Source organism: Phyllobates terribilis, unplaced genomic scaffold (assembly GCF_046119375.1).
Source record: "Phyllobates terribilis strain yellow unplaced genomic scaffold, ASM4611937v1 Scaffold_2__4_contigs__length_985480577, whole genome shotgun sequence".
Classification (NCBI taxonomy): Eukaryota; Metazoa; Chordata; class Amphibia; order Anura; family Dendrobatidae; genus Phyllobates; species Phyllobates terribilis.
In genome coordinates this window covers 529,947,800-530,091,978 of record NW_027362762.1, presented here as the reverse complement: position 1 = coordinate 530,091,978, position 144,179 = coordinate 529,947,800, and the positions used below count along the sequence as shown (strand labels likewise).

Here is a 144,179-nt window from a genome sequence, read left to right as displayed (position 1 = left end):
CCATAATGTATGTGGATTTTCTCAAACAGCACTTCCTGCCATGGTTCAAGAAGAAGAACCGTGTATTTCACAGCAAGATCATTTTTTTGCATGATAATGCACCATCTCATGCTGCACATAAAACATCTGCATCTCTGGCTGATATGGGCATAAAAGGGGACAAACTTATGGTGTGACCCCCATGCTCCCCTGACCTCTACCCCATTCAGAACCTCTGGAGCATCATCAGAAGGAGTGTCTATGATGGCGGGAGGCAGTTCACATCTAAGCAACAGCTCTGGGAAGGTATTCTGTCCTCATGCAAAACAATTGAAGCAGAAACCATCCAAAACCTGAAAAATTCAATGGACGAGAGAGTTCAGAAGCTCCTTTCGAACAAGGGGACCTATGTGAAAATGTAACCTAGAATAAAGTTTTGAGTTGAAAACTGTTTGATTTCAGTTTCTAATAACCTGCTAATGCTTATAATTTCAAAAATGACCATTTTTTTGGTCTTTATTAAAATGAAAAGGTTGATCGAAAAGTTTGGGGGATCTAAGAGTGTGGCAACCCAGTAGTCATGATTACTTCGAATTCTGACAATATGAGGGTCATGTTGCAGGTAGTGCAGCAAGAAGGCACTTATGTGTCTTGCGCATCTCGGAGCCCCAAAATTATTTTCCGGGCTAGATGCAGCTAAAAATTATTATTAATTTTAAATCTGGTGGAGCTTAGTATAGATGGCCTATGTAGCGCCGGCGTCCCTGCCCTCTGCTAGGCAGGGACGCTGTTCCCCTCACCTCTCTGCTCCGTGCCCGGCGTCCTCCTCCCGCTCTGCTGGCAGCGCGCGCTCCTTCCCGGCCACTGTGCTTAGGGCGCGCGCGCTCTCCCTCCCTCTTAAAGGGGCCGCGCGCGCCGTCCTAAGGAGTCCCCGGCCAATGGCCGGAGGACTTCACCATATATAAAGCACCTCCTCCAAAATGGAGGTGCCCGAGCAATGTTGTTGCACTGTTCACTACTCTGCTTCAGCCCTCAGGTCCCGTTGCCAGTTACCTGCCAGATACCTGCCAGATTCCTGCCAGCTTGCTGTCTTATTCCTGCCTGATTATCTGCTACCTGCCTGCTAGTCTGAGGTCCGACGGTCTGCCTTACTACTCCTGTCAGTCTGTCTAAGGACCAGCCTGTCCGCTCACCTGGGAGCGCACTTCAGCCACCTGCCTGCTTGCCTGAGGTCCGACGGTCTGCCTTCCAACTCCTGTCAGTCTGTCTATGGACCAGCTTGCCTGCTCACCTGGGAGCACACATCTGCTACCTGCCTGCTAGCCTACCTGGAGGCTCCGCCGTCACGTGCTGTGACCACCTGCCTGTCCAGTGACTCCTGCCTGCTCACCTGGGAGCGCTCATCTGCTGCCTGTCTGCTAGCCTACCTGGAGGCTCTGCCGTCACGTGCTGTGACCACCCGCCTGTCCAGAGACTTCTGCCCGCTCACCTGGGAGCGCTCATCTGCCGCCTGTCTGTTGGTCTTCCTGGAGGCTCCGCCGTCACATGCTGTGACCACCCGTTCATCCAGAGACTCTCGCCTGCTCACCTGGGAGCTCACGTCTATCATCAGCCGCCACAGGTCGTACCAACCCTTTACCCAGAGACTGCCCCGGTCACTTGCCGTGACCATCTGCCCGTTCATCCAGAGACTGCCCCGGTCACTTGCCGTGACCATCTGCCCGTTCGTTCAGAGACTGCCCCGGTCACTTGCCGTGACCATCTGCCCGTTCATTCAGAGACTGCCCCGGTCACTTGCCGTGACCATCTGCCCGTTCACTCAGAGACTGTCCCGGTCACCTGCTGTGACTTCCTGCCCGTCTTCCCTGGTCGCCACCCGCTCCCTTACAAGGACCGCCCCCTTGTATAGTAGCTCAGAGGTTCCGCCTCCCAGACCCGTTACAGTTTGCTCGGGCCATGGAACCCGGTGGCACCCAAGCTCCCTCGCTCTCGGACCTGTGTCATGAACTGTCCCGTCAAAGGTCCCAACAGGAGTCCTTCCTGGGTCACCTGCGGAATGTCAATACTCGCCTGGACACTCTGACTGCTCCACCAGCAACCTCCGCCAGTGCCATGTCTCATAATCCGGCAGCTCCGCTGCCCACTAATACCATGGTATCCTACCCCGGACCCCGGCTTTCTGCACCTCCTCGCTTCGGAGGCGACTCCGCCCAGGCTCGGGGCTTCATAAATCAGTGCACCCTGCACTTTGAACTATTGTCCCACCAGTTTAACTCCGACCGAGCCAAAATTGCATTCATCATGTCCCATCTCACCGGGGAGGCCCTGGCCTGGCTAAATCCTCTATGGGAGAGAGGAGACCCCCTGGTGTCCAACTTGCCTGCTTTTCTCACGGCTTTCCGGAAAGTCTTCGACGAACCCGGAAGGAAGACCTCATCCGCATCATCACTGCTACGCCTCCGTCAGGGAAGTCTCACCGTGGGCCAATATGCCATACGGTTCCGTACCCTTGCCTCGGAGCTGGCCTGGGATAACGACGCTCTGGTATCCGTCTTCTGGGAGGGTCTGTCCGGCCGTATTAAAGATGAACTTGCCGGTCGGGACATCCCTACCACTCTCGATGACCTAATAACTCTTGCCACCCGGATTGACCTACGGTTCCAGGAGCGTGCCAAAGAGGTCACCCGTGAGAGGAGGTTACCACGTCTAGCTCCTACTTTTCAGAAACCCGTCACTCCCTCCGTCTCTACCCAGGTACACTCTCCTGAGCCTATGCAGGTCGACCAGACCAAGATGGTCAAAACCCGTCAGGACTTACGCCGTGCCGAGGGGAGCTGCTTCTACTGTGGCAGTAAGGAGCACCGGATCCGTACCTGCCCGGAGAGGTCGGGAAATGCCTGTGTCTAGGTTCGCTCAGAGAGGTCGACCTAGACAAGAATAAATCCTCTCCATCTCTGCTGTTGTCAGTCTCAATCGTCTGCGGGGAGAACCGTTATTTCGAACTAGACCAACTTGACTCTGGAGCAGCCGGGAATCTTATTTCACAGTCCCTGGTAGAGAAATACCGCATCCCCACCAAACCTCTGGCTGTACCCTTGTCTGTTGCTGCCGTGGATGGGGGTCTCTTACCACGCCCCATCCAACTCATCACCGAATCCATTACTCTGCAGGTGGGAATGCTGCATTCTGAGAGTATCTCCTTTCATGTTCTGCCTGGACTCTCCCACGCCCTCTTGCTAGGCCTACCTTGGCTCCAGAGACATGCACCCGTGCTTGACTGGCAGGCCGGAGAAGTCCTTCGCTGGGGACAGGACTGCCATAAGACCTGTCTGGTTCCCGTCCATCCCGTCCGTCCTTCTCCTACCCCAGCTAATCTACCTGGACTTCCGATTCCTTATTGGTTTTATGCTGATGTCTTTAATAAAAAGGAAGCAGAGACACTACCCCCTCATAGACCATACGACTGCCCTATCGACCTGTTACCTGGTACTACTCCTCCCCGTGGGCGTATTTATCCATTATCCGCTGCTGAGACCCGGTCGATGTCCGAATATATTGAGGAGAATCTGGCCAGGGGATTCATCCGGAAATCTACCTCCCCGGCGGGAGCAGGCTTCTTTTTCGTCAAAAAGAAGGACGGCTCTCTCCGTCCCTGTATAGACTATAGAGGCCTTAACCAGATCACGGTGAAGAATAAGTACCCCCTTCCGCTCATTCCGGAGTTATTTGATCGTCTGAGGGGGGCTAGAATCTTCACCAAACTGGACCTCCGTGGGGCGTACAACCTGGTTCGTATCCGTCAGGGGGATGAATGGAAGACGGCATTCAACACCCGGGACGGCCACTATGAATATCTGGTAATGCCCTTTGGTCTCTGTAACGCTCCTGCCGTCTTTCAAGAGTTGGTCAATGACATCTTCCGGGACCTTCTCTACTCCTGCGTAGTGGTGTACCTGGACGACATCTTGGTCTTCTCTCCGGATCTCCAGACTCACCGGAGGGACGTTCGTCAGGTCCTGCTCAGGCTCAGGCAGAATCACCTCTTCGCTAAATACGAGAAGTGCCTCTTTGAGCAGACCTCGCTTCCGTTTTTGGGCTACATTATTTCTCAGACCGGCCTACGAATGGATCCAGAGAAACTGTCTGCCATCGAGAAATGGCCTCGACCGGAGGGGTTGAAGGCCATTCAGCGATTCCTGGGCTTCGCTAACTACTACCGCCTCTTCATACCACACTTCTCTTCCCGGACTGCCCCAATTTCTGCGCTCACCCGTAAGGGTACTAATCCCAAAGAGTGGCCGCCCGAAGCAGAGGAGGCCTTTCTTTCCCTAAAACAGGCCTTCTCTTCCGCCCCGGTGCTGCATCGCCCGGACGGCAACAAGCAGTTCTTCCTGGAAGTTGACGCCTCCTCCTCTGGAGCCGGAGCGGTACTTACTCAAAAATCATCTTCCGGGAGAATGGTAACTTGTGGCTTCTTCTCCAAACTCTTCTCCTCTTCTGAGCGCAACTATTCCATAGGAGACCGAGAGTTATTGGCCATCAAGCTGGCGTTGGAGGAGTGGCGTTACCTACTCGAGGGGGCTCTTCACCCGGTAATAATTTACACTGACCACAAGAACTTGGCTTACCTCCAGCATGCCCAGAGACTTAACCCGCGCCAAGCCCGGTGGTCCTTGTTTTTTGCTCGCTTTGATTTTGTTCTTCATTTTCGCCCGGCTGACAAAAACGTCAAAGCAGACGCCTTGTCCCGATCCTTTCTGGTGTCCGATCTCGAGGAAGAACCTAAACATATCATCGATCCCGCCAGAGTAATGCAGGTGGCTCCCGTGAGTCTAAATCGTCTCCCTCCCGGTAAGACGTTTGTTTCAGTACCTGATCGGAAGAAGATCCTACACTGGGGCCATTCGTCTAAACTAGCTGGCCACGCCGGTCAGAAAAAGACCCTCCAGCTTATTGCCCGGCACTACTGGTGGCCTACCCTGCACAAGGACGTAATAGACTTTGTTTCTGCCTGTGTGTCCTGCGCCCACAACAAAGTCCCGAGACACCTGCCAGCCGGTCGCCTCCTTCCGCTTCCTGTGCCTGCTGCCCCCTGGCAGCATATTGCTATGGACTTCATAACTGATCTCCCCGTCTCCGCCGGTTGTACGATCATTTGGGTGGTCGCTGATCGCTTTTCCAAGATGGCTCACTTTATTCCCCTGCCAGCCCTCCCGTCTGCACCCGAGCTGGCTAAAGACTTTATCCGCCACATCTTCCATCTTCATGGCCTGCCCCTCCACATCGTGTCGGATCGTGGGGTACAGTTCACCTCACGTTTCTGGAGAGCCACTTGTAAACTGCTAGACGTCACCCTGGACTTCTCTTCCGCTTACCACCCACAGTCCAATGGTCAAGTGGAGCGGATCAATCAGAACCTGACCAGTTACCTCCGGCACTTCGTTAATGCCCATCATTCAACTGGGTGGATCTCCTACCATGAGTTCTCTTATAACAATCACGAGAGCGAATCCTCCTCCAAATCCCCGTTTTTTGTAGTCTTCGGTCAGCATCCTCGGATTCCTTTTCCTGTCTCCACCTCTGTGGACAACCCGGCTGCGGAATCTCTCGTTAGCAAATTTTCCTCCATTTGGGAGAGTACCCGATCCGCACTCCTTCAGTCGTCCGAACGGATGAAAAGACACGCTGACAAAAAACGCCTGGATCCTCCACAATTTCGTCCTGGAGATAAAGTCTGGCTCTCATCTAAATATGTCCGACTCAAGATACCTTCTTACAAGTTAGGGCCTCGGTTCATCGGTCCTCTGGAGGTCATCAGTCAGATCAACCCGGTGGCCTATAAATTGAAACTCCCGGCCAACTTACGGATCCCTAACTCCTTCCATGTATCTCTCCTCAAACCTGTGGTACTTAACTCTTTTTCCAAGTCTACAGGTACGCCTCCTGCTCCGGTTTCTGCTGAGGACGAGTTTGAGGTAGAGAACATTCTTGCCACCAAAAGGGTAAGAGGAAAGACCTTTTTTCTAGTAGATTGGAAGGGGTTTGGTCCTGAGGAGAGAACGTGGGAGCCCCGGGAGAACATCCATGCCCCTCTTATCCTAGCTAAATTTCTGTCTGGCCTAAAAAAGGGGGGGCCTAAAGTGGGGGGTACTGTAGCGCCGGCGTCCCTGCCCTCTGCTAGGCAGGGACGCTGTTCCCCTCACCTCTCTGCTCTGTGCCCGGCGTCCTCCTCCCGCTCTGCTGGCAGCGCGCGCTCCTTCCCGGCCACTGTGCTTAGGGCGCGCGCGCTCTCCCTCCCTCTTAAAGGGGCCGCGCGCGCCGTCCTAAGGAGTCCCCGGCCAATGGCCGGAGGACTTCACCATATATAAGGCACCTCCTCCAAAATGGAGGTGCCCGAGCAATGTTGTTGCACTGTTCACTACTCTGCTTCAGCCCTCAGGTCCCGTTGCCAGTTACCTGCCAGATACCTGCCAGATTCCTGCCAGCTTGCTGTCTTATTCCTGCCTGATTATCTGCTACCTGCCTGCTAGTCTGAGGTCCGACGGTCTGCCTTACTACTCCTGTCAGTCTGTCTAAGGACCAGCCTGTCCGCTCACCTGGGAGCGCACTTCAGCCACCTGCCTGCTTGCCTGAGGTCCGACGGTCTGCCTTCCAACTCCTGTCAGTCTGTCTATGGACCAGCTTGCCTGCTCACCTGGGAGCACACATCTGCTACCTGCCTGCTAGCCTACCTGGAGGCTCCGCCGTCATGTGCTGTGACCACCTGCCTGTCCAGTGACTCCTGCCCGCTCACCTGGGAGCGCTCATCTGCTGCCTGTCTGCTAGCCTACCTGGAGGCTCTGCCGTCACGTGCTGTGACCACCCGTTCATCCAGAGACTCTCGCCTGCTCACCTGGGAGCTCACGTCTATCATCAGCCGCCACAGGTCGTACCAACCCTTTACCCAGAGACTGCCCCGGTCACTTGCCGTGACCATCTGCCCGTTCATCCAGAGACTGCCCCGGTCACTTGCCGTGACCATCTGCCCGTTCGTTCAGAGACTGCCCCGGTCACTTGCCGTGACCATCTGCCCGTTCATTCAGAGACTGCCCCGGTCACTTGCCGTGACCATCTGCCCGTTCACTCAGAGACTGTCCCGGTCACCTGCTGTGACTTCCTGCCCGTCTTCCCTGGTCGCCACCCGCTCCCTTACAAGGACCGCCCCCTTGTATAGTAGCTCAGAGGTTCCGCCTCCCAGACCCGTTACAGCCTAATAGGATCAGTGCTGCACACTGCTACAAAGCCCAAATTATTTTCCAGTCAAGATACAGATAAACATGATTAGTAATTTTAAATCTGGTGGAGCTTATTATAGATGGCCTAATAGAATCAGTGCTGCACACTGCTACAAAGCCCAAATTATTTTCCAGCCAAGATACAGATAAACATGATTAGTAATTTGAAAGCTTAAAACGGTTGGTAGGGTGATTTTAACCAATCATCAAGCTTTTACTCTCCCCAGGATGACACAGGGGTAGAAAAGTCGTTTCGGATCCATGATTTGTTCATCTTTATGAACGTGAGTCTGTCTACATTATCAGTGGAGAGCCGCGTGCGCTTATCTGTCAGCACACCACCAGCAGCGCTGAACACACGTTCAGACAGAACGCTGGCTGCGGGGCATGACAAGATCTCCAAGGCGTAAGTGGCTAGCTCCAGCCATTTATCCAGATTGGAAGCCCAAAAAGAGCAAGGGTCCAGTGACACAGTCATGGCTTCAATGTTTACTTGGAGATACTCCTGTACCATCGTCTCTAGGCGTTGACTATGTGTCAGACTTCTTGTCTCCTGTGGCCTTGCAAAGGATGGGCTAAAAAAGTGGTGAAATGATTCCGCAAAATTGATGTTACCAGCAGATACTGTGGTTCTGTTACGGTTTGAGTGCTGAACACTTGACGGTCCCACGGTTGGCAAGTTGGAACTGTGAGATTCACTACGTGCACCACTGGTGTTTTGTGGAAAAGCACATGTAAGATTCTGCAACAGTCTCTGCTGATACTCCTGCATGCGTGCATCCCTTTCTATGGCAGGAATAATTTCTGCAAATTTACTTTTGTACCGGGGATCTAACAGTGTGGCAACCCAGTAGTCAGGATTATTTCTAATTCTCACAATTCGAGGGTCATGTTGCAGGTAGTGCAGCAAGAAGGCACTCATGTGTGTTGCGCATCCAGGAGCACCAAGTCCCTGTTGTGTTGGTGGCGAGGTAACAATCATGCTTCCTTCCTCTGTCCTCTCCCCCCAACCTCGCACAACAGAAATGTGATCAAGGTCTTCCATCAGTTCGTCCTCCAATTCTTCCTGGGCTCCTGCACCTTCCTCACTAGTTTGGCTGCTACCATGCGCCCTGGTAAAACCATCTCCCCCACCCTCACATGCCTGCCGCCTTGGTGCTGCCGACCATCTGGACCTTGCAGATGTTAGCCCTTCCGCATACAACTCCTCCTCCTCTACTTCCTCCACCTCCTCTTGTGCCACCACCTGACTCCGAATTCTGTTTAACATGTGCTCCAGCATGTTAATCACCGGAATAGTCATGCTGATAATGGCATCGTCAGCACTAAACATCTTCGTCGCCATTTCAAAACTGTGCAGAAGGGTGCATAGGTCCCTGATCTGAGACCACTCCTCCAGCGTGATTTGCCCCACCTCTGGATCTCGTTGGCCCAGGCTATACGTCAGAACGTATTGCACCAGGGCTTGTCGGTGCTGCCACAGTCGCTGCAACATGTGCAGAGTTGAATTCCACCGGGTAGGCACATCGCATTTTAGCCGGTGAAGTGGCAGGCCCAACGACTTCTGTAGAGATGTAAGTCGCTGAGCTGCGGGATGCGAACGGCGGAAGTGAGCACACAGCGACCGTGCCCTCTGCAGAAGGCCATCTAGTCTGGGATAGTGGGCTAAAAATTGCTGGACAACCAGGTTCAACACGTGAGCCATACAAGGCACGTGTGTGACATTGCCCCGGCGAAGGGCCGCACCCAGGTTTGCAGCATTGTCGCACACGGCCTTCCCTGGTTTCAGGTCCAGTGGAGACAACCATTCATGAAATTGGTTCTCCAGAGCTGACCACAACTCCTCAGCTGTGTGACTCACATTTCCCAGACATTTCAAAGTAAAAACCGCCTGATGACGTTGAGCCCTACTGCCAGCATAGTAAGGAGGTGTGCAGGATCCCTTCTGCGCAGTTAGAAAGCTTGTGGCATGACCAGACAGGCTTTGGGTGCAGGTGGAAGACCTAGAGGAGGTTGAGGAGGCAGAAGCAGTGGAGGAACTTTGACATAAAGAGGATTGACGCACAACTCGTGGGGACGGCAAGACTTGGACAGCAGCCCCTTGTCCTGCTGTCACCATAGTTACCCAGTGCCCAGTCAGCGACATGTAACGCCCCTGTCCATGCCTACTCGTCCAAGTGTCTGTGGTGAAATGCACCCTGTCACACACAGAGTTTCTCAAAGAAGCGGTGATGTTGTGTGCGACATGCTGGTGGAGCGCAGGCACACCTTTCTTTGAGAAGTAGTGCCGACTGGGCATCTGGTACTGGGGCACTGCGACGGACATAAGGTCTCGAAAATCCTCTGTGTCCACCAGGCGGAAAGGCAGCATTTCTGTAGCCAAGAGCTTGCAGATGGTGAAATTCAACCTCTTAGCTTTCTCATGGCTAGGAGGAAATGGTCTTTTACTTGTCCACATCTGAGGGACCGAGGGCTGGCTATTGTGCTTAGACGGGGTTGATAAGGGTGTCCCCGGCAAACTGCCGGTCTGTGAGGAAGATGCAGGCGGACATGTTAGGTTGCTTGATCCAAAGGTGGTGCTATCGATGTCGGACAGCGCTCAACACCAGCTGGTGTTACCACCTCCAAAGAAAATGATGACCTGCCAATCACGCTGGCTGTTGCGGGTAAAGAGGTGGCAGGTCTGCGCCCCAAAACAGGTGTGACTGCTGTCCCCCCAGTCACAGAGGATGAAGAGGCCGCGGATGCACAAGATATGGCAGACGGTGGTTGGCCCGGCCGGCTAGGCCGCATTGTAGCACACTGAGCTTCCCACTGCAACTTATGCTTCATGTCCATGTGCCGGTTCATGCATGAAGTACTCAAACTATGTATTTTTTGGCCTCTACTTAGCTTTTGCTGACAAATGTTACAGATAACACGAGTTGGGTCATCTTTATCGATCTGAAAAAATGCCCAGGCTATGCAAGGCTTAGCACCCATGCGACCTGAAGAGCCACCACGACTTGTGGTGAGAGGCAGAGTTGTGTTTGAGGATGCAGTTGTTGACGTGCTTCCAGTAGTACGTCTCTGTCCAGGAAGGCGCAACCTGACCTCGTCGTCACTAGCATCTTCCTCCACCTCCTCTGCTGACCTCATCTCTTGGCTGACTGTGGGTTGACAGTAAGTGGGATCTCCAACCTCATCATCATCACCCTGTGCGTTATCACACCCGTCGTCCTCAGAGCCAACCTGTTCCTGCCCTGACAAAAAACTAAAGTTGTCGCTCCAATCAGGTATTTGAGTCTCATCATCGTCTTCCTCATTGTCTCCACCAACAGGAGTTACAGTTTGGGAATGAGGATCTACATTATGGTCAGAACCTTCTGCGTCTGGTCCTGGATCCGATTCATAAAGATTCTGGGCATCAGTGCAGATCATTTCCTCGTCTGGATTCACAGAAGCGCTGGAGTCGACCTCTGATTCCCAGGCTATAGTATGAGTAAACAGCTCTGCAGACTCAACCATCTGTTCTACCTCATACTCAGACGGGCAGCTGGAGATTTGGGAGCTGTGAGGAAGCAAGTGCGATTGGGGTGACACCTTTGAGGACTGGAGTATTTGTGATGTTGAAGTTGATGTGGAGGAGAGCCCACTTAAAGGAGCACTTGATATCCGTTGAAGCACCTGCTGTTTTTGTGCCTCATCTGGAATTTGTAGCGATTGGCGTGGCCGTAAGAAAGGGATCTTATCACATTGTCCGCTAAAAGAAGTAGACATTTTAGTTTGGCTGGAAGATGGTCTTTCTTCTGCAGATGTTACTGTTGCTTTAACACCTACCCCACGGACACAACCTTTTTTCCCCTTCCCAACACGCCTATTCCCCTTTCCACCAGCAGCAGGCCTTTTTCCACTCATTTTGGTGGTTAACTAATTCACAACTCTGGAGTTGTTTGCACAAAAAAACAATGGATGGGAACTGAGCAGAGCTGAGTGGCCAAACTGTGGTATTAGGCCAAAACTATTGGCTGGGTTAGATGCAGAAAAAAATTATATTCAATTTGCAACCTGATGGAGGTCAGTATAGATGGACTAATAGAACAAGTCCCACACACAGCTAAAAGCCCAAATATTTTTTCAGAGGTAGATGCAGAAAAAAATTGTATTCAGTTTGCAACCTGATGGAGGTCAGTATAGATGGACTAATAGAACAAGTCCTACACACAGCTAGAAGCCCAAATATTTTTTCAGAGGTAGATGCAGAAAAAAAATATATTCAGTTTGCAACCTGATGGAGGTCAGTATAGATGGACTAATAGAGAAAGTCCCACACACTGCTAGAAGGCCAAATATTTTTTCAGAGCTAGATGCAGACAAAAAATTATTTTTAATTTGCAACCTGATGGAGGTCAGTATAGATGGACTAATAGAGAAAGTCCCACACACTGCTAGAAGGCCAAATATTTTTTCAGAGCTAGATGCAGATATAAATTTTATTCAGTTTGCAACCTGATGGAGGTCAGTATAGATGGACTAATAGAACAAGTCCCACACACAGCTAGAAGGCCAAATATTTTTTCAGAGCTAGATGCAGATAAAAATTTTTTTTAATTTGCAACCTGATGGAGGTCAGTATAGATGGACTAATAGAGAAAGTTCCACACACTGCTAGAAGGCCAAATACTTTTTCAGAGCTAGATGCAGAAAAAAATTATATTCAGTTTGCAACCTGATGGAGGTCAGTATAGATGGACTAATAGAACAAGTCCCACACACAGCTAGAAGCCCAAATATTTTTTCAGAGGTAGATGCAGAAAAAAATTATATTCAGTTTGCAACCTGATGGAGGTCTGTATAGATGGATTACTAGAACAAGTCCCACACACAGCTAGAAGCCCAAATATTTTTTCAGAGGTAGATGCAGAAAAAAATTATATTCAGTTTGCAACCTGATGGAGGTCTGTATAGATGGATTAATAGAACAAGTCCCACACACAGCTAGAAGCCCAATATTTTTTCAGAGGTAGATGCAGAAAAAAAATATATTCAGTTTGCAACCTGATGGAGGTCAGTATAGATGGACTAATAGAGAAAGTCCCACACACTGCTAGAAGGCCAAATATTGTTTCAGAGCTAGATGCAGATAAAAATTATTTTTAATTTGCAACCTGATGGAGGTCAGTATAGATGGACTAATAGAGAAAGTCCCACACACTGCTAGAAGGCCAAATATTTTTTCAGAGCTAGATGCAGAAAAAAATTATATTCAGTTTGCAACCTGATGGAGGTCAGTATAGATGGACTAATAGAACAAGTCCCACACACAGCTAGAAGCCCAAATATTTTTTCAGAGGTAGATGCAGATAAAAAATATTTTTAATTTGCAACCTGATGGAGGTCAGTATAGATGGACTAATAGAGAAAGTCCCACACACTGCTAGAAGGCCAAATATTTTTTCAGAGCTAGATGCAGACAAAAAATTATTTTGAATTTGCAGCGTGATGGAGGTCAGTATAGATGGACTAATAGAGAAAGTCCCACACACTGCTAGAAGGCCAAATATTTTTTCAGAGCTAGATGCAGACAAAAAATTATTTTGAATTTGCAGCGTGATGGAGGTCAGTATAGATGGACTAATAGAACAAGTCCCACACACAGCTAGAAGGCCAAATATTTTTTCAGAGCTAGATGCAGAAAAAAATTATATTCAGTTTGCAACCTGATGGAGGTCAGTATAGATGGACTAATAGAACAAGTCCCACACACTGCTAGAAGCCCAAATATTTTTTCAGAGCTAGACGCAGAAAAAAATTATATTCAATTTGCAACCTGATGGAGGTCAGTATAGATGGACTAATAGAATGATGCTATGCCCAAAAGATTTTACTTCACTAGGTGCAGTAAAAAAATTGGTATTCTATACACAGGTGGTATATCTTGCAACACAGATAGGCTACTCCACTGACTAACACACTCTGCAATAGGCCAAAAAGGATTAGCTTTGCTAGATTCAGCCAAATGCTGTGAAAAAAACTTGCACAGCACTGGCACAGACCTGCCTGGCAAAAACTGATAGGAACTGATGTAACCTAGTCCTGAAAAGGACAGCAATTACAATTAGTCTTTACTCCCACAACCTATCTATGTAAGAGCGCAGACCTGCCTGATAAAAGTCGTAGGAAATGCTGTAACCTAGTCCTTAAAAGGACTGCAATCACAACTATTCCCTACTCCCAAGCTATCTGTAGATTTGTGCGAAAATTGGCTTGAAATTAACAAGGTATAGCGCACACAGAAACAGCGGTGCCGTCTAACACACAGCTGCAGCAGTGAGAAAATGGTGGCGACGGGGAAAATGGCTTGGTCTTATAGGGCAAGGACATGTGACATACACTGCCAATGACACATGCCCTTGCTTGTGTGAAAAAAAGCACTTCGCTCCGTGTGTGCGCTGCTGATAGGCTGACAGATTGCACCTCCCCACTGTAAATGCGGGAAAGAGAAAAAAAAATGGAGATCTTCATTATTCCTGCAGAGATCCATCCCCTGCCCCTCCCCCCACCCCGCTGTACACTCAAACTGCGTATTAACATTAATTTTCATCATTACTGAGAAAAAATCCAGTTATGATTTTGGTGCACGAACAGTTATCGAACATAACCTCGAACAGCCGAATTTTTCTCAAATCGTTCGTGTTCGCCGAACGGCTCGAACACCGCCCAAAACAGCTCGAATTTGAGATTGGCGAACAGTTCGAGTCGAACAACGCTCATCTCTATTCGTTATACAAACTTGTTCAAGAAAATTGATCTTCGGAGGGCATATAACTTGGTTCGCATTAGACCAGGTGATGAATTAAAAATGGCATTTAGATCACGTTATGGACACTATGAGTACTTAGTCATATCGTTTGGACTTTACAATGCTCCTGAAATGTTTCAGTATTTCGTTAATGACATTTTCAGAGACTTTCTTGATCAATTTGTAGTCATTTATCTGGATGATATAGTAATATTTTCTAATTCTGCAGAAGAGCATCAAAATCATGTGAAAACTGTGCTACACCGGCTAAGATGTTTATATTAAGCAGAAGAAATGTGAGTGAATGTTAAATATACATATTTTGTATATTTATTTATACAGGAATTCTTACTAGATGCGATACTCCAAAGAACATATCACAATAATCTTATAAAAAAATGTAGCGGTTTATTCAATGTCCATCCAAAAGAATCATTGCAGCAAAACATAAAATAGTTGAAGTAGTTACAAAGAGATTGTCCATAATTAGCTTACTAGTTGAACTAGAACACGTGGGTGAGGCCTAGATGTCAACTGGCCAGCATGCAGACCCTCCATCTGATGTCAGTGTGAAGTGGAAAGAAGGCCCCTCTGTGTCTTACTTGGGTTATATATGTCCCACATAGCACCAGTTTTTCTATATATGGCACTAACATCTACCCTGAGCTAAATGTACAAGAATAACACATGTAATTTCAGCTAAACGTACCATGAGGCTGATGTAATGTACAAGTACAGAACTGAGAAACCATAATTAATATTTAACAGTTCCATCAAATAGAGATCCAGTTCTTGGGCTATATAATGTCTACTCAAGGATTACAAATGGACTCTAGCAAGATTCAAGCTATCATTGAGTGGTCAACGCCAAAAAACATGAAAGAAGTCCAACGCTTTGTGGGCTTGCCAATTTTTACAGACGTTTCATTAAGAATTTTTCAGGTATAATTGCACCAATCACCGAATTAAAAAAAGAAAGGCAAATCGTTTGTTTGGTCTCATCAAGCACAAAATACTTTTTCATGCCTGAAGACTAAGTTCACCGCAGCTCCTATTCTAATTCATCCCAATCTTGAACATGTAGAAGTGGATGCTTCAACTTGTGCAGTTGGGGCCATTCTATCACAAGAAACAGGAACAAAAGATTTGCTAAATCCTTGCACTTATTTCTCTGGAAGTTTGACAGTGTCTGAACGGAATTATGATGTAGGGAACAAAGAGCTCTTAGTGATCATTGCTGCCTTCAAGGAATGGAGACAATCATCTAGGATGAGAAGCCCAACAAATTGTTCTTTTAACTGACCATTGTAACCTTGAATTTATCAGGTCTGCCAAATGCTTGTCCTCCCGCCAAGCTCGATCGAGTCTTTTTCTTAACTGATTCAACTTTGTTATCTCTTACAGACCTGGCTACCATAATGGTAAAGGCCCCGTCACACTTAGCGACGCTGCAACGATCCCGACAACGATACAACCTGTCAGGGATCGTTGCTGCGTCGCTATGTGGTCGCTGGTGAGCTGTCAAACAGGCAGGCTCACAACGATCAGGGGAGCAGCGACATCGTGGAAAGAATCTTTCCACGATGTCCTGCTCCTGGTTACCAGCCTGCTGAAGCAGAAGCAGGCTGGTAACCATGATAAACATCGGGTTACTAGGGGCACACGCGCACCTAGTAACCCATTGTTTATCATGGTTACCACTCTGCTACGGTGAACGGGAGGTTACCGCTCACTTTAGCAGGCTCGTAACCATGATAAACATTGGGTTACTAGGGGCACACGCGCGCCTAGTAACCCGTTGTTTATCATGGTTACCACTCTGCTACGGTGAGCGGGAGGTTACCGCTCACTTTAGCAGGCTCGTAACCATGATAAACATCGGGTTACTAGGGGCACACGCGCACCTAGTAACCCGTTGTTTATCATGGTTACCACTCTGCTACGGTGAGCGGGAGGTTACCGCTCACTTTAGCAGGCTCGTAACCATGATAAACAGAGGGTTACTAAGTGCGCGTGTGCCCCTAGTAACCCGATGTTTATCATGGTTACCAGCCTGATCGCTGCTCCCGCTGGTCACACACAGCGATGTGTGCTGAACAGCGGGAGGGCAATGACCAAAAAATGGTCCAGGACACTTTGCAGCGATCAGCGACCTCACAGCAGGGGCCTGATCGCTGCAAAGTGTCACACATAGCGACATCGCTGGTGAGGTCGCGGTTGCGTCACCAAAACCGTGACACAGCAGCGATCTCGCTAGCGATCTCGCTATGTGAGACGGGGGCTTATGGCTGATGCTTTATCTAGGATCTTCTCCAAAGATTCTTCTACAGCAGCACCACCAACAACTATTCTGCCTGAGTCCAACTTCCTGGGGGTGATCCATAACAAAGAGTTGCTGGGAGATATACGGGAAGCATACGAGACAGACCCAATTCTTCTGTATCCACCAGATGATATATCTCTTACCTTTCAAAATAAAGTATGGACTCATAATCATTGCATCTATGTTCCAGAAACTGTGAGACTTAAAGTATTAAAACTAATCCATGTATCCAAGTTAGCAGGCCACAAAGGAATTCATAAAACACAAGAATTTCTATCTTGCTTCTTTTGGTGGGCCAAATGTCAAAAAGATGTTAAACAATATGTATCTTCTTGTAACACCTGGGCAATGTATATGTGACACCCCAGGGGTCTGGTTGCCACAGTAACGTAATGTTATGTCTGAGAGCAGGTGGGAGGTCCTTTAGTCAGGGATCCTGTGCATGCCACACCTCCTGCCCAGTCTTGGGAGGGGAAGAACTTCCCCTGTATAAACCCGGGGCTGAGGCAGGGTTAGTGAGTCCAGGAAGAGTAGAGACAAGAGCAGCATAGGAAGCAGCAGAGTCACAAGGAGTCAGGGGCTGGCAGCTAAAGAGCTCGCCCTGACTAAGAAGATTCTTTACCGGACCCGGAGTCCGAGGCTGTGGGGACTAACTTCTACCCAGCAGCAGAATCCGTCAGGCAGGGGATTTCAGGTCCCCTGGCCCAGAAGCCCGAAGGCCCGGTCACACGCGTGGGACCAGCACCGCCATCGTGGAGCGGAAGCCATTAGAAGGCCCCGAGTCACCGGCCATACGGGTGAGCACCACACGGTACACTCAGGGACGTGGGCTACTTACATCAGCTTCTAGCAAGGTAGCCAGAAGAGTACAGTCAGCTTGGGAGGCCTACAACTACGCCTGGCCAGGGGAGATCCCATCTGCTCAAGGACTGACCAGGCCCCGTTCGCTAGCAAGTACTCCGGGAGGGTCTATCGTTGTTACCAGTAAAGACCCTGAACGCTACCATACCGTCTCTGAGTGGTTCCTGCTACCCCCATCATCCACGTCGGCTGCCCTGAGGCCATACCCCTCCCGTTGGGGGTTATACTATCACGCTGCACCATCCTTCCACCGGCCTCAGCGGTCTGCCCTGCAGCAGCAGCCCCCTGGCTGCATTCAACGGGTGGCGTAGTCATCAACCATTTTCTACCGCTAACAGACTGCCGTCCAGTTTGACTCCCTGGGCACGGACCGGGTCACCGCCACGAGACTACAACCCTAAACAGATCCGGCTCCGGGTAAGCTCCCGCGTGCGCAACGCAGCGCGACACAGGCCCAGGGGCGCGTCAACTTTGGCGTAGTCGGCAGGATCACGTGCCCGCAACCACCGGGTACTGCGTGCCTGAAAAGCAAAGACTGTTCAAACTTACCAGTGGTGAAGATTCCCGCCATCGGTGAAGATTCCCGCCATCCGGCGCCATCTTCAGCCTTCTTCCCGCCATCGGTGAAGTTTCCCGCCATCCGGCGCCATCTTCATCCTTCTTCCCGCCATCCGTGGAGTTTTCCCGCCATTGGACGCCATCTTGAGGACGCCGCGCGGGAAGAAGAGGGGCGTGGACTCCGAAAGCGCGCGAGAACTGAAGCCCCGCCTCACGTCCGGACGTTGCGTAAGGTCCTGGAAGGAGCCCAGCAGACGCCGACGTCACAGGAGCGCGACGGAAGGTCCTCAACCCTGACGATCCACTGCGGAGCCGCGGCCTACGGAACAGGATCATCGCAAGGTAGGCCACGGTCCACTAGGGGGGAGGAAGATGTCGGATACGGAGGAGAGCTCCACTGCCTCAACCCCCGCCAGCGCTACCGCTGTTGCAGTTATGCCCTTCACCATGCCCTATATCCCGGGAGCAGCTTGGCTACCCCAGTACTCAGGGGAGTCACATACCCTGCATGACTTTAGAGAAAAGCTGGATAGCCTCTTCCAGGTGTACCCCCTCACAGAAGAGCAAAAAGTGAGCATCCTGGTGGCCCAACTAACTGGGGCAGCCAAAAGGGAAGTAAAATCCTGGCCACCTGGGAGGAAGACTGTCGCAGGGATACTAACCCGGCTGAAGGACACTTTTGATACCCGCACCTCAGCCGAGATTAAACTTAGATTCTACGGGTGCAAGCAGCGAGCGCATGAGAGTATAAGGGACTATGCACTCAACCTACAAGAGGCCCTGAGGGCCATTAAGCAGACCGACCCTAATGGAGTGGGAAACGAGGACAGGCTGTTGACCGAACAATTTATAGAGGGTTTATATTGCAATGCCCACCGCACCCAGTTGCGGGCAATGGCCTTACAGGACCCTCATCTAGAATTTGCACAGTTCAAGGACAGAGCCATCCGGGTGCTCCGAGAACCGGCACCAGGTGGCGTTGTGACCCACAGACGCCCCACTACCACTTACTACCAGGAGGCGGCGCCCTTGTCAGCAGGGCCTGTGGGAGCTGATGCGCAGGCTTTGGACAATGACCCGGCTCCAGACCTACACCATCAGGTCCAAGAGCTAGCTAAAAGCGTTGCTGCGCTAACCCGAACTGTGCAGTCTTTACAGGTTTCCACTCCAGGGAAGATCCAGCTGGCATCCGGACCGGAGGACATCCCGTGGCGTCGACCAAGGAGGACCCCACCGGCCAGAGGAAGACCCAGTGACCGATACAGCGAGGACGGACGACCCATCTGCCGCCGCTGCAATCAACCCGGACATATGGAAAGGTACTGTTCTTTAAACGGGCACAACCTGGGGTAGAGGGCCAACCCCCAGGAAAAAGATCACCAGGCCCATCGAACTGGCGCGACAGATATGTGGGAGGACGTCCAGTCTTGCCTGTGGTACTGGATGGCATTCCCATGAGTGCCCTACTGGACACCGGGTCACAGGTCACCACCATCCCGTACGTGCTCTTCAAGCAGTACTGGAATGACTCGGATATTACCCGCTACCCTGACGACGACTTGAGTATCATCGCCAGCAATGGTCAGCCCGTGCCACAGATCGGATTTAAAGAGGTGACCATCAAAATTGGTAGAGTCGAACTGGCCGCACAGGGACTGATCATTGTAGATATTGACAAACATGAGAGTCACCCAAAAATAACTCTAGGAACTAATGTAATTGAAAATTGTCTTGCAGAGGTGATTTTCCTTTTACAGCAGGTTGCCAAGAATGCCAGCTCCGGCGAGCAGCGGGTGCTCCAGAAAGAGATCCGGGCACTGATGCAACGGCAACAAGTGGAACTCTCCGGCGGTGAGATTGGTAGCGTAAGAATGTGTGACCCTTTTCCTATTGCCATGCCCCCAAAAAGTGAAATGATGATTTGGTGCCGGGCAGCTATTGGTCTGAGAGGTAGAGATTACCAGGCAATGGTAGAACCAGTTTACTCAGACAGTAGGCCCACCATTTTGACAGCACGGGGGGTGGTCAATGTACGCCATGGGAGGGTGCCCGTTCGCATAATAAATATCGGGGAGAGGGAAGTGTACCTGCCCCGGTATGCCACGCTAGCCAAATTATATACCACTAATAGTGTTGAGCGATACCTTCCGATATCAGGAAATATCGTATCGGATTGGATCGGGCCGATACCCAAAAAGTATCGGATATCGCCGATTCCGATACCGGAAACCAATGCAAGTCAATGGGACACAAATATCGGAATGAAAATAAACCCTTTCTTTCCTTGTAGGTTAATTCTACATGAAGTAAAACAACTAAGAATAATGTAGAATGACATGAAAAGCCGGCAATTCATCAGCGGCATACACCGGTACCCGACAATTTACAACAGAAAGAATAGAGCATCACACATATATTAGATAGATAGAAACATGTCAGTCACATATATATGAAGTACAGTGACAGTGTTGCTTACTGTACTTGTCATTTAGTGTAAAGGATTTATTAAAAAAAATATTAGTGTTTTCGTGCACCGTCTCTTTAAAAAAGCCGGCCGGCAATTCAGCAGCGGTACCCGACAATTTATAACAGAAAGAATAGAGCTTCACACATAGATTAGATAGATAGAAACATGTCAGTCACATATATATGAAGTACAGTGACAGTGTTGCTTACTGTACTTGTCATTTAGTGTAAAGGATTTATTTAAAAAAATAATAGTGTTTTCATGCACCGTCTCTTTAAGAAAGCCGGCCGGCAATTCAGCATCTGTACCCGACAATTTAGAACAGAAAGAATAGAGAATCACACATAGATTAGATAGATAGAAACATGTCAGTCACATATATATGAAGTACAGTGACAGTGTTGATTACTGTACTTGTCATTTAGTGTTAAAATAAAGGATTTATTTAAAAAAAAATTGGCGTGGGGTTCCCCTTAATTTTAGGCTCTAGCGGAGGTTAAGCAGACAGCTGGGGCAAATGTTTGAAGCCTGGGAAGGGGGTAATACCCACGGAGCTTCCCAGGCTACTAATATCAGCCCCCAGCTGAATACCTAGCCTTTACTAGCTATTAAAATGGGGGAACCCCCCCAAAAAAATAACGTGGGGTCCCCCCTAATTTAATAGCTAGCACAGGCTAGGCAGACAGCTGGGGGCTGATATTAATAGCCCAGGAAGGGTGCCATGAATATTGGCCCCCTCCCAGGCTAGAAACACCAGCCGTCAGCCGCCCCAGAAATGGCGCATCCATAGGATGCGCCAATTCTGGCACTTAGCCTCGCTCTTCCACGCTGCCCTGGTGCGGTGGCAGGGGGTAATAGGGTTGGGGTTGATGTCAGCTTATAATGCCAGCTGACATCAAGCCCAGGTTAGTAATGGAGAGGCGTCTATAAGACACCCCCATTACTAACCCCATAGTCAAAGTTAAAAGAAAACACAAACACCCAGAGTAAAGTCCTTTAATTGAAATAAAGACACAATTCTTTATTGTTCTAAATTAAACCATACTTACCATCACGCCCATTCCAGCTGAAGCCAACGATCTCCTGCAATAAAAGAAAAATAATAAAGCAACCTCATCCTTACCTTTCGATGGTTCCCAGGACAGCTCCAGCTCTGCTACATCGAGATGACAGGATGGACCGCAGCAGAAAGCTGCCATCCAGCCTGTCATCCCGCGGACACTGAGAAGCGCAGGCATGCTTGCGCTCCTCAGTGTCTCTCTGTGACGTCATCCAGATGAGCCGAGTTCATGTCCAATGAACTCAGCTCACCTCATGCACGTCACTGACAGCGTGGGAAAGTTCTCCTGCACTCAGCGCTTCAGCGTGAGAATTCTCCCACGCTGTCAGTGACATACATGAGGTGAGGTCATGTCCAATGAACTCAGCTCACCTCATGCACGTCACTGACAGTGTGGGAAAATTCTCACGCTGAAGTGCTGAGTGCAGGAGAATTTTCCCACGCTGTCAGTGACGTACATGAGGTGAGCTGAGTTCATTGGACATGACCTCGGCTCATCTTTATGCCGTCACAGCCAGACATTGAGGAGCACAAGCATGCCTGTGCTTCTCAGTGTCTGCGGGATGACAGGATGGATGGCAGCGTTCTGCTGCGGTCCAGCCTGTCATCTCGATGTAGCAGAGCTGAAGCTGTCGTGGGAGCCATGGAAAGGTAAGGATGAGGTTGCTTTATTATTTTACTTTTATTGCAGGAGATCGTTGGCTTCAGCTGGAATGGGCGTGATGGTAAGTATGGTTTAATTTAGAACAATAAAGAATTGTGTGTTTATTTCAATTAAAGGACTTTTTTCTGGGTGTTGTGTTTTTTTAAATACTTTACTAGAAATTCATGGTGGTCATGTCTAATATTGGCGTGACCCCATGAATTTTGGGCTTAGGGCCAGCTGATAATACCAAGCTGGCCTTAACCCCTTTATTACCCAGTGAGCCACCGCACCAGGGCCCTGGATGAGTTGGGTACAGCGCCAGAAGATGGCGCTTCAATGAACGCGCCATTTTCTGGGGCGGCTGCGGACTGCAATTTGCAGCGGGGGTGGCCCAGAAAGCTTGGGTCTCCCTGCGCTGCGGATTCCAGCCCCCAGCTGCATAGTTGTATCTGGCTGGACACAAAAATAGGGCGAAGCCCCAAGCATTTTTTTTTTTAATTATTTCATGAAATTCATGGAATAATTAAGAAAAAAAGGGCTTCCCTATATTGTTGTGTCCAACCAGGTACAAATAGGCAGCTGGTGGTTGGGGGCAGCCCATTCCTGCCTGCTGTACCTGGCTGGACACAAATATAGGGCGAAGCCCCACGTCAATTTTTTTTAAAATAAATCCTTTATTTTAACACTAAATGACATTTGAGGAGTTAATAAAGATGCAGTCCCTAAATTATTATTTATTTTTTAATTAATTTTTCCCAAAACTTTTGACGTGGGCTTCGCCATATTTTTGTATGCCAGCCAGGTACAGCATCCAGCTTCTATGAACGCGCCATTTTCCGGGGTGGCTGCGGACTGCAATTTTCAGCGGGGGGGGGGGGGGAGAAAGCTTGGGCCTCCCTGCGCTGCAGATTCCATCCCCCAGCTGCCTAGTTGTACCTGGCTGGACACAAAAATAGGGAGAAGCTTCACGTATTTTTTTTTTTTAATTATTTCATGAAATTCATGAAATAATTAAGAAAAAAAGGGCTTCCCTATATTGTTGTGTCCAACCAGGTACAAATAGGCAGCTGGTGGTTGGGGGCAGCCCGTTCCTGCCTGCTGTACCTGGCTGGACACAAATATAGTGCGAAGCCCCACGTCAATTTTTTTTTAATTATTTCATGAAATTCATGGAATAATTAAGAAAAAAAGGGCTTCCCTATATTGTTGTGTCCGGCCAGGTACAAATAGGCAGCTGGTGGTTGGGGGCAGCCCGTTCCTGCCTGCTGTACCTGACTGGACACAAATATAGGGCGAAGCCCCACATAATTTTTTTTTAATTATTTCATGAATTTCCTGAAATAATTAAAAAAAAATTGACGTGGGGCTTCACACTATATTTGTGTCCAGCCAGGTACAGCAGGCAGGAACGGGCTGCCCCCAACCACCAGCTGCCTATTTGTACCTGGCCAGACACAACAATATAGGGAAGCCCTTTTTTTCTTAATTATTCCATGAATTTCATGAAATAATTAAAAAAAAAAAAACGTGGGGCTTCTCCCTATTTTTGTGTCCAGCCAGGTACAACTAGGCAGCTGGGGGATGGAATCTGCAGCGCAGGGAGGCCCAAGCTTTCTGCCCACCGCTGAAAATTGCAGTCCGCGGCCGCCCCGGAAAATGGCGCGTTCATAGAAGCTGGATGCTGTACCTGGCTGGCATACAAAAATATGGCGAAGCCCACGTCAAAAGTTTTGGGAAAAATTTATTAAAAAATAAATAATAATTTAGGGACTGCATCTTTATTAAGTCCTCAAATGTCATTTAGTGTTAAAATAAAGGATTTATTTTAAAAAAAAATGGCGTGGGATCCCCCATAATTTTAGTCTCTAGCGGAGGTTAAGCAGACGGCTGGGGCAGATGTTTGAAGCCTGGGAAGGGGGTAAAACCCACGGAGCTTCCCAGGCTACTAATATCAGCCCCCAGCTGAATACCTAGCCTTTACTAGCTATTAAAATGGGGGACCCCCCCAAAAAAAATGACGTGGGGTCCCCCCTATTTTAATAGCTAGCAAAGGCTAGGCAGACAGCTGGGGGCTGATATTAATAGCTCAGGAAGGGTGCCATGAATATTGGCCCCCTCCCAGGCTAGAAACACCAGCCGTCAGCCGCCCCAGAAATGGCGCATCCATAGGATGCGCCAATTCTGGCACTTAGCCTCGCTCTTCCACGCTGCCCTGGTGCGGTGGCAGGGGGTAATAGTGGTGGGGTTCATGTCAGCGCCAGCTGCCATGAAGCCCAGGTTAGTAATGATGGGTGTCTATAAGACACCCCCATTACTAACCTACAAAGTGTTAAAAAGAAAAAACACACTACACCCAGAAAAAAATAATTTATTTGAAATAAAACACCATTTTATTTAATTCTTAGTTTACTAAAAAAAAATAGTTACCTGTCCACGTTCCTGCGCTGATCTCCCATGCACAGCTGTCACATCTGGAGATGGTGACAGCTGTGCATGGCTGCTGTAAGCTCACGCTGCCGGGAACACGTCCGCTCCCGGCAGCGGGAGCCACTGACTGAGGTTACCGGAGTGCATTCAGGCAGCGCAGCTCCGGAGACCTCCTTTACGGCAGTGCTGTACCGTGGGAATTTCTCACGATACAGCAGTGCCGTAAAGCAGCTAACCGGAGCAGCGCTGCCTTAACTCTGGTGAACCCTTACGGCCCCGTCATTCTAGCGGCGGCAGCGGTTCAGAGCGGTCACATTCTATGTGGCTGCTCTGAACTGGAGATCTTCGTGGGACACTCGTGGACTGCTACGGAGGGGTAAGGATAAGGTTGTGGTTTATTATTTTATATTTTATTACAGGAGATCGATGGCTTCGGGGAATTAGGTGTCTAGGTGAGTATAGGTGTAGTTTTTTATTTTTTACTTTATTTTAGGTGACGATCGGCGGGGACAGGTAATGTATAAACTAATTTCTTTTAGGTAACCACTGGCCACCAATGACATGTATCTAACATTTATTGGGGACACAGTAGGGCAATTTATATAGCAGGATCAGGCTGATGGGAACTACTGCTCCCATCGAGCTGATCCTGCTGGCACGAGTGGACGGGGGACAGACATAGGCCGATGGGAGTAGTAGTGTCACATCGGCCTATGTCTGCCTGCACGCACAGACACCCCGCACACACACCCCGCACACACACACACCCCGCACACACACACCCCGCACACACACCCCGCACACACACACACCCCGCACACACACACCCCGCACACACTAATCATGACGGGTCTGGGAGGTGAGGCTGACCTGTGCGGCCGTGGGAAAGTTCATGTGAGTTCATGCAGTCAAGCATGAACTCACATGAACCCTCTGAGGGCACCGCGGCTACTTCAAATGAACAGCTGATCGGCATCACCTGATACCTCAGCTGTTCATTTGAAATAACCGGCGGGAAAGCGCAGCACAGAACGGGAAAGCCGGCGGTGAAGTCTTTTCACTGCCGGCTTCCCCGCCCGGGTCCTTCGCTCCTTGGTGCTGCGCTCCCCGCCCGGTCCTAATTTACGATTGGGATTGGAGGTGGCGAGGGGAGCGGAGGATCGGGGTGGGAGGCTGCGGGGAAGCAGTATGGGGCTGTGTGATTGTTTAAAAGCCGGCGGCTTTTTACCGCCCGCCGGCTTTTAAACAATCAGGAGAATTCTCCCACGCTGGGATGGCATTCTGATGACAAGCTGGATCGCAGCTGAGCGCTGCCATCCAGCTTGTCATCCTTCACAGACACTGCAGAGCGCAGGCATTATGAGAACTTCCGATTCCGGTATTCGATATTATAAAAGTATTGGAATTAAGTATCGGAATTCCGATACAGTGAATATCGGCCGATACCCGATATTTCAGTATCGGAATGCTCAACACTAACCACTAATCAAAATTCTATACAATCTGTGGAACCCTTGCCTCCATCTCACCCGGAGGAAGGTAACGGCTATAAGAAAGACATGGAGGACTGGTGTCAGCAACTACATCTGGGTACTGACTCCACTCCCTCACACCAGAAACAAGGAGTCTATCGGGTGGTTCAAGAGTATGAGAGAGTGTTTAGTAAACACCCGTTAGACTTCGGGCGAGTCAAGGGGGTAGAACACCGCATCCCCACGGGAGATCATCCTCCCATAAAAGAGAGGTATCGACCCGTACCCCCTGCACATTACCAACACGCCAAGGGGATGCTTAGAGACATGAAGGAGGCTGGGGTAATCCGGGATAGCTGTAGCCCCTGGGCAGCCCCACTAGTTTTAGTCAAAAAGAAAGACAACACCATGAGGATGTGTGTAGATTACCGGAAAATCAACCGTATCACACACAAGGATGCGTACCCCTTACCAAGGATAGAGGAGTCATTGGCTGCTTTAAGATCTGCTAACTTCTTCTCTACCTTGGATCTCACTAGCGGGTACTGGCAGGTTCCTGTAGCAGAGGCGGACCGGGAGAAGACCGCATTCACCACCCCGATGGGACTTAGCGAGTTCACCTGCATGCCGTTCGGACTCTGCAACGCCCCAGGAACCTTCCAACGATTAATGGAGTGCTGTCTGGGCCACAGAAACTTCGAGACGGTCCTGTTGTACCTGGACGATGTCATCGTATACTCCAAAACTTATGAGGACCACCTGAAACACCTGGCGGAGGTGTTCGAAGCTCTGGCGAGTTACGGCCTAAAGGTGAAACCCTCCAAGTGTCACCTCCTGAAACCAAAGGTGCAATACCTGGGACACGTGGTGAGCGCTGACGGAGTGGCTCCCGACCCCGATAAGATCACCGCAATCAAAGGATGGCCAAGCCCTTCCAGCGTAAAAGAAGTGCGGCAGTTCCTAGGGTTGGTAGGCTACTACCGAAGGTTTATTCCCGGTTTCACCAAAAAGGCGGCGCCTATGCAGGACCTCCTGATAGGCCAGTCCCGGAAGGCCAAGAACCAGAAGCCGCCCTTCAAATGGGAAGAGCTAGAGGAAGAGTCCTTCCGCCAGCTGAAGATGGCCCTCACGGGGGATGAAATCTTGGCGTATCCGGACTATAGCCAGCCCTTCATCCTCTACACCGACGCCAGTAACGTCGGGCTAGGAGCCGTACTGTCCCAGATTCAGCAGGGGAAAGAGCGAGTAATCGCCTATGCCAGCCGAAAACTGCGACCCACCGAAAGGAATCCCGAGAATTATAGCTCATTTAAGCTAGAGTTCCTGGCCGTGGTATGGGCAGTCACCGAGCGCTTTAAGCATTACCTCGCTTCTTCCCGGTTCACCGTATACACGGATAACAACCCGCTGACACACCTGGACACGGCAAGACTCGGTGCCCTGGAGCAGAGGTGGATGGCCCGTCTGTCCAACTACGAGTTCACAATTAAATACCGGGCAGGGCGCTCCAATACCAACGCGGACGCCCTGTCCAGGATGCCCAACCTGCCGGACGGAGGAGAAGATCCGGAGGGACTGGAAGAAGTTGAACTCCCTGCGTTCCACCGTCATGGGACTATCCAGTATTCCCACCGGGTAAGGAGTAAGCAGGCTGCTACGTTGAACCCCTTACCTCACTACAACTGGGCGGAAACGCAAGACAGCGACCCTGCCGTCCGACTGGTGAAGGAGATGCTGACTCGCCCGGAGGCTAGCCTGGAATCAGACGCTCCAGAGGAAGCCAAACAACTATGGGCAGAGAAGAGTCGACTGTTCCTTTACAAGGGGAAGTTGTGCCGCAGAATGGTTAACTCCAGGACGCATGAACTACTCTGGCAAGTAGTGGTGCCACGAAGAGACGCAGCCATGGTGATGGAGGCATACCACGACGGAGCTGGACACTTCGGGTGGAAAAAGCTGGAGTTCCTGCTGCGCGAGCGGTTCCACTGGGTAGGCATGAGGGGAACCATCGAGAAGTGGTGCAGAGACTGTGGCCCGTGCAATCTGAGAAGGAAGGACCGGGCCAGCCAGAAGACTCCCCTGCAGTCCATCGTCACCCGGCAACCGTTGGAACTGGTAGCCTTGGATCATGTAAAACTGACCCCCAGCAGAAGTGGCTACGTCTACGCGTTAACCATCGTGGATCATTACTCCCGGTTTCTGGTTGTCGTCCCCGTCAAGGACTTAACGGCTCGAACAGCAGCTAGAGCCTTCCAGCAGCACTTTTGCCGTCCACACGGGTACCCGGACCAAGTGCTGACGGACCAGGGACCTGCCTTTGAAGCGGAGGTCTTCCAGGAATTCTGCAATCTGTATGGCTGCCGGAAGATAAGGACGACACCCTACCATCCGCAAACTAATGGACTTTGTGAGAAAATGAACCAGGTGGTAATGGATCTTCTAAAAACGTTGCCCCTGGAAGAACGCAGTCTGTGGCCTGAGAAGTTGCCCGATCTGGTGGACCTATACAACCACATCCCGGTAGGTTCCACCAACTGTACCCCGGCTTACCTAATGAGGGCAAGACCTGGTAAGTTACCTGTTGACCTGGAAATGGGAGTCCTGACGCCCGAGGACACTTCACCAGAAACAGACTGGGACACAGAGAGGCAGCAGCAGTACCGGAAAGTACAGGAGAGCGTGGAGCGAAGTCTCTGTCAGGCTAGGGAAAGACAAGAGAAGACTTACAACCAGTATGCTCCCGCTGTTCCCCTGGTACCCGGAGAGCAGGTCTTGAAGAGGAAGAGACGGCTCCACAAGTTGGACGACCAGTGGGAGAAGGACCCGTACACCGTACTGCCCTCAAGCCACGAGAACCCGAAGGTCTGTACCATCAGTAAAGACGGAGGGGAAACCACAGCCATTGTATCCCGGGACCACCTGAAGAAGTGCCCCGAACAACTGAGGAACCCTGAGGAGGAACAGGAAGACCATCGACCCGTGGAAGAAAGGGAAGATATGGTTAGTACCGTGCTCGGGGACTTCCCTCGGTCTTGGACTCAAGTCAATGGTGCAGTTGTGGTACCCGTACTCACCTTCCTCCAACCATCATCCCAAGAACCTACGGAGCAACGGGTAGAGCTGGAAGAGCAGCCGGTCCAGGAGGCAGAAGACTCCACCCAAGCGGAACAGGAGAATCCACCCTCTGCTTATAGTGAGCCTGCCGTACCCCTAGTGAGACAAAGAGCCGGTAGACAGCTGCCCAGTTTACCCTTGACAGCTCCTACACCCTGTAGTTCAGGGCCAGACAGTCAGCTCCGTAGGTCCACTAGGGCCACTAGAGGCCAGTTACCCGCACGTTGGAGGATCTAAATGTTTAAGCTATTTTATAATGTTTACCTGTCTATAGTTGCTTGTGTGTAATTTTGTATTTCTAGTTGTTTTTAGGAATCCTTGGTGGATTTACCGGGAATCCTTGTATATAGTTGGAGCGTAACCCAGGATGGACTAAAGACTGTCAAGGACTCGGGGTAGAACAGACCCCTACCTGGTTACGTCTCCCTGTGTTGGTGAAATGGACACCTTGCTTTCTTCAGAGACTGCACCCGGTTGCGGACACGCCGTAACCATCTTTATGTGTTTTCTTATTGTATTATTAATGTTTTGCCTTGTTATGTTTTCTAAATGTGTTTAGTCCCGGAGTACTAAATTTTACTAGGGGGGAATGTGACACCCCAGGGGTCTGGTTGCCACAGTAACGTAATGTTATGTCTGAGAGCAGGTGGGAGGTCCTTTAGTCAGGGATCCTGTGCATGCCACACCTCCTGCCCAGTCTTGGGAGGGGAAGAACTTCCCCTGTATAAACCCGGGGCTGAGGCAGGGTTAGTGAGTCCAGGAAGAGTAGAGACAAGAGCAGCATAGGAAGCAGCAGAGTCACAAGGAGTCAGGGGCTGGCAGCTAAAGAGCTCGCCCTGACTAAGAAGATTCTTTACCGGACCCGGAGTCCGAGGCTGTGGGGACTAACTTCTACCCAGCAGCAGAATCCGTCAGGCAGGGGATTTCAGGTCCCCTGGCCCAGAAGCCCGAAGGCCCGGTCACACGCGTGGGACCAGCACCGCCATCGTGGAGCGGAAGCCATTAGAAGGCCCCGAGTCACCGGCCATACGGGTGAGCACCACACGGTACACTCAGGGACGTGGGCTACTTACATCAGCTTCTAGCAAGGTAGCCAGAAGAGTACAGTCAGCTTGGGAGGCCTACAACTACGCCTGGCCAGGGGAGATCCCATCTGCTCAAGGACTGACCAGGCCCCGTTCGCTAGCAAGTACTCCGGGAGGGTCTATCGTTGTTACCAGTAAAGACCCTGAACGCTACCATACCGTCTCTGAGTGGTTCCTGCTACCCCCATCATCCACGTCGGCTGCCCTGAGGCCATACCCCTCCCGTTGGGGGTTATACTATCACGCTGCACCATCCTTCCACCGGCCTCAGCGGTCTGCCCTGCAGCAGCAGCCCCCTGGCTGCATTCAACGGGTGGCGTAGTCATCAACCATTTTCTACCGCTAACAGACTGCCGTCCAGTTTGACTCCCTGGGCACGGACCGGGTCACCGCCACGAGACTACAACCCTAAACAGATCCGGCTCCGGGTAAGCTCCCGCGTGCGCAACGCAGCGCGACACAGGCCCAGGGGCGCGTCATATAAAACTCCCCGCACATCACCAATGGGATTATTGCTGCCTCTGAAAACTCCATCTCGTCCTTGGGGCTCTATATCTATGGACTTTATTGTTGAACTACCAGAGTTCAATCCTAGTAGTGGTGTACCGACTCACCTAAGCAGCACATTTTGTTCCCTGCACTGGTTTACCTTCTGCTAAAGAGATTGCTGCTGATCTTGTAATTCAAAATGTATGTAGTCTTCATGGGGTTCCAGACGAAGTCGTCTCTGATCATGGAACACAATTTACATCGAGATTCTGAAAGAATTTTTGTGCAGCATTGGACATTGATGTCAGTTTATCTTCTGCATTGCATCCCCAATCTAATGGTCAGACTGAATGCACAAACCAAACCTTAGAGCAATATCTCCGATGCTACATTCGTCATCTTCAGGATGACTGGGTTAATTTGCTTCCTATGGCAGAATATTCATACAACAATTCTCAAAATGCTTCGGCCACACAAACACCATTCTTCACAAATTCTGGTTATCATCCAAGTATTCATCCCAATTTTCCCAGAGAAACACCTATTCCTGCTGTCACTGACAGAATACGATCTCTGCAACAGAATCTAGAAATGCTAAAACACACTTTAAGAATTGCCCAGGAGAAATATAAGGAAGCAGCAGATAAATCTCGTAGACCTTCTCCAAGCTATCAAGTGAGTAATGAAGTATGGATTTCCACCAAGAATTTGAAACTCCATATACCCTCACCAAAACTGGGCCAAATATGTATTAGTACTTTCAAAAGCATTGGACAAGTTAGCTCAGTAGCTTTTTGTCTTCAACTTCCCAGAACAATGAAGATACATCCAGTCTTCCATGTCTCTTTACTAAAGCCATTTGTTCCAAATCCGTTTCCAGGGCGTCGTCTACCGCCTCCTGATCCTATTAAAGTGGATGGGCAAGAACATTATACAGTTGAAAAGGTCCTGGGCTCCTGAATATTCAGAAACAAGTTGCAGTACTTAATAAAGTGGCAAGAATATGGCCCTGAAGATAACTCCTGGGATCCTATAGAAAATATCAATGCTCCTCAACTACTTAAAGAGTTTCACCAAAAATACTCCCATAAACCAAGTCAAGCATCGTCCAGAGGCCCCTGTTGAAAGGGGGGAGTAATGTCAGGATCCCTGCTGTCCTTCTAGTCTAACCACTAGTGGCCGCTATTGTTCACTTTGAACACAACAGCAGCCTCCAGTGGTAAAGAGTAAAAGTGCAGCACAATTATTACCTTACTAAGATGGCAGATTCTGAAACTATGAAATCCATCTTGTTTCCTGTTTGGGCCTACTTAAAGTCACATGGATCTTTCATACATTGCTTGAGTATTGTGTCTAGCTGTTTAGTCTAGCTCCAGTCACCAGCTCCTGAACTCTCTTCCCCAGACTGTTCTTATCTATTTACGGATTGTTTCTTACAACTCCTTTGCTAACTCCAAGAACATCTACTATCACTTGCTGTTCCTGCTCATGCTTCTTTGGCCAATGAACTCCAGCAGTACTATGCCAGTATCGTAACGGTAACTCTGTATATAGTATATAGTTTACAGGTAATACAGTGACATTATACACAGTAGCTCGGTATATAGTGTCAGAGTACAGGTAATGCAGGGATTAACAGTGACATTATACACAGCAGCTCTGTATATAAAGTACAGGTAATACAGGGATCACCAGGGACATTATCCATTACCATGGATGTGAGGAATAAAATATTGCTGCATCGTTACCCTGCCTAGGTGATTATTAAAAACCCACAAACTCAGATGTTAACATATAGTGTCAGTGTACAGGTAATACAGGGACCCACTAGTGTCATTATACACAGGACCTCTGTATACACTGTTTATAGTGTCAGTGTACAGGTAATACAGGGATCAACAGTGACATACATAGGAGCTCTGTATATAGTGTCAGTGTACAGGTAATACAAGGATCAACAATGACATCATACACAGGAGCTCTGTATATAGTGTCAGTGTACAGGTAATAACAGTGATCAACAGTGACATTATACACAGGAGCCCTGTATATAGTGAATAGTATAAGTGTACAGGTAACACACTGACTCACTAGTGAAGTCTCGAGTTGAAGATATTCATCTTTGCTTTTCTTCTTCATCCAGCACAGACCGCCATCACTTCTTTCAGCCAGGACTCACCTCTGCAGAAAATAACACAGTTATGTAGAGCACTGCTTCTAGAGCACATTCCCCTATTTTTCTCCAACTTCTACATTATGCCATATGAAGAAAAAAGCGACATAGTGCCGCCCTAGACAGTAACAGTACCACCAACCCACTGAAAATAGTATTCTCAAAAATAAAATACAATCCCTACAGTAATAATGTCCACCATCCTGGCCCCATGTGTCTCATTCCTGGCCCCATCTGTCTTCATCCTAGCCCCACGTGTGTTCATCCTGGCCCCATATGTTCTCCCATTCTGGCCCCATATGTCTCCATCCAGCCCTCACATGTTTTCCCATCCTGGTCAAATATGATTTCCCATCCTGCCCCCACATGTCCTCCCATCCTGTCCCCATATTGCAGCTTTCAGAACAAAAATCGAAAAAAAAAGCTTTTCCTTACCTGGCTGCGGTCCAGCGGCGTCCTCTTCCTCATCCATTTGAGGCGCAGATGCGCCGGTGCATGGCAGTGACGTCATACGCCGGCGAAATGCATGCAGACATCATCTGCCCGCCTCTGATTGGCTGGCAACTTATCACTATTGTGGTGGTTTACTGCAGAGTGAGGACGCAAGTTCAGTTACTGAATCCTGCCCCTGGGGCCCAGTGAGCAGAAACTTCTGCTCATTGAGCCCCATAGACCAGTAAGAGCAGTAATACCCTGATGACAGCCCTGCATCACTGTCCCATTGGGGCTCACAATCTAAATTCCCTATCAGTATGTCTTTGAAGTGTGGAAGGAAACTGGAGGAAACCCACGCAAACACGGGGAGAACTCCTTGCAGATGTTGTCCTTGGTGATATTTGAGCCCAGGACCCCAGTTCTGCAAAGCAACAGTGCTAATCACTGAGCCAGCGTGCTGCGTGCAGTTTCTCGATTGCTGGTTGTCAGACTGAAGGACTTAAATGGGTTGTTCAATACCTATAATGCCCTTTAATAAATATCTATTTTTAGGACCTAACCACTTTTTGCAATTTGCTTTCTTATAAAATTCCTCTTGTGACAATCTATTTGAGACTTCCCTCAAATGTAAAGTCACAGTAGGTAAATGGCTAAATAGGGAGAATGGTATAAAGCAAATTACAAAAGTGGGGCTTAAAGGTAGATATTTATAAATGGCTTTATAGGTATCAGACAACACCTTTAAAAATGTTGCTTATAAATATTTCGTAATATTGCTACCTAAATCTTTTTAATAAAATGACATTAGCAGATAATCTAATTAAAGGGTAAAGTAGACCAAATTCATAATATAGCTGTCAAACAAAGGTCCCTCTGGCCTCTCCATACAGTGGCAATAAAGGGATACACTGACAGGCAGTGGCATAACTAGAGTCTGATGGGCCCGATGCAAAATTTGGACCTGGGCCCCTACCTGCATGTTGGTCAGATGCATGGGCCCTTGTAGTGTTCTAAATTCTATAAAGATATACGTGTTGCCCCCCCATAATATAACAATATCCCCCATCCTGTACTAATGTCACAAATCCTGGGCCCCTTCCTGGTATAATGTCCTCCATCCTGGGTTCCTTCCAGTAATAATGGCCCCCCATCATGGGCCCCTTGCAGTAATAATGTCCAACATCCTGTGCCCCTTCCTGCTATAACGGGGTGGCACGGTGGCTCGGTAGCTCAGTGGCTCAGTGCTTAGCACTGCAGCCTTGCAGCGCTGAGGTCCTGGGTTCATATCCCACCAAGGACAACATCTGCAAGGAGTTTGTATGTTCTCCCCATGTTTGTGTGGGTTTCCTCTGATTTCTCCAGTTTCCCACATTCCAAAGACATACTGATAAGGAATTTAGATTGTGAGCACCAGTGGGGACAGCAATGATAATGTATGTAAAGTGCTGTGGAATTAATGGTGCTATATAAGTGAGTAAAATAAATAAATAAATAATGTCCCCCATCCTGATGTAATGTACCAATACTGACCCCTTCCAGTAATATATGTCCCCCATCCTGGGCCCTTTCCTGGTATAATATCCCCCATCCTAGTATAATGTCTCCATCCTGGGCCTCTTCCAGTAATAATGTCCTGCATCCTGGTATAAGGTCCCCTCTCTTGTACTGATTCCTGTAATAATGTTCACTGTTCTTCAGTAACACATTTAAGAAAACCCTCAAAATTATTCTTCTCATCTTACCCCGGTTCCACGACGCACGGCTTCCTCCTCTATAGCAGAAGCCTGCAGCTGACTTCAGCGTGCCTGCTATGGGCCACACGTGATGTCACTGTTATGTACCGCCTGTGACTGGCGCAGCAATGTCAGTTGCCAGCCTCTGATTGGCAGGAACCCGGCGTGTCTCTGCCCTGCAATACATTTCAGCAGGATGCGTGTTCCTGGATGCAGATCCAGCTGAAATAGGTGTTGGCATTGGTAGACTCCCCTCCCGCAAGGGTCTAATTGCAGTCCTACCCTCTGCAACTGCAATTGTTACACACCTACTGGCAGACACAAGAGGCTATCCTCTTGCAAAACAACGTGTTGGGCATAATAAACCTGTCTCTTGTTGGGATGCATATTAGATTTTTGATTAAATCAGTCTACATTTGTATACTTGGCATGAGCTGCTTAAAGGGGTTGTCTTATGAAGACATCCCTTGTCCATACACCCTTTTAGACCATATTTTCATAATTCTTGAGCTTTCCTAACGAACATTTCCTAATGCTTAGCTTGCTAGGCAACAATAGTCTCCCGCCACTATAAGTATTAGTAATCTAATGCTAGAGCGCCAGTAGCACCTCTACACACACATTACATTTTTTAGAAGATATTTACTATACGTCTCCAGAAAAAGTAAAAGTTATTTTTTACAGTAAAGTGTGAGAAAATATACATATCATTAGGCACATTTATTAAAGGGGTTTTCCAGGAATATGATATTGATGAACTACCCTTAGAATAGGTTATCAATCTGAAATTGCTGGGAGTCCAACACCCAGCACCTCCACTGATGAGCTGTTATAAGCTCAATTGGCGACCGGATGTAAGCAATGAATGGAGTTGAACAGGACAGCTCCGTTCAATGTGCAGTTGCAACTGCCAGGTGATGTGGACCAGCTTCTATTCTTCATAAAAAAAACCTTTTAATATTAAGTAGATTACACAAAATTTATCAAAAGAGTGCAAAGTACATGCACAATTTGGACAAAAGTATTGGAACACCTACACATTAGACCTAGAGCAGATTTTATAAAATCCCATTCTAAATCCATAGCCATTAGTGATGAGCGAGCATGCTGACTACTGCTCGGTGCTCGCACGAGCATCTCACTGCTCGAGATTTCCGGGGTTGCTCGGCGGGAGCTCGGGTCCGCTCCCTGCATGCTTGGCACTCTTTGGAGCACCAATTAACATGCTGGGATTGCCTGCCACTCATTGTAATGCCGCAACCATGGTGGTTGTGGCATTACAGTGATTAGATGGCCGCACAGCGTCATCAGGTCTATGTCAGACCTGGCGCCGCTGTGCTCGTCACTGTCACACCGGAATCAGACAGTGTAGGGAGAGCTGCTGCTGCGACAGGGAGAGATTTGCTTGTGTATTAGGTAGTGTAGGGAGAAAAAACGTACATTACACATATCCATCTTAACGAACAGTCCATCTGAGGACTAATCCATCTGCAGAGATATCAGGCAGGCAGTGTATATAGGCAGGCAGACAGGGTATATAGCAGACTGCAGGCATTTAGCACAAGAGGCTCCATTCCAATTCTGCCTTCTGCTGCTGTTAGATATTTCTCTACAAAGGCCCAGGTCTCAGGGGCCAGGAATACTTTTCTTTGGATCTTAATTCTCATTATTCGCTTAAAAAGCAATCCAGAGAACACCGTTCTGCAGCGCCATTTGCTTGTTGGCACTGCAGAATACAGCCAGGTCCTTTCCATATTACAGCGCTAGAAATCCAGCTATTTAAAACTGTGTTTTCTCCGTCACACGGATCACATATACGTTTTCAGAAAATACTGCCATTTTTGGCCTCCATTCCAATATTTTTCGACTGTGTCAGCGAAGTTTTTGATACCTGTTTGCAGTTCAAACTACTTACCTACAGGCCAGGTATTTAAAACTATGTTTTCTCCGTCAAACGGATCACACATACGTCGTCAGAAAATACTGCCATTTCTGGCCTCCATTAAAAATTTCTTTCAGTGTGTCAGTGAAGTGACGCGCCCCCTGGGCCAGTGCTGTAGTGCGGCGCGCGTGCGCGCGGGGAATACCCGGAGCCAGATCCGATGGGGGTAGTAGTCTTCGTGTGGCGGTGACCCGGTCCGTGCCCAGGGTGGTCAAACTAAGTGGCAGTTATTGGTATGATGGTATTAGTGTCCGACTACGCCACCCGTTGAATGCGGCTATGAAGCCGCCGCTGCAGGGCAGTCCGCTGAGGCCAGTGGTACGGATGTGCAGCGTGGATGGTATAACCCCCAACGGGAGGGGTATGGCCTCAGGGCAGAGGATGAGGTTGATGTTGGGAGTGATGGTGTGGATGTCCCAGCACTAATGGTGCGACAAGGAAGCACGGAGACGCGAGGGTACAGTTCAGGGTCTTTACTGATGGTACAAGGCAAATTCCCCCGGGAGTACTGGCTAGTATTTGGGGCCTGGTTAGTCTGCGAGTAAGCCGGAGTTCCCCTGGCCAGGTGGAGTTGTAGGCCGTCCCGTTAGTCTGTACCCTTCCTGGCTACCCTGCTTTCGGCGGTTACAAGTAGCCCACGTCCCTGGGTATACCGTGTGGTGCTCACCCGTATGGCTGGTGACCTGAGGCCTCCTGTTAGCCTCCGCTCCGGGATGGCGGTGCTGGTCCCTTCGTTGTGACTGAGCCTCCGGGCTTTTATGGCCAGAGGACCTGGAATCCCCTGCCGGATGGATTCTGCTGCTGGGTATATCTTAGTCCCCACAGCCTCGGACTCCTGTGTCCGGTTTTAGTACCTTCTCCCAGGGCGAGCTCTGCACAGCTCCAGCCCCTGGCGCTTCTCCTTGGCTCCTACAGAGCTCCTGATGTCTATCTGTCCCTGTTTCTGCGTGTCCAGACCAGACTCCATCTCTGTCTGGAACTCCTCTCTCTAACCCTGCCTCAGCCCCAGTTTATGTAGGGGAAGTTCTTCCCCTCCCAGGACTGGGCAGGAGGTGTGGTATGCTTAGGATTCCTGCCCAGGAGACCTCCCACCTGCTCACAGACGTAATACTGCTATTACTGTGGAAACCAGACCCCTGGGGTGCCACAGAAGCAATTCACAGCAGTTTGTTGTTCAAACTACTTACCTACAGGCCAGGTATTTAAAACTCTGTTTTCTCCGTCACACGGACCACATATACATCCAGGGTCGGACTGGGGTGTCTGGGGCCCACAGGGAGAACTGACTCTAGGGGCCCACCTACAGCCATATGCAAATATCTGTTATCCGCTATCCCTGTTATAGTGGAGCATTGACTGGCGGCTCCTGCACATCTACTGTGCACCACTATAGCTGGGATGTACAATTACGGTAGTTTGCATTAAAGGGCTTCTTTGGTTAAAACAAGTTATCACCGATCCATGGGATTCACAGGATCGGTGATCACTTATTGATCGTTTGGGTCCGAACATTGGAAAACGCACCTATCGGAAGAATGGGGAAGTTTCATCCCTGACAGGACACTTATCCCCATTTTAAAATGCAGCTTCCAAAAAAGAGCAGCGCTCACAGTCACTGAGGGAATGACTGGATGAGTGGTCGCATCTCACATGCCGCTCCAGTCTAATGGGGAGAAAAGCTCCACATTCTGCCGATTGTGTCCCAGCAGTCAGACCCCCACCAATCAATATCATCACTGATCCTGTGGAGAGGTGATTACTTGTTTTCACCAGAGAACCCCTGTAAGTGCATCTCTGCCGCTCTGGTCCAAGTATTTAATCTCTAAGGCTGCGGCCCCACTATCAGTATTTGGTCAGTATTTTTTCTCAGGAGTGGGAGCCAAAACCAGGTGAGGAACAATCAGAGAAAAGGTATAATAGAAACAAGTCACCAATTCTGTATTTATCACCCACTCCTGGTTTTGGCAGCTACTCCTGAGAAAAAATACTGACCGAATACTGATGGTGGGGCTGTGGCCTAATGGAATAAAATCTTTTCCTAGTTAATATCAGCAAGAACAAAATGACTGCCATACACAACACAGTCCACTATATCAACACCAATAATACCACATACAAAAGAGACAAATATCGCCACACCATGACTAGATCACATATTACCACCACATAGTGACCGAATAATACTACATACAAGGAACAAATACGGCCACACCATGACCAGACCACATATTACCACCCCAAAGTGACCAAATACTACAATACTGATCATGAATACAAACCACAATACTAACAACACTGTTATTACCACCAGTGACATTATACACAGGAGCTCTGTATATAGTGTCAGTGTACAGGTAATATAGGGATCACCAGTGACATTATACACAGGAGCTCTGTATATAGTGTACAGTGTACAGGTAATACAGTGACCACCAGTGACATTATACACTGGAGCTCAGTATATAGTGTCAGTGTACAGGTAATACAGGGTTCACCAGTGACATTATACACAGGAGCTCTGTATAGAGTGTCAGTGTACAGGTAATACAGTGATCACCAGTGACATTATACACTGGAGCTCTGTATTTAGTGTACAGGTATTACAGTGGTCACCAGTGACATTATACACAGGAGCTCTGTAGATAGTGTACAGGTAATACAGTGGTCACCAGTGACATTATACACAGGAGCTCTGTACATAGTGTATAGTGCACAGGTAATACAGTGGTCACCAGTGACATTATACACAGGAGCTCTGTATATAGTGTGCAGATAATACAGTGGTCACCAGTGACATTATACACAGGAGCTCTGTATATAGTGTACAGGTAATACAGTGGTCACCAGTGACATTATACACAGGAGCTCTGTATATATTGCACAGGTAATACAGTGGTCACCAGTGACATTATACACAGGAGCTCTGTATATAGTGTACAGATAATACAGTGGTCACCAGTGACATTATACACAGGAGCTCTGTATATAGTGTACAGGTAATACAGTGGTCACCAGTGACATTATACACAGGAGCTCTGTATATAGTGTATAGTGTACAGGTAATACAGGGATCACCAGTGACATTATACACAGGAGCTCTGTATATAGTGTCAGTGTACAGGTAATACAGTGATCACCAGTGACATTATACACTGGAGCTCTGTATATAGTGTATACATAATATAGTGATCACCAGTGACATACACAGGAGTTCTGTATATACTATATACACACGTGGTCAGAATTGTTGGTACCCCTCGTTTAATGAAAGAAAAACCCACAATGGTCACAGAAATAACTTGAATCTGACAAAAGTAATAATAAATTAAAAATCTATGAAAATGAACAAATGAAAGTCAGACATTGCTTTTCTGCTTCCACTGAATTTAAAAAAAAATTAAACTCATGAAATCGGCCTGGACAGAAATGATGGTACCCCTGAAAATAATGTGACAAAAGGGACATGTTAAATAAAGTTGTGTCCACTAATTAGCATCACAGGTGTCTACAATCTTGTAATCAGTCAGTGGGCCTGTATATAGGGCTACAGATACTCACTGTGCTATATATAGGGCTGCAGATACTCACTGTGCCTGTATATAGGGCTACAGATACTCACTGTGCCTGTATATAGGGTTACAGATACTCACTGTGCCTGTATATAGAGTTAGAGATACTCACTGTGCCTGTATATAGGGTTACAGATATTCACTGTGCCTGTATATAGGGTTACAGATACTCACTGTGCTTGTATATAGGGCTACAGATACTCACTGTGCTTGTATATAGGGCTGCAGATACTCACTGTGTTGTTTGGTGACATGGTGTGTACCACACTCAACATGGACAAGAAGAAGCAAAGGAAAGAGCTGTCTCAGGAGATTAGAAAGAAAATTATAGAAAAGCATGTTAAAAGGTAAAGGTTATAAGACCATCTCCAAGCAGCTTGATGTTTCTGTGACTACAGGTGCACATATTATTCAGAAATTTAAGATCCATGGGACTGTAGCCAACCTCCCTGGACGTGGGTGCAGGAGGAAAATTGATGACAAATCAAAGAGACGGATAATATGAATGGTAACAAAAGAGCCCAGAATAACTTCTAAAGAGATTAAAGGTGAACTTCAAGCTCAAGGAACATCAGTGTCAGATCGTACTATCCACCTTTGTTTGATCCAAAGTGAACTTCATGTAAGACGACCAAGGAGAACACCATTGTTGAAAAAAAAAATAGTAAAAAAGCCAGACTGGAATTTGCCAAACTACATGTTGACAAGCCACAAAGCTTCTGGGAGAATGTACTATGGACAGATGAGACAAAAATTGAAGTTTTTGGCAAGGCACATCAGCTCTATGTTCACAGATGGAAAAATGAAGCATATCAAGAAAAGAACACTGTCCCTACTGTGAAACATGGTGGAGGCTCTGTTATGTTCTGGGGCTGCTTTGCTGCACCTGGCACAGGGTGTCTTGAATCTGTGCAGGGTACAATGAAATCTCAAGACTATCAAGGGATTCTAGAGAGAAATGTGCTGCCCAGTGTCAGAAAGCTTGGTCTCAGTCGCAGGTCTAGCAACAGGATAATGACCCAAAACACACAGCTAAAAACACCCAAGAATGGCTAAGAGGAAAACATTGGACTATTCTGAAGTGGCTTCTATGAGCCCTGACCTAAATCCTATGGAGCATCTTTGGAAAGAGCTGAAACATTCTGGAAAAGGCAACCTTCAAACACGAGACAACTGGAGCAGTTTGCTCATGAGGAGTCGGCCAAAATACCTGTCGAGAGGCGCAGAAGTCTCATTGACAGTTACAGGAATCGTTTGATTGCAGTGATTGCCTCAAAAGGTTCAACAAAATATTAAGTTAAGAAGAAGAACCATCATTTCTGTCCAGGCCGATTTCATGAGGTTAATTTTTTTTTAAATTCTGTGGAAGCAGAAAATCAATGTCTGACCTTCATCTCTTCATTTTCAAAAATTTGTAATTTATCAGATTGAAGTTATTTCTGTGACCATTGTGGGTTTTTCTTTCATTAAACGAGGAGTACCAACAATTTTGACCACGTGTGTAGTGTAAGTGTACATGTAATACACTGACTCACCAGTGATGTCTCTAGGTGAAGTCCTTCATCTTCGCTTTTCTTCTTCATCTGGCACAGACAGCCATCACTTCTTCCAGCCAGGAATCATCTCTGCAGAAAATAACACACAGTTATTAATAACTGATCTCTTCTAGAGAATATTCCCACTTTCCCCCCCCCCGACCTCTACACTACACCAGTTGAAGAAAAAAAGCAACATAGTGCCGTCCTGCACAGTAACAGGACCTCTCTTTTGTCCCATCCCATGGAAAACAATTTCCTAAAAAGTAAATTATATTACAGAAGTAATAATGTAATAATAATTGGAATCTAAAGTAATAATGTTCCCCACTGGTCACCATAAACTAATAAAGTATGTTCCTCAATCTGGCTCCCAAACAGTAATTAAGTCCCTTGTCTAGCCAGGCACCCCCATATGTCCCTTCTGGCCACCATTTGTCTAGTGTGACCCCTCCATATATTTATCCTAGCACATGTGTATCGAGCCTGCCCCCTCCCATATACCCATCCTAGCCCCCCCATGTGCCAGTCTGCCCCCCCACATATCCATCCTTGCCTCCATGTTTCCAGCCTGCGCCCCCATATGTCCCCCCCATATATCCTCCATGTGTTCAGCCTGCCCTCTACATATTCATCCTGGCCTCCATGTGTCCAGCCTCTCCCCTCATATATCCATACTGCCCTTACCCCCTGCATATATCCATCCTGACACCCCCCATATATCCAGCGTGCCCCTCCATATATTTATGCTAGCCCATGTGTATCGAGCCCGCTCCCCCCACATATTCATCCTAGCCCCCCCCATATATCCATCCTGGCCTCCATGTGTTCAGCCTGCCCCCCCCCCCATATATCCATCCTGGCCTCCATAAGTCCAGCTTGCCCCCCCCATATATCCATCCTGGCCTCCATATATCCATCTTGCCCCCCCATATATCCATCCTGCCCCCCCCATATAGCCATCCTGCCCCCCATATACCCATCCTGCCCACCCCCCTTTGCCTTGGTCCACCTTGGTTCCCCCTTGTGTGTCCTGCCAGGGCTCCCCCTTGTGTGTCCAGCCAGGGCTCCCCTCCCTTGCGTGTCCAGCCAGGGCTCCCCCCTTGCGTGTCCAGCCAAGGCTCCCCCCCTTGCGTGTCCAGCCAGGGACCCCCCCTTGCGTGTCCAGCCAGGGTTCCCCCCTCGTGTGTCCAGCTTGGCCCCCCCTCGTGTGTCCAGCTTGGCCCCCCCTCGTGTGTCCAGCTTGGCCCCCCCTCGTGTGTCCAGCTGGGCCCCCCCTCGTGTGTCCGTCCAGCTGGGCCCCCCCTCGTGTGTCCGTCCAGCTGGGCCCCCCCTCGTGTGTCTGTCCAGCTGGGCCCCCCCTCGTGTGTCCGTCCAGCTGGGCCCCCCCTCGTGTGTCCGTCCAGCTGGGCCCCCCCTCGTGTGTCCGTCCAGCTGGGCCCCCCTTGTGTGTCCATCCAGCTGGGCCCCCCTTGTGTGTCCATCCAGCTGGGCCCCCCTTGTGTGTCTGTCCAGCTGGGCCCCCCCTTGTGTGTCTGTCCAGCTGGGCCCCCCCTTGTGTGTCTGTCCAGCTGGGCCCCCCCTTGTGTGTCTGTCCAGCTGGGCCCCCCTTTGTGTGTCTGTCCAGCTGGGCCCCCCCTTGTGTGTCTGTCCAGCTGGGCCCCCCGTTGTGTGTCTGTCCAGCTGGGCCCCCCCCTTGTGTGTCTGTCCAGCTTGGCCCCCCCTTGTGTGTCTGTCCAGCTGGGCCCCCCCTTGTGTGTCTGTCCAGCTGGGCCCCCCCTTGTGTGTCTGTCCAGCTGGGCCCCCCCCTTGTGTGTCTGTCCAACTTGGCCCCCCCTTGTGTGTCTGTCCAGCTGGGCCCCCCCTTGTGTGTCTGTCCAGCTGGGCCCCCCCCTTGTGGGTCTGTCCAGCTGGGCCCCCCCTTGTGTGTCCTGCTGGCCCCCGCCTTGTGTGTCCAGACCATTACACACACACACACACCTCTTACCTTCCTGCGATCCCGTGCGGTGTCCTCCTTCTCCTGAGTTGCGCGCCTCCTTCACAGCAGGCGCATGACGATGACGTCATACGCCGGCCGGCGAAGGGAGACACGCAGCTTCAGCTGCTTCACTGGGACGTGCGCCGCGGTGGTTCAGGTAATGAACGCTGCGTGCGCGCGTCCCTGCATACACTGTGCCTGCGCTTTTAAAGGGCCCGTGCCCCTTAAAACCGCAGGATTTTTTTTTGTTCTCTTCTCCCCCCTCTACTCTGCAGCAGGGGCGGGGCCCACCGGGAAATTTCCCGGTATCCCGCCAGCCCAGACCGACCCTGTATACGTCGTCAGAAAATACTGCCATTTCTGGCCTCCATTAAAAATTTCCTTCAGTGTGTCAGTGAAGCAATTCATACCAGTTTGCTGTTCAAACTAGTTACCTACAGGCCAGGTATTTAAAACTCTGTTTTCTCCGTCACACGGACCACATATACGTCGTCAGAAAATACTGCCATTTGTGGCCTCCATTAAAAATTTCCTTCAGTGTGTCAGTGAAGCAATTCATACCAGTTTGCTGTTCAAACTCCTTCCTACAGTCCAGGTATTTAAAACTGTTTTCTCCATCACACGGATCACATATACGTTGTCAGAAAATACTGCCATTTGTGGCCTCCATTAAAAATTTCCTTCAGTGTGTCAGTGAAGCAATTCATACCAGTTTGCTGTTCAAACCAGTTACCTACAGGCCAGGTAGTTAAAGCTCTGTTTTCTCTGTCACGCGGATCACATACAGTACAGACCAAAAGTCTGGACACACCTTCTCATTTAAAGATTTTTCTGTATTTTCATGACTATGAAAATTGTACATTCACACTGAAGGCATCAAAATTATGAATTAATACATGTGGAATTATATACTTAACAAAAAAGTGTAAAACAACTGAAAATATGTCTTATATTCTAGGTTCTTCAAAGTAGCCACCTTTTGCTTTGATGACTGCTTTGCACACTCTTGGCATCCTCTTGATGAGCTTCAAGAGGTAGTCCCTGGAAATGGTCTTCCAACAATCTTGAAGGAGTTCCCAGAGATGCTTAGCACTTGTTGGCCCTTTTGCCTTCACTCTGCGGTCCAGCTCACCCCAAACCATCTCAATTGGGTTCAGGTCTGGTGACTGTGAAGGCCAGGTCATCTGGCGTAGCACCCTATCACTCTCCTCATGGTCAAATAGCCTTTACACAGCCTGTAGGTGTGTTTGGGGTCATTGTCCTGTTGAAAAATAAATGATGGTCCAACTAAACGCAAACCGGATGGATTAGCATGCCGCTGCAAGATGCTGTGGTAGCCATTCTGGTTCAGTATGCCTTCAATTTTGAATAAATCCCCCACAGTGTCACCAGCAAAGCACCCCCACACCATCACACCTCCTCCTCCATGCTTCACGGTGGGAACCAGGCATGTAGAGTCCATCCATTCACCTTTTCTGCGTCGCACAAAGACACGGTGGTTGGAACCAAAGATCTCAAATTTGGACTCATCAGACCAAAGCACAGATTTCCACTGGTCTAATATCCATTCCTTGTGTTCTTTAGCCCAAACAAGTCTCTTATGCTTGTTGCCTGTCCTTAGCAGTGGTTTCCTAGCAGCTATTTTACCATGAAGGCCTGCTGCACAAAGTCTCCTCTTAACAGTTGTTGAAGAGATGTGTCTGCTGCTAGAACTCTGTGTGGCATTGATCTGGTGTCTAATCTGAGCTGCTGTTAACATGCGATTTCTGAGGATGGTGACTCGGATAAACTTATTCTCAGAAGCAGAGGTGACTCTTGGTCTTCCTTTCCTGGGGTGGTCCTCATGTGAGCCAATTTCTTTGTAGCGCTTGATGGTTTTTGCAACTGCACTTGGGGACACTTTCAAAGTTTTCCCAATTTTTCGCACTGACTGACCTTCATTTCTTAAAGTAATGATGGCCACTCGTTTTTCTTTACTTAGCTGCCTTTTTCTTGCCATAATACAAATTCTAACAGTCTATTCAGTAGGACTATCAGCTGTGTATCCACCAGACTTCTACAACTGATGGTCCGAACCCCATTTATAAGGCAAGAAATCCCACTTATTAAATCTGACAGGGCACACCTGTGAAGTGAAAACCATTTCTGGTGACTACCTCTTGAAGCTCATCAAGAGAATGTCAAGAGTGTGCAAAGCAGTCATCAAAGCAAAAGGTGGCTACTTTGAAGAACCTAGAATTTAAGACATATTTTCAGTTGTTTCACACTTTTTTCTTAAGTATATAATTCCACATGTGTTAATTCATAGTTTTGATGCCTTCAGTGTGAATGTACAATTTTCATAGTCAAGAAAATACAGAAAAATCTTTAAATGGGAAGGTGTGTTCAAACTTTTGGTCTGTACTGTGTACGTTGTTAGAAAATACTGCCATTTCTGGCCTCCATTAAAAATTTCCTTCAGTGTGTCAGTAAAGCAATTCACACCAGTTTGCTGTTCAAACTAGTTACCTAAAGGCCAGGTATTTAAAACTCTGTTTTCTCCGTCACACGGATCACATATACGTTGTCAGAAAATGCTGCCATTTCTGGCCTCCAATAAAAAATTCTTTCAGTGTGTCAGTGAAGTAATTCACACCAGTTTGCTGTTCAAATTACTTACCTACAGGCCAGGTATTTAAAACTCTGTTTTCTCCATCACACGGATCACATATACGTTGTCATAAAATACTGCCATTTCTGGCCTCTATTAAAAATTTCTTGTAGTGTGTCATTGAAGCAATTCACACCAGTTTGCTGTTCAAACTAGTCACCTAAAGGCCAGATATTTAAAACTCTGTTTTCTCCATCACAAGGATCACATATATGTTGTCAGAAAATACTGCAATTTCTGGCCTCCATTAAAAATTTCTTTCAGCGTGTCAGTGAAACAATTCACACCAGTTTGCTGTTCAACCTAGTTACCTACAGGCCAGGTATTTAAAACTCTGGTTTCTCCGTCACACGGATCACATATACAGTGGTGGCCAAAAGTATTGGCACCCCTGCAATTCTGTCAGATAATACTCAGTTTCTTCCTGAAAAAGATTGCAATCACAAATTCTTTGGTATTATTATCTTCATTTAATTTGTCTTCAATGAAAAAGCACAAAAAGAATTGTCCTAAAGCCAAATTGGATATAATTCCACACCAAACCTAAAAAAGGGGGTGGACAAAAGTATCGGCACTGTTTGAAAAATCATGTGATGCTTCTCTAATTTGTGTAATTAACAGCACCTCTAACTTACCTGTGGCACCTAACAGGTGTTGGCAATAACTAAATCACACTTGCAGCCAGTTAACATGGATTAAAGTTGACTCAACCTCTGTCCTGTGTCCTTGTGTGTACCACATTGAGCATGGAGAAAAGAAAGAAGACCAAAGAACTGTCTGAGGACTTGAGAAACCAAATTGTGAGGAAGCATGAGCAATCTCAAGGCTAAAAGTCCATCTCCAAAGACCTGAATGTTCCTGTGTCTTCCGTGCGCAGTGTCATCAAGAAGTTTAAAGCCCATGGCACTGGGGCTAACCGCCCTAGATGTGGACGGAAAAGAAAAATTGACGAGAGATTTCAACGCAAGATTGTGTGGATGGTGGATAAAGAACCTCGACTAACATCCAAACAAGTTCAAGCTGCCCTGCAGTCCAAGAGTACGACAGTGTCAACCCGTACTATCCGTCGGCGTCTGAATGAAAAGGGACTGTATGGTAGGATACCCAGGAAGACCCTACTTCTTACCCCGAGACATAAAAAAGCCAGGCTGGAGTTTGCCAAAACTTACCTGAGAAAGCCTAAAACGTTTTGGAAGAATGTTCTCTGGTCAGATGAGACAAAAGTAGAGCTTTTTGGGAAAAAGCATCAACATAGAGTGTACAGGAAAAAAAAGAGGCATTCAAAGAAAAGAACACGGTCCCTATAGTCAAACATTGCGGAGGTTCCCTGATGTTTTGGGGTTGCTTTGCTGCCTCTGGCACTGGACTGCTTGACCGTGTGCATGGCATTATGAAGTCTGAAGACTACCAACAAATTTTGCAGCATAATGTAGGGCCCAGTGTGAGAAAGCTGGGTCTCCCTCAGAGGTCATGGGTCTTCCAGCAGGACAATGACCCAAAAAACACTTCCAAAAGCACTATAAAATGGTTTGAGAGAAAGCACTGGAGACTTCTAAGGTGGCCAGCAATGAGTCCAAACCTGAATCCCATAGAACACCTGTGGAGAGATCTCAAAATGGCAGTTTGGAGAAGGCACTCTTCAAATATCAGGGACCTGGAGCAGTTTGCCAAAGAAGAATGGTCTACAATTCCAGCAGAGCATTGTAAGAAACTCATTGATGGTTACCGGAAGCGGTTGTTCGCAGTTATTTTGGCTAAAGGTTGTGCAACCAAGTATTAGGCTGAGGGTGCCAATACTTTTGTCTGGCCCATCTTTGGAGTTTTGTGTGAAATGATCAATGATTTGATTTTTGCTTCATTCTCTTTTGTGTTTTTTCCTTACAAGCAAATTAAATGAAGATAATAATTCCAAAGAATTTGTGATTGCAATCATTTTCAGGAAGAAACTGAGTATTATCTGACAGAATTGCAGGGGTGCCAATACTTTTGGCTACCACTGTAAGTTCGCTCCAAACTCAGTCATTTGTAGTGAGCGTGGAAGATACTGTCCTCTATTTAAAATGGGCAAGGCACGTGGCAAGGGATGGGGAACTGGACGTGATGGTGATGGTGCATGCAGAGGCCGAGGACAAGGCCGTGGGCAAGCTGAAATTGTGCCACAACAAACACCCACATCTTCTCGTCTGACCTTCCTGTCCCAATTCCTAGGGGACCGCACCACACCACTTTTGAACCCAGAGCAGTGTCAAAAGGTTTTTGGTTAGATAGCGGATAATGCTTCCAGTCACTTAGCCACCACCCTGTCTTCCACACGGTCAAGTCTCAGTAGCCGTGACTCTGGACCGCATATTCCTCACCCTGATCTTCCTTCCTCCCACCATGCCGAGTGCCCGGAGAAAACTGATCCCACACTTGGACACTCTGAAGAGCTGTTCACTTTTCCATTTATAGATTCGGGTCTCTAGCCCGGTCCACTTGAAGCGGGGCAAGAGGAGATCGTGTGTAGCGATGCCCAAATATTTGAGCAGCCACGGTCACACGAAGGCGATGGTGGGAAAGTGTCACAAGAGGTGGGCGATGATGAGACACAATTGCCAGAAAGTCAGGAGGAGGACCAGGGTGCGGAAGTGGAAGACGAGGTGGTGGATGATATAGTAACTGACCCAACCTGGCAGGAGGACATGCAGAGCGAGGACAGCAACACACAGGCTGAGGGAAGCAGAGCACGCCAACAGGCAGGAAGAAGCAGCGTGGTGGCCGAGGACAGAAGGCAGGCAACTGTTCCCTGTAACACCAACACGAAGGAAGTTGCCAGTACAACTGTTGGGTCTTCCCGAGTCTGGTTGTTTTTAAAGACTCTGCCGATAACCCCAAAAAGGCCATTTGCACCACCTGCCAGGCCAGCATCAGCAGGGGTGGCAAAACGACCAGCCTGACCACCACCAGCATTATCAGGCACATGGCAGCTAAGCACCCGAGTTTGTGGGCCGAAACCCATGGTCCAGGAGCAGTGTCTGCAGGTGGCACCATTGCTTCTTCCGCTTTTGTGCATGCAAGCCAATCCCCTGTCCATGGTGCATGCGAACATGCCTCCTGCCCTGCACCTGTCGTTGCGCACTCTCAAGTAGCAACATCAGGAAGCACGTCCATGTCCTTGTCCCAGCGCAGCGTTCAGTTGTCCATACCCCAGTCCTTGGAACGCAAATGCAAATATGCCCCACAGGCCACACTACTAAACTGTCACATTTCACGACTGCTTGAGCTCGAAATGTTGCCTTTTAGGTTCGTGGAGACAGAAGCATTCCGCAACCTGATGGCGGCAGCCATCCCTCAGTACTCGGTCCCCAGCCGCCACTATTTCTCCTTGTGTGCCATCCCCGCATTACACAAGCACGAGTCCCAAAACATTAGCCGTGCCCTCAACAACGCAGTTACCAGGAAAGTCCACCTAACCACGGACACGTGGACAAGTGCCTGTGGGCAGGGATGGTACATCTCGCTGATGGCACACTTGGTTAACATAGTGGAAGCCGGGACCCAGTCGGACCTTGGGACGGAACACGTCCTCCCGACACTAAGGATTGCGGGCCCTAGGTCAATCAGGGTTGCCCCCACGGTCTATAGCTCCTGCAACTCATCCTCCTCAGTCTCCTCCTCCTCTTCAGCCTCTATCTCCGAAATGACCACATCAGTCACAAGCTGGAAGCACTGCAGCATTGCCTCGGCCAAGCGGCAACAGGCTGTGCTGAAGCTAATATGTTTAGGTGACAAACCGCACAATGCTGCAGAGTTGTGGACAGCTCTGAAAGAGCAGGCAGATCTGTGGCTCACACCGCTGAACCTACTGCCAGGCATGGTCATGTGTGATAATGGCCGGAACCTGGTGGTGGCTCTGAGGCGAGGCGAGCTCACACACGTACCATGCCTGGCCCATGTGCTTAACCTCGTGGTTCAGCGGTTTCTAAAATCCTACCAAGAACTGCCGGATCAGCTTGTTAAAGTACGCTGCCTGTGTGCCCAGTTTAGAAAGTCAGCTACAGCTTCCGCCGCCCTTGCTGTGTTTCAGCAGCATTTGCAGCTTCCGGCTCACAGACTGGTGTGTGATGTTCCCAACCGTTGGAACTCTACACTGCAGATGTTGGGAAGGATTTGTGAGCAGAAGAGGGCAGTTGTTGAGTACCAGCATCAACAAGGCCGTCGGTATTCAGTTCAGACTCCACACATAAGACCTCAGGAGTGGACATAGATGTCAGACATATGTACCATCCTCCAAAACTTTGAGGACTCCACCAAGATGGTGAGCAGCGATGACGCTATAATTAGCGTCACCATCCCGCTTCTCTGTCTTCTGAAACGCTCTCTGCTCACAATCAGAAGATGCATTGCAGGCGGAGCACGATGAGATGGAGCAAGGAACCATTCACGGTGATTACACACAGCCCAGCCTCATCTCATCCCAACGTGGATTGGGTGACGATGAGGAAGAGGAGGAGGAGGAAGAACAGGAGCTAGTTTCATGCGCTATAGACGGTACTACCTGCACAGCTGTCATACCGTCTGTTTAGCGTGGATGGCCAGAGGAAAGAGAGGAGGAGGAGGAGGAGAGGCATGGTCAGTCATCCTCTTGGTGAGGACATGGAAGTCTTGCCTGTTAGTAGTCTGGCACGCATGGCTGAGTTTATGTTACGCTGCCTTTCCCATGACCCTCGCATTCTCAAAATTTTGGGTGACAGTCATTACTGGTTGGTGACACTTCTAGACCCATGCTACAAGGAGAACTTTCTATCTCTTATTCCTGAGGCGGACAGGTCTACAAAAATGGGGCTGTATCAGAAGGCCCTTGTTGCGGAACTATTAAAAAAATCCCCATCTGAAAACGCTGGCGGCAGAGGGCACACTTCGTTGGACAACCAAGGAGTACAGGCGAGAGAGACACAACTTCAATTCAGCAGAGGCAGGGGAACACTGTCAAAGTTCTGGGAGAGTTTTCTCAGCACCTCCCATCGCACAGGCCCTGAGGCGCGGGGTACTCTCACAAGGAGTGCAAAGTTTGGTAAGATGCTGAGGGAGTACCTTGCCGACCGTACCAACGTCCTTATAATTATTGGGTATCCAAGCTGGATACGTGGAATGAACTGGCTCTCTATGCCTTGGAGGTCCTGGCCTGCCTTGCCGCTAGCGTTTTATCATAGCGGGTTATTAGTGCCGCTGGTGGAATTATAACTGATAAGCGCATCCGCCTGTCAACTGAAAATGCTGACAGGCTGACTCTTATAAAAATGTACGAGGGCTGGATTGGACCAGACTTCTCAACACCACCGAATGATAGCAGCGTAACATAAACTCAAATCCAGTGTCTTTTCTTGGGAGGTGTATTCCCATGCACCTTTTCGCATCCACACATGGGTATACACTTCCTGATTTTGGCTATTTGCTCTTGTCCTCCTCCTTCTCCTCATCCTCCACCACCATATCACCAGGGTGACCGTGGTCCGTGATGCCACACCGACATAATTTTTTTAAAGGGTGTTTATGATGCCGCTCCTTTCTAATGGGAACATTTTTTTATGAGGCCCTCCTCCACGTCTCTTCCAAGGGGCATTGGAGTGCCTCCAAATTTTTGGCAACCATTGCATTCACTGCATAGGCCAACACTATGGGAGACTCTCTCCTTTCTAATGGGAATTTGTCGTTACTGTGGCCCTGCTCTATGTCTCTTTAAATTGTTAGTGTGGTTTTTCCTAAATTTGGTCAGCCGTTGGACTCACTGCATACCCTATAACTGTATAGCAGACCCTCTCCTTTCTAATGGGAATTTGTCGTTACTGTGGCCCTGCTCTATGTGTCTTTAATTTCTTAGTGGGGTTTTTCCTAAATTTGGTCAGCCGTTGGACTCACTGCATACTCTATAACTGTATAGCAGACCCTCTCCTTTCTAATAGCAACATGTCGTACTTGTTACTGTGGCCCTGCTCTATGTGTCTTTAAATTCTTAGTGGGGTTTTTCCTAAATTTGGTCAGCCGTTAGACTCACTGCATACCCTATAATTGTATAGCGGACTTTCTCCTTTCTAATGGGAATTTGTCGTTACTGTGGCCCTGCTCTGTGTCTTTAATTTCTTAGTGGGGTTTTTCCTAAATTTAGTCAGCCGTTAGACTCACTGCATACCTTACAACTGTATAGCAGACTCTCTCCTTTCTAATGGGAATTTGTCGTTACTGTGGCCCTGCTCTATGTGTCTTTAATTTCTTAGTGTTTTTTTTTCTAAATTTGGTCAGCCGTTGGACTCACTGCATACCCTATAACTGTATAGCAGACACTCTCCTTTCTAATGGGAATTTGTCGTTACTGTGGCCCTGCTCTATGTGTCTTTAATTTCTTAGTGGGGTTTTTCCTAAATTTGGTCAGCCGTTGGACTCACTGCATACTCTATAACGGTATAGCAGACCCTCTCCTTTCTAATGGCAACATGTCGTACTTGTTACTGTGGCCCTGCTCTATGTGTCTTTAAATTCTTAGTGGGTTTTTTCCTAAATTTGGTCAGCCGTTAGACTCACTGCATACCCTATAATTGTATAGCAGACTTTCTCCTTTCTAATGGGAATTTGTCGTTACTGTGGCCCTGCTCTATGTGTCTTTAATTTCTTAGTGGGGTTTTTCCTAAATTTAGTCAGCCGTTAGACTCACTGCATACCTTATAACTATATAGCAGACCCTCTCCTTTCTAATGGCAACATGTCGTACTTGTTACTGTGGCCTTGCTCTATGTCTCTTTAAATTCTTAGTGGGGTTTTTCCTAAATTTGGTCAGCTGTTAGACTCACTGCTTACAATATAACTGTATAGCAGACTCTCTCCTTTCTAATGGGAATTTGTCATTACTGTGGCCCTGCTCTATGTGTCTTTCATTTCTTAGTGGGGTTTTTCCTAAATTTGGTCAGCCGTTGGACTCACTGCATACCCTATAACTGTATAGCAGACTCTCTCCTTTCTAATGGGAACATGTCGTACTTGTTACTGTGGCCCTGCTCTATGTGTCTTTAAATTCTTAGTGGGGTTTTTCCTAAAGTTGGTCAGCCATTGGACTCACTGCATACCCTATAACTGTATAGCAGACTCTCTCCTTTCTAATGGGAACATGTCGTACTCGTTACTGTGGCCCTGCTTTATGTGTCTTTCAGAGTCCCTCTATCATCAATGAAACAGGATGTGTCTGATGATGTGTCACACACCACATTGCCAGATAAGGTTGTAAAATGTTAAAATGCATTTGCATTAAAAAATAACGTAAAAAAAACAAAAACAGTAGGATCTTTCTTTAGTATAAAAACAGAGTCGCCAATGTAACCTCAATCACATTGTTCAGCTCCTGCACCTCCTCCTCCATCTCTGAAATGACCACATCAGTTACAAGCTGAAAGCACTGCAGCACTGCCTTGGCCAAGCGGCAACAGGCTGTGCTGAAGATAACATGCTTAAAGCTTAGGTGACAAACCGCCCAGCGCTGCAGAGTTGTTGAAAGCTGTAACACAGCAGCTTGATCTGTGGCTCTCACCGCTGAACATACAGCCAGGCATGGCCGTGTGTGACAATGGGCGGAACCTGGTGACGGAAAACTGACAGCCGGAGTAGATATGGTTTCCCTCTATGCCAGTCCTTTCACCGAGCTAAAGAATATGGCTGTGGTGAAATACAACTCCCACTGAGAAGCTGTTTCAGATTGAAAAACATTGTGCCCACCAGAGGATTTGATTCTGAGGGCTCACCTTTCTCCCCTGCTCAAGAGCCCCATAGCAGCTGCAAAGTTAGCGCTATCATGAACTCTCCTTATGTAGAAGTCAGGGAACACCAGAGGATTCTCTGGTGGGACAGTCCAACCCTACCGAGAAGCAGTCCTGGCTAAGAAAAGTGTGTGGGAAGGTTCCCGGACACTCTATGGCTGCTTTTTTACTGAGGTGGAAACCCACGCAAACATGGGGAGAACATACAAAGTCCTTGCAGATGTTGTCCTTGCTGGGATTTGAACCCAGGATCCCAGCGCTGCAAGGCTTCAGTGCTAACCACTGATCCATTGTGCTGCCGTTCACGCTCTAATATCTAACAGTCTGGAGAAACGTGCACCTGGCTCACAATTTGTGTTCTAATTTATCTAAAGGTGTTCGAAGTGATTGTGGCCAGGGATTTGTGTGAACCTGTCAAGTTCTTCCACACCAAACTTGCCCAACAACACCTTTATGGATCTTACTTTTTGCACCAGGCACAGTTATACTGGAACAAGAAATGGGCATTCCTCAAACTGTTCCCACAAGGATCCATTATACAGCCAAAGTACTTCTATGAAACTTGTGTTGCACTCATTACTGGTTAATGCAAACCAACACACAAAAATGGCCACGGGAGAGGTATACGGCCCTAAATTTCATATCCATATTAAATATATTGATTAAGATCAGTAGTGTAATACAATATAGAAAATACAAGGCAAACTTTGTGAATAAGGATTGATTTTAATCGATATATTTAATAAAGATATGAACTTTAGAGACACATAGCACTCCCTTGTCCTTTTTCTGTGTTCTAACGGAAACTAAAGGGTCTAGACCAGAGGTGCACAATCTATGGCTTGGGGGTCACATGTGCGGCCCCATATGGATATATGGACAGAAAACTGCTTGTCTGAAAGGTTACCTAAATATGAGCAGACACACACGGAAGAGTAATGGCAAGTAGCTGAGGAGAAGGGACTGGCAAGTACTAATTAATGGTGCCTTGTGTAGACATCTCTGGACGCCTCATACATCAGGAGAATAGGGTCACTTAACCTGTTTGGCACTCCACAAAGGAGTATGTGAATTAGACAGGTGTCCTCCCTCTGTGTCTCCACTGTAATTTATGGAAGTTCTGAAATATTAGGCAGTACAGAAAAAAACATGATCTATTGAAGAGAGCCATATACATGCATCACCTCTTCCCCTTTATGGTCTAGTCACACAGTTTTTTACGAGGATTTAGAAGTGAATTTTACTGCAAATCAAAATAAAAAATGCTTTAAATACTCTTTGAATAAGCTCCCTATTTGTTTTACTGAAAAATATTCAAAATAACTTAAAACATAACATAAAACAGCAATGTGTGCACTATAGGATATTTTCCCATTCAAATCATTCGGAAACTTATCCAAAGAGTATTTGACGTAGTTTTTGATATGTATTTAGGAGCAGAATCTATTTCTAAATTCTCGTTAAAAAACTCAGTGTGTACATAGCATTAGAGTGCTGATTTTTGGCGGTAACAGTCCTGTAAGAAGAATTTGTACCTTGGCAAATCTTTATGGCATGTACTTTTGATATGCCACAAACGTCACAGGAGGTAATACCCCTTAATTTTTAGTGCAGTCCCCAGATAGGCTCAGTATGACAATGTGGCCCTCAGACTAAAAAAAGGTTGTGCACCCCTGATTTAGACCAATTTTTGTAAATCAACCTCATAACATTATCCCTCCTCCATGAAACCTTACAGTTGGCACAATGCAACGAAGCAGGTAATGTTCTCCTGGTATTCATCATTCTATGGACTATGTTTCCACTGCTCCAGTGTCACGGGTGTGTCAGAAGCAACAGACAGTCGCCCTGCAGTTGATTACAGGAGATCTCTACGCTTGGCATTACAGACACCTTCTTCGAGGCTGTCTCTAGGACCCAGCGGCTACCTTCCTCTGGATAATTAACACCCTGGCCTGGGTGTATAAATACCTGCTGTGTGTCAGAAGGAAGTGCCGGCGATATTCATTACTCCTTGTGAAGGCTTGAGCGAGAGCAGCACTTCTTCTTCTCTGGTGCTTGAAGACGTGTGCGCATTTGTCTGGAGTCGTCTAAAGCTAAGCAATTTTCCCTTGTTTGTCTTCCCTTGTTGTCTTTAGTGTTCAGTGGGGATCGACTAGTGCTCATCCCCTTCCTTCCCTAGCCAGGGCCAAACGCCAGGGAAAGACAGGGCGAGGAACGCGTGCGGCGATTGGTGAAGAGCCAAAATATTGACATTAGGGGAGACAGGGTGATATTCTATCAGCCAGGAGGTCTCCACTCCCCCCCTTTGCCTAAAGTCTGGGCTTCCTTTCCCTCTTCCCTTTGTGTTGCACTGTCTTTCCCACACCTTGCGTGACATCCAGAGTCTAGTGACGGTGTGATTTACACCACTTCATCCAATGCTTGACATTGAGCTAAGTGATGTAAGGCCTGTATGCAGCTGATCGTCATTAAAATGTCACGGGTGTGTCAGAGGTGACAGACAGTCTCCCTGCAGTGGGTTGCAGGAGATCTCCATGTTTGGCATTGCAGACAGCTGCTTAGATAGGAGGCTGTCTTTAGGACCGAGCGACTACCTCTTTCTTGCTAACTGGCTCTCTGGCCTGGGTGTATATATTCCTGGTGTGTCTGAGAGGGCGTCGCCGGTTATATTCATTTCTACTTGTGAAGCTTAGCAGGAGCAGTACCTCGTCCTCTCTGGAGCTTGAGGCCATGTGCACATTTGGAGTTCATCTAAAGCTAAGCCATTTTCCCCTGTTTTGTCTACCCTTGTTGTCTTTAGAGTTTTAGTGGAGGTTGACTAGTGCTCATCTCCTTCCATCCCTAGCCTTACACCAGGGAAAGTAGGGCGAGGTACGCGATCGGCGATAGCTGAGTAGGCTATATAGGGACGTTAGTTGAGACAGGGTGATGCTAAACCAGACTAGGAGGTCTACACTTCCCCCTTTCCCTAGTGTCTGGCCTCCCTCTCCCTTTTCCCTCTGTGTTACAATTACACCTGGCGTGACAGAGAACCCTAGTCACGAAGTTGCCCTTAGACCTGGCGTGACAGGGAACCCATGTCACGAAGTTGCCCTTAGACCTGGCGTGACAGGGAACCCATGTCACGAAGTTCTGGATATTTGTGTTGATCTTAATACCAGAGGAGGTTTGTAGCTCTGCAGAGTGATGGTGAATTTTATGCACTGTTCTCCACTTCGTGGCTGAGTTTCCACATTTCAATAGTACTCACAGCTGATGGAAAATTTAGAAGGGAAGAAATTTCATAAGCTGACTTCTTACAGTGGTGGCATGTTATTACAGCAACACGCTCAAATTTAATGAGCTCTTTAGAAAGAGCCATTCTTTCACAAATGTTTGTAAAGGCATACAGCATGGCTAGGGATTGGATTTTATACAACTGTGACAACTGGACTGAATGAAAAACCTGATGTCAATGATTTTAGAGATATGGACCAATACTTCTATCCATATAGTGCATATAATATTTATTTAACCCCTTTACCCACGAGGGTGATTTGCACGTTAATGACCGGGCCAATTTTTACAATTCTGACCACTGTCACTTTATGAGTAATACCTCTAGAACGCTTCAACGGATTCCCCTGATTCTGAGACTGTTTTTTCGTGACATATTGTACTTCATGATAGTGGTAAAATTTCTTCGATATCACTTGCGTTTATTTGTGAAAAATGCAATTTTCAAAATGAGAATTTTTATGCCCTTACATCAGAGAGATATATCTCACAAAATAGTTAATAAATAAAATTTCCCACATGTCTAGTTTACATCAGCACAATTTTGGAACCAAATTTTTTTTTTTTTATGCCGTTCCACGTGTGGTAAAATTGATAAGGCAGCTATATTCTTCGGGTCAGTACATTTACATTTATATAGTTTTTTATGTTTGGGCACTTTTACACAATAAAAACTATTTTCTAGAAAAAAACCTTTTTTTTATCGCTTTATTCTGAGATCTGTAACTTTTTATTTTTCGGATGATGGAGCTGTATGGTGGTTTGGTTTTTGTGGGACAAGATGACATTTTCAGCGGTACCATTTTTATTTACATTCGTCTTTTTGATAGCGTGTTATTCCATTTTTTGTTTGGCGGTATGATGATAAAGCATTGTTTCTTGCTTCGTTTTTTATTTTTTTTTTTTACTGTGTTCACTAAAGGGATTAACTAGTGGGACAGTTTTATAGGTCAGGTCGTTCCGGATGCGGCAATACCAAATATGTGAACTTTTATTGTTTTTTTTTTCATAATAAATAAATATTATGGGTACAAATATATTTTTATTTTTTGGGGATTATTTTTTTCATTTTTTTTTAATACTTTCACTTTTTTTTTTTTTTTTTTTCACTTTCCTACCCTTTTTTAACTTTTACACTATGTCCCACTATGGGACATTCACTTTTTGCAGCCTGATTGGCTGCATGGCATAGACAGCAGCAGCTCCCTATGCCATGCAGCCTCTCAGCGCTGCACACAGGGGAGACATTACTTTTGTCATGCACTGCGCATGACCAAAGTAATTTCCTGCCTCCTAGTGACCCGGATGTTGTCATGGCGACATCGGGTCGTCATGACGACATCCGGAAGCCACCACAGACATCGCTGGAGGCCGGGAGAGGAGGTGAGTATCACGCTTACCTCCCCCCCTTGCTCCCGCAATGCTGCGATCGACTTCGATCGCAGCATTGCGGGGGTTAATGTGCTGGGAGCAGTGCGGGACCACTCCTGGCACATAGCACTGGGTGTCAGCTGTGACAATCAGCTGACACCCGGCGGCGATCTCCCCGCACCACTTGTGTGCGGGGAGATCGCCGCACACGTAATAGTACATACCTGGTCCATAAGGCCCAAGGTGCAGGTACGTACTATTACTGACCTGGTTGGAAAGGGGTTAATAGCATTATTCATAACATACTAGAAACTAATGCCACACTTTAATACTAATAAACTTAATCACAACTTTAATCTTTCTACCAGTGCATGTGATTTCGGCAGGGATAACCTTCTTTCTAAGTGGCCTCCTCTTTGTCCCTGTTGTTGGCTCCATGGTGTGGGATTACTCAGCCACGGTGACGTTTGTTCATGTTATCATCTGTTGTGCAGGTCAGTGATGTATACATGGTTTACTCTATTATTCACTTTGAAATGATGACATTTAATCTGTCACGGTCTCCACACTTTCCTTGTCTGCTAGGTTACTATTGTGTGGAGGCTGTCAGTCTGTTTTGGGTTTGCTGGGTTGTTTCTGCAATCATCTGTGTTCACTTCCCTTGATTAGTCTTCTACTTAAACATGCTAGCTCCTTCACCCAGTGTCAATTGTACACTTGGTATTACCTGTGTAGGACTGATCTCTCTGTGCTCTGTGCCTGACCCAGCCTGACTATTTTCCCTTACCTGGATTTTGACCATTTGCTTGTTATCTGACTACTCTTTTGTCTGCTCCCTTTGTACTGCGCCATCTTCCTGGACTTGACTTTGGATTGTTTGACCTCCCTATTTTTATCTAGTAAGTAGCTCTAATATTATATTTCTTTCAGTAATATTAGTCTTTTCTCTCCTCTTCTGAGACTGTTATTTCTGTAGTGACTCGCGTCACATTACAATTGACCGTTCACTTTTTTTTTTCCTTTTTCCCACCTATGGATCCGTTACGTACTTTGTGTGATCAGGTGGCGAATCTGACTCAGTTAGTTCAGGATCTGGCCTTGGAACAACACAAACTGGCGTCCTCACAGGCTTAGTTACAAGACCAGATTTCTGGTACGTTTACAGTCCCTCAGAATCTTTCCTCTCCAACCACTGTCATGACTTCTGAACCATCTGACGTATCTTTGAGCCCCCCTGAACCGGCTATAGCACTCCCTGACAAATTTTCGGGGGAGAAAGATCAGTTCAGAACTTTCAAAGAAAGTTGTAAATTATTGTTTACCTTGCGTCCTCGGTCATCAGGGAATGAGTCACAGCGTGTGGGAATTATAATGTCACTTCAGCGCGGGGGTCCCCAGACTTGGGCATTTTCTCTACCCTCTTTTTTCTCCTGAACGTCTTTCTGTGGACGCTTTCTTTGACGCTTTAGGACAGATCTATGACGAACCTGACAGGGTCAAGGTGGCAGAGACAAGGATCATGAACCTGACACAGGGTAACCACACAGCAGAAGACTACTGTTCTGAATTTCGTCAGTGGTCTACTGAGGTTCTCTGGAATGACGCGGCTCTCAGGTGCCAATTCCTCAGGGGTCTTTCGGAGCCTCTAAAGGATGCTCTGGCTCTGCATGCTCCACCTGGTTGTTTGGGGGAGGCCATGACTCAGGCTATCCGCATGGATTGGAGGATGAGGGAGAGACGCAAGGTTCAACACGAGGTTCCATTTTGTCCACCGGGCCCGGGTCGTTTACCAGAGGTAGAACCTATGGAGGTTGGAGCTGCCAGCTCAAGGGTTAAGGAGAGGAGACGCCGCCTGGAACTTGGACTTTGTCTGTATTGTGGCCAATCTGGACATCTCTTAAAGGATTGCCCAGCACGACCTGCAACGAATAAGCTGTCGGGAAACGCCTAGGTCTGGGTGATTGTCGAGGAGGTCACCCAGACTTACAGGTACCCTTTTACTCCTCTGATAAAGTGTTGTTGAATGCTGAACTTCTGTTTCAAAAACAGTGTCTATCAACATTTGCCTTTATTGACTGTGGAGCCGCGGCTAATTTAATAGATTCGGGACTTGTTCAGAAATTAGGATTAGGGACAGTTAAGTTAGAAGACCCTATTCAAATTGTGGCTATTGATAGAACACCGTTGCTAAAAAATCTGGTTCAGTTAGTTACGGTGGAGTTCACACTCAAGGTGGGGTCACTGCATACAGAATTAATCTCCTGTTATGTCCTGGACAATTTACCTGCTGGGATTGTGTTGGGTCTTCCTTGGCTGCGCATACATAATCCGATCATTGACTGGTATCAGAAAGATATTGTCAAATGGGACCCTCATTGTATTGAAAAATGTCTTAAATCTGTGCATGCTTGCTCAGTTAGTCTGGAGGGTCTTCCGGAATACCTGAAGGACTTCGGAGATGTTTTTTCGGAAGTAGAGTCTGAGATCTTACCTCCTCACCGTCCCTATGACTGCGCTATTAATCTCATTCCTAATGCCAAATTGCCCAAAGCTCACTTGTATAACTTGTCTGGCCCTGAGCGGGCATCCATGAAAGCTTATATTAACGAAAGTTTACGGAAAGGTCATATTCGTCCTTCCTCATCGCGGGTTGCAGCCGGATTCTTTTTTGTTAAAAAAAAAGATGGAGGTCTCCGTCCCTGCCTCGATTTCCGAGAATTAAGCAAGATAACTGTTAAAAATACTTATCCGCTTCCACTTATCCCCGATCTATATAATCAACTTTTGGGGGCCAAATGGTTTTCCAAACTGGATCTTAGAGGGGCATATAACCTGATACGTATTCGAGAGGGTGATTAAAAAATGTACCTTTTCTGTTCAAGAAATATCATTCTTGGGCTTCATTGTGTCAGCCTCCGGGTTTAAGATGGATCCTGGGAAGGTTCAGGCCATCATTGATTGGGTTCAACCCAGTGACCTTAAGGCTCTGCAGCGCTTTTTAGGGTTCGCAAATTATTACAGAAAATTTATTAAAGGTTTTTCTCAGATCGTCAAGCCTCTTACGGACCTCACTCGCAAAGGGGCGGAGCTAAAGGTTTGGTCGTCAGAAGCAGTCGGGGCTTTTGAAAACTTGAAGAAATGTTTTATGTCTGCTCCTGTACTTGTTCAACCAGATCTCCAGAGGCTGTTCATTGTGGAGGTGGATGCTTCCGAGGTTGGGGTGGAGGCTGTATTGTCTCAAGGTCCTAAAACTTTAACTAATCTGCGACCATGTGCCTTTTTCTCTAAGAAATTTTCTCCTGCTGAAAGAAACTATGATGTGGGTAATCGAGAGTTACTTGCTGTCAAATTGGCTTTTGAAGAATAGAGGCATTTTTTGGAGGGAGCCATTCATCTGGTCACCGTGGTGACAGATCACAAGAATCTAGCGTATATCGAATCTGCTAAGCGGTTGACACCTAGACAGGCCAGATGGCCTTTATTTTTTTCAAGATTTAATTTTTCTATTACGTTCAGGCCTGGGTCTAAGAACGTGAGGGCGGATGCCCTGTCTCGTAGCCTTGATTCTGTGTCTCCTCCGGAGCCTCCTTCCTCCATTCTTCCTCAGGGTATAGTTGTGGCCATGGTTTCCTCTGAGCTGGAAGCAGAAATTCGTACTGCTCAGTCCTTGGCTCCTTCCAATATCCCTGAATGCAAGTTGTTTGTCCCTGTGTATCTCAGATTACGCCTTTTGCAAGAATTCCATGATTCTGTGTTGAGTGGTCATCCTGGAGTTACTGCCACCCAGAAGGCAGTTGCTAGACTCTTTTGGTGGTCTGCTATGCGTAGGGACATTAAAGATTTTGTGTCTGCTTGTGAAACTTGTGCACGCGCTAAAGTGCAACATTGCCGGCCGGCTGGGGAATTGGCTCCTTTGCCCATTCCAGAAAGACCATGGACTCATTTGTCCATGGATTTCATTTCCGATTTACCTCTGTCTGGGGGGATGACGGCTATTTGGGTGGTAGTCGATCGATTCAGCAAACAGGCTCACTTCGTTCCATTATCCGGGTTACCCAATTCAGAGACGCTCTCCAAACTGTTTATTACTCATGTGGTACGATTGCATGGGATTCCTCTTAATATTGTATCTGATAGGGGAGTACAATTCGTCTCTAGATTTTGGAGGGCTTTCTGCAGAAGGTTGGGGATTGATTTGTCCTTTTCTTCTGCTTATCATCCTGAAACTAACGGTCAGACCGAAAGGACAAATCAGTCTTTGGAACAAATTTTAAGATGTTTTGTCGCTGATCAGCAGGAGAATTGGTTATCCTTTCTTCCTCTGGCTGAGTTTGCCTTTAACAGTCGGGTTAATCAGTCCACAGGAACCTCTCCTTTTTTCTGTAATTATGGGTTTCATCCTCATTTTGGTGAGTTCTCCAGGATAAGTTCTGGGTGTCCTGGGGTAGATGTAACCATTCAAGAGTTGGGGGATGTCTGGAGGGAGGTTAAAAAGAATATTGGGGTGGCTCAGCATCGGCAGAAACAAAAGGCCGATAGGAAACGCTCGTCAGGTGCCGCCTTCAAGGTGGGGGATAAGGTATGGCTATCCTCTAAGAATATTAGATTGAAGATACCCTCGCTGAAGTTGGGTCCTAAATTCATTGGTCCATATGAGATTCTGGAGGTGGTCAATCCGGTTTCCTTCCGATTACGACTCCCTCAGTCTTTCCGTATTCCTAATGTGTTCCACAAGTCTTTGTTGAAGGAATTTATTCCCCCTGTTCTGTCTCCCTCGCCCCCGCCTCCTCCGATGTCTATTGAGGGAAGCTTAGAATATGAGGTACAAAAGATCATTGATTCCCGTATGGTCCGGAATTCCCTTCAATATCTTGTACATTGGAAGGGGTATGGACCTGAGGAACGGTCCTGGGTTCCAGCTCATTCTGTGAGGGCTGATCGGTTGGTCTGGGCCTTTCATCGGCGGTTTCCTGGGAGACCTGGGGGTCCGGTGGCCCCCCCTTGAAGAGGGGGTACTGTCACGGTCTCCACACTTTCCTTGTCTGCTAGGTTACTATTGTGTGGAGGCTGTCAGTCTGTTTTGAGTTTGCTGGGTTGTTTCTGCAATCATCTGTGTTCACTTCCCTTGATTAGTCTTCTACGTAAGCATGCTAGCTCCTTCACCCAGTGTCAATTGTACACTTGGTATTACCTGTGTAGGACTGATCTCTCTGTGCTCTGTGCCTGACCCAGCCTGACTATTTTCCCTTACCTGGATTTTGACCATTTGCTTGTTATCTGACTACTCTTTTGTCTGCTCCCTTTGTACTGCGCCATCTTCCTGGACTTGACTTTGGATTGTTTGACCTCCCTATTTTTATCTAGTAAGTAGCTCTAATATTATATTTCTTTCAGTAATATTAGTCTTTTCTCTCCTCTTCTGAGACTGTTATTTCTGTAGTGACTCGCGTCACATAATCATCATTGTAAGGCCAGAGTCACACTAGCGTTTTTTAAATTGGTCCGATTTTGATGCAGGAGAGTCGAACGAGTGTCATGCAAGCGGCATGTGATTTTCATGCGAATACATTGATATCTTTATCACCTAGCATCCGAATTACATCCATATGACATGCGAATGCGATCCGTATGCATTAGCGATTTTAACATTAGCTTTTACATAGAATAATTCTCAATTCCATTTAAAGATAGTTTTCAAAGTAAATATTCTTGAATACCTATATAGATAGAAATAGATTAGATAGAGATATATAATCAGTGCTTTGCGTATGTAGCTTATTTTAGTAATATATAAATACATTTCTGAAAAAAATGTTGTGGGATTCCCTGAAATTTTATTAACCAGCAGAGGGAAAGCGGACAGCTGGGGGCTAATGTTTATAGCCTTGGATGGAGGTAATACCCATGGAGCTTCCTAGGCTATTAATATCAGCTCACAGCTGTATACTTAGCCTTTACTGGCTGTTAAAATGGGGGATCACAAAAAATGACATAGGGTCCTCCCTATAATTAAAGGGGTTGTCCACTACTATTAATAATTGGCCATTCTACCATTCTATTTTTATGTTGAAAATAAGTATCTTTGTAAATACCTTGCTTCGCAGTTACTGCCTGTGAACGGCGCTATCGCTGGCCGCTCACAGGCGTCACGTGACCCCCGGTTGCAGCCATCTCCGACATCCGCTCATGTCACATCAAGTTCCGGCTGCAAGTGGGAAGAGCAGAGGCTAAGCGCCAGAATTGGTGCGTCTTATAGATGCGCCATCTCTGGGGCGGCTGTGAGCTGATGTTTTTAGTCTGGGAGGGGGCCCCTTCCTAGCCTATTAATTATGGATGTGCCATTTCTGGGGTGGCTGAGAACTGATGTTTTTAGTCTGGGAGGGGGCCCCTTACTAGCCTATTAATTATGGATGTGCCATTTCTGGGGTGGTTGAGAGCTGATGTTTTTAGTCTGGGAGGGGGCTAATATCCATGGCCCCTTCCTAGCTTATCAATATCAGCCTGCAGCTGTCTGCCTAGCCTTTGCTGGTTGTAGAGGGGACCCCATGTCATTTTGTTGGAGGGTCCCCCATTTTAATAACCAGTAAAGGCTAAATATACAGCTGTGAACTGATATTAATAGCCTGGAAAGCTCCTGGGTATTACCCACTTCCCAGGCTATAAACATCAGCCCCCAGCTGTCCGCTTTTCCTCAGCTGGTTAATAAAATTTCAGGGGATCCCATGGCAATTTTTTCAGAAATTTATTTATATATTACTAAAATACATGTACGGTAAGCTACACACGCAAAGCACTGATTATATATCTCACCCACATACAGTGGTGGCCAAAAGTATTGGCACCACTGCAATTCTCTCAGATTATACTCAGTTTCTTCCTGAAAATGATTGCAATCACAAATTCTTTGGTATTATTATCTTCATTTAATTTGTCTTCAATGAAAAAACACAAAAAGTCCTAAAGCCAAATTGGATACAATTCCACACCAAACCTAAAAAAGGGGGTGGACAAAAGTATTGGCACTGTTTGAAAAATCATATGATGCTTCTCTAATTCGTGTAATTAACAGCACCTGTAACTTACCTGTGGCACCTAACAGGTGTTGGCAATAACTAAATCACACTTGCAGCCAGTTAACATGGATTAAAGTTGACTCAACCTCTGTCCTGTGTCCTTGTGTGTACCACATTGAGCATGGAGAAAAGAAAGAAGACCAAAAACTGTCTGAGGACTTGAGAAACCAAATTGTGAGAAGCATGAGCAATCTCAAGGCTACAAGTCCATCTCCAAAGACCTGAATGTTCCTGTGTCTTCCGTGCGCAGTGTCATCAAGAAGTTTAAAGCCCATGGCACTGTGGCTAACCTCCCTAGATGTGGACGGAAAAGAAAAATTGACGAGAGATTTCAGCGCAAGATTGTGCGGATGGTGGATAAAGAACCTCGACTAACATTCAATCAAGTTCAAGCTGCCCTGCAGTCTGAGGGTCCAACAGTGTCAACCCGTACTATCCGACGGCGTCTGAATGAAAAGGGAGTGTATGGTAGGATACCCAGGAAGACCCCACTTCTTACCCCGAGACTTAAAAAAGCCAGGCTGGAGTTTGCCAAAACTTACCTGAGAAAGCCTAAAACATTTTGGAAGAATGTTCTCTGGTCAGATGAGACAAAAGTAGAGCTTTTTGGCAAAAAGCATCAACATAGAGTGTACAGGGAAAAAAAAGAGGCATTCAAAGAAAAGAACACAGTTCCTACAGTCAAACATGGCGGAGGTTCCCTGATGTTTTGGGGTTGCTTTGCTGCCTCTGGCACTGGACTGCTTGACCGTGTGCATGGCATTATGAAGTCTGAAGACTACCAACAAATTTTGCAGCATAATGTAGGGCCCAGTGTGAGAAAGCTGGGTCTCCCTCAGAGGTCATGGTTCTTCCAGCAGGACAATGACCCAAAACACACTTCCAAAAGCACTATAAAACGGTTTGAGAGAAAGCACTGGAGACTTCTAAGGTGGCCAGCAATGAGTCCAGACATAAATCCCATAGGACACCTGTGGAGAGATCTCAAAATGGCAGTTTGGAGAAGGCACTCTTCAAATGTCAGGGACCTGGAGCAGTTTGCCAAAGAAGAATGGTCTACAATTCCAGCAGAGCATTGTAAGAAACTCATTGATGGTTACCGGAAGCGGTTGTTCGCAGTTATTTTGGCTAAAGGTTGTGCAACCAAGTATTAGGCTGAGGGTGCCAATACTTTTGTCTGGCCCATTTTTGGAGTTTTGTGTGAAATGATCAATGATTTGATTTTTACTTCATTCTCTTGTGTTTTTTCCTTGCAAGCAAATTAAATGAAGATAATAATACCAAAGAATTTGTGATTGCAATCATTTTCAGGAAGAAACTGAGTATTATCTGACAGAATTGCAGGGGTGCCAATACTTTTGACCACCACTGTATATTTCTATTTATCTAATCTATTTCTATCTATATAGGTATTCAAGAATATTTACTTTGAAAACCATCTTTAAATGGCATTGAGAATTACTCTATGTAAAAGCTAATGTTAAAATTCGCTTTGCATACAGATCGCATTCGCATGTCATATGGATGTAATTCGGATGCTAGGTGATAAAAATCGCAGTGTATTTAATAATCAAATACATCTACAGTAAGCTACTGTACTAATTATATATGTCACTGACACCTTTATATCTAAAAAATAAATAAATATATATATATATATATATATATATTATATATATATATATATATATATATAATCTATTCTATCCTGACATGTCCCGCTGTGATTTTACGGTACGCGGCTGATGAAATGTTGAGTTTTCAAGGAGATGGGTGCAAAAAAAAAAATCGGACAGCAGTTGCATGGCCCGAGTGCTGCGCGATTTTTCTTCTCTCACCCATTGACTTTCATTGGCAATTGCGATCCGAAATTAACATTCACTCGCGGCATGCTGTGATTTTTTTTCAGTCCGATCTCGATCAGATTCGAGCTGAAAAAAAAAATGAGCATAGAATAACATTGGTCCGAACGCCATCCGATTTTTATCGGATTGCATTCGTCCAATTTCATTGCAAGTGGGAGTGAGCCCTAAGGGTAAGCTCACATCTGCGAATATAAAGTAGGTGAGATTCTCAGCCAGAAAAGTTGGAGATTGTCATGTGATTTTTTTTGTGTCACCTAGCATCCGTATGTCATGCGAGTGTGCGTTTTTTTCTCACCTATCATTCGTATGATATGATTATGCAATCCATATGCAATGCGTTTTTAACATTAGCTTTTACATACAGTAATTCTCTGTCATTTTAAGCTAGTGTTCTAACTAATAAAACAATCTTACATACAGATATAGATAGATAGATGATAGATAGAAATAAATATGTCCGTGAGAAATATAATATAAATTGCTTGTGTTGTTTTCTGTACTTGTATTCAGGTAATAAATAAAAGAAAAAAAATGGTGTGGGGTCCCCTTTATTTTTATTAACCAGCTGAGGGAACGCAGACAGCTGAGAGCTGGTCCTAATAGTCTAGAAAGGGGGCAATAAACATGGAGCTTTCCAGGCTATTAATATCAGCTCACAGCTGTCTGCTTAGCCTTTACTGGTTATTAAAAAGGGGGAGAGCTCCAAAAAAAATGACGTGGGGTCCCCGCTTATCGTAATAACCAGCAAAGGTTAAGCTGTCAGCTGTGGGCTGATATTAATAGGCCTGGAAGGGGCCATGGATATTAGGCAGTGTGGCAGGTTCACTACCACTGCTATGTACAGACTACTGATGCAGGTAGGGTGGTAACTTGGAATGTCTCTGGTTCTATTGCTGTATTTTTGGATGTTTTCTGTGAGCAATTCCTTTAACAACATTTGAGGAGCTTGCTTCAGTCACCTAAAAAACTCCAGGGATTAGGTTTTCTTCTACGTTTAGAATATCTGATACTTGCTGATAAAACTAAATTTTACTCTTATTCCAACAGTTACACAAGAATTTCCTCTCATATGGCAATGGTGGTTGCAAATAGGTAAACAATTATCCTGTGGCAATAGTTTCATCCTATGGGGGGTGTTTTGGGGGTACATTCTAAACACTTCATATATGAAGGTAACCATCACTTAGTTGCACAAACATTGTTTTTTGGGAGGTAAAGAAGTTGTGGGGTTCTTTTTGTCAGTTTGCCTGGCATTGTGCAGTACCATGTTGCATATTGAGAATAGATGTCTACATGGGGTACATGGTGCGGGCTAAATTACAAATGTTAACCCTTGTCTGAGAACAGATCCACCGAAATCAACCATGTAGTCCACGTAATAGCTTCTTCCTTTACTTCTATTGGGTCTGATCATGCAATGAAAGGCTTAATATGATAGTAAATACTGTCCTATTACAAATGGGGGCAACCCTTTAGTTGTCTGAGTTATGGTCTGCTGCCACAGGGAATTTGTGAGGCAAGTGATTTTAATAATAGGATATAATCTCCCAATTAATATAAGTTGCACTCAATCATTGTAGGTGCATTAATTTAATAATTAATACATTTTATTGCAGGTTGTGGATTATTCCTTATGATTATACCTGGACAAACTCTGGCATACTTCACGTGCAGAAGTTCAAATCAAAGGCATATATCAACTACATAAGCATATATCGACAGAATATACATATTGTGATGTACATAGATACTGAATAAAACATGCTATAAAAAAACAAATCTTGTGTTTCTTCTTTAGACAAATTGATAATTGAACTGAAATAGTAACTTTAATTATGACACTGTTCACAGTAGGTTTCATTTGGTATAATGGATACCTTATGTAGGGAGGATTTAAGGGGCTGCTGCTCTGTTTATTTTTTTGTGCAGCCCGCTATAACTATGTTGTTCTTTTTGGTAGTTTTGTAATATATTAGGCAACGTCCACATGTTCAGTATTCGGTCAGTATTTTACATCAGTGTTTGTAAGCCAAAACCAGGAGTGGGTGAAAAAGCCCGCCCAGTAAGGTGTGACTCCAGAGAACAGGCAGAGTAGTCCAGAGAAATGGGATAGGGAGTCAGAGAAAACCCCACCCAGCGAAAGGCGGAACTGTGACAGGCCTCAAGTGGCGCCGGAGACAGCGCAATTTGTGGGTGGTGAGTCGGAGGGGAAATGATGTGAAAATAAGATGGCAGTGTGGGAGATATTGCTAGCGCAGAGTGAATCGCCGGAAGGGAAGATTGTTCGAGGATGGTTTAGCCAGCTGATGGCGAAGGCGGAAGAAGAGGTGAGGCTGGGTGGCCTGGCGGAGGTGACCAGGCCCTGAAGGAGAGCTAGAGGCCAGATGTGAGCCGAAGGTTGAGCCCTGACCATGGCTTGGTTCTTGGCCTGCTGAAGGACCAAGCAGCTGGAAGTCTTACTGGCTCAGTTGCTGGTGGGTTCTCCACCAACCCCGAAAGCAGTTCCCACCTCCGAGGGGGGAGACCACAGAGGTCGACAGAGGACTGGTAAGGAAAAACGGAGTGGGAAGGTGGAGAGGCCACGTTGTGCTCGTTGCACCTACTTAAGGGGATAGTTTAAAGTTTCTGCAAGGCCACATTTCAGCAGGACTAAGACCCATGTATCCGGGACTCACTGATGTTATAGCTAAGGATGGCTAAAGCTGTTTGTTTAAACCCCTGCTGGACTGAGGGAGACTGCAGCTGCAAAAGGGTTACACAGCCTTTGCTAAGGACTCAAGGGGGACAATGGACTGTGACCTTGGACAGAAAGGTGTACGCTTAAAGGGCAGAACTGTTGTGTTGGCTTGTGGGCCCTTGTAAAACGAGGCCAATGGTAACCAGAATGACTATTTCTGGGTTAAAGAGACTTGGACTATTGTGGTTCCAGGCTATTGTGGTTCCAGGGTCCTGACCAAGTGGGACCAGTTCCGTGTCACTCCGGAAAAGAGAAGGAGAAAGATGCCATCTGTGTTCCAGAGAAGAAAAGAATGAAGACATCATGTTGGTAAAAATATTACATTGTGTGGTATAGTACATTGGTGTCTTCCAGGTTTTCCAGATGGCCGGGAACAACTATCATTAAACAAGGAGTAAATGTAAGAAGATGGACATATCTCCCTGTTCTCCCTTAAAGATATCAGTGTATAATGTCATACGTTATTGTGATGTGGTGTATTGTAACATTTCGCACTGTACTGTGAGGAAGCTGAGTTCTGCCCAGCAACAGAGTTAAGTATTGGGACTGGCCCAGAGAGGGAGAGGCTATGTAGCAGGATCAGAGAAGAATTCCTGGTACTGACTCAGACAGGGCCTTGCTTGCAGCTAGTGCAGACTTTTGATCTGAGTGCTCAGCAAGGCCGCATGCAGTGGGAGTTCTGTGGCAAGAAAGAAGACCGGGACAGAGCATGATCCTGAGGAACATATCGAGACAGTGATGCATACAGAACGGTATTGCCAACTCAGAGGACTGCCCAAAGAGCAAAATATCCAAGTGAGAAGGGTCTGAAGAAGGTACACCTAGCAGTACAGCCCCGAGTAGCTTACAGCTCTTAAAGGTAAAGGGCCAGGACAGTATAGAACGTGAGATGAAGTGAGTGCCCCGGGCAGGAGTTCCCTAAGTGTCATAGAGCTTGAAGCGGAGTCCGGCCATATTGGCAAACCCTCTCCTCTACGAGTAGAATCAGACACGGAACTGCCGGGAGAGGAAATGACATTCAAGGTCTGTACTGTAGTGCTAAAGGAAAGGAGACCATTGGAGGCAGGAAAGTGTGAGGCCGAGGAACTAACGAAGCTGTGTATAGAAATGCTGCGTATTAATGAAGAAACATTTGAGCAGTTGTGTACTCTCTAACCTGTGTACATAGTTGCCACACAATGGCTGTTTAGTAAAGCATCGTTTGTTAAGAACTGGTGGTCTCCTTTCATGAACTGGCCAACATCAGTTCCTTGCCAGTCGAAGTCAACAACATCATGAGGCCTGCACGTGGGTACCAACCTTTAGACACAAGTCCACACACCCAGCCAGGACCCCCACCTTTATGTAACAAGCCAGGGAGCAAGAGACGAGCACCTCGCCCACGGCTACCGCCCCGCACCATGTTACAAGGATAGAAAAATAAAAAAATTATGACTGCTGGAAGAAGGGGAGGAAAAATAAAAAGTGCAAAAGTGAAAATTGGCGGTGGCGGAAAGGGGTTAAAAACTTGCAAGGACAGTAACTTGCTTGTTCCATTAAAATTAAAAGGAACCTTATTCAAAAAAAGTATTTGAAGTGGCTTTTAATGTTGATGATTTTGGAGTAAAATTCATATAAAAACTCTGCATGAAGATACCCTTACTATATGTTCACATACAGCATTTTTCCGTGGATTTTAGCGGAACACCAGAGTATTAGGCTGTGAGCCCATGATAAGTTTTTGACGCTGCGTATTTTCACTGCGTCTAAAAAAGCAACGTCTAACAGTTCCAGAATATTAGATAGGATATATAGAGATCTCATGCCCATTTGTGCTTCTTTTTTTTTTACTCAGCATAAACTGACCTGCGGTGCGCTTTTCAAATCCGTAACATGTATTTCTCTTGCGGTTATGCTGAGTTTTATGTGCGGATTTTCTGTACAGAATTGCATTAGAGGCGGAAAATTCACAGGTAAAAAAACAAACACTTGTTTTTGATGCGTTTCCGCCTCATCAAAAACTCACCAAATACTCATCGTGGAATTTAGACTTAATCAGGATAAATGCTGAGTACAATATGCTTGTTTTTACATGCTCGTCGTGATTGGCTTCCATTCATTTGAATGGATGAAATATGCTAAAAGAATTGAGATGCTGCAAATTTCAATAAATGCAAGGAATAAGTATGAATGAGATTCTAGAAATCTCAGTTGCTTTGCTTGTACTGTAAAATGCAGAGTTTTTTTTCTGCACCAAAAAACGTGCTGCAAAAACGTGCCACATATGATGCTTCCCTTAGCAAGACACATAGCCGATAAAAGAAAGGATATATTTTGACTTAATTAAAATAGAAGCTTCACGTTATCTTCCAAGGAAATGCTTTCATAAACAAATATCCATTATTATTTCAGGCCATATTACATTGAGAAGCTCTTCAGGCTGACGATACAGAGACTCTGAACAATGCTTTTCCTAACCCCAGAGACGAGCTTTACCAATGCCTGATGATTAATCTGCTCTCTGATTCCACTCTATGCCCTGCAGAATGTTACTGTTGATTTTGTTCTTTTCCCTACACAGTAATACCATTTCTATTTCTCATTGTTACGCACACGCCTGATTCAACAAGCTATTGGCTTATCAGTGTACTGTACAGAGACTTTTCCTGGCTATGCTTCGGTGAATCAGTAGTACTTTTGTTAATCTGGGTATTGCACTTGGCCTGTTTTTTGACTAAATGTTTGCTTCACTAGCTTTCCCTCATCCCTTTGAAATGATTCCATGTATTGCACTTTAATCTTATAAATTATGGATTATACATAGATACTGTTTGGAGTTACAGCCTGCAAGTTAGTCCAAGCTGTAAAATATTATTAGCTGTCACTTGTGCGGTGTGCCGGGCCATGATGTTTAAAGCATGACACACCAAGAAGAGACAAAAACTGCAGCAATAAAAACGCATGTCAAAAACCCACTCAGAAACACAATGGAAAACACAAGTAACCTAATTAAAAATCTGCAACATCAAAACCTCATCACAGGAACGTAGTCTTACAAGTATTTTCTTTTTTTATTGCCATTTAATATGGAAACAAACTTAAAGGGGTTTTTCCACAAACAAAATACATTTTAATTAAATCTTAAGAGAAAGACCACATGACTGGAGCATTGGGTATTTCCTCACGGACAGGGGCATACATAGAAATCATAGCGTTCCATAGAAAAAAAAATTCTAATTGGGCCCCCTCCTCCCCAAAAAATACATAATATATTCGGTGGAGTCACAGAAGAGCATATCTCACAACTTTACAGCCCATACAAAGTAATTTTCCTCCTACTGAAACTTCTAGACTTCCCTTTAACTAGCCCCATAAAATATGATGCCAACAAAAGTACCCCCCAAACACAATATGGTACCCCCAGAGTGAATTCCTCCACAGTACACTCCACATGGACGGTATGATGACCCTACTGTACCCCACCTCAACTCCCATGGCAAAGTATGGTGACCCCCAACACAGTATAATGGGCCTCCATACAGAATAATGGGCCCCACATAGTCCTCCATACAGAATAATGGGCCCCACATAGTGCTCCATACAGTATAATTGCCCCACATAGTGCTCCATATGGCGTCGTGGACCAAATATAATCACCAAGGGCCAGATTTAGAGTTTTACACGTATGATCTATACCGTGAAGTACAGATAGCGGGCAAAAGCGGCACTAACAAAAAAAAATTAAAAAAAATGAGCATGTCCCTTTAACTACTAAGGGTTTCCACCTCTCAAGTGGTTAAAAGAGGTGGCATAAGACAGAAAGATGGCTACTCTTAGTAAGCACCTGTACACACCAGTTTTCTGTTTGGAAGAGACTGTCAGTCATCTGATATTTGCAGGAAAAAAAAACACAGCAAAAATGCTTGTGAAGGTAGCCCAAGATCTCTTGGACTGACAGTCACAGTTCAGGTATTACAATGTAATACTTAAAACTATGTGAACTGATATCAACTCAGTTTAAAAAATATAGTTTCAGATGCCCGTCCATTATAAGGTCTATACCCTGGTAGTGTGGATCTTAAGTGTAAATAGTAAAAACATCACAAATTGTTATTCTTTTCATCTGTTTTATTTACAGGAATATATGTCATCTAAGTGCAGCAGTTCACTGTGCAAGTTTTTCACATTGTATACAGATGTAGAGATCTTGCACATGTAAGCCTGGAATACACAGCACACATTTCTGCTCAGCAATGCTGTGTACGTTGTCCGCCCTGATACAAGCATGGATGGATTAGACCTCAAGGAACGGATAACACATTATCACTTACTCAATAGTTTGGGATGTTCTCATGAAGCATTATATACAGACAGGTGAAATAAAACTCATTTACACGGTCACATTTCATCTATTAAATTCTACATTTCACAGACTGTTTACAGACAAAAATATATATATATCTATAAATATACATAGTCTCGACAGGGATGTTCGGATCTCGGTCATATTACATGTGCAAAGAAATACACTTCCTGATTACATAATTAAGATCTGTTTCCGGGAAAGGAAAGGAGTCTGTGCGTCACGCAGTGCTTGGGAAAAATCCTCCAGGGGCCATTCAGTGCAGGGGGGAGGAAGCAGCTTCCCTCTGCACATTAAATCACACAGATCCCGGATCATTTTGGTAATTTCTTCCCGATCTATACAAAACAAACAAAAAAACATAACAATTAAGATTAACCTCCTTGCTCTCAAATGGATTTTTACAACACTAACAGATTCAGGATCATGCAACTTTTATATATGGAAGGTTCCAAATTATCAGGAATTTCTACATACACCAAAGGAACTAATCCTGCTTTGCATCTTACGGCTGATTACCATAATCCAACCAAATGCAGAACATATTGACAGCTATTTAGGCATACTAAGGAGCGAGCCTTGTAGAGTGTCAGGGACTCCATGCCATTTAACCAGAGAATGTGTCTTCAGAAAGTGACCTATGGTTTAATTCAGGTTTTTGTGTTAAATATGGACAGTCTGTGGTGCAATGTTGGTGGATGGAGCGAGACATGATGTCCGAGATGTGCTCAATCGGATTCAGTTCTTGGGGATGGGCGGGCCAGTCCATAGCTTCAATGCCTTCATCTTGCAGGAACTGCTGACACACTCCAGCCACATGAGGTCTGGCATTGTCCTGCATTAGGAGGAACCCAGGGCCAACCGCACCAGCATATGGTCTCACAAGGGGTCTGAGGATCTCATCTCGGTACCTAATGGCAGTCAGGCTACCTCTGGTGAGCACATGGAGGGCTGTGCGGCCCTCCAAAGAAATGCCACCCCCACACCATTACTGACCCACTGCCAAACCGGTCATGCTAAAGGATGTTGCAGGCAGCAGATCGCTTTCCACGGCGTCTCCAGACTTTGTCACGTCTGTCACATGTGCCCAGTGTGAACCTGCTTTCATCTGTGAAGAGCACATGGCGCCAGTGGCGACTTTGCCAATCCTGGTGTTCTGTGGCAAATGCCAAGCATCCTGACTGTGTTGGGCTGTGAGCACAACCCCCATCATGGAGTCGATTTCTAACAGTTTGTGCAGACACATGCACATTTGTGGCCTGCTGGAGGGCATTTTACAGGGCTCTTCCTTGCACAAAGGCGGAGGTAGCGGTCCTGCTGCTGGGTTGTTGCCCTCCTATGCCCCCTCCACGTCTCGTGGTGTACTGGCCTGTCTCCTGGTAGCGCCTCCAGCCCCTGGACACTACGCTGACAGACACAGCAAACCTTCTTGCCACAGCTCCCTTTCATGTGCCATCCTGAATGAGCTGCACTACTTGAGCAACTTCTGCGGGTTGTAGAGTCCGTCTCATGCTACCACGAGTGTGAAAGCACAACCAACATTCAAAAGTGACCAAAACATCAGCCAGAAAGCATTGGTACTGAGATGTGGTCTGTGGTCCCCACCTGCAGAATCACTCCTTTATTATGTGTGTCTTGATATTTGCCAATAATTTCCATCTATTGTCTATTCCATTTGCACAACAGCATGTGAAATTGATTTGTCAATCAGTGTTGCTTCCTAAGTGGACAGTTTGATTTCACAGAAGTTTGATTTACTTGGAGTTATATTCTGTTGTGTAAGTGCTCCCTTTATTTTTTTGAGCAGTGTAAAAACTATGAATTAACACATGTGGAATTATATACTTAACAAAAAAGTGTGAAACAACTGAAAATATGTCTTATATTCTAGGTTCTTCAAAGTAGCCACCTTTTGCTTTGATGACTGCTTTGCACACTCTTGGAATTCTCTTGATGAGCTTCAAGAGGTAGTCACCAGAAATGGTCTTCCAACAATCTTGAAGGAGTTCCCAGAGATGCTTAGCACGTGTTGGCCCTTTTGCCTTCACTCTGCGGTCCAGCTCACCCCAAACCATCTTGACTGGGTTCAGGTCTGGTGACTGGAGGTCAGGTCATCTGGCGTAGCACCCCATCACTCTCCTTCTTGGTCAAATAGCCCTTACACAGCCTGGAGGTGTGTTTGGGGTCATTGTCCTGTTGAAAAATAAATGATGGTCCAACTAAACGCAAACCGGATGGAATAGCATGCCGCTGCAAGATGCTGTGGTAGCCATGCTGGTTCAATATGCCTTCAATTTTGAATAAATCCCCAACAGTCTCACCAGCAAAGCACCCCCACACCTCTTCCTCCATGCTTCACGGTGGGAACCAGGCATGTAGAGTTGGAACCAAAGATCTCAAATTTGGACTCATCAGACCAAAGCACAGATTTCCACTGGTCTAATGTCCATTCCTTGTGTTCTTTAGCCCAAACAAGTCTCTTCTGCTTGTTGCCTGTCCTTAGCAGTGGTTTCCTAGCAGCTATTTTACCATGAAGGCCTGCTGCACAAAGTCTCCTCTTAACAGTTGTTGTAGAGATGTGTCTGTTGCTAGAACTCTGTGTGGCATTGATCTGGGTCTCTAATCTGAGCTGCTGTTAACCTGCGATTTCTGAGGCTGGTGACTTGGATAAACTTATCCTCAGAAGCGGAGGCGACTCTTGGTCTTCCCTTTCCTGGGGCGGTCCTCATGTGAGCCAGTTTCTTTGTAGCACATGATGGTTTTTGCAACTGCACTTGGGGACACTTTCAAAGTTTTCCCAATTTTTCGGACTGACTGACCTTCATTTCTTAAAGTAATGATGGCCACTCGTTTTTCTTTACTTAGAATTTGTATTATGGCAAGAAAAAAGCAGCCAACAGTCTATTCAGTAGGACTATCAGCTGTGTATCCACCAGACTTCTGCACAACACAACTGATGGTCCCAACCCCATTTATAAAGCAAGAAATCCCACTTATTAAACCTGACAGGGCACACCTGTAAAGTGAAAACCATTTCTGGTGACTACCTCTTGAAGCTCATCAAGAGAATGCCAAGAGTGTGTAAAGCAGTCATCAAAGCAAAAGGTGGCTACTTTGAAGAACCTAGAATATAAGACATATTTTCAGTTGTTTCACACTTTTTTGTTAAGTATATAATTCCACATGTGTTAATTCATAGTTTTGATGCCTTCAGTGTGAATGTACAATTTTCATAGTCATGAAAATACAGAAAAATCTTTAAATGAGAAGGTGTGTCCAAACTTTTGGTCTGTACTAAATAAACACACACGCACAAAAACACACAAAAGTTTACATAACCTGGGATAATTTTTCCAAATGACCCTGATCACAAGTACACATACCATGGTGCTTTTGGCCTGATAAAATGCACAGAATTTTACACACGTATATTTATATATATACACCGTGAAGAAAATAATTGCTTCATCCCTTGCTGTTTTTGTAAGTTTGCCCACTGACAAAGACATGAACAGTCTATAATTTTAAGGGTAGGTAGATTTTAACACAGATAGAATATCCAAAAAAAAAAAAAAAATCAAGAAAATCACATTATATAAATTAGATAAATTTATTTGCATTTTGCATTGAGAAATCAGTATTTGATCCCCTACAAACCATTATGAGTTCTGGCTCCTACAGACCAGTTAGACGCTCCTAATCAACTCGTTACCTGCATTAAAGACAGCTGTCTTACATAGACACCTGTATAAAAGACTCCTGTCCACAGACTCAATTAATCAGTCAGACTCTAACCTCTACAACATGGGCAAGACCAAAGCGCTTTCTAAGGATGTCAAAGACAAGATCATAGACCTGCAAAAAGCTGGAATGGGCTACAAAACCATAAGTAAGATGCTGGGTGGGAAGGAGACAACTGTTGGGGCAATAGTAAGAAAATGGAAGAAATACAAAATGACTGTCAATCGACATCGATTTGGGGCACCATGCAAAATCTCACCTCGTGGGGTATCCTTGATCATGAGGAAGGTGAGAGATCAGCCTAAAACTACATGGGGGGAACTTGTTAATGATCTCAAGGCAGCTGGGACCACAGTCACCAAGAAAACCATTGGTAACACATTACGCCTTAAAGGCTTAAAATCCTGCAGTGCCCGCAAGGTCCCCCTGCTCAAGAAGGCACATGTGCAGGCCCGTCTGAAGTTTGCCAGTGAACACCTGGATGATTCTGTGAGTTATTGGGAGAAGGTGCTGTGGTCAGATGAGACAAAAATTGAGCTCTTTGGCATTAACTCAACTCGCCGTGTTTGGAGGAAGAAGGATGAGTGCAACCCTAATAACATTGTCCCAACCGTGAAGCATGGTGGGGGAAACATTATACTTTGGGGGTGCTTTTCTGCAAAGAGGACAAGACGACTGCACCGTACTGAAGGGAAGATGGATGGGGTCATGTATCGCGAGATTTTGGCCAACAACCTCCTTCCCTCAGTAAGCGCATTGAAGATGGGTCGTGGCTGGGTCTTCCAGCAAGACAATGACCCAAAACATACAGCCAAGGCAACAAAGGAGTGGCTCAAAAAGAAGCACATTAAGGTCAAGGAGTGGCCCAGTCAGTCTCCAGACCTTAATCCCATAGAAAATTTATGGAGGGAGTTGAAGCTCCAAGTTGCTAAACGACAGCCTCAAAATCTTAATGATTTAGAGATGATCTGCAAAGAGGAGTGGACCAAAATTCAGCCTGACATGTGTGCAAAACTCATCATCAACTATAAAAAACCTCTGACAGCTGTGCTCGCCAACAAGGGTTTTCCCACCAAGCATAAAGTGTTGTTTGCCAGAGGGATCAAATACTTATTTCTCACTGCAAAATGCTTAAAATTATAGACTGTTCATGTCTTTGTCAGTGGGCAAACTTACAAAAACAGCAAGGGATCAAATAATTATTTCCCCCCCACCCAGTGTGTGTGTGTAATCTAAAAAGAAAAAAAAAACAGAAAATCCCATTGTATGATTTTTAAATAAAATCTGTGAAGATCTGAGGTTGTGGGTTGTAATAATCACCTAGGCAGATTAACTATGCAACATGTGTATACACACATACATAGAGGGGAGATATGTAGGACTGAGGTTGTTAGCTTAGCTTCAGTAATATAAACCTTGGAAAAATGATCCAGAACACAAATTGCTGAAGGGTTAATCAGCCATTAATCAGCCATGTTAGGATGTAGGATGACTTAACAGCTGTAGAGTGGGAGGAGTCCAGAGGATAAATACCCAGCTTTCTAGAGCAGTGTGTGTAGGGTGGGCCTGGAGGAGAAAGCTCTGGAGCTGTATTGTCATGTGAAGGAGAGCTAAACCTTGTGATTGTTTCTTCCTGAAGCAGGCATATTCCTGTAGCAACAAGGCAAGCATCCAGGGTTGCGGAGCGACATTGGAAGAAAACACATTCACAAGATGACTTCACTGCATTCAAACAAGCAGCACTCGTATTCAAATCAGCCCTCAATCTCCGTTAAACAGGCCTACTTCACAACCCTCATATCTTCCTTATCCTACAACCCCGAACAGTTATTCAACACTTAACTCTCTCCTCCGCCCTCCACTGCCCCCTCTGACATCTCTGCTGAGGAGTTTGCCACACACTTCAACAACAAGATTGACCAAACAAGGCAAGTCTTTACTGTCCAACCACCACAACCACTTTGTTTTCCAGACCATTGCCCTTCCCCCATAACCTCCCTTTCCAACATCACTGAAGGAGGCCTTACTTGTATCCTCTCCAAATCACACCTCACCACGTGTGCACTCGACCCCATCCCATCTCCTCCCCAACCTAACCCCCACACTCATCCCATGCCTAACCCGTCTCTTCAAACTATTACTAACGTCTGGTACCTTCCCCTCTGCCTTCAAACATGCCACAATCACGCCCATCCTCAAAAAGCCATCCCTCGACCCAACCGCCTTGTCCAGCTACCGCCCCATATTGCTGCTCCCATTTGCCTCCAAACTCCTTGAGCAACATGTTCACGCTGAACTGTCCTCTCACTTCTCATCTAACTCTCTCTTCGACAACCGACAATCTGGCTTTCGCCCCCACCACTTACTTACAGCCAAAGCTAACAGACAATTCTCTGTACTCCTTCTTGACCTCTGCCTTTGACACAGTTGACAACCACGTCCTCTTACTACAGATCTTCCTTTGGAGTCAAAAACCTTGCCCTATCCTGGATCTCCTCATACCTTTCTAACCGCACATTTAGCGTCTCTCACTCCCACACTACCTCCTCATCCCGCCCTCTCTCAGATGGGAGTTCCTCAAGGGTCTGTCCTAGGACCACAACTCTTCTCAATCTGTACCCTTGGCCTGGGACAGCTCATAAAATCCCATGGCTTCCAGTACCATCTGTACGCTGATGACACCCAGGCTACCTCTCTGGCCCAGATGTCACCTCTCTGCTGTCCAGAATCCCGGCATATCCATCAGACATATCCTCCTCCTTCTCCTCTCGCTTCCTCAAGCTCAATGTGGACAAATCTGAACTCATTATCTTTCCTCCATCTCAAGTATCTTCCCCACCTGAACTATCTATCACAATAAATGACATCATGCTTTCCCCTGTACCGGCAATCAGCTGCCTCAGAGTAACCCTTGACTCTGCCCTGTCCTTCAAACCACACATCCAAGCTCTCGCCATCGCCTGTCGCCTCCAGCTCAAAAATATTTCCAGAATCCGTCCTTTCCTCAACCCTCAATCAACTAAACTGCTTGTGCATGCCTTCATCTCCTGCTTCGGCTACTGCAACATGCTCCTCTGTGGCCTACCTGCTAGCACTCTTGCACCCCTCCAGTCCATCCTTAACTCTGCTGCGCGACTAGTTCATCTCTCGCCTCGTTACTTCTCCGCTAGCCCCCATTGTAAATCCCTTCACTGTCTCCCAATTGCCCAGCGTATCCAGTTCAAACTACTAACACTGACCTACAAAGCCATCCATAATCTTTCTCCTCTGTACATCTCTGAACTAATCTCTCGATATATTCCCTTACGTAATCTACGGTCCTCCCAAGACCTCCTTCGCTCCTCCACACTTATTCGTTCCTCACCCAATTTCCTCCAAGATTCTCCCGAATATCCCCCATCCTCTGGAATTCTGTGCCTCAACATGTCCGACTAGCCTCCACATTTGGATCCTTCAGACGGAACCTGAAAACCCATCTCTTCAAACAAGCCTACAGCCTGCCATGACCTTGCTTGCTGCCAACTCAACAACACCGGAGCTACTGAACCCCCTCAACCTACTGTCTCCTTCCCCATTCCTGTAGAATGTAAGCCTGCAAGGACAGGGTCCACTTCCCGCTGTACCTGTCTGTCTATCATTGTTAGTACGTTTATTGTGAGTGATATCTGTATTTGGTATGTAACCCCTTCTCATGAACAGCACCATGGAATCAATGGTGCTATAAAAACAATATATATATATACATATATATATATACATACACACATACACATGCCACAATACTTAAATACTCACTGTGATACCGGTCTTTTTTCCACTTAGTTACCCAGAAACCACAGAGCTTCACATTTTTGAATATTAGAGCACTCTGAAATAAAGGAAAGTACAAATATTTAAGAAACTTACTTGGCTGACCAATGGCTTCTGTCTGCAGTCAATGTATATTGAAAATATGTTAGAAATTAAAAGAAAAGGAGTATTCCCATCTTGTAAACAGTTGTGCATATTGTTAGTACATGCCGTTAATTTTATAATCAGTAGGTGTCCACTCTCTGGGTCTGTACTTGTGCTGAGAAAGAAGGGGCTGCAGAGCTGCTGTAGGTTGGCTCTTCACTGGCTTTCCCTGTACAGCTACCACTATTCACTTGAATGGGGCTGCACCAGAGTTGCTCGCACTGCCAGGGAGCCAAAAAATAATTATAAGGTAATGGCATATACAAACAATGTGCCATCATTTGACAAGATGAGAATACCCCTGTAATGCAGGACTTTCTATGCCATATCCAATAGCTGGCATTAGAATTCTAGTCCTCTTCCTCTGTGAGGCAATTTGCATATACCATATACAGCAATATAACACAAAAATAAAAAAGTATCCATGTACTCCAGTGTTTCATGCACAATAGTGTTCTGCCAAGAAGCGGTTATGCCCACTGATGTATCGATACAACCCTCGTCAGCAGAACATTTTCAGAATATAGTGAGCGGTTGAGGGTGCATGCACGGTGCCTATTTAGAATTTAGGCGCTTATAACATTATATTAAGGGATTATTAATTATGCTCTGAACTGAGCAGATGTCAAAGATCTATAAATATTAGAGGGGGTTCTCCAGGACAACAAAATTGATAGCCTATCTTATGTCACCCTGACTCCCATGTACATGAGCATTTGGGCAGTTAGATGGCGCTACTATTTATTATACAATGATCGGGTGACAATATTATTTGTATTTGTGATTACTGTACCTAGCGATCATATTATGACCCCGTGCAGGTTAATTGGTCGCATAGCATCAGCACATTTATTAAATTAAAGGTAACTGCTCACGTCGGATAATGCCATTAACCTGCAGATATAGCGTTAATCTGCAAGTTAGTAGTTTTAGGACGGTGCTTGACATCTGTACTGCAGTGTGGCACCAGGGAGAAAATTAACTTCTTCCTCTCGGGAACCACCAACTTTCAGTCATACAGGCGCGGCTATAGTCATGGCTCTCAGCACTGTGAACAGCGGCAATAAGGACGTCCCGGCAATGACAGCCAGCTCCGCAGTGCATCATATTCATGCTCCATTAGAAAAGGATGAGAGCCTGATGAGATTCCCAGGTTACTACAGTGTGGGATGATGTCGCCAGGGCATCTGAGCCTGAAATTGTGTTAGTGTTCTCCTTAAAGAGGTTGTCCACTATTATATAAAATGCCCCAATGTATTTAATCTGTGGAGAAAAGTGATTTTGTAAATACCGTGCTTCTTCTTTATTGCCTGTGAGCGGCGCTATTGATGACCTCTCACAGGCATCACGTGACCCCGGCTGCAGCCGGCTCTGGCCTTCGCTGATGTCACGTCAAGCCGGGCGTGACACAGTGACAAGCTCCCCACTGAGTGATGAGCTGAGGGCAGGGTTTCCCCGCGCGTCACAGCCCAGCATCCACCGCACGCGCTCCCTTTCCAGCATTCATTGGGAAAGAACACGGTGGATGCTGTGGGTCACGTGATGCCTGTGAGCGGTCAGCAATAGCGAAGCTCACAGGCAATAAAGAACAAGCAAGGTATTTACAAAAACACTTCTCTCCACAGATTAAATACATTAGGGAATTTTATATAGTAGTGGACAACCTCTTTAAGATGGTTGCAATTGATATTATCCTCCATAGTGGTATATGCAGGAAAGCAAGTGCATAAACAGCAAGCAGGGTGCTTCTGTAGAATAACCAAGAACCCACTGAACGCAGTACCATAAACTAATCACTGGTACTTCTAGTATGTACCAAAAAAAATATAAAAATAGGAAAAATATTTTCTAATTAAGACGGGAGTTTTTTTTTTTTTTTTACAGGTGTGCTACCGACACAACATCATGAAGATATGAGGCAGTACCTAAAAGGTAATTAGGACATTGATAATTATCATAGGAGCTTAACTGGTTAAACATTTCACACCTTAATACAATATTATATACAATACTTACCACTGGGACAGTAACTGGCTGCTTGGCCATTCCTCCATACGTCACCATTGTGCCACCATAGCTAAACAACAAATTCCAGACAGGATATTAGCTTAGATACATTTTCATTTAGACAGCTTATCACACCACTCTGGTGCACAAATAAATCAGAGGCGCCTACTACAATAAGTATAACATAACTTTGGTGATACAGTTTACTTGTTTTTTATACACAGACATAATTAATTACAAGCAATTATTATAGGTTACAATTTTTTGGCTGTACTTCCGGAAGATGATGTCAAGACACAATACTTACTTCAATGATCCTCCACTGCTCCCGTTCCAGCGCTGCTCGAGTTCCCGTCGTATCTTCTTCCAGTTTCTCTTTAAGTATACAGGAAATCCTAGGAAATGTCGCACAGCCAATCACTGGCTTCCGAATTTCTCACTAGTGTAGACTCTCAGGCATTTTTGCCTTGAAATTTCAATTGGTCATATCTTAGAGAACAAAAAATATTTTTTTTTTCAAAAAAATAACTGTATAATTGGGGTTTATTTATTTTTTTCCTGGTAGGTCTTTGTTAAAGGGGATCTTTCACCAAATATTTCATGTTGAACTAGATACACAATGTAATAGTGGCTGCCGGTTTCTTTGGGGGTGTGCACTTCTTCCTGAATGATACTGACCGCTCATAAGCAGGCAGTAACACAGCAGAAAATGAACACGCAACCACAATAGCTTAGAGCAGGCTTCTCAGTGAAGGAGATATAAACCAAAAACAAAAAACATCAAACTCATAGTAAAAGGTACTATGTGAAACAGTGTCCACAGCAAACAAGGAAAGGGAGATGTAATATAGTATCAAAAGACTAGATTACTTACCGGTAATCGTGTTTTATGGAGTCCACGACAGCACCCACTTGAGAGAGGGGATCCATTCATAGGGACAGGAAAGCTACAGATAAAAAAAGGGGCGGTTCCCCTCACCCCTCCTCAGTTTGTTTTACAGAGCATGAAAGGATCCGCTAAGTTAACAATCTTCATAGTCAACAATTACTATAGATATAAAAACCACCACCACTAATAGTGAATCACACTCAAGGTACACCAGAAGTCCGTGTAAAGTAAGGGAGGGAAGTGAGTGGGTGCCGTCTTGGACTCCATAAAACACGATTACCGGTAAGTAATCTAGTCTTTTCTTCTCGCCACGACAGCACCCACTTGAGAGATTTTAAGAGAACCATCATTTGGGAGGGACCACCATTTTGAGGACAGATCTCCCGAAAACCAAGTCAGAGTCAAAGGACAAGTCAAGTCTATAGTGGTTGTAAAAAGTGGATGGTGAAGACCATGTAGTTGCCTTACATATCAAGTCGATTGGGATGTCTGCCTGCTCAGCCCAGGAGGAATCTATGGCCCGTACTGAATGGGCCCTCACGCCCTCTAGGGAGCTTTCACCTTTCGACGAGTAGGCCAGACATATGGCATCCCTGATCCATCAAGACATGGTGCTCTTTGTAACTGCAGACCCCTTCCTGTGGCCCTGAAAGTACACGAACAGTGCCCTACTCTGCCTCCAGGACTGGGTTCTGTCTATGTAATGTAGGACTGACCTCCTAACGTCTAAAGTGGGAAACTTGTGTTCTTCAGGAGTAGAAGGGTTGGAAAAAAAGGAAGGAAGAAAGATTTCCTGACTTCTATGAAACCTGGCAGCAACTTTAGGAAGGTAGGTTTCAGGACTATCCTATCTGGAAAGAATATCGCTAACTCTTCTGGCTGAAGTTAGCGCCACTAGCAGAGCTGTTTTTAAAGACAGACATTTTAGAGAGGCTGACTCTAAAGGCTCAAATGGTGGACCTATGAGGGCCTCAAGGACAAGATTCAAGTCCCAGGGAGGTAAACGAGCTATGTGGACAGGGGTTCTACGCTCACATGCTGCGATGAAACGAGAGACCCACCTATCACCCGCAATATTATAGCTGTATAATGCCCCTAGAGCTGATGTGTGAACCTTCAGGGTGCTAACTGAAAGACCCAGCTCTCGACCCTTCTGAAGAAACTCCAGGATTGCTAGTATTGGCACCGCATTGGAGAAAGGGACAGTATGAAATTCTAGGAATTTCCTCCACACTCTACTGTATAATCTGGTTGTGGAGTCTTTCCTACTTTGGAATAGGGTGTTGATCAGGATGTCTGAAAACCCTTTAAACTTTAATAACTGCCTCTCAAGTTCCACACCGTCAAGTGGAGACCCCTCACCAAAGGATGATGGAATGGACCAGGACCTGATGGTAAGATCCAGGTGTCTGACACCGACATGGTTCAGAGCCATGAAAACGACGGTCTTCTGGGCCAAAAGGGAGCGATGAGGATTACCCTCGCTCCTTCCTCACTGATCTTTCTGATAACTACTGGAAGCAGGTTCATCGGTGGAAATGCATAAGCAAGATGAAAGTCCCAAGGAGTCTGGAGAGAGTCGACCATCCCCGGAAGGTCTGCCATGTTCAGGGAGGCAAACCTCTTGACTTGTCTGTTGGCCCTGGTAGCAAACAGGTCTATCTTGGGAAGACCTCACAACTTCACTATTTTCCTGAAGATCAGGTGACAGAGGACACACTCTCCTTGGTGGAGAGTATGGTGACTTAGGAAGTCCGCTCTGGTATTGTCCACGCCTCTGATGTGAAGGGCTGAGAGAGAGAGAAGATGGGATTCTGCCAACCCGAGGATCTCCACCGTAGTAGACAGAGTCCTTGATCAAATTCCGCCTTGTCGATTGACGTATGCGATGGACGTGGCGTTGTCGGACAGAATTCTGACTTGAGACCCCCGCAGCTGTAGGAGAAAGTGATGCAATGCTTGTTTGATGGCTTTTAATTCTCTCAAGTTTGAGGAGTCCTCTGCTTCTTCTAATGACCATCGACCTTGGGCTAGGTTGGTCCCCAAATGGGCCCCCATCCTACAGGGCTAGCATCTGTCACTACTACTCCTGAGGGCTTAACTACCCACGGAACCCCCCCTGGAAAGATTATTCAGATCCAACCACCAGGACAGGGATCTGACCACTTCTAAGGATAGAGTCAGGCGGCCATTAAGCCGGCCCTATAACAGTTCTTCTGCACAGAGAACTTCCTGTTGTAAACACCAAGTATGAAATTGGGCCCACTGAACCGCTGGGATACAAGATGTTAGGGACCCTAGCAGGGACATAGCGTCTCTTAAGGATTTGTGAGGTTATTCTATAGCTCCTCTAACTTTATTCATGATAAGCAATTTTTTCTCTTCTGGTAGGAGACACTGCTGACTTACGGAATTTAGATGTAGACCCAGAAATGACTGAAGAGACCGTGGGACCAGTCTGGATTTTTCCAGGTTGATTATCCACCCCCAGAGCCTGCAAGGATGAAATTGCGTTAGCCAGGTGATCTCTGCATTGTTGTTGCAGAGCGTCCTACCACCAGAAAGTCATCCAGGTGGCCAGTTTAGATGATGTAAATAGGCCATCACCTCTGATATCATCTTGGTGAAGACATAGGGAGCCATGGAGAGGCCAAACGGCATTGCTGCGAATTGAACATGGCAGAGATGTCCGTTCATGATGACCGCCACTCTGAAATACTGTTGGTATTCTGTATGTATGGCCAGATGGTAATAAGCATCCTTTAGGTCTAGGACAGCCATGAAACATCTAGGAAATAAAAGCATAATTGTAGATCTCCATTTGAAGGTATGGAAAAGTAGAAAGGAGTTTAATCTCATCAAATTTATGATAGTTCTATAGGAACCATCTGGCTTAGAGACCAGGAATAAAGGGGAGTAGAACCCCATTCCTTCCTGGTCCGCTGAAACTTCTATCAGGACATTTTTGGATAACAGGCTCTGGATCTCTAATTAGAGAGCCTGCTGTTGTCTGGGAGAGGGCGGAGAAGTTACTATAAAGGAGTCCTGACGGATCTGACAAAATTCCAGCTTTATCCTGATGAAACTAGACTAAGAGTCCAAGCATTAGAGGTAATTTCCCCTATTGTTGGTCAAAGAACTTCACCCTACCACCCACCGAGATATCAGGTCTAGCGGAATTTTTTGTCGTTCTTTGAGGAGGATCCTCCAAACAGGGTTCCTTTTTGTTTTGTCTCCTACCGGTCCAGGTCCTTGTAGGACTTTTTTTTGACCAAACGGACACCTTTTGAAGGTCCTTCTGCAGGATGGAACAGATGGGTTAGGGAACCCCTTCTTTCTTTCTTCCGCTTTGGTTAAAATCTCATCCAGTACCTTGCCAAACAGGTACTCCCCTTGAAATGGCAGTGTGCACAATTAGAATTTTGATTGTGCATTCCCCTTCCAACCCTTTAGCCAAAGGGCACGACGAGCAGAGATCGTAAGGCCTGCTGAATTGGGCCACCAGCCGCAGGGAATCCGCAGAGGCATCTGCTAAGTAAGCAGAACCACCTCGTATCAACGGGATAGAGGACAACAATTCCTCCCTGCAAACCTCGTTCTTGATCTGGTCTTCCAGCTGATCTACCCAGACCAACATAGATCTTGCTGTACATGTGGCAGATATGGCTGGTTTAAAGGCTCCTGTGCAGGCTTCCCATGAGCGTTTGAGCAGCATCTCTGCTTTACGATCTAATGGATCCAACAGTAGCCCAGAGTCTTCCACGGGCAAGGCAGAATGTCTGGACGAAGAGGCGACAGCCGCGTCTACCTTTGGAACTTTGGACCAGGGCACCAAACCCTCATCATCGAAGGGGTATTTCATTTTGGAGGATGAAGGAAGGGAACTCCGTCCCTCCTGTCTGTCCCATTCCCTTCAGACCAGATCCTTAATAGCTGTAATAACTGGAAAGGACCGTCTCCTTTTCACAGAGAGTCCTGCAAACATAATATCCTGTGTTGACCTTGACTCTTGTTTCTACCATTCCCATCGTATTCCTTACCAATCTGACTAGGTTATCCATGCTCTCCATGGGAAAGCAGGATCTCCCCTCCTCATCAGATGATGATGACGATTTCGAGGGACTAGGAGATCTAGCCTGGTCGCTATCTGAAGAGGAGGTAGAAGGGGAAATGTTTTTCGATTTTGATCTATGCTTCCCAGGGAGAACTACATCCCTGAGGGAATGGAGTTCCTCCCTAATTACGGCACGTATGTCTGTGGATTTAACTGACGACTCCTCCTGCAGTGTCTGGTCTATACAATGCCGACACAGCCGCTTAGAATAAATGTCAGGAAGGGGCTGCGAGCACAAAGCACATTCCTTGTCTTTGAGATTTTTGGTTCTTTTAGTCTAAAAAGGGGGGTATACAGAAAGAAGGGGAATCAGCTTAATAGGTAGAGACTCATAACACTCACCCAGTGAAGCTTGTTAATGTGGTACCAGTTCTGGAGGTGGAAGCACAGCACGAGATGAAGGCGGACCAGATTTCTTATACTGTTCACTCTCATCAGTGGAGTTACCTTCTTTGGAGCGTCCACTGCTGCTCTTAGATCTGCTCTGCATATGCACATCCACCACAGGTGTGTGCACCTCTGAAGCCCCTGAAGAGGATATCTTGTGGGCAAAAATTCTGCAGTCAAACGTCGAGTTTTAAACACTGCAGCTCGCCCTCTCCATGCCGGGGCACACCTCCCCGGCCCGCCCGGAAGCAGAATATAGGACTTCCGGGTTCAGAACGCTAAATGGCCAGTGCGCATGCGCTGGGGCCGAAACCCGGAAGTCCCGGCCACGCGCCTCCTGCATGAGTGCAGCCTGTCCCTTTGCCGCACCGCGTTCCCACGAGTCAGGGCGGCTTATCCCGAACGCTGACCTCTTCACATCCATTCCTCAGACAGGGGGAGAGTCTGTCAAGCAGGGCTCTCCCGACGCTGCATCTGGCGCCCCAGACCGTGCAGTTCCCACAGAGACCGCACAGAGGTGGATAGGACCCAGGTAAGCCTTCTTACTACAGGTTCCCATAAGGACAGGAAACCAAACTGAGGAGGCGAGGGTTACCGTCTCTTTTTATCTGTATGTTTCCTGTCCCTATGGACGGATCCCCTCTCTCAAGTGGGTGCCGTTGTGGCGAGGCGAGAAGAAAAAATAATATTTTATTGAACATTATAACAAAAGTAATATATACAGTACATAATGAACAATCAAGCTAGCTAAAAAAAAGTGTATATGGAGGCTGCAGGTGAAAAAAAGAAAAGTAAACTCATTAGGTGCAAAATGCTTTGATTGCTAATATCACTGCAATGGAAAGACAAAATGAAAAACCCCCAAACAAAATGTATACTCCACTTTGCAAGCAGTATTATATCATATATCCAGTTCAACATGAACAAATTGGTGAAAGGTGCTCTTTAACTAGGACTTTTCATGTCCCCCTTTTTTGGGGAGTGTTTGAAGGAGTTTCTCTTTTCTTGAATCAGTTTTGAAAGATATTTCCTGAAATGTGATTTACAGCCTTTTGATTGGATAGTGCCGAGATTGGAATGGTTTTCTTCAGGATCTGCTGCGACATGCTCCCCCCCACCCTTTTTTTTTTTTTAATTTTGACCAGGCATTTTTAGTGTCTCGTCAGATATAGGCTGAAGAAAACTCCAGAAACTCCTCAAAAAATGCTGTGACCATAGTCTTCCAATATGACACGAGATCACACTTCCCTTCAGACAGCAGCCAGCATTGAAATCAGTAGCAGAGGCACACTCAGCAGCAAAGGAAACAGAGGAGATCTAGACTGGCCATTTTGCTTCTCCTCAGGTTGTGGATCTGCTCTGCTTTCCTTGCTGCTCTCCTGGATGCATGGGCCGTGGCTGGAACCAACAATACATTAAGTTAACAGTTATTTGCTATTGGAGTGTTAACAGATAACTGGGGCATATTTGCAATGACATGTCTCAAAGCGGTTAGAGCCATCTGAGTCGAGCATTAATCGGAGCCTAATCTGAGGAGATAGTGGAAATCAGACAAGAGCACAATGCTGGAGCCACTGACACTGTCCTCTCTAAAGGCCAAAAACGGCAGATTTGTATGGGGGCATCCTGACTGTCTCTCGACAAATAATAAGATCCATCATGTCAGATTTAGGACTTGCAATCTATTGGTTCTCCCTGAAATAAGCCAGAGTTAGAAGAGACTGGCAGTGGATTTTCAGAGAATACAGCAGCACTCAGCTGAGAGAGAGCGTTCTTGTGGGCCCAATTGTTGGCCCATCTTAACTGCACTGTGACTAAACAGCTTTGGTGCATGATTCTTTGATACAGGATAGGTGATAAATGTGCGATTGTTGAGAACCCCACAAAAATGGGGGTCCCGTGTTTTCATTCTGAAATGAGCATAAGTTACACATGCACACATTAGACTAGTGTCGCCCGAACACTCAAATATCAACAGGTTTGGCCGACACCATAATGTGTATGGGGGCACCGGTCAGATAATAGCTAAGAAAGATGTTGATGGGGCAATTTTGGACTGCCAAATGCATTGTTGTCCTGGAGATAAGCCACCAGCAACTTTTTCATAGAAAACACAGCAGATTTAGGTGGAGTGAACACACCTATGTATGGGAGAGACAGCCAAAAGGTGTTTTGGCTGAATGATCAGCCGAACAATCAACCAAAGCATCATTCGGCTGAGAGACATCTAATGTGTATGGCCAGCTTAAAGGGGTTGTCTGGTCTTAGGCTACAAATCTGCAGTCACTCTATGTGACTCTAGATTTGTGAATCCTCACAGCACGTGCACCCGTGAGGATTCTCCAGTGTCGGGAGAGGGCGGTCATGTGACCGCAAGTATGCGATTTGCATACTTCCGGCCATATTCCAACAAGACTGGATCCGGCCTTGCTCACACTAGCATTGAGTGAGGCTGAAAACGTCTAGTCGGCACGTTACCGCACGCATGAAAATCACATCTATGGGGTCAAACGCCAGCCACCCACGGCATCCAGGAATCCTCACATCACAGAGTGACTGCAGATTGTAACTTAAAACCAGACAACCCTTTTTACAGCTGCACACACAGACAGTGAGACTGTCTGCACTCTACATTAGTCCCAAAGACAATAAATAGCGCCGAAGTCAGCATATGTGACTACTGTAACAATTAAACAGGGGCCATAAGGGAGCCTGTTCTCATGATCAACAGGGGTCCTAGTGGTGGCTAGGTGATAAATATTGTTTAAGGCCAAACTACAACCTTATGAAGGGCATGACATTTCTTTTTTAGATCATTTATGTTTCCCATTTGCTAAAAAAGTATGAGAAAAATATAGGAGCCAATTCATCATAGCTTTTGTACCTTATTTTGAGACTGCGTTTTTAATTTGCTCCACATATATCTTTTCATTTACACATTTTTTAAAGCCATCTTTATATGTATTCATCTTTTTTCTTCTGATTTCAGTTTGCCACTGTTGACTAATTTTGAGGTTTCCAGATATTTTTGCCTGTTTCATCATTTGCAACTTTTCAAATAGTTACAACATTTTTTGCAGAAATGTACTCCAGTCTGACTGCAGACTTGTGATTCTCCATATAACATGGATACTGTGCGCTGTCATGATTCTCCAGTGCCGTGAACGGGCGAGAGTACAAGTGCAAGTACGCAATTTGCATATATGTTGTCACGTGCCGACTAGACGTGCGTGACCTCGCTCAACGCAAGTAAATTAAGTAAGACTGGACATGTCTAGTTGCAATGTGGTTGTAAGTATGCAAATCACCTGGACAACCGCTTTAAAGAGATTTTTTCACTGTGCCAAATTCGAGAACTGCATGCGCCATTTTTAAACCAATTTGGGCCAAAAACTGGCTTTGAATACCACAATACAAAGAATAAAAGTAACTTAAAAAATGCAGGTTTTTTCTGGTCTATTATGTATAGGATTAGACAAGATTTTACAATATACATATTTTTATGGTCATATATTACCATGAGACAGTACAGACAAAAGAAACAATTACAACTACACCCTTATGCTATTCCAATAATGCAGATGAATAAACTTACTCCAAATGACGTAACATTTCCGTTGTGCTTTTTCCACCAACACAGTTTAGTGCCAATCGCGGACGTGGGCAATTCTGTAAGAAACAGATCAATGACTGTAGTCCCTCAAACATTAATTCAACTAACAGCTACAATTGCTTCTCACTAAATTAGAATATAATATTAAAAGTTAATTTATTTCATTTCTTCAATACAAAAAGTGAAACTCATATTATAAAGAGTCATTACAAACAGTGAGTATTTCAAGTGTTTATTTCTGTTAATGTTGAGGATTATGGCTTACAGCCAATGAAAACACAAAAGTCATTATCTCAGTAAATTAGAATAATTAACAAGAAACACCTGCAAAGACTTCTGATGCGTTTAAAAAGGTCCCTTAGTCTGTTTCAATAGGCTCCACAATCATGGGGAAGACTGCTGACTTGACAGATGTCCAGAAGGCAGTCACTTACACACTCCACATGGAGGGTAAGCCACAAAAGGTCATTGCTAAAGAAGTTGGCTGTTCCGAGAGTGCTGTATCCAAGCATATTAATGGAAAGTTGAGTGGAAGGAAAAAGTGTGGTAGAAAAAGCTGCAAAAGCAACCGGGATAACCGCAGCCTTGAAAGGATTGTTAAGAAAAGGCCATTCAAAAGTTTGGGGGAGATTCACAAGGAGTGGACTGCTGCTGGAGTCATTGCTTCAAGAGCCACCACACACAGACGTATCCAGGACATGGGCTACAAGTGTCGCGCTCCTTGTGTCTAGCCACTCATGACCAATAGACAACGCCAGAAGCGTCTTACCTGGGCCAAGGAGAAAAAGACCTGGACTGTTGCTCAGTGGTCCAAGGTGCTGTTTTCAGATGAAAATACATTTTGCATTTCATTTGGAAATCAAGGTCCCAGAGTCTGGAGGAAGAGTGGAGAGGCACACAATCCAAGCTGCTTGAGGTCTAGTGTGAAGTTTCCACAATCAGTGATGGTTTGGGGAGCCATGTCATCTGCTGGTGTAGGTCTACTGTGTTAAATCAAGACCAAAGTCAGCGCAGCCGTCAACCAGGAAATTTTAGAGCACTTCATGCTTCTCTCTGCTGACAAGCTTTTTGGAGATGGATATTTCATTCTCCAGCAGGGCTTGGCACCTGTCCACACTGCCAAAAGTACCAATACCTGGTTTACACACAACAGTATCACTGTGCTTGATTGGCCAGCAAACTCACCTGACCTTAACCCCATAGAGAATCTATGGGTTATTGTCAAGAGGAAGATGAGAGACACCAGACCCAACAATGCAGACAAGCTGAAGGCTGCTATCAAAGCAACCTGGGCTTCCATAACACCTCAGCAGTGCCACAGGCTGATCGCCTCCATGACACACCGCATTGATGCAGTAATTGATGCAAAAGGAGCCCCGACCAAGTATTGAGGGCATTTACTGAACATACATTTCAGTAGGGCAACATTTCAGATTTTAAAAACATTTTTCAAGTTGTTGTTATAAAGTATTTTAATTTACTGAGATAATGACTTTTGTGTTTTCATTGGCTGTAAGCCATAATCATCAACATTAACAGAAATAAACACTTGAAATAGATCTGTTTGCAATGATTTATTATATACGAGTTTCACTTTTTGTATTGAAGAACTGAAATAAATTAATTTTTTGATGATATTCTAATTTAGTGAGAAGAACTTGTATCTCTCTCATCGTCCACATAAACGGCTGGCTTGGCCAAGTGTTCACGTGTTTTCAATAGGCAAAGAGGAGAAATTTGCTGCCAGACACCTTAGTTAGCAACTAATCTCCACCGAAAACACAAGAATCGGGTATTTGACTTTCAACCGCTCAATTCTTAGAGGTAGAATGCCCCCATACACATTATGTGGTCAGCAGTAGGGAAGAGCGCAAGTGCTCGAGTTTGCAAAGAGTGTCGCGGGTACTCGAGTGACATGTTCGAGTCCCTGCACCCACATGTTTCGCGGCTGTTAGACAGCCAAAACATTGTCTGTCATCACGGGCAATTCCCGAATGTTTTTTGGCTGTATAACAGCCGCGAAACAAGTGGGTGCAGGGACTCGAACATGTTACTCGAGCACCTGCGATACTCAGTGCATACCGGAGCACCCTAGGCAAACTCGAGTAAAGAGCACTTGCGCTCATCACTAGTCAGCAGATATCAGAGAAATCAGTTTTTTCGACAACTTTTATGTAGCTTTTATGGGGAAAGTAATTTATGTTGCAGTCTCCAGATCAGATATGGAGGTTTCCCTTACCTTAAACAGATCTTTCATTTCGGGCTTTCGCAGTTGTTCTTCAGTGATCACATGGTTGGCTCCTAATTCCCGAAGTCTCTCCACCAAGCTTTGGAGATTTGGTCTGCACATATTTAATGAGTTAGTTATGCTCATCATTTATTTATTTTTAGAACATCAAAAAGTATCTTTATAGACATACCTGTCTCGTACAACATTAATAGTAGTGATACCCAAAGAAGCTGCAATCTGTATAACAGCCTGTCCCACGCCACTGTTGCTGGCATTCTGTATTACCGTGTCCCCTGTGAAGCATGACATAAAAGGGGGTTAATGGCAAACGCATTCTATGACCTACAGTTGGTTGTTCTAAATATTTCCAGCTCGCTGCTTTTTACCTGGACGAAGAGTCTCATAATCAGAGAGCAGTCTGTAAGCTGTGCAAGGGTTAACACTCAAAGTCGCTGCGCCCACCACAGATATGTCGCTTTGTACCCGCACCAGGGCCTGCTCACTGAATAAGCCCTCTGTACACCATGTGCCTGTAAATCAATATGTTGTTAAAGTTATTTTGGAAAATATCTTTATTCATTTATTTTTCACCAATTTCTTTGCAAAGTGAAATTGAATAAATCAAAAATGAATGAATGAGAGAATAAAGACAAAGAAAGGTGTAACAATGCTGTATATGTGCAGCAAGACATGACTAAGACAGGATAATATGCCTTCATCCAGATCACTGCTTCTGGCATATAGGGATGGGGTGTCTACAACTTAGTTTTCTGCTAAGTTGCTTGAAGGGTGAACACATGCAGCCATTTCGGTAACAGTACCAGGTTCCAATGATGTGGCTATGAAATACTGTTTCTATTTCATGGCCTCTGGCTCATTGGATACAATGTTCACAAGAAATCCAAGGCATGCCCTTCCTCCACTGATGCAGAAAATGTATCACTACAATGTCAATGGGGCTTACCTGAGTGGAAGAAGGGACACTTAGATGTATCTCAATAACACCTACACACAAAGTGGCACAGGGGTCTATGGGTGACCACGTGGGCAGACTAAAGGTAGAAACAGCATGTCTTAATTATCACAATATCTTCCTCATTATTACACTTAGAAATTCTTTGTATCCTCCGGATCAATGTTTTTTTTTCTTAATCTGTGTTGTATCTACAACATTTATACATGTATAACATTTATACTTCTTAAACCCTTAAGCCCCGCGGGTGGTTTGCACGTTAATGACCAGGCCAATTTTCACAATTCTGACCACTGTCACTTTATGAGGTAATTACTCTGGAACGCTTCAACGGATTCCCCTGATTCTGAGATTGTTTTTTCGTGACATATTGTACTTCATGATTGTGGAAAAATTTCTTCGATATCACTTGCGTTTATTTGTGAAAAAAACGGAAATTTGGCGAAAATTTTGCAATTTTCAGAATTTGAATTTTTAAGCCCTGAAATCAGAGCGATATATCACACAAAAGAGTTAATAAATAACATTTCCCACATGTCTACTTTACATCAGCACAATTTTGGACCAAAATTTTTTTTTGTTAGGGAGCTATAAGGGTTAAAAGTTGACCAGCGATTTCTCATTTTTCCAACAAAATTTACAAAACCATTTTTTTAGGGACCACATCACATTTGAAGTCACTTTGAGAGGTCTGTATGACAGAAAATACCCAAAAGTGACACCATTCTAAAAACTGCACCCCTCAAGGTGCTCAAAACCACATTCAAGAACTTTATTAACCCTTCAGGTGCTTCACAGGAATTTTTGAATGTGGAAGAAAAAAATGAACATTTAACTTTTTTCACAAAAATGTTACTTTAGACCCAATTTTTTTTATTTTCACAGGGGTAACAAGAAAAAATGGACCCCAAAATTTGTTGTGCAATTTCCCCTGGGCACGCAGATACCCAATATTTGGGGAAAAAACACTGTTTAGGCGCACGGCAGGGCTCGGAAGGGAAGGAGCGCCATTTGACTTTTTGATTGTAAAATTTGCTTGAATAATTAGCGGACGCCATGTTGTGTTTGGAGAGCCCATGTGTGCCCAAACTTTGGAGCTCCCCCACAAGTGACCCCATTTTGGAAACTAGACCCCCCAAGGCACCTTTCTAGATGCATAGTGAGCACTTGGAACCCCCAGGTGCTTCACAAATTGATTCGTAACAATGAAAAAGTGAAAAAAAAAAAACACTTTTTCATTTTTATGAATCAATTTGTGAAGCACCTGAGGGTTCCAAGTGCTCACAATGCATCTAGATAGGTGCCTTGGGGGGTCTAGTTTCCAAAATGGGGTCACTTGTGGGGGAGCTCCAATGTTTGGGCACACAGCGGCTCTCCAAACGCAACATGGTGTCACTAACAATTTGAGCCGATTTTCCGTTAAATTTGTTAGAGGACACCATGTTGCATTTAGAGAGTCCCTGTGTGCCCAAACATTGGAGCTCCCCCACAAGTGACCCCATTTTGGAAACTAGACCCCCCAAGGCACCTATCTAGATGCATAGTGAGCATTTGGAACCCCCAGGTGCTTCACAAATTGATTCGTAACAATGAAAAAGTGAAAAAAAAAACACTTTTTCATTTTTATGAATCAATTTGTGAAGCACCTGAGGGTTCCAAGTGCTCACTATGCATCTAGATAGGTGCCTTGGGTGGTCTAGTTTCCAAAATGGGGTCACTTGTGGGGGAGCTCCAATATTTGGGCACACAGCGGCTCTCTAAATGCAACATGGTGTCCGCTAACAAATTTAACGCAAAATTGGCTCAAATTGTTAGCGACACCATGTTGCGTTTGGAGAGCCGCTGTGTGCCCAAACATTGGAGCTCCCCCACAAGTGACCCCATTTTGGAAACTAGACCCCCCAAGGCACCTTTCTAGATGCATAGTGAGCACTTGGAACCCCCAGGTGCTTCACAAATTGATTCGTAATAATGAAAAAGTGAAAAAAAAAACACTTTTTCATTTTTACGAATCAATTTGTGAAGCACCTAGGGGTTCCAAGTGCTCACTATGCATCTAGATAGGTGCCTTGGGGGGTCTAGTTTCCAAAATGGGGTCACTTGTGGGGGTGCTCCAATGTTTGGGCACACAGGGACTCTCTAAATGCAACATGGTATCCGCTAACAAATTGAATGGAAAATCGGCTCAAATTGTTAGCGGACGCCACATTGCGTTTGGAGAGCCCCTCTGTGCCCAAACTTTGGAGCTCCCCCACAAGTGACCCCATTTTGGAAACTAGACCCACCAAGGCACCTTTCTAGATGCATAGTGAGCACTTGGAACCCCCAGGTGCTTCACAAATTGATTCGTAACAAAGAAAAAGTGAAAAAAAAAAACACTTTTTCATTTTTATGAATCAATTTGTGAAGCACCTGGGGTTCCAAGTTCTCACTATGCATCTAGATAGGTGCCTTGGGGGGTCTAGTTTCCAAAATGGGGTCACTTGTGGGGGAGCTCCAATGTTTGGGCACACAGGGACTCTCGAAATGCAACATGATATCCGCTAACAATTTGAGCCAACAATTTGTTAGCGGATATCATGTTGCATTTGGAGAGCCCCTGTGCGCCCAAACATTGGAGCTCCCCCACAAGTGACCCCATTTTGGAAACTAGACCCCCCAAGGCACCTATCTAGATTCATAGTGAGCACTTGGAACCCCAGGTGCTTCACAAATTGATTCATAAAAATGAAAAAGTGTTTTTTTTTTCACTTTTTCATTTTTACGAATCAATTTGTGAAGCACCTGGGGGTTCCAAGTGCTCACTATGCATCTAGATAGGTGCCTTGGGGGGTCTAGTTTCCAAAATGGGGTCACTTGTGGGGGAGCTCCAATGTTTGGGCACACAGGGGCTCTCCAAACGCAACATGGCGTCCGCTAACAATTTGAGCCGATTTTCCATTCAATTTGTTAGCGGACACCATGTCGCGTTTGGAGAGCCCGTGATGTGCCTAAACAGTGGAGCTCCCCCACAAGTGTCCCCATTTTGGAAACTATACCCCTCAAGGATTTTATTAAGGTGTATAGTGAACATTTTGAACCCAGAGGTATGGCACATTATTTGTTTACATTAGGTCATCATATTGAATAAGTTGTCATTATTCTTGAGCGCAAGTGCTCGCTACTTGAGTTTGCATCGGGTACTCAGGTATGCACCATGTACAGCGTGTGCTCGAGTGACATGCTCGAGTCCCTGCTCCGCATGTTTCACGGTTATTAGACACCCAAAAAAAAACATGCGGGGATCGCTCGTGCATGGCAGGCAATCCCCGTAAAGTTTTTTGACCGCGAAGCATATGGGGCAGAGACTCGAGCATGTCACTCAAATACCCACGATACTCAATGCATACCAGAGCACCCGATGCAAACTCAAGTAGCGAGCACTTGCTCTCAACACTAGTCGCCATATCGTCATCTTTTTTTCTTACTTTTGAAAAAAATCCAAACCCCAGCCCTAACCTAGCACAACCCTAGCCCCAGCACAACCCTAGCCCCAGCACAACCCTAGCCCCAGCACAACCCTAGCCCCAAACCCAGCCCTAACCCTAGCCCAATCCTAACCCAAGAGTTTATTTTTGACGCCGTTCCTTGTGCGGTATAAGTGATTAGACGACTTTATTCTTCGGGTCGGTGTGATTACAGCAATGCCAGAATCATATGGGGTTTTTATGACTGACAGCTGTCACACACTAAAAGACGCATTTTTTGTAAAATCTAATTTTTGCATCGCCATATTTTGAGAGCTATAATTTTTCAAGATTTTGGCAGACAGTCATGTGACGGCTCGTTTTTTGCGGGATGACTTGACGTTGTTATTGGTGCCATTTTCAGGCACGTGACATTTTTTGATCGCTTTCTATTCCGATTTTTGGGAGGCAGAATAAACAAAAACCAACAATTCAGGAATTGTTTTTTTTTTTTATTCTGTTCCGCGTGTGGTAAAATTGATGAGGTAGCTTTATTCTTCGGGTCAGTACGTTTACAGCGGTACCACATTTGTATCATTTTTCTATGTTTTGGCGCTTATACACAATAAAAGCTATTTTATAGAAAAAAATATTTTTTAGTATCGCTTTATTCTGAGAGCTATAACTTTTTTATTTTACGGCTGATGGAGCTGTATGGTGGCTTGTTTTTTGCGGGACGAGATGACGTTTTCAGCGGTATCATTTTTATTTATATGCGTCATTTTGATCGCGTGTTATTCCACTTTTTGTTTGGCGGTATGGTGATAAAGCATTGTTTTTTGCTTCGTTTTTTTTTTTTTTTTATTTTTACCGTGTTCACTGAAGGGGTTAACTAGTGGGACAATTTTATAGGTCAGGTTGTTCCGGACGCGGCGATACCAAATATGTGTACTTTTATTGTTTTTTTTAAATTTTTTTTATAATAATATTTATTGATGGGTACATTATATTTTTATTTTTGGTGTATTATTTTTTTTATTTTTTTATAATATTTTTGCACATTTTTTTTTTTTTTTTTTTCCACTTTCACACAGTTTATACACTTTATTACTTTGTCCCACTCTGGGACTTTCACTTTTTTTTTTCTGATCGCCTGCATGGCACAGGAATGGAGCACCATCCCTATGCCATGAAGGCTGTCAGAAGTGCACAGTGTGAAGATTGCTTGGAGATGCACTGCGCATGTCCAAGCAATCTTCCTGCTCTCTGGTGACCCGGATGTTGTCATGACGACATCGGGTCGTCATGGCAACACCCGGGAAGCCTTTGCAGACTGCGCTGGAAGCCGGAAGAGGAGGTGAGTATCGCCGATCACCTCCCCTTGCCTCCGCAATGCCGCGATCGACTTCGATCGCAGCATCGCGGGGGTTAATGTGCTGGGAGCGGTGCAGGACCGCTCCCTGCACATAGTACCGGGTGTCAGCTGTGACAATCAGCTGACACCCGGCGGCGATCGCGCCCGCACAGCCTGTGTGCGCGCGCGATCGCCATGACGTACTAATACGGGTCTGGGTATTAAGTCCCAGGGCACAGACGCGTATTAGTACGTCAGATGTCAGTAAGGGGTTAAACCAAAACACAGAATTCGCTTTTCTGGAATTTCAAATAAATAATCACTTACCCATAGATTCCGTGACCGTTCCGGTAATTGGCACCAGTTGTCAGATGACTGATGGACAAGACGAAAACACTTCTGGTTCTAGCAGAGACCACCTAGGAGGTGGCACTGGAGCAGCTGGAAATCTAAAAAGGTCTTCTAGTTTCGGAAACTCCATCTCCAGGCTGCAGTTTCTTTTAAAGCAAAACATACTTCACTCACCCTCCTCCGGTCCAGTGTGGAGCCTCAGCAGCTGCACCAATATCTGCTATTATCTGCAGTGCTGATGTCCCGTGGGCAGTGCCCCAACAAATCAGAGAGCGCAGTGGCTCTGCCAGAGTTCACGGCACAATCCGCTGAGCTAATTTACTGGCTGCAGAGCTGTCGATGTGATGTCTGCGCTGCAGATAATAACAGACACCAGAGCAGTGGCGGAGACTCCGCACTGGAGCCGGAGAGGGTGAGTAAAGCGCAGTTTGCTGCAGCTGGGAAAAAAGGGTTTTGCGAAATATGGTTCTCCCCTTTAAAGGAGAAGTATTTGCTATCTCTATTTTTTAACATTCCCTTCTCTAAAGCAGATTTCCCAGAAAATTATTTATAAAGGGGTTATCTGGGACTTTGCTTATTTTTTCCTATGGCACTAAGAACTTACAGGCAGGTAGTTGCTAACTACCTGCCTGCTGTGCCTTCTTCTCTTCTGATCTGTCAATGTGGCCTCACTACCAATTTCATGTTGATTGACAGCCAGCTCCCTGCTGCCTAACTGGGAGGAGCTGGCTTTCAATCAGCATGACTGACAGTGATCCCCTGTCGACAGAGCAGCCCAGAAGGGGGGAGAGCTTCTCTCTTGACGAGAGGTGACATGAAGCAGCGGTCTATGACTGCTCTGAGCCACCAGAGATCACCACTCCTGTCTGTATTTAGTGCCTGCACACTTATTCATAACTAGTACTAAGAAGTAATAATAATAATAATAATTATTATTTATATAGTGCCAACATATTCCACAGCGCTTTACAATTCAGAGGTTCATATTCAACAGTCATAAGTAACATAGCCAAAGATAATACAATAATTAAAGCAAAAATAATGACGACCCTGCTCGTAAGAGCTTACAATCTACGATGAGGTGGCGGTGACACAAAGTGAAGGGGCTTATTTACAACGATGGTCCAGCCATCTTTAGGGGATGAGGGATAGATAAAGGCTGCATGAGCTCATCACCAGCCAGTATCTGTAGTGCTTTTGGGTTCGGAGGAGACTTATGTTTGGAGAAATAAGGGATGGGCTATAAGAATATAAAAGGATTTCGATTAGGGAACGTGATAGGCCGCCCTAAACAGGTGTGTTTTTAGGGAGCGCCTAAAACTGTGTAAGTTGTGTTTCATCCTTATTTCTTGGGGTAGAGTATTCCAAAGAATAGGTGAAGCTCGGGAGAAGTCTTGAAGCCGGGAGTGGGAGGTACGGATGTTTGTCGAAAGTCGCTTGCGGAGCGTAGAGAACGGGTAGGCCGATAAACAGAAATGAGGGAAGAGATCTAGGGGGGTGCCACACTGTGGAGAGCTTTGTGGGTGAAAACAAGCAATTTAAATTGGATCCTATAATTCATGGGCAGCCAGTGCAATGACTAGCACAGAGCGGAGGAGTCTGAGTAAAAGCTAGCCAAATAGATGACCCTGGCTGCAGCATTAAGGATGGACTGGAGAGGGGAAAGTCGAGTGAGGGGGAGGCCAATTAATAGAGAGTTACAGTAGTCAAGGCGGGAGTGGATCAGGGCAACAGTGAGGGTTTTTGTTGTTTCCAAGGTGAGAAAGGGGTGGATTCTAGCGATGTTCTTCAGGTGCAAGCAACAAGAGCGTGCAAGAGATTGTATATGGAAGGTGAAGGAAAGATTGGTGTCAAACACAACGCCCAGAAAACTGCTGGCTCGGCGTTATTGTGGTGCCACACACGGAGAGAGAGATGTCAGATTTAGGGAGGTGAGTAGACGGCGGGAGCAGAAGTAGTTCAGTTTTGGAAAGGTTGAGTTTCAGATAGAGCGGACATAATGTTAGAAACTGTGGCCAGACAGTCCCTGGTGTTCTGTAGTACAGTGGGGGTAAGGTCAGGGGATGAAGTGTATAGTTGTGTGTCATCAGCATAAAGATGGTACAGAAAACCAAATTTGCTTATGGTCTGTCCAATTGGGGTTGTGTAGAGACAGAAGAGAAGAGGGCCAAGGACTGAACCCTGAGGAACCCCAATAGTGAGAGGAAGGGGGGAGGAGAAGTGGAGCCAGAGAAAGATACACTGAAAGAGCAGTCAGATAGGTAGAAGGAGAACCAGGAGACAGCAGCATCCTTTATGCCGATTGAGTGGAGCATAGAGAGTAGGAGGTGGTGGTCAACGGTGTCAAAAGCTGCAGAGAGGTCAAGAAGAATGAGCAGAGAGTAGTCACCATTACGTTTTGCTGTCAGGTCATTGGTTACTTTGATGAGTGCAGTTTCTGTAGAATGTAGGGGGCGGAAGCCGGACTGTGATGGGTCTAGATGAGAGTTAGTGGAGAGGTAACTGGTAAGGCTGGAGTAGACCAGGCGCTCCAAGAATTTAGTGATGAAGGGAAGATTGGAGACTGGTCTGTAGTTGTTTGAGCAGGAAGGGTCAAGGTAGGTTTTTTTTAATAATTGAGTAATGATGAAGTGTTTGAAAGAGGAGGGGAAGATACTAGAAGAGAGGGAGAGGTTGAAGATTTTAGTTACGCGAGTAGTGACGACTGAAGAAAGACTGGAGTAGATGTGAGGGGATGGGGTCAGTGGTGCATGTAGTGGGATGAGAAGAAGAGAGGAGCCTGGAGACTTCCTCTTCTGTAACTGGGTCAAATGTGGAGAGTGATCCAGAGGGGAAGTGGGGAGTCATGGCACTTGGTGGCTGGGAGCGGATTTCCTGACCGATGGTGTCTATTTTCTCTGTGAAGTAGGAGGCCAAGTCCTCAGCACAATTGTCCGTGATGGGGGCCTGGCTTTAGGACTGAAGGAGGGAGTGAAAGGTGTCGAAGAGTTTTTTGGGGTTGTTGGATAGTGAGGAGATCAGGGTGGTGAAGTAGGTCTGTTTGGCGAGGTGAAGGGCAGAGTTATATGTTTTTAACAAATTTATAGTGGATAAAGTTTTCCTCCATAGGCGTTCGACACTTCTAGAGCATCGCTGGAGAAATCGGGTTTGCGGTGTGAGCCAGGGCTGTTTTACTCTGTGTTTAAAGGTCCTGAGGGTGAGGGGCGCTACTTGGTCCAGCGTGCTTCTGAGAGTGTCATTGTAGTGGTTTACAGCCAGATCAGGACAGGAAAAAGAGGAGATTGGAGATAGTGATGAGTGAAGGGAGTCTGTAAGGGCCCCGTCACACTAAGCGATGCAGCAGCGATCCCGACAACGATACGACCTGTCAGGGATCGTTGCTGCATCGCTAATACATCGCTGGTGAGCTGTCAAACAGGCAGGCTCACCAACGATCAGGGGAGCAGCGATATCGTGGAAAGAATCGTTCCACGATGTCCTGCTCCCGTTACCAGCCTGCTGCAAGCAGGAGCAGGCTGGTAACTATGGTAAACATCGGGTTACTAAGTGCGCGCGTGCCCCTAGTAACCCGATGTTTACCATAGTTACCAGCCAGATCGTTGGTCCCGCTGGTCACACACAGCGATGTGTGCTGGCCAGCGGCAGCGGGAGGCCAACGACCAAAAAATGGTCCAGGACACTTTGCAACGATCAGCGACCTCACAGCAGGGGCCTGATCGTTGCAAAGTGTCACACACAGCGACATCGCTGGTGAGGTCGCTGGTGAGTCACCAAAACCGTGACTCAGCAGCGATATCGCTAGCGATATCGCTATGTGAGACGGGGGCTTAAGTGTATGAGGGTTAATTGCTTGTAGATTTCTGAATGTGTGATAGGTAGGAGTGTGCTGGGGCGGGCGAGGATTTGTGAGCGTGAAGGAGAGAATGTTCTGATCAGAGAGGGGAAGAGGGGAGTTATCTAGGTGGGGGATTGAACAGAGCAGGACAAAGACCAGATTAAGGGTGTTTCTGTCTTTGTGTGTCTCAGAGGTTGAAAGCTGTGAGTGGCCAAGAGAAATGGTTAAAGATAGAAGCTGGGATGCGGATGAGGAGGTGGGACTGTTTATGGGGATGTTGAAGTCGCCCAGGATAAGAAGTTGAAATAATTGTAACCAGTATAGGCATCTAGGATAGGAATTAAAAGCCCCCCCCCCAGTTTTTTAAATAAATCTGTGTATATGTGTATGTAGTGTGTGTGTTAATATACTCACCTACAGCCGCCTTCTCCCGAGATCTAGCGCTGCTCCATTCCTCTTCTGAGTGACATCACCGCTCTGCAGACTGTCTGGGTCATGCTGCGCTCTGCATGATCCAGAATTGGCTTTTACAGTCAAAGCCCATGGAGTGTCAGAACGAGGCTCCATTGACTTACATTGTAAAAGAGACTTCCGGCTCATTCATAGAGCATAGAACGAGCTGGCTAATCTGAAGATCGGCGAAGTCACTGAGTAGAGGAGCAGAACGGAGCTGGATCTAAAGATGTCGATAGTAGGCGAGTACATTAAGGTGGGCATGATGAAGCTGGGTGAAACGTGCATTGGAGCTCCGGGTTGCAAAAGATATAATATTGCTAGACTTCTGAAATTTCTAATGTAAACATACTTTAATCATGCACTTTATACGTGTATACTTTCGCACTATTGCATACCTGTAGTATTATATATGTCTTATAGCCTTCTAGTGTCGTTTTTCTAGCCCTTCTTAGAGTTACTATTTTTTTTTATTATTTTTGCTCTCTTTTATATCAAAGATGATATGTTTTGGAGCTATTTGTGTACCACCTTTTCTTATGGTGGAATAATTAACGTATATAAAACCAGAAAACATCTTTGAAGCAGATCTGTCAGCAGAGTTCACAACACAAACGGTACATATTATATAGATATCTTCAACCGGATGAAGCATATGTACTTGCGTTGAAAATTAATGTCAGAATGACTGTATAAACCTGATATTAAAATGAGCATTTTAGGAGTCCAGCCATATTCAGTCTTTGCTCACACAGCAGGATTGTTGGCAGCAGCTGGTACTGAGCAGTTGGAAAACTCAACAGCAGCAGGAGAGACACTGAAGACCTGTCAATCATGCTAGGTGGGCAGAGATTGAGCTTAAATATTAAAAAAAAAAAATATACAGCCATTCTGACAAGGATCTCAAAATTAAGTACACCAGGCTCATCAGATCTATTTAATAATGCATGCAATTCGTATTGTAAGTTCTGGTAATCGATCAACTTTAATCTAGATTGGCGTGTAGACATGGTTCTACTGACCTAACTGAAATTTTTCTCAATTACCAGAACATGTATCAAACATGTTTAGAAATATGATTCACAACCACCATTTACAGCACAATTAAAGGGTGCGAAGATCTGAAAGACAACTGCATAATAGGCAAATTAAAGATTTCATATAGCTATACAGTGGTGCACAGCTACAGTAGTGTTCAAAACAATAACAGTTCAATATGTCTAATCAGATTAATTACTGTTTTTGGTATAAATTATATTACCACATGTCAAACATTTTACCAGTTGGTGCAGTAGATACTAAGAAAACCAACAGACTCCAAATTCATGATCTGCATATTTTTGAGTCAGTGTATTTCAATAATAAATTGAAAGGAGGCGTGTTCAAAATAATAGCAGTGTGGAGTTTAATTAGTGAGGTCAATCATTCTGTGTAGAAACAGGTGTGAATCAGGTGGCCCTTATTTGAGGGTGAAGCCAGCACATGTTGTACATGCATTTCTCCTTGAAAGACTGAGAAATATGGGTCGTTCGAGACATTGTTCAGAAGAACAACGCACTTTGATTAAAAAGTTGACTGGAGAGGGCAAAACTTATAAAGAAGTGCAGACAATGATAGGCTGTTCAACTAAAATGATCTCCGATGCTTTAAAATGGAAAGCAAAACCAGAGAGACATGGAAGAAAATGGAAGACTACCATTCGAATGGATCAAAGAATAGCCAGAATGGCAAAGGCTCAGCCAATGATCAGCTCCAGGATGATCAAAGACAGTCTCAAGTTACCTGTGAGAACTGTGACAGTTAGAAGACATCTGTGTGAAGCTAATCTTTTAGCAAGAAGTACCTGCAAAGTCCCACTGTTAAAGAAGTTGTCCACTACTTTCTAATATTCCCCCAATGTATCCCCCCCGGAGCCCCTAAGACTTTTTGTAAATACCTTATGTTGCAGAGAATGCCTGTGAGCGGCGTTATCGGTGGCCGCTCACAGGCATCACGTGACTTTGCGCTGACATCAAGTGAGTCGTGACTCAGCGCTGGGGCCCCGCGGTGGCGGCTGGGTTGTGGGCGGGGTTACCCCCCGCGTCACACCCGGCATCCACCACATGCTTTCCCAATGAATGGGGAGATGCAGAGTGCGCGTTGGATACCGGGTGTGACGCGGGGGTAACCCCGCCCACAGCCTGGCATCCACCATGGAACCAGGAAGACAAAGACCCCTGGCTGCAGCCAGCACTTGTCATGACATCAGTGGATGTCAGAGCCGGCTGCAGCTGGGGGTCACGTGATGCCTGTGAGCGGCCAGTGATGATGCCGGACCTATTTACCGCATACAAGGGATCATGGACCAGTTTGCATATATTAAAATACTTGAAGAGGTCATGTTCTCTTAGGCTGAAGAGGAAATGCCCTTGAAATGGGTGTTTAAACAAGACAATGACCCTAAAGACACCAGTAAACGAGCAAAATCTTGGTCCAATAAAATCGAGGTTATGGAGTGGCCAGTCCAATCACCACACCTTAATCCGATAGAACACTTGTGGGGCGACATCAAAAATGCCGTTTCTGAGGCAAAGCCAACAAACGCCCAAAAATTGTGGGATGTAGTCAAAGCATCCTGGGCTGGAATAACAGTTGACAGGTGCCAAAAGTTGTTTGACTCTGTGCAACATAGATGTGAAGCAGTTCTAAAAAACTGTGGTTATACAACTAAATATTAGGTTAGTGATTCACAAGAAAGCTAAATCCTCAAAAAAAAAAAAAGAGTACAGATTGTGAGTGTAAAGACAAATGCAGACACTGCTATTTTTTTGAACAGCCCAATGTTCATTTTCTGTTATTTTCTGTAAAGTAGTTAAAAATTATATACATTTCTCTTCATGTTTTGAATTAGAAAACAGTGTAATGTTCCCAATGCATGGACATAAAAACTAGTATAAAGATTTTGTGCTTAACTCATGTTTTTGAACACACTGCTATTATTTTGAACACTACTGTATGTCAAAAGACTTAGAAAAATCTTGTGGGCTCTTGGTCTTTATGTGTGGGGAGGTTTAATAGCATTACCGAGGGGAATAAAAAGAAATTAGTGTTATTCAACAAAAAGCAAAGAACAGTGACTTGCATGTAGTTTTTTGGTGTTCCCTTTTCTTTCCTACCTAGACCAGCATCCACTGGAATCACCCAATCACCAGGCCGCACTGAAGATACATGATTTCCAACTTCAGCTACCACACCTACGCCTTCATTTCCCCCTACTGTTGGAAGCGGAGGCAGCAGTGCATAGGTCCCTGCAAAAGACAGTACCAAAATATTAAGTTTAATCCTGTTAATGTTTAATTAAAAAGTACATGTAAAAAATAAATAAATAAAATAAAATATAAGATGGTCTTACTGTCCTGATTCCCCACAACAATTTAAAGAGGTTGTCCACTACTTTATCTGATTGGTCGGGGTCCGACACCTGGCACCTCCCTGATCTGCTGTCCTCGGTGTCGGCGGCCAAAAATGCTAAGTCTTCTGATAGTGGCCGGGTACTGCACATCCGCCTCCTATTTAAATCAATCAGCTGGGTGTCGGACCCCGACCGATCAGACATTGATGACCTATCCCAATGATAGGCCATCAATGATAAAGCAGTGGGCAACCTCTTTAACGAGAACCTGACAGATGATGTATGCTACCTGAACCATGGGCAGCATGAATCAGACACTATCATTTCAGGCAAGAATATTTTACTCTGAAATGTTGTGGCGTTTCAGGGAAAACATACACTTAAAAAGGAGACTAGGGACAACACTTGGACCACTAGTCCAAAGGGCGAGTTCCCAGTGGGTTCTTCCAGTCCCGCTCCCCTTGAGTGACAGGTCTCTCCCTAAACATAATTGGGGAGATCTGTGACCCAAACTGCATGGTCCCCAGCCAGCTTTTAAATGTATGTTTTCTCTAAAACACTTTAGCAAAACTTACCTGTCTGGAATGGAGGCAAACAGAGTCATGCTGCCTGTAGTTTGGGCAGTGCAAATCAGCTTTCAGACTTCCTTTAAAACTGCTTCTAGTGCTCATACCTAATATCTGCACCAATATGGCTGATATGTCTAGGAACTGTCCAGATTCTTCTGCTTTGTATTTTGCTATTCAGTCTTTTTGAGTTGCAGTTTGTCATCATCAGCATTCACCCAGCATCATAGTCTTCCTATGATGCCCTGGTCTCAGACAGTTTTCATGCTTTCTGTTCATCTGGATGCTACCGCTGCAGCCAATCACTAGCTGTAATGATGGCAGCTGACAATCCCGTAGTACTTGATGTAGCTCCTGCATATATCAGCAGGAAATGCAACTAAACATATCAGGATAGTGCCACACAATTTTTATGATAGCTAAGAAGATAAGCAGCTGGCAGACCCTTTTGTTGCCATTTATCTCAGTACTGAAATGATTAAAGAGGTTGTCAACTACCCTGATTAAGTTACTGGTTTTGCCATAAATGCTTAAGAATAATGCCCCTAAAGATCCCCATGTACCTTTTCTGCCAAGATTCATGTTGTTTTATGACTCTCTGCTTTGCTTCCTGTGCCCGGGCACCGGCTCTGCTATCACAGGTATCCCTTCATCTGCAAGATCCTCTGCTCTCTCCTGACTACATTTCCCATCATTCCTTGAGCACTGAGTAGACCCCCTGCAACTCGGCCTAAACCCCTCCCACTGCACCCACAGTGTCACACAAAGTACTAGATAATGTTACAGAAAACAGAAGTACTGCACAAAGCACCAGCCTTCCCAATAAAGATTATCCCCTACTCGCCCTCACTGACAGACTGACGGATGGGCTAAACAGAATGGATAGCTAGAATATATAGATTAATTGGATGTGGAAAGAAAAAATGTATGTATTTCTAAAATAGAGAGTATAAAGCAGGGTATATACACACGGAACCGGGTGTACAGCAGGGTGTGTATATAGTGGCTTGCAAAAGTATTCACCTCCTTGGCTTTTTACCTATTTTCTTACAGTACAAGCTGTGTTTAAATATTTTTGCGATCTGATTGGTGCGTGATGCATCAGCACTAAATAGTTTAAGTTGGTGAAGTAAGAAAAATACAGGCATAAATTACATTTAATTTATGGGATCAAATAACTAAAAATTGGCATGTGCATATGTATTCACCCCCTTTACGATAAAGCACCTGAAAATTTCTGGTGTAAGCAATTACCTTCGTAAGTCCTATGCTTAGTCCACCTGTGTGCAATCTAAGTGTCACATGGTCTGTCAGTATATACACACCTTTTCTGAAAGGCCACAGAGGCTGCAACACCATTAAGCAAAAGTCACCACTAACCAAACAATACCATGAAGACCAAAGTGGTCTCCAAAGTAGGTCAGGGGCAATGTTGTAAAGTAGTTGAAAAGTTCAAGTCAGTGTTCTAAAAGAAAAAATTCCCAAATCTCGGATGATCCCCCCCGGACCACAATCAAATCCATTATCATTAAATGGAAAGAACATGGTACCACAACAAACCTGCCAAGAGAGGGCTGCCCACCAAAACTCTCAGCCCGGGCAAGGAGGGTATTAATCAGAGAGGCATTAGAGAGACCAAAGGTAACCCTGAAGGAGCTGCAGAGCTCTTAAGCAGAGACTGAAGTGTCTGTCCATACCACCACAATAAGCCACACACTTTATAGAGGTGGCCTTTATGAAAAAGTGGATTGAAAAAGCCTTTACTTACACACAAAAATTGAAAGGCTCGTTTTGAGTTTGCCAAAAGACATATGGGAGACTTGCCAAATGTATGGAGGAAGGTGCTGTGGTCAGATGAGACCAAAATTTACCTTTTTGCGACCAAGATAAACACTATGTCTGGCGCCAAACCAACACAGCTCAACACCCCAAGAACACCATTCCCAGAGTGAAACATGGTGGTGGCAGCATCATGCTGTGATGTTTTTGGCAGCAGGGACAGGGAAAATGGTCCGAGTCGAGGGGAAGATGGATGGTGCGAAATACATTGATATTCTTGAGCAAAACCTGTTTTAGTCTGTCAGTGATTTGAAACTGAGATGGAGATTCACATTCCAACAAGACAATGACCCAAAGCATACTGCTAAAGAAACACTCGATACAATTAAAGAGGATGTCCGGTCAAAAGTGATAAGTCTGCAGTCACTCTGTGTGATTGCAGACTTATGAATCCCCCCAGAGTATGCACTGTGCGCTGCGGGGATTCGCCGGTATGAGAGCTGGGACTGGAGGCTATGTATATGTTATACATATCCCCGGCCATTCAGCACCGCCTCGCTCCATTCACTTGTATGGAGCGAAGGCCATGCCCCGTCATGTGATGTGACCAGCCACTGGGAACGTCCAACTAGAGGGCACGGCCTCGCTCAATACAAGTGTATGGAGAGCGAGGCCACGCCCACTGGCTGGGACTATGTATAACGCATACATAACCTCCGTAACCGGGTCTCATACCGGCGAATCCCCGCAGTGCACAGTGCCTGCGCTGGGGGGATTCATAAGTCTGTAGTCACACAGAGTGACTGCAGACTTATCACTTTTGACCGGACAACCCCTTTAAGGAGAAACGTGTAAATGTTTTGGAGTGGCCTAGTCAAAGCCCAAACCTTAATTCAATTGAGAATTTGTGGTCAGACTTGAAGTTTGCTGTTCAACAGTGGAAACCATCTAACTTGAAGGAGCTAGATATGTTTTGCCTTGAAGAATGGGCAAAAAAAAAAAAACAGATTATGTGGAAAGCTCAGAGACAGACTTCTCCAAAGCGACTTGCAGCTACAATTGCCAGAAAAGGAGTCTCTACAAAAGTACTGACTTTAGGTGGTGAATAGTTATGCACACTGAAGTTTTCAGTTATTTTGACCTATTTGATGTTTGCTTCACAATAATAAGAAAAGCAAATGTTCACAGTTGTAGGCATGTTCTTTATATGAACTGATGCAAACCCTCAACTGTGAAATAACAGGTTGTGAGATAGCAAAACACAATAAATGCTGAAGGGGTATGCAGCAAGCCACTGTATGTATATACACCTTGCATCATACATACAGATATAGATAGGGGTCTTGATCTGCAGGGAGAGCCGTGTCTGCACCAGCATGGACAGAAACAGCAGAGTTGAGCTCTGTGCACCCACATAACATGCCCTGCCCACCCAGTCAGTTTCCAGAGCCCCAAGTGTGACCTCAAAAGAAGCAGGAGATTCTAGGCCTGAGATCATATGATCAGAGGAGTAGCTCAGGTTACTGCAGGGTTTAGAAAAGCAAAGTATTTAGTGAACAGCTCATCTATGCAGTTAGCTCACATGAAAGGGACATGTAAAGTAGTGGCCAGCCCCATTAATCATATTTTACCTATTTTTCCACTTCACCAACCCCCTGGCAAAAATTATGGAATCACCGGGCTCGGAGGATGTTCATTCCGTTGTTTAATGTTGTTGAAAAAAAGCAGATCACAGACATGGCACAAAACTAAAGTCATTTCAAATGGCAACTTTAGGGCTTTAAGAAACACTAAAAGAAATCAAGATTAAAAATGTGGTACTCAATAAGGGTAATTTTTTTCAGACCAAGCAGAGGGAAAAAATTATGGAATCACCCTATAAATTTTCATTTCCAAAACTAACACCTGCATCAAATTAGATCTGCTCGTTAGTCCGCATCTAAAAAGGAGTGATCACACCTTGTTGCACCAAGTGGACTGACAAAAGCAATCGTGGACTGTGGATGACTGGATGAAAGTCATATTCAGTGATGAATCGCGAATCTGCATTGGGCAAGGTGATGATGCTGGAACTTTTGTTTGGTGCCGTTCCAATGAGATTTATAAAGATGACTGCATGAAGAGAACATGCAAATTTGTACAGTCATTGATGATATGGGACTGCATGTCAGGTACAGGCACTGGGGAGATGGCTGTCATTACATCTTCAATAAATGCCCAAGTTTACATTGATATTTTGGACAGTTTTCTTATCCCATCAATTGAAAGGATGTTTGGGGATGATGACTTCATTTTTCAAGGTGATAATGCATCCTGCCATAGAGCAAAAACTGTGAAAACATTCCTTGAAAGAAGACACATAAGGTCAATGTCATGGCCTGCAAATACTACGGATCTCAAGCCAATTGAAAATCTTTGGTGGAAGTTGAAGAAAATGGTCCATGACAAGGCTCCAACCTGAAAAGCTGATCTGGCAACAGCAATCAGAGAAAGTTGGAGCCAGATTGATGAAGAGTGCTGTTTGTCACTCATTAAGTCCATGCCTCAGAGACTGCAAGCTGGTATTAAAGTCAGGGGTGGTGCAACAAAATACTAGTGATGTATTGGAGTGTTCTTTTGTGTGTTTGGTTTTCATGATTCCATAATTTTTTCCTCAGAATTGAGAGATTCCATAATTTTTTCCCTCTGCTTGGTCTGAAAAAAATTACCCTTCCTGAGTACCATATTTTTTATCTTGATTTCTTTTAGTGTTTCTTAAAGCCCTAAAGTTGACATTTGAAATGACTTTAGTTTTGTGCCATGTCAGTGATTTGCTTTTTTTTCAACAAAATTAAACAACTGAATGAACATCCTCCGAGCCCGGTGATTCCATAATTTTTGCCAGGAGGAGTGGGTTGTAGGACTGGCAGCTCTACAAACGATCAACCCACACTAGTGACACATTGCTTTACACTTCCCTTTGTAAAAAACATCTCACCTTGAACCATGTTTATGTCTGAAGGATTTATGGGGGCAGCCAACATTTTAACTCGGACGTCATAATTAGTTGGAGAAGAGACTTCTATGTTCTTCAAGCTAGTGAATATATAAAAGACAGCATTACACATGCAGACAGGTAACAGCATGCTACACATCAGCATTACACATCACAGACAAGAATTCTGCCTGATTACACTATAGACAATAGACAAAATGATGAAAGATTTCTGCAGTTGTTTTTACAGCGTTCACTTTTAAGGCAATCTGTCACCAGGTTTTTACCACCTAATCTGAGAGCAGCATGATGTAGCGACAGAGACCCTGATTCCTGCAATGTGTCCCTTATTGGACTGCTTGCTGTAGTTTTGATAAAATCACTGTTTTAATCATCAGAAGATTATCACTAGAGGACTAGTAAACCTGCTGTCATGTAGTCCTCCATATTCATGAACTCTGCCCCCACCACTGCAGTGGTGTGGGTAAGGTTACACAGAGCTCAGCATTCAGAGAACTGCTAGATCTGCAGCAGATAAAGCAGGGGTTTTATCAAAACTGCAGCAAGCAGCCCGGTAAGTGATACATTGCTGGAATAAGGGTCTCTGTCTCCACACCACACTGGTCTCAGATGGTTTAGTAAAAACCTGGTAACAGATTCCCTTTAAAATAATGTGGTGACTTTATTCTATGTGTAGGAAGGAGAGGGAAGAAAAGGGAGGTCAGCTCACCGCTGTTTGATGCACCTTCTCTGGAGAGGAATCACTGCACAGAGCCGCCCTGGTCTGGGATGTTTTTCAAACAGAGCAAAAATAAAAGAAAGAGGATTCTCCAGCACGGACTTTACAAATAACACTTCAGATGTATTAGTAATTCTTCATAAAAACAGATCATGGACCATGACTAAGACGGTTTAGTTGAAAAGCAAAAGTTTGTTTCTAGGGTAATCAGTGGTATGTCATGCAAGTCTGTTTTTATGAAGAATTATTAATAAATGTGAAGTTTTATTTTTAACTCCTTCACCACTTTGTTTTTTTGTTTTTAAATTTCTGTGCTTTCGTTTTTTTCTCTCATTCTAACCAGAGCCATAACTTTTTTATTTTTCAATATGGCCATATGAGGGCTTGCTTTTTGTGGGACCAGTTGTACTTTTGAAAGACACCATTGATTTTACCATATAATGTACTGGAAAACAAGAAAAATTCCAAGTGTGGTGAAATTGCAAAAAAAAGTGCCATTCCACAATTGTTTTTTTTTGCTTTTTTACCATATTCACTAAATGCTAAAACTGACCTGCCATCAGGACTGTGGAGTCAGTAAGCCAAACCTCCAACTCCGACTCCCTCATATATGGCTCATGTTTAAGTGATAAATTTACTGTAGCACAGATTCATCTTGGCTAGAAGTCTAGACCCTTAGGCTGTGTGCCCACTATGCGTTTTTCAAGCGTTTTTGCCGCGGAATTTCCACAGCGAAAACGCTTAAAAAACGCATGGTAATACGTGCCCCATGGTCCCCAATGATAATAAGAATGTGCTGTGCACATACTGCGGAAATTTCCGCTGCGGATTATCATTGCGGAAAAATATGCAGCATGTCCATTAATTTTGCTGACGTCGGCGGTCGCGTGACCTGTCACATGACTCAATGACTTAATCGCAGGTCCTTCACACCACCGCGAGACACCGGACGGCGCGGAGAAGAAGACCGCGGGCCATCGGAAGGTAAGTATAATCTTTATTTTTTTTTATCATTCTTATTCTTTTTTTTAACTATTACTTGGTCACACTATATAAATCCATGCGGAGAGCATGGATTTATATAGGGTGACCAAGTTGTCAAGCACTTTTCCTAGTGATGCTAAAATCGCTTGGAAAGCACTTGATAACCCACATGCAGAAATGCATGTGAAGAACGCTTGACAAACGCTTCTACCTGGCGGGAAAAACACATGTAAAATCCGCATGCATTTTTCCTGCCAGGGAGAAGCGGAAAAAATATGCAGCATTTCTGCATCGTGGGCACATAGCCTTAGATCAGGAATAGGACAGACATTTATAGGACATTTCATAACTTTCCCAAATTCTTATGAAAAAATATTCCCCACAAACAGCATTGAACTACTGTACCCAATTTATTATATATTTTAGGAGTCGGAGTTGGTCCATTTTATAACGACTCCACCAAAATGGACACAGACTCTGACTCCACAGCCCTGCCTATCATTATGATTCTCCAAGTCATTACGAGTTCGTAGATACCAAACCTGTATAGGTTCATTCTTAATCATGTGGTGAAAAAAAATTCAAAGTTCGTAACAAAAGAAATAATAAAAAATGGGGCCATTTTCCAAAACAGCAGCATCTCCATTTTTCGGGATCTGGGGTCGGGTGATGGCTTATTTTTTGCGCGCTCGCTGAGCTGGCTTTTTTATTGATACCATTTTGGGGTAGATACAATGTTTTGATTGCTCATTATTGCAATGTTGCGGCGACCAAAAAAACATAATTCTGGCATTTTGTTTTTTCCTTGTTACGTCGTTTAACGATCTGATTCTTTTTATAATTGTGATAGATCGGGTGTTTCTGCACGCGGCGATACCAAATGTGTGCATTTTTTATTGTTTTAGGCTGCGTGCCCACTATGTGTTTTTCAAGCGTTTTTTTGCCGCAGAATTTCTGCAGCAAAAACGCTTGGTAATACGTGCCCCATGGTCCCCAATAATAAACCGCATGTGCTATGCACATGCTGCGGAAATTTCCGCAGCGGATTAGCATTGCGGAAAAATCCGCAGCACAACCATTATTTTTGCGGAGACGCAGCGTAATTTCCTCCATTGACTTGCATTGAATCGCTTAATATCCGCATGACTACATGTGCACATGCGGATATTAAGCAATTCAATGTGCGGATGGTACCCGGGTCTGGAGAAGAGGAGACTCTCATCCAGACCCGGGTACCATAGTACCTGTTAAAGAATTTAAAATAAAAAATATACATTATACTCACCTGCCGACGTCAGCGGTCGCGTGACCTGTCATATGACTAAATGACGTCATTGGAGGTCCTTTTCCACCATCGCGAGCCGCCAGGGAGCCAGGACGCATCGCTGAGGAGACCGTGGGACATCGGAAGGTGAGTATAATGTTTTTTTTTACCATTTTTATTCTTTTTTTTTTAACTATTACTTGGTCACACTATATAAATCCATGCCGCTTGCATGGATTTATATAGTGTGACCAAGTTGTCAAGCACTTTTCCTAGTGATGCTAAAATCGCTTGGAAAAGTGCTTGATAACCCGCATGCAGAAAGGGATACAAAAACGCTTGACAAACGCTTCTACCTGGCGGGAAAAACACATGTAAAATCCGCATGCGTTTTTCCTGCCAGGGAGATGCAGAAAAAATCTGCAGCATTTCTGCATCGTGGGCACTTAGCCTTATTTTGAATGGGGCAAAAGAGAGGCGATTAGAACTTTTATATTTTTAAAAAATGTTTTATAGATTTTTTACATGCTTTAATAGTTTCCATAGGAGACTTGAAATTGCGTTACACTTGTGTTACACATAGCAATGCTCATCAGATATGACCGCTGGCCACTGGGCAGCGCTCACAGCAGTTCGGCAATGACAACCACAGGTATCCTGTAGTATCCTGCAGACCCCAGGTTGTCATGTCAACCCATCTGAGTCCCGCAATCATGTGACAGGGGCGATGATGGGCGGAGCTAATGACGCGCTTCTGGCGAAATCATGTTAAATGCTGCTGCCAGAGATCGACAGCGGCATTTAACATGTTAATAACCGTTGGTGGATCGCGATTCTACCTGCGGCAGTTAGGAGCTCATGTCAGCTTATGAAATCAGCTGTCATGTGCCTGAAAAGGTGCGGGCTCATTGCCAGAGCCCGCTCCAAAATGGGGGAGGCGACCTATGATGTATATATAGGTCGTAAAAGGGTTAAAGTCAGCGCTGGAGAATCCTCTTCTATTTTTGTTCAACTTTATTTGAGTCGGTACAATTGTGGGGATACCACAGTATATAAACATTTATTTTAAATTTTGCTATTTGCATTATGTAAAAATAGGGCTATTTAAAATATACAATTGTTTATATATATTTTTAAAAAATATGTTTAATGAACTTTAAGCTGTGTGCACACGTTGCAGACTTGATGTGTTTTTTTCTGCGCGGCTTTGTGACAAAACCTGAAGCAAAACCTGGTGCCAGCAAAGTGAATGAGAAACCTGAAGTGTCACGCACACGTTGAGTATTTTTGACTTGCAGATTTGGTGCAGAAAATAATCATCAGCATGTCAATTCTGGGTGTTTTTTCCTGCATTTTTCAGATTTTGAATGCACAGAAAAAATACAGGCAAAAACACAACTTGTTTGAGGCTGCCTTTTCCTGCCAAGAGATGCAGAAACGTTGCAGAAATTTTTGCAATCAAATACTCAATGTGTGCACATAGCCTTACATTTCTTTCAGTCCCCTTAGTGTACTTAAAGGGAACCTAACATCTGATACATGCAGCCCGATCCAGCAGTGGGCGGGGAGAAGCCGCCAGAGACCCGCTTGCCCGACTAGAGTTTACAGCGCAACTCAGTCCCCAGCAGATTTTAAATTATGTTTTTCTCTGAAAAGTCAAAGTGTTTCTGAGTCAAACATACCTGGCTGTAATCGTACATGATACATGTGGCTGGTGGATCGGGCAGCATGTATCAGCTGTCACCCCCCTGGGCGATATCAGACCACTACTATGGCCATACAGGTGATAGAAAAGTAAATCTATACATACCTGTATGGCCAATAGCAGTGGTCTGATTCCAGAGAAATCTTTTTTTATAAAGTTTCTTCTACAGAGGCTTGGCATCCAGGGGAAGCCAAGCAAACCCCTCCTGTCTGCTTATTATGCAGCTAAAGCCCTGCCTCTGGGCTAAATCATCATCTCCACCCCCCCCACACACCTAGCACGTCACAAGGCCCTGCGACGTGCCCTGCTGTCTACCCTGACGCGCATGCGCAAAGTGCCGCTCCCATGGCGCGCGCTTTGTTTCCCCTACGGCCTGCACTGCGCCGCAGCCCTTGTATTGGGAGCGGCGCTGTGCGCATGCGCGTCAGGGGAGACAGCAGGGCACGTCACAGGGCCAGGGGGAGATGATAATTTAGCCCAGAGGCAGGGCTTTAGCTGCATAATAAGCAGACAGGAGGGGTTTGCTTGGCGTCCCCTGGACGCCAAGCCTCTGGAGAAGAAACTTTATAAAAGAAGATTTCTCTGGAATCAGACCACTGCTATTGGCCATACAGGTATGTATAGATTTTTTATATCACCTGTATGGCCATAGTAGAGGTCTGAAATCGTCCAGGGGGTGACACATTCCCTTTAAACCTATGATTGCTTGATCCAGTACACACACACACACACACATTACACGGCAATATTGGAGTCTATTAAATAATTAGTAATACTTTGGCAAATGTGGGAGCCTTGAAGCACCACTCCAGTGTTTTTTTTATAACTACTGAAGTGGTATTACTAATGTAAGCTCCCTGACCCTAGTAAAATACTTACCAGCAGCCATCCTTATCTGATACCGGCGCTGCTCCAGTCGTCACTAGCCGGACAGGGCCAGTGTCTGCTGGGCGAGCCAGAGGTCACTTGTCAATTTAAGTGTATGATAGCCAGAACACGGCTCTTATAGACTTACACTGAGAGCTGGTGACTGTTACCTCTGACTTCTGGTCAGTCAGAAGTTGTGGTCACATGATGGCAGATTGGGACTGGAGTGGCACCGTGAAGAGCTGAAAGTAGCTTGTAAGTATAATACTAGGGACAGGAATCATGGATTAGTGACACCACTCCAGGGCTGAAAAAACAAAGACGACGGAGTAGTGGTGTAAAAGGAATCTGTCAGCTGATTGATGATGCCTGAACCATGGGCAGCATAAATTAGACACTGGATGCGTTAGCGCAGCTGTATATGTTGTATTCTGAAATGCTGCAGTGTTTCAGAGAAAATATACTTTGAAAAACGGCCTGTGGACTATGCATCTCAGATGATTAATCCGAGGCCGGACACTGACAGCTTCTCCCCTTCTCGATCTCCTTGACTGACTGTATCTTTCTCTATGCGTGTATACCCGCGTGGTGAGAAACTGCCGAGAATAGTCCTGGCCCCACTGTTCACAGTAGGTCTTCTCTGCAATGGCGTTTCAGAGTAAAACATAAATGGCTACCATAACACGCAAAAAGTATCTGATTCATGGTGGGTCCGGTAGCATGAATTAGCTGACAGGTTCTCTTTAAGATGGGACCCAACTCTGTACACTGTGTATACATGACTGCAGCAAGAGCTGATAACAGCTGATTAGTGGATGTGCTGGACCCCCTCCAATCTGATACTGATGACCTATCCTAAGAATAGGTCATCGATATATAAGCACTGGATAGCCTCTTTAACCAGTGGCAGTATGTTATGGTATAGCGATGAGACAATGGAGAGAGCTCTGAAGCTGAACCTGCCCCATTCTGGGCAGATGCCGGCTGTGTTATGAAGCTAGCATTAGCCTTTGACAGCAGGGAGCTAGCACTGTTTGCTGCTGTTTAACCTCTTAAATGCGGCTATCAATCATTGACAGCGGCATTTAAGGGAGGCATGCTGCCCATATGTATATAGAATAAGCAATCAAACAATTGCAAGTTCAAGTCCCCTATAAGGGCTAAGAAAAACTTAAAGGGGTGGTCCGGAAATAAAATTGATTACTAAATGTCTATTTGTTGTAATAATCTAAATGTTTTTCAAATATACTTTTATTAACCCCTTAGTGACAGAGCTCATTTTGACCTTAATGACCAGGCCAAATTTTACAATTCTGACCACTGTCACTTTATGAGTTAATAACTCTGGAACGCTTCAACGGATCCCACTGATCCTGAGATTGTACTTCATGATAGCGGTAAAATTTCTTTGATATGTTTTGCGTTTATTTATAAAAATATCGCAAGTTTGGTTAAAATTGTGCAAAAAACCCCGCAACTTTCAATCTTTACATACTTAAACCAGTTAGTCAGGCTGTACAAAATAATTAATAAGTAACATTTCCCATATGTACTTTACATCTGTATCATTTTATTTTGCTAGGATGTTAGAGGGGTTAAAAGTTTAGCCATAATTTCTCGCTTTTTCAACAAATTTACAAAATCTGTTTCTTTAGGAACCTATTCATATTTCAATTGACTTCGAGGAGCCTATATAGTGGAAACTCCCTAAAAGTGAAAACATTGAGGGGTGCGGTTTTTAAAAATACTTCAAAACTGTTGTCAGGATATTTTTGAACCCTTCACGTGCTACACAGGAATTAGTGCAAGTGGAATGAATAAAAAATAAATTGAAATTTTACCTCTAAAATGTTGCTTTACCCCAATTTTTTCACTTTTGCAAAAGGTAACACCAAAAAGTGGACCCCACAAATTGCTACCCATTTTCTTTCGAGCGCAGCGACATGTAGTCAAAAAGTTCTGTTTGGACAAACGGCAGGACTCAGAACGGAAGGAGCAATATTTGAATTTTGGAACAAAAATTGGCTGAAATACTGTATTTTTCGAACTATAAGATTCACTTTTTTCCTCCAAAATTTTGGAGGAAAGTGCGGGGGTGCGTCTTATAGTCAGAATGTACCTTGTTGCTGTGGCGGGGGAGTGGCAGAGGAGAGGGGCATAGGAGGCAGGAGCCGCCTGCTGCAGCCAACACTATGCCCGCTGCTAAAGAAACTGAATATTCATTGCTCCCCACGACCATGGGCATGTGGAGTAGTGACTATTGATTCTCCTTAATAGTGCGCACAGTGTCAACAGCAGCCGCCAGCTCCTGCAGCAGCTCAGCGATCACTTATGTCCGCTACTAAAGAGCATGAATATTCACTACTCCCCACTCCAATGGGCATGGGGATTAGTGAATATTCATATTCTTTAAATAGCTATAACAAGCGATCGCAGAGCAGCTGCAGGAGCCGTGGCTGCAGCAGACACTGTGCACGCTATTAAGGAAAATATATAAATAGTCACTACTCCACGCGCCCATAGCCCAGGCATAGAGAGCAGTGACTATTCCGGCAGCTCATCTCAGCGTGTGAAGGTGCATGGCAGTGATGTCATGCGCTGCTCACACGGTGAGATCAGCTGCTGCCAGCAGAACAGGACGCAGCGCTGGAGCAGAGTGAAGGGAAATAGAAATGTTTATTTTTTTGTGTGCAGCGTGATGAGGATGGGTGTGCCATGCATACCAGGATGGGGGTGGGAGTTCCACGTATACCAGGATGGGAAAGGGGGCCACGTATACCAAGATGGGAAAGGGGGCCACGTATACCAGGATGGGGAAGGGGGCCACGTATACCTTGATGGGGAAGGGGGCCACGTATACCTTGATGGGGAAGGGGGCCACGTATACCAGGATGGGGAAGGGGGCCACGTATACCAGGATGGGGAAGGGGGCCACGTATACCAGGATGGGGAAGGGGGCCACGTATACCAGGATGGGGAAGGGGGCCACGTATACCAGGATGGGGAAGGGGGCCACGTATACCAGGATGGGGAAGGGGGCCACGTATACCAGGATGGGGGATATTACTACAGAATTGGGGGACATTACCCCTATAACAGTGTTAGCAGCAGACAACCTCCCCCATAACAGGGCATCATGACATTTTTTGCTTCAAATACGGAATTTAGATTGTGAGTCCCAATGGGGACAGTGCCCATAATGTCTGTAAAGCGCTGTGGAATTAATGGTGCTATATAAGTGAATAAAATAAATAAATAAAGATTGCAGGCGACATGTCACATTTGCAGGGCCCCTAAGGTGCCTAAACAGCAGGAACCCCCTCAAGTGACCTCATTTTGGAAACTAGACCCCTCAAGGATTTTATCCAGGGGTATAGTGAGGATTTTGAATCCACAGGTACTAAACAGAATTAGGTCATCATATTGAATATGTTGTCAATAGTGTTGAGCGCAAATACTCGCTGCTCGAGTTTGCATCGGGTGCTCGAGTGACATGCTTGAGTCCCCGCCTCGTATGTTTTGCAACTGTAAGACACCAACAAAAAAAACATGCAGGGATTGCCGTGTATGGCAGACAATCCCTGCATGTTTTTTGAGTGTCTAACAGCTGCAAAACATGCGATGCGAGTGGGGGGAGGGGGTGGGAACTCGAGCATGTCACTTGCGCACCCGCAATACTCAGCGCATACCCAAGCACCCGATGCAAACTCGAGTAGGGAGAACTGGCACTCAACTCTATTCGTCACATCATCATTTGTTTTTACTTTTGAAAAAAACCTTAAGCCTAACCCAAAAACCAACCCCAAAGAACGAAAGAAATTATAAAATTCTAAAATAAAAAAAAAAATGTAATCTTAGGGGATGACACGTGGGGGTGGGGTGGGGGGTGATTTACTAATTATTGGGCTTTTGATCACTGTGATCGGGCCTATCACAGTGATCAAAAGTCTGGAACCAATAGGAAAATTCCACGCTGTTGCCTGGTGCCGGCCGGGAGTTCTCGACAGGTGCACTGTGCATGCGCCACCATTTTTATATGGAGGGCCGGAGCAGGAGGGCCTGGTGGAGGTACTGAGGGGGGGATTGGGCACATCATTTCTATCTCCTCTAACAAGTTATATCATGTTAGAAGAGAGAGAAATTATTTTTATAGCGGACACTTTTCTTTTTGCGTGATCAGGGACCGGAAAAACTGGTGGGGGGCATGCTGGGATACTCAAACAAGACATCATCAGGAAGCATAGGACACAGTCACTGCCGCAGCCTCTGTACCAACCCTGAAAGGCAGAGTCATCAGTGAAGTCTATTTCAGGTGCTGGGCTAGTCCCTGCTTTACATCGGTTGTCAATTCCGACATATGCTCAGTATGAGTTCTCTTGACACAGTGCGATATCCTTTTCAATGCAGTGACAGTGCACGCCCTTGCTGGCTCTGATGAGAAGGGACAAGGCAGCAAAAGAGCGCACTGATAGTGTGCATTGTGTAAGGAGAGAACCCGTCAAGCGTGAAGAAAAGGAACCAGAGCCGCCCCCGCAAAACTTGTCTCTGCTTTTCCTGCTCTGAGTTCTCTGACAGTGCGCCCTCTTGCCGACTCGTCCCTTCTCATCAGAAAAGGCGAGGGAGTGCACTGTCACTGTGCATTGAAAAGGATATCGCACTGATGGTGCTTCATTTCAGTGTGGGGCAATGGCTGCAGCAGCAGTGACCGCAGCCCCTTCCCCTTGATGTCATCTTGAGTATCTCCTGATGCACTGCGGATTCTCAAACATCATCAAATCGGAAATAGGATAAAAAAAATAAAATTGTGGTGACCTGGAGAATCACATCGCTGCCTCATTTTACCACACAATGAACACCTTAAATACAAAGCCTAAAAACCAATGGCATAATGGCATTTTTACACCATTTCATCACACTTGGAATTCTTTTGCCTCATTTTTCAGTATTTACATGACAAAATGGTGTAATTCGCTACAACTCATCTACAAATAAGCCCTAATACAATGTTTTATTTCTAATGTAAAAGGTAAAGAAAAGAGTTATAGCTAGTGTTGAGCATTCCAATACTGAAATATCGGGTATCGACCGATATTCGCGGTATCGGAGTTCCGATACTTTTAGAATATCGAATACCGGAATCAGAAGTTCCCATAATGCCTGCGCTCTGTAGTGTCTCTGAAGGATGACAAGCTGGATGGCAGCGCTCAGCTTACTTTACTTGTCATTTAGTGTTAAAGGATTTATTTAAAAAAATAATAGTGCTTTCATGCACCGTCTCTTTAAAAAAGCCGGCCGGCAATTCAGCAGCGGCATACACCGGTACCCGACAATTTACAACAGAAAGAATAGAGCATCACACATAGATTAGATAGATAGAAACATGTCAGTCACATATGTATGAAGTACAGTGATAGTGTTGCTTACTGTACTTGTCATTTAGTGTAAAGGATTTATTAAAAAAAAATAATAATGTTTTCATGCACTGTCTCTTTAAAAAAGCCGGCCGGCAATTCAGCAGCGGTGACAATTTAGAATAGAAAGAATAGAGCATCACACATAGATTATATAGATAGAAACATGTCAGTCACATATGTATGAAGTACAGTGATAGTGTTGCTTACTGTACTTGTCATTTAGTGTAAAGGATTTATTAAAAAAAAATAATAATGTTTTCATGCACCGTCTCTTTAAAAAAGCCGGCCGGCAATTCAGCAGCGGTGACAATTTAGAATAGAAAGAATAGAGCATCACACATAGATTATATAGATAGAAACATGTCAGTCACATATATAAGAAGTACAGTGACAGTGTTGATTACTGTACTTGTCATTTAGTGTTAAAATAAAGGATTTATTAAAAAAAAAAAATTGGCGTGGGGTTCCCCGTAATTTTAGGCTCTAGCGGAGGTTAAGCAGACGGCTGGGGCAGATGTTTGAAGCCTGGGAAGGGGGTAATACCCACGGAGCTTCCCAGGCTACTAATATCAGCACCCAGCTGAATACCTAGCCTTTACTAGCTATTAAAATGGGAGACCCCCCCCCCAAAAAAATGACGTGGGGTCCCCCCTATTTTAATAGCTAGCAAAGGCTAGGCAGACAGCTGGGGGCTGATATTAATAGTCCAGGAAGGGTGCCATGAATATTGGCCCCCTCCCAGGCTAGAAACACCAGTCGTCAGCTGCCCCAGAAATGGCGCATCCATAGGATGCGCCAATTCTGGCACTTAGCCTCGCTCTTCCCACTGCCCTGTAGCGGTGGCAGTGGGGTAATAGGGCTGGGGTTGATGTCAGGTTATAATGCCAGCTGACATCAAGCCCAGGTTAGTAATGGAGAGACGTCTATAAGACACCCCCATTACTAACCCCATAGTCAAAGTTAAAAAAAAACACAAACACCCAGAATAAAGTCCTTTAATTGAAATAAACACACAATTTTTTAATGTTCTAAATTAAACCATACTTACCATCACGCCCATTCCAGCTGAAGACAATGTCTTCAGCAATAAAAGTAAAATAATAAACCAACATCATCCTTACCTTTCCACGGTTCCCACGACAGCTTCAGCGCTGCTACATTGACATGACAGGCTGGATCGCAACAGAACGCTGCCATCCAGCTTGCCACGCCACAGACACTGAGAAGCGCAGGCATGCTTACGCTCCTCAGTGTCTCGCTGTGACGGCATCCAGATGAGCCGAGTTCATGTCCAATGAACTCAGCTCACCTCATGCACGTCACTGACAGCGTGGGAAAATTCTCCTGTACTCATCGCTTCAGCAGGAAAATTCTCTCACGCTCACTGCAAGCGCAGGGGAATTTTCCCACGCTGTCAGTGACGTGCATGAGATGAGCTCATGTCCAATGAACTCAGCTCACCTCGTGCACATCACTGACAGCGTGGGAAAATTCTCCTGCGCTCAGCGCTTGAGCAGGAGAATTTTCCCACGCTGTCAGTGACGTGCATGAGGTGAGCTGAGTTCATTGGACATGACCTCGGCTCATCTTTATGCCGTCACAGCCAGACAATGAGGAGCGCAAACATGCCTGCACTTCTCAGTGACTGCGGCATGGCAAGCTGGATGGCGGCTTTCGGCTGCGATCCAGCCTGTCATGTGAATGTAGCAGAGCTGGAGCCGTCCTGGGAACAATGGAAAGGTAAGGATGAGGTTGCTTTATTATTTTACTTTTATTGCAGGAGATCGTTGGCTTCAGCTGGAAGGGGCGTGATGGTAAGTATGGTTTAATTTAGAACAATAAAGAATTGTGTCTTTATTTCAATTAAAGGACTTTATTCTGGGTGTTTGTGTTTTTTTTTTAACTTTGACTATGGGGTTAGTAATGGGGGTGTCTTATAGACGCCTCTCCATTAGTAACCTGGGCTTGATGTCAGCTGGCATTATAAGCTGACATCAACCCCAGCCCTATTACCCCACTGCCACCGCTACAGGGCAGTGGGAAGAGCGAGGCTAAGTGCCAGAATTGGCGCATCCTATGGATGCGCCATTTCTGGGGCAGCTGACGGCTGGTGTTTCTAGCCTGGGAGGGGGCCAATATTCATGGCACCCTTATTGGGCTATTAATATCAGCCCCCAGCTATCTGCCTAGCCTTTGCTAGCTATTAAAATAGGGGGGACCCCACATCATATTTTTTGGGGTCCCTCATTTTAATAGCTAGTAAATGCTAGGTATTCCGCTGGGGGCTGATATTAGTAGCCTGGGAAGCTCCGTGGGTATTACCCCCTTCCCAGGCTTCAAAAATCTGCCCCAGCTGTCTGCTTAACCTCCGCTAGAGCCTAAAATTACGGGGAACCCCACGGCAATTTTTTTTTTTTTAATAAATCCTTTATTTTAACACTAAATGACAAGTACAGTAATCAACACTATCACTGTACTTATTATATATGTGACTGACATGTTTCTATCTATCTAATCTATGTGTGATTCTCTATTCTTTCTATTCTAAATTGTCGGGTACAGATGCTGAATTGCCGGCCGGCTTTTTTAAAGAGACGGTGCATGAAAACACTTATTTTTTTTAATAAATCCTTTACACTAAATGACAAGTACAGTAAGCAACACTGTCACTGTACTTCTTATATATGTGGCTGACATGTTTCTATCTATCTAATCTATGTGTGATGCTCTATTCTTTCTGTTCTAAATTGTCGGGTACCGGTGTATGCCGCTGCTGAATTGCCGGCTTTTCATGTCATTCTACATTATTCTTAAGGCCCCGTCACACTTAGCGACGCTGCAACGATCCTGACAACGATACGACCTGTCAGGGATCGTTGCTGCGTCGCTATGTGGTCGCTGGTGAGCTGTCAAACAGGCAGGCTCACCAACGATCAGGGGAGCAGAGACATCGTGGAAAGAATCTTTCAACGATGTCCTGCTCCTGGTTACAAGCCTGCTGAAGCAGGAGCAGGCTGGTAACCATGATAAACAGCGGGTTACTAGGGGCACACGCGCACCTAGTAACCCGTTGTTTATCATGGTTACCACTCTGCTACGGTGAGCGGGAGGTTACCGCTCACTTTAGCAGGCTCGTAACCATGATAAACAGCGGGTTACTAAGTGCGCGTGTGCCCCTAGTAACCCACTGTTTATCATGGTTACCAGCCTGATCGCTGGTCACACACAGCGATGGGTGCTGACCAGCGGGAGAGCAACGACCAAAAAATGGTCCAGGACACTTTGCAGCGATCAGCGACCTCACAGCAGGGGCCTGATCGCTGCAAAGTGTCACACATAGAGACATCGCTGGTGAGGTCGCTGTTGCGTCACCAAAACCGTGACACAGCAGCGATCTCACTATGTGAGACGGGGGCATTAGTGGTTTTCCTTCATGTAGAATTAACCTACAAGGAAAGAAAGGGTTTATTTTTATTCCTATATTTGTGTCCCATTGACTTTTTGGGTATCGGTCCGATCCAATCCAATCCGATATTTCCCGATATCGGAAGGTATCGCTCAACACTAGTTATAGCTCTTAAATAAAGGGGAGGAAATATTTAGCAGGCAAATAGGAAAATAACAGAGGCAGACTTATGACTTTCTCTGTGTAACAGACACATTCAGACTTGTGCACCTGATTCCTGCGGTCAGCTATCCGTGTGTGGTCTCCATGAATGAAGGCAATGACCAGCTCTGGCCTAAACTCAGCAGACGATTACACTGCCCCCATGTGGCCCAGCCATGCCATGCCATGCCATGCCCAGGCAGGCTGCTGTACAGGCCACTATCACACACTATCACACACGGAGGCCTCAGTCACTACTGCACTCATTCCTTATACTACTAGAGATGCAGAGCTATAGGTAGTGTGGACACGCCCCTTCTTCCCAGCAGCCCCCGGTTTGTCACGTTTCCAGTGTCCTTCCTCCCATGATGCCGTGCTGCGGTACGGTTGTATAGTCTGCCGCTTACCGTAGCACCTGTGTGGGTTCTCCGTGCTTCTCATACACTAAGCCCCGGGGTGCAGCCGTGGCGAGCTGACGCCGAATCAGCCTCACCACCGGCCACATGTCCGCGCCCTTCTGCTGGTTCTGATACGTGACGCTCCGGCCACGCTCCCAGCACGACGCGTCAGGTTACAGGCCACGCCCACTGCTGAGTAAGCGCGAGCCAGCTGGCGGCGGAGTCAGGCGCACGGCTCCCATTACAGCCTGGCGCAGGGCCGGGGCACAGCCTGCTGCTCCAGCACACAGCCCCCCCCAAGAGAGAAGCGCACAGACAAGCCCTGGGGCACTGGAGATTATAGTCTACCCCAGGGAACCCCAAGCCCAGGTGCCCACAATGCAGAAATGCTGCAGATTTTTTACGCTTCTCCCTGGCAGAAAAAACGCATGCGGTTTTTACATGGGTTTTTCCCACCAGGTAGAAGCGTTTGTCAAGCGTTCTTCAGGCTGTGTGCCCACGTAGCGTTTTTCAAGCATATATGCTGCGGAATTTCCGCAGCGTAAACGCTTGAAAAACGCATGTAGATCCGCACCCCATGGTCCCCAATGGCATTCCGCAATGTCAATGCCCATGCTGCGGATTTTTCCGCAGCATATATGCTGCAGTCAAAAATCCGCAGCATGTTCATTAATTTTGCGGAAGCGCAGCGGAATCAATGTGCGGATGGTACCCAAGTCTGGAGGAGAGGAGACTCTCATCCAGACCTGGGTACCAAAGAACCTGTAAAAAAAAGAAAAAATAAAGTTTATACTTATCTTATGATGTTTTCCCTCCGTCGCGCTGTTGTCTGAAGGACCTGCCACGTCATTGAGTCATGTGACCCACCACATGACTCAATGACGTCACCGCAGGTCCTGCACACAACAGCGTGAGCCGCTGAAGCCTCCGGACGGGGCAGAGAATGCATCGGAAGGTGAGTATAAAGTTTATTTTTTTATTTTTTACCATTCTGAACAAGTTGTCAAGCACTTTTCCAAGTGATGCTTGGAGAAGTGCTTGATAACCCGCATGCAGAAATGCATGCAAAGACGCCTCACAAACGCTTCTACCTGGCGGGAAAACCGCATGTAATATCCGCATGCGATTTTCCCGCCAGGGAGAAGCGTAAAAAATATGCTTCAGGTCCGCAACGTGGGCACATAGCCTCACATGCATTTCTGCATGCGGGTTGTCAAGCGCTTTCCAGGCGATTTTAGCATCACTAGGAAAAGTGCTTGACAACTTGGTCACACTATTTAAATCCATGCAACCGGCATATATAGTGTGACCAAGTTAGTTTAAAAAAAGAATAAGAATGGTAAAAAAAAAAAAAACATACTCACCTTTCCAATGACCCCCTGTCTTTTCTCCAGTTCGTCCGGTCTCTTGTACGGCTCGCGGTGGTGTAAAAGGACCTTCCATGACGTCATTTAGTGATGTGACAGGGCGCGCGACCGCCGATGTTGGTTGTCGCGTGACCTGTTACAAGGCTAAATTACGTCATGGAAGGTCCTTTTACACCATCGCGAGCCGCCGGGGAGCCAGGACGCAGCGTACAGGAGACCAGGGGCCATCAGAAGGTGAGTATAATGTTTATTTTTTAGTCTTTTTTTTTTACAGGTACTATGGTACCCAGGACTGGAGGAGAGTCTCCTCTTCTCCAGACCCTGGTACCATCTGCACATTGAATCGCTTAATATCCGCATGTGCACATGTAGTCATGCGGATAGTAAGCGATTCAATGCAATTCTATGGCTGCCAAATCGCCGCGATTCCGCAAAAATAATGGACATGCTGTGGATTTTTCCACAATGATAATCTGCAGCCAAAATTTCCGCAGCATGTGCATAGCACATGCGGATTATCATTGGGGACCATGGGGCACATATTACCAAGGGTTTTCGCTGCGGAAATTCCGAGGCAAAAACGCTTGAAAAACGCATAGTGGGCACGCATCCTAAGACTATGTTCACACATGTGTTATGCAGCAGATTTTTAATGTAAATTTTCAGCTACATCTTGCAGTACCAGCAAAGTCTATGAGAAACCAGAATTCTCTGTTCTCTGCTATTTTTAGCCTAGGAAGGTGCTATTAGGCAAACATGGTCCCTAGCTATTAACAGCTCACAGCAGTTTGGTTAGCCGCTACATCCCCCCGATCAGCAACCAGCAGCGCTTTGGACGCAGCGTATTTTGTTGCATCCAAGACGCGGTGTTCTAATGCAGCACTTTTTTTGTCGGTACATGTGAATCCACCGCATATAACGACACTTAAATCTGTCAAAATATACAGTGGAGACTAACATGTCCGCTACAGAAATTGACATGCTGCAGGTGAGTTTGGGTACGTGGCCACGGTCAGGAGCCGCTGCTGGTTTGGCGCTGTGTGTTTATACAGTGTCAAACCCGCAGCATCCAGATATTACAGCATAGTGGATGGGATCTCTAGAAATCCCATGTCCACTATGCGTGCATCAGAGGCTGCGAATCACCCGTGGACACCGACATGCGGCGCGTCTTTCAGGACCTCAGCATGTCAAATTCTCTTGCGGAGTCACTAGTCTCTGCAACAGAAATTTGACCACTAGAAAGTATTGACTGCGGTAAATCTGCATGGTTCAGTGAACACGTGGATTTCCCTGCGTTCAATAGAATGCAACATTTTGGATGCAGCAAAAATATGCGTCCAAAGCGCTGCTACATCCAGATCGTGGGTATAGAGCCTAAAATTAAAAAAAAAAAAATGGGGTGGGCTCCCACGTCATTTTTATAACCAGCAGACGGAATGCCGACTGCTGGGGGCTGATATTAGTAGCCGGGGAAGGGGCCATTAGCCAACAATGTTCCCTGGCTAGTAATATCAGCCCATAGCTGTTTGTTTAGCCTTTACTAGCTAAATTACAGGGGGACCCCATAAAAAAATTGACGAAGGGTCCCCCTATAAAATCTAACCAGAAAAGGCAAAACAGACCGCTGCGGGCTGATATTAATAGCCAGGGAAGGGGCCATGGATATTATCCCCCTTCCCGGCTATTAATATCACCCCTCAGCAGTCCCAGAAATGGCGCATCCATAAGATGCGCCAAATCTGGCGCTTAGCCTCCGCTCTTCCCACTGTCCTGTAGCGGTGACGAATGGGGTTGGGGTTCATGTCACCCTTGTATTGGCGGCTGACGTGAAGCCCAGGTTAGTAATGGAGGTCGTCTATAAGACGCCCCCATTACTAACCGCATAGTAAAGTGGTCGCTGCCTTTTCTATAAAATACACCGCCAGAATAAAGTATTTTAATGAAATAAAAAACACACGGTTTTAAACTTTTCTTTATTGCGCTCTCAGTCCCCGAATCCCTCGTCACCTGAAAAAAATGTAAAATAAAAAATGATGTCACTGCTGTAGAAGACAGCAGTGTATATTGACCGGTGTGTAAAATCACTCCTGTCAGTATATATTGCTGCTGCAGGAGTGAGGTCACTGGGGTTCATCAGCTGATCAGCCCCGGTGAGTTCATCACCAGTACTGGTGGGAACATTCTTGAGAATGTTCCCACGGTGAGGTCACGTGAGCTCTCAACTGATCTTCAGGTGAGAGCTCTCGTGACCACAGGTCCTGGCAGCGCAGTACACTGCTGGGAGTGAGCGCGCTCCCTGCAGTGTACTGCCAGCCGCCGGGAGGACGACATCGCTGGACAAGTGACAATAAGGTTATTTATTTTATTTTTTACTTTTTTTTTAAAATTTTTTAGTGCCAGGGTTCCCGGCTCGGTTGAGGAGACTACTGCTCCCCTCAGACGCGCCACTCTTGCTGTTATCAGTGGGAGCGACTGTCGGATGAGGGGAGTAGTACTTCTCCTCTGCCAACCCAGGTACCACCCGCAGTGCGTTTCCACAGCGTTTCACCGCCCATTGGCTTTAATTGAAATGCAGCAAATCCGCAGGTATAAATTATTATTATTATTTATTATTATAGTGCCATTTATTCCATGGCGCTTTACATGTGATAGGGATATACATAGCAAAAACATTTACATAATCTTACCAAAACGAGTCAGTGACTGGTACAGGAGGAGCGAGGACCCTGCCCGCGAGGGCTCACATTCTACAAGGGATGGGTGAGGATACAGTAGGTGGGGGTAGAGGAGGTCATGTAGTAATGTGGTGGAGCGGTGGTTACTGCAGGTTGTAGGCTTGTCGGAAGAGGTAGGTCTTCAGGTTTCTTTTGAAGGCTTCCATGGTAGGCGAGAGTCTGATGTGTTGGGGTACGGAGTTCCAGAGTAGGGGGGATGCACGGGAGAAATCTTGTATGCGATTGTGGGAAGAGGAGATAAGAGGGGAGTAGAGAAGGAGATCTTGTGAGGATCGGAGGTTGCGTGCAGGTAAGTACTGGGAGACTAGGTCACAGATGTATGGAGGAGACTGGTTGTGGATGGCTTTGTATGCTATGGTTAGGGTTTTGTACTGGAGTCTCTGGGCAATGGGGAGCCAGTGAAGGGATTGACAGAGGGTGGAGGCCGGGGAATAGCTGGGGGACAGGTGGATTAGTCGAGCAGCAGAGTTTAAGAAAGATTGGAGGGGCGCAAGAGTGTTGGAAGGGAGGCCACAGAGCAGGAGGTTGCAGTAGTCGAGGCGGGAGATGATGAGGGCATGCACTAGTGTTTTTGCAGAGTCTTTGCTGAGGAATGCACGGATCCGGGAGATATTTTTGAGTTGGAGTCGGCAGGAAGTGGAAAGGGCTTGGATATGTGGTTTGAAGGAGAGATCAGAGTCCAGGGTTACCCCAAAGCAGCGAGCTTGTGGGACTGGGGAGAGTGAACAGCCATTGACATTGATGGATAGGTCAGATGGGGGATATGAATGAGAGGGTGGAAAGATGATGAACTCTGTTTTATCCATGTTGAGTTTTAGAAATCTGGCAGAGAAGAAGGATGAGATGGCGGACAGACATTGTGGGATTTTGGTTAGTAGGGAGGAGACATCGGGTCCGGAGAGGTAGATCTGTGTGTCATCAGCATAGAGGTGATACTGGAAGCCGTGAGACTCTATGAGCTGTCCCAGGCCAAAGGTGTAGATGGAGAAGAGCAGAGGTCCTAGAACTGAACCTTGGGGGACACCGACAGATAGGGGTCGAGATGAGGAGGTGGTGCGTGAGTGGGAGACGTGGAATGTCCAGTCTGTTAAGTATGAGGAGAGCCAAGATAGGGCCAAGTCCGTGATGCCAAAAGATGAGAGAATCTGTAGTAAGAGGGAATGGTCCACTGTGTCGAAGGCAGATGACAGGTCCAGAAGGAGGAGGATGGAGTAGTGTCGCTTGGATTTGGCGTTTAGTAGGTCGTTGGTGACTTTGGTCAGGGCAGTTTCAGTCAGGGCAGTTTCAGTCGAGTGATGCGGTCGGAAGCCAGATTGCAGGCGGTCGAAGAGGGAACAGGAGGAGAGGTGGGAGGACAGTTCAAGGTGGACATGTTGTTCTAGTAGTTTTGAGGCAAAGGGGAGAAGTGATATGGGGCGGTAGCAAGTCAGAGAGGATGGGTCAAGGGAGGGCTTTTTGAGGATGGGTGTGATTGCGGCATGTTTGAAACAAGAGGGGAAGACACCGGTTGTTAGTGACCGGTTGAAGAGGTGGGTTAGGGTTGGGATGAAGACTGTGGTAAGGTTAGGGATGAGATGGGATGGGATTGGGTCAAGTTCGCAGGTGGTGAGGTATGATTTGGAGAGTAAAGAGGAGACTTGACCTTCTGTAATGGTGGAAAAGTGGGGTTTGGAGGAGGAAGGTTGAGTAGATATGATGAGGGGTTGTGCGGACTTTAGGCAAAAACTTTGTCTGATGGTGTCAATCTTCTGCTTGAAGAATGAGGCAAAGTCTTCGGCTGAGATGAGAGAAGAGGGAGGAGGTGCTGGGGACGAAGGAGAGAATTGAAAGTGTTAAATAGCTGTTTAGGGTTGTGAGACAGGGAGGATATGAGAGATGAGACGTAGGTTTGTTTTGCTGTAGTGAGTGTGGACTTGAAAATAGTGAGGGATTGTTTGAATGCGATGAAGTGCTCGATGGAGTGAGACCTTTTCCATCTCCGCTCCGCAACCCTGGAGGCCCGTCGCAGTTCTTTAGTAAGTTTGGTGTGCCAGGGTTGCCTGTTGATTGTACGAGATTTGGTATGTGTGAGAGGGGCGATCGAGTCGAGAGCTGCAGCTATTGTGGTATTATATGAAGCGGCAGCAACATCTGCATTGTGTAAGGAATTTATGTCTGTAAGAGGGAGGAGGGATTCAGAGAGTGAGTGTAGGTCAAGGTGTTTGAGTTTTCTGCGAGTGTGTGTAAGTTTGTGGAGTGGGGATTGTGCACCTGGAGAGGAGAGGGTAGAGAATGTGAGGAGGTTATGGTCAGAGAGAGGGAGGGGTGAGTTAGAGAGGTTAGATAGGGAACAGAGGCGAGTGAAGATGAGGTCCATTGTGTGGCCATCTTTATGAGTAGCTGCCGAAGACCATTGAGCAAGGCTGAAGGAGGAAGTGAGGGATAGGAGCTTAGAGACAGACGAGTGGGAAGTGTCAATGGGGATGTGGAAGTCACCCATTATGATAGTGGGGATGTCAGTGGAAAGGAATTGAAGCAGCCAGGTGGTGAAGTGGTCTAAGAAAGTGATGGCTGACCCTGGGGGTTGATAAATGACGGCCACTTGGAGGTCAGTGGGGGAATAGATGCGCACACAGTGCACCTCAAAAGAGGGGAGTGTAACAAAGGGTGGCAGTGATATTTGGGTGAAAGCGCAGGTATCTGACAGGAGAAAACCTACCCCTCCGCCATGTTTGCCGTTGGGGCGGGGGGTGTGGGAAAGGTGGAATCCGCTATATGAAAGTGCAGCTGGGGAGGCTGTGTCAGAGAGGGTGAGCCAGGTTCGGTGAGGAAGGAAAGTTTGTTAGTAATGAAAAGGTCATGGGTGTAGGAAAGTTTGTTTCAGACGGAGCGAGCGTTCCCTAGAGCTCCTGTTAGAGCAACTGAGGAAGTGGGGATTAGTTGGATGGGTATGAGGTTAGAAGGGTGGCGACAGTTGGTGGAAGGTCGTTGATAGGAGGTAGAAGTAACTGTGGAGATATGGCGAGGAGGACCAGGATTTGGAGAGATATCTCCAGCAGTGAGGAGGAGCAGAGAAAGTGTTAGCAGGTGGGAGCAAGAGAGAGCATGAGGTGGCTGTCTGTGTTTGGAGATCCAGGATTGAATGTTGAGGAATAATTCGGAGGAGGAGGTGAGATGAATGGGGAGGATGGAGGGAGAGGTGAAGAGTTTCTTGCTAGGTGTAGGGATTTGAGGGGTTACTAGAAAGTGGAGGACTATAGAGGAAAAAATGAGAGCTAACAGAAACATAGTTAAAAGAGAGTAAGCGGTCAAAGTGTTGGTTACCTGACTCCTGCCCTGACTAACGGCCTCTGAAATAACAGCGACTTATCTCCGAAGCCACTTTGCACAAGAAGACGCGTGCACAACCCAGCACACGTGCACCCCTTAGAGAGCTTCTAAATATATAGGGCACACTAAACCATCAGGTGAGGGGCATTGTGGGAGCTGCTTGTGGCTAAATTAGCAGCTGGTCATCTCACCAGGAGATGGCTGGGTGATCAAAGACAGAGCTAGGACTCTGCAGGCTCTGCAGTTTGGCACCTCTAAACATCAGATAAAATCTACAGTGGGGAAAGGACAGACATATGTGAGTATTGAGTGGAATGGGACAGATAAAGCAGAAATATCAAGAGGAGAATTCTACCAGTGAGTTGAATCAGGAGAGCAGAGCATTAGATGGCAGCATATACAGCAAGCAGAGGAATTAGGCAGGAGAAGAGCATGTACCAGTGAGTTGAATCAGGAGAGCAGAGCATTAGATGGCAGCATATACAGCAAGCAGAGGAATTAGGCAGGAGAAGAGCATGTACCAGTGAGTTGAATCAGGAGAGCAGAGCACTAGATGGTGGCATATACAGCAAGCAGAGGAATTAGGCAGGAGAAGAGCATGTACCAGTGAGTTGAATCAGGAGAGCAGAGCATTAGATGACGGCATATACAGCAAGCAGAGGAATTAGGCAGGAGAAGAGCATGTACCAGTGAGTTGAATCAGGAGAGCAGAGCATTAGATGGCGGCATATACAGCAAGCAGAGGAATTAGGCAGGAGAAGAGCATGTACCAGTGAGTTGAATCAGGAGAGCAGAGCATTAGATGGCGGCATATACAGCAAGCAGAGGAATTAGGCAGGAGAAGAGCATGTACCAGTGAGTTGAATCAGGAGAGCAGAGCATTAGATGGTGACATATACAGCAAGCAGAGGAATTAGGCAGGAGAAGAGCATGTACCTGTGTGAAAAGAGAAGAAGATGCGTGTTAAGCCCCCGTCTCACATAGCGAGATCGCTAGCGAGATCGCTGCTGTGTCACGGTTTTGGTGACGCAACAGCGACCTCACCAGCGATGTCACTATGTGTGACACTTTGCAACGATCAGGCCCCTGCTGTGAGGTCGCTGATCGCTGCAAAGTGTCCTGGACCATTTTTTGGTCGTTGCTCTCCCGCTGGTCAGCACACATCGCTGTGTGTGACCAGCGGGAGCAGAAATCAGGCTGGTAACCATGATAAACATCGGGTTACTAGGGGCACACGCGCACCTAGTAACCCGTTGTTTATCATGGTTACGAGCCTGCTAAAGTGAGCGGTAACCGCCCGCTGTTTACCATAGTTACCAGCCTGCTCCTGCTTCAGCAGGCTCGTAACCAGGAGCAGGACATCGTGGAAAGATTCTTTCCACGATGTCGCTGCTCCCCTGATCGTTGGTGAGCCTGCCTGTTTGACAGCTCACCAGCGACCACATAGCGACGCAGCAACGATCCCTGACAGGTCGTATCGTTGTCGGGATCGTTGCAGCGTCGTTAAGTGTGACGGGGCCTTTAGTCCATGGGCTCTGAAATAACTGCCACTTATCTCCGAAGGCACTTTGCACAAGAAGACGTGTGCACAACCCAGCACGCATGCACCCCTTAGAGAGCTTCTAAATATATAGGGCACACTAAACCATCAGGTGAGGGGCATTGTGGGAGCTGCTTGTGACTCACCCCCTGGGCCGTGGTGTACTCAAGACCGGGTCTCTAGGTTGCGCGGTGCTGATGGGGGTAGTAGTGGCAACCCGGTCCCGTGCTCTTGGTGCCTGTAGCATCGGCGTCTCTGCCCCTTGCTAGGCAGAGACGCCGTCCCTCTCACCTCCCCGCTCCTGGCACGGCGTCCTCCAGCGCTTCTCTCCCCACTGCTTCCGGCGCGCGCTCCTTCCCCGGCAGTGTGCTTAGGGCGCGCGCACGCGCTCCCCCTCTCTTAAAGGGACCGCGCACGCCGTCCTAAGGAGTCCCCGGCCAATTGCCGGAGGACCTCCCATATATAAGGCACCTCCTCCAAAATGGAGGTGCCCGAGCAAAGTTATTTGCACTGTGTCTGATCTTTGCTTCAGCCCTCAGGTCCCGCTGCTAGCCTGACTCCTCGTCCTGCCTGCCAGCATGTTATCTGCCCGTTACCTGCCGAGCCTGCCAGCCTGCTCACCTGGAGCGCTCACCTGTTACCTGCCTTGGCTGTCTGTCCGCTCACCTGGGAGCACTCGCCTGTTATCTGCTGTGTCCGTCAGCCCGCTCACCTGGGAGCGCCCACCAGTTACCTGCCAGTTACCTGCCTCGTCTGTCTGCCCGCTCACCTGGGAGTGCCCACCAGTTACCTGCCAGTTACCTGCCTCGTCTGTCTGCCCGCTCACCTGGGAGCACCCGCCTGTTACCTGCTGTGTCCGTCAGCCCGCTCACCTGGGAGCGCCCACCAGTTACCTGCCAGTTACCTGCCTCGTCTGCCTACCCGCTCACCTGGGAGCGCCCACCAGTTACCTGCCAGTTACCTGCCTCGTGTGTCTGCCCACTCACCTGGGAGCACCCGCCTGTTTCCTGCCAGCCTGCCTGGAGACCCTGCCGTCACTTGCTGTGACCACCTTCCTGGTAAACCTAAAGACTGCTACTTGCCCGGCTTTCTGAAACTGTGACCACCTGTCGGCTACCAGAGACTTCCGCCTGCTTGCTGTGTCCATCCGCCATACCGGTCAGTCCCAGCCATCTGACTCGTGGGAGCCACCTGCTCTCTTACAAGGTCGTCCCCAGAGTAGCACCTGGTCCCTCAGCCCGGATCCTCCCTGGTAACGGTGTCGTTTGCTGCCGTACGACCAGGGTCGGTTCGGGTGGATACTTAGTCACGCCCCTCTGGGTCCCTCCTTGCACCTCGGCACAGAGGTTCCACCACCCGGACCCGTAACAGTTTGCTCGGGCCATGGAACCCGGTGGCACCCTAGCTCCCTCGCTCTCTGACCTATACCATGAAGTCTCCCGTCAGAGATCCCAGCAGGAGTCCATCCTGAACCACCTGCGGAATGTCAATTCCCGCCTGGACACACTGACTGCTCCACCAGCAACCACCGCTAGTTGCACGACCCGCACCCCGGCAGCGCCGCCACCCACCAGTACCATGGCATCCTGCACCGGACCCCGGCTTTCTGCACCTCCTCGTTTCGGAGGCGACCCCGCTCAAGCTCGGGGCTTCATAAACAAGTGCACCCTCCACTTTGAACTCTTGGCTCATCAGTTTATCTCCGACCGGGCCAAAGTGGCATTCATCATATCCCATCTCACTGGGGAGGCACTGGCATGGCTTAACCCCCTGTGGGAGAGAGGGGATCCCCTGGTGTCCGACCTGTCATCTTTCCTCACTGCTTTCCGGAGAGTTTTCGATGAACCGGGACGTAAGACCTCATCTGCCTCCTCTCTGCTACGTCTCCGCCAAGGGAGTCTCACCATGGGCCAAAATGACATACGGTTCCGCACCCTCGCTTCTGAGCTTGCCTGGGATAACGAGGCCCTGGTGTCCGTCTTCCGGGAGGGTCTTTACGGTCGGATTAAAGATGAGCTCGCCGGTCCTACCACCCTGGATGACCTGGTGTCGCTGGCTACCCGGATTGACATCCGGTTTCAAGAGCGCACCAAAGAGACCACCCGTGAGAGAAAGTTTCCCCGCCTTGCTCCTACTTTCCAGAGACCTGTCCCTTCTTCTGTCATTCCCCGGGCGTGCTCACCCGAGCCCATGCAGATCGACCAGACCAAGATGGTCAAATCTCGCCAAGAGTCACGCCGAGCCAAGGGGAGCTGTTTCTATTGTGGCAGTAAGGAGCACCTGATCCGTTACTGTCCGGAGAGGCCGGGAAACTCCAGTGTCTAGGACCGCTCGGAGAGGTCGCCCTAGACAAAAGTAAGTCCTCTCCAACCCTGACTTTGTCTGTCTCTATCTCCTGGGGAGAGAACCGTCACTTTGAACTCGCCCACCTGGATTCTGGATCCGCTGGAAACCTCATCTCCCAGTCCCTGGTTGAGAAATACCGTATTCCCACCAAATCTCTGGCTGAACCATTGTCAGTCGCCTCCGTGGATGGAAGACTCCTTTCGGTGACCATCCTGCTCGTCATGGAACCCATAACCCTGCAGGTGGGAATGCTGCACTCTGAGGTAATCTCCTTCCATGTACTACCCGGACTCTCCCACTCCCTACTGCTAGGCCTACCTTGGCTCCAGACACATGAACCCGTGTTGAACTGGCATACCGGTGAAGTACTCCGGTGGGGGCTGGCCTGCCATAAGACCTGCCTGGTTCCGGTTCGTCTGGTTCGTCCACCACCTACCCCAGCTAATTTACCCGGTCTTCCGGCTCCTTACTGGCCCTATGCTGACGTCTTCGGTAAAAAGGAAGCAGAGACATTGCTACCTCATAGGCCATATGATTGCCCGATCGACCTGGTACCTGGCGCCACTCCCCCCCCGTGGGCGTATTTATCCGTTTTCTGCAGCTGAAACCCGGGCCATGTCCGAGTACATAGAGGAGAATCTGGCTAGGGGATTCATTCGGAAGTCTACTTCCCCGGCAGGAGCCGGATTCTTCTTTGTCAAAAAAAAGGATGGCTCGCTATGCCCCTGTATTGACTATAGAGGACTCAATCAGATCACGGTTAAAAATAAATACCCCCTTCCGCTCATCTCCGAGTTATTTGATCGCCTTAAAGGCGCCAGGATCTTCTCCAAGCTGGATCTACGTGGAGCGTATAACCTGGTCCCTATCCGTCAAGGAGACGAGTGGAAGACGGCATTTAATACCCGGGACGGACACTATGAGTACCGTGTGATGCCCTTCGGTCTCTGCAATGCTCCCGCCGTTTTCCAAGAACTGGTCAACGACATCTTCCGTGACCTTCTTTACTCCTGCGTGGTGGTATACCTGGACGACATCTTGGTCTTCTCTCCGGATCTTCCCACACACCGGAGGGATGTTCGTCAGGTCCTGCTTAGGCTCAGGCAGAACCACCTCTATGCCAAATACGAGAAGTGCCTATTTGAGCAGACCTCTCTTCCATTCCTGGGCTATGTTATCTCCCAGACAGGCTTGCGTATGGATCCCGAGAAGCTCTCTGCTGTCCTAAAGTGGCCCCGTCCAGAGGGGTTGAAGGCGATACAGCGATTCCTGGGCTAAATAAATACCCCCTTCCGCTCATCTCCGAGTTATTTGATCGCCTTAAAGGCGCCAGGATCTTCTCCAAGCTGGATCTACGTGGAGCGTATAACCTGGTCCCTATCCGTCAAGGAGACGAGTGGAAGATGGCATTTAATACCCGGGACGGACACTATGAGTACCGTGTGATGCCCTTCGGTCTCTGCAATGCTCCCGCCGTTTTCCAAGAACTGGTCAACGACATCTTCCGTGACCTTCTTTACTCCTGCATGGTGGTATACCTGGACGACATCTTGGTCTTCTCTCCGGATCTTCCCACACACCGGAGGGATGTTCGTCAGGTCCTGCTTAGGCTCAGGCAGAACCACCTCTATGCCAAATACGAGAAGTGCCTATTTGAGCAGACCTCTCTTCCATTCCTGGGCTATGTTATCTCCCAGACAGGCTTGCGTATGGATCCCGAGAAGCTCTCTGATGTCCTAAAGTGGCCCCGTCCAGAGGGGTTGAAGGCGATACAGCGATTCCTGGGCTTCGCTAATTACTATCGTCTCTTCATTCCACACTTCTCGTCTCGGACTGCTCCCATATCTGCGCTCACCCGTAAGGGAGCAAATACCAAGGTATGGCCACCCGAAGCTGAGGAGGCCTTCCTTTCCCTGAAGCAAGCCTTCTCCTCTGCCCCTGTGCTGCACCGTCTGGACTGCAACAAACAGTTCTACCTGGAGGTTGATGCTTCCTCCTCTGGAGCCGGAGCGGTGCTCACCCAAAAGTCTTCATCCGGGAGAATGGTAACCTGCGGCTTTTTCTCCAAAATCTTCTCCTCCTCTGAGCGCAATTATTCCATAGGAGACCGAGAACTGCTGGCCGTCAAATTGGCGCTGGAGGAGTGGCGCTATCTGATTGAAGGGGCTCTATACCCGGTGATCATCTACACGGATCACAAAATCTGGCATATCTCCAAAATGCCCAGAGACTTAATCCACGTCAGGCCCGGTGGTCTTTGTTTTTTGCCCGCTTCGATTTCATCCTTCATTTCCGCCCGGCGGACATGAATGTCAAAGCTGATGCCTTGTCTCGATCCTTCCTGTCCTCCGACCAAGAGGAGGAGCCTATGCACATTATCGACCCCTCCAAGGTGATGAATGTGGCCCCCTTGGATTTTACTCGTCTTCCACCCGGCAAGACGTTCATGGCGGTTCCTGACCGTGAGAAGGTTCTTCGCTGGGGTCATTCTTCTAAACTAGCTGGCCATGCCGGCCTAAAGAAGACCTTCCTGCTCATTTCCCGGCATTACTGGTGGTCAACCCTGCGTAAGGATGTGGTAGACTTTGTCTCTGCCTGTTCATCTTGTGGCTACAGCAAAGTTCCCAGACACTTACCAGCCGGTCATCTCCTGCCGCTTCCCTTACCTGTTGCCCCGTGGCAACACATCGCTATGGACTTCATTACCGATCTCCCTGTTTCTGCCGGGTGTACAGTCATTTGGGTGGTCGCGGACCGCTTTTCTAAAATGGCTCACTTCATTCCCCTGCCTGGTCTCCCGTCTGCACCTGAGCTGGCTAAGGACTTTATCCGCCATATCTTCCGT

The 144,179-nt window shown here is 46.3% G+C and overlaps 1 protein-coding gene across 1 annotated transcript; it reads right to left on the bottom strand.

Annotated features, from left to right (window-relative positions):
• Positions 1 to 74,743: 74,743 nt before the first annotated feature.
• Positions 74,744 to 130,241, bottom strand: MECR (mitochondrial trans-2-enoyl-CoA reductase). Its single transcript, XM_073666056.1, has 10 exons — positions 130,044 to 130,241; positions 115,060 to 115,157; positions 109,502 to 109,633; positions 96,321 to 96,464; positions 96,125 to 96,227; positions 95,944 to 96,046; positions 93,687 to 93,760; positions 84,711 to 84,771; positions 82,536 to 82,608; positions 74,744 to 75,337 (listed from the first exon to the last, which is right to left on the bottom strand). The coding sequence occupies exons 1-10, from the start codon at positions 130,139 to 130,141 to the stop codon at positions 75,174 to 75,176; spliced, it is 1,050 nt and encodes a 349-aa protein (XP_073522157.1). The 5' UTR covers positions 130,142 to 130,241; the 3' UTR covers positions 74,744 to 75,173.
• Between the last annotated feature and the right edge of the window lie 13,938 nt (positions 130,242 to 144,179).

Excerpts from the sequence above, each read along its gene's own strand:
- MECR (XM_073666056.1), bottom strand. The coding sequence starts at position 130,141 with ATGTGGCCGGTGGTGAGGCTGATTCGGCGTCAGCTCGCCACGGCTGCA. Across the intron at positions 96,047-96,124 it reads ATTAATGTTGTACGAGACAG|ACCAAATCTCCAAAGCTTGG; the intron begins GTATGTCTATAA and ends AAATATGTGCAG. Across the intron at positions 93,761-95,943 it reads AAATGAAAGATCTGTTTAAG|AATTGCCCACGTCCGCGATT; the intron begins GTAAGGGAAACC and ends TGTTTCTTACAG.